The sequence below is a fragment of the Tetrao urogallus genome (assembly GCF_951394365.1).
Source record: "Tetrao urogallus genome assembly, chromosome: 3".
Lineage (NCBI taxonomy): Eukaryota > Metazoa > Chordata > Aves > Galliformes > Phasianidae > Tetrao > Tetrao urogallus.
Window position 1 is genome coordinate 63,273,059 of NC_136815.1, and position 144,179 is coordinate 63,417,237.

Here is a 144,179-nt window from a genome sequence, read left to right on the forward strand (position 1 = left end):
TCTATAGCTTCTGTGGCTAGGTGTTCCTGTGAATCTCATGCTCAGTGTTTCTGAGTCTCTCTACTCCATCTTTCAAATGCAACATAACATTAATAGTTGAAAATACATAACATCAGCTGCAAACATTTAAGAGAGGTGATGAATGCAATGTTGTCATCATAATGTCTTTATCTTAATGTCTACATGGAAACCTAATTCAGTAACTTTCTGTTCACCTTTTCTGGATAACTATAAACCAGCTCAGCAGTTTCAAAAGACTGAAAAAAACACAAAATGCTGTTTTTTTGGATATATATTTTTTTCTCATTTATAATTTCACTTTTGAGCAAAGCCTAAGAAAGCTTTAGAATGCCTGACAAAAAGCAAGCAGTCCATTTTGTCTTCAGTCAAGAAACACTAGTGGCACACTGAAATCCCTTGTTCACTCGGGTCAAATAAACTACGCTGGCCCCAGTTCTTTATGAAACTGGATCCTAGCCTGAACATACTGAAGGCTGGGCTGCACAGGGTTCTAGGCTGTTGCTCCTAATTGGTAGCTTGATGGTCCTGGGCTTAGTTTTGCACAGTGAGTGCCCGGAGAGTAGCATGGTCCCATACACCTGTGCGGGACAGGTCTAATGGAGTTGAGATGCCCCTTTTCTCTCTACCTTTCCTAAAAGACCCCCTCATGTCCTCAGATGGCAGAAGGGAGCAGGCAGCGATGACTCTTCAGCTCCTTTTCCAATGAGGGAGCTGGAAATCTTTCCTGCCTATCACCAAATCTCTGCATTGCTCCATACAGAGCAACCCTCATGGAGAAAAGTGTACAGCCCAGTGGATTTTCCAATTTCATTTTGTTCATCTGTGGTGGCAAGAATACTTAAATGCCTAAACAGAGAATACTTACGGTTGCCTGCCTGTTAACACAATTTTTTACGCCTGTCTCCAAAGACGTAAACATGGGAATCAAACATCTGCTGTGCTTTCGGCAGGAGAAGGGATTACAAGGAGGTACAACATTTTTTTTTTTCTGTCTTAATTTTTTTTCCTTAATTGCTAAGAGGTTTAGCACTGTAATGCAGTATAAAAGAACTTACATTTAAATAGGCTTACAATTATTTTCAATATATATTAATAACTTGGATGACACGTTTTACTCTTTCAGAGTTGCCAGGGTAAAAAATCCTGTCTAGCCCAGCAAGCTTCACCCTGCATGGCTTCACACCAGGGAACAAGAAAGGAATTCTTCTCTTTGAGACTCCAAAGGCTTCACCTAAAGCCACTTAATGACCTTGCCTAGTCTGCCATTTGTCCCACCCATCAGAGTTTAAGACAGATGTTTTCTGCACTGCAGCTGTAAGGAGAGTTCATATGTTCAAGTTTGCAAAGGAGTAAGGCCACTGTGTCTGAAGTACATCTGTTCCCAGTCAACTGTGTTCAGCTGTGGCTGAGGGCATGCAGAGCACTTCAGAGACAGTGCCTATTAGGGCTAATGGTCTAATAATAAAAAACAAAGGCATGTAAGTGGATTTCTTCATTTCAGGCAGAATTCTCCTTAGTAGTCACATTTGTTTTTAAAGTGACTTAATTTTAAGACAGATTTCTTGCATGCTCTAATTTGGACTGTATTTAAGGGAAATTAAGTAAACAAACTAGCTGCTTCTGTCTCCTCAGCAATGTTTTACAATATTGTCAAAGCTATCATGCTTTCTCACAAAAATACCACTAAAACATTTTAGTACAATTAAGTGCTGGGATTCATATAAATGATACATATGAGATTAATCATCCCTTTTTTTTTTTTTTTTTTCAACTTGTCCTGATGAAGACATGATATCCAGCACTTCACCTTTAGATCATTATGCAACAGTGCCCTCTGAGCAGAACCAGTCTTTAATCAAATGCCTTTCAATGTTTTTTAGAGAAAATATGTCTTTCTATATCACTGACTTTTGAAAGATGAGAAAAATATATTAATTTCTCCATGTGCTTGGGACTCATTGCCTTTGTCTGATATTCACAGAATACAAATTTCCTTCCAGTGATGTAAAGAAGGGTTTTGTGATCTTCCTTCTCAGTGCTCCAGCCAGTCTATATTGCTGTAATTTTGAGTTTTGGAAAGGGCTTCTGCAAACCTGACAGAAGTTTTGCCCTGTGACTCCAGCCACAAAAGAACATGAGAGCATTCTGACGCCTTCATGGCAACAAGGCATGGGACGATGCATGCAGCAATGTGGGGCAGTAAGAACAGGAAGATGTTGGGCACTTAGCAATGTATTTTTGCATATGTACAAATTAACTTGTGATGGGGGAGGAGAAGAGAAGAATTTAGGAAAGATTCCCCCCAGCTAGAGCTGTACTTTTAACTAAATCTCTCTATATATCATGCTAGGAAAAGAGCATGTCAGAAAGCCAAATTGATCAAGTAGCTGTTAAACCACTGAACATATTGAAAATATTTTTCCCCTCCAAATCATAGAATCATAGAATGGCTTGGCTTGGAAGGGACCTCAAGGATCATCAAATTCCAGCCTCCCCATCACAGCCAGGGTTGCCAACTGCTAGATCAAGTACTAGATCAGATTACCTAGGGCCCCATCCAACCTGGCCTTAAGTACTTCCAGGGACGGGGCATCCACAACCTCTCTGGGCATATACTAAAAAGAGATACTGCTCTCCAATCCTACTATGGATTGTTTCACTGTAAAGAAACTTGGCTTTGTGTCTGACAATCACTCTTGGGAGCAAAAGTTGACAGACATAAAGGAGAGGGCTGTGTGTTTCCCCATCGATATGCCATAGAACAGAAATCAGAAGCCATGGGGTGATTAACTGATTTGGTCCTTCTTATATTTTTCTTTTTTAAACAGTGTGCAAGTTCTTACTCTTGTATTGCAGATTCTTATTCAGTGGGAAGTAGATGGTGTTATTTATTCTGTTTGGTCCTCAGGTAGATTATTGTTGTTACACAGATATAGAATACATTTTAATATTTTCTTTATATTCTAAAATGATTTGTTTGCTGCCTTGGAAAATGCACTTACTGAAAAATAAGAGTGACAGAACATTTCTATTTTGTCAAGCAATATTTTACTAATCTAACTGTTTGGTTCCACATCTCAGCAAAGCCTGTGGTAAGTAATGCAAATTTGCATTGCAAAAACTGGAAATGGAATTTATTTTTGAATTTAAATGACTGACTCTGATAGTCCAGTCCTTCAGCCTCAAATTTTTGTTCCTGTTTTCTTGGTATTGGTACACATGGGACAAAGGAATTGATATGGCAGCCATGTGAGCAATTGCATCTTTTCTTTCCCTTTCTTCCTTACAAATACTTGCCTCAGTTTTTTCCTTTTTTTTTTTTTTTTGACTGATTTGCCTCTGTTGGGTTCTTCCTCTTCCAAGGTTCTTTGTCTTGCCCTGTCCTCTTTCTGGTCCTTCATCTCTGCCTCTCTGAAACAGTTCATGAGATGAAGAGTCTGAATCTCCACATGAGGAGATTATATCCTTTCTGCTACCAGCTAAATGGAGCCAAAGAGAAAAAAAACTCCAGCTTCTGACTTAAATGCCCTCCAATTATCTAAACCTAATGGGATGTACATTTATTACAACTTTTCCCTTTGTTTCATTTCTCAGATGATGTTCAGTGCATGTTGAAGGTTTCCAGCAACTGATTCATTACCCCATCATACCTAAACTGAGTAGCATTCTGCATTGCTGTGTCAGTCCAGGGACCCTCGTTGTAAAATTTAGGTCTTACCAATTCCTTCAAAGCACCAGAAGCCACAGATATCTGTCTTCTACTGGTGACACAAAGACACATAACCATGGTTAGAAAATATTTCAAGGATGCATTAGTGTTTCAGCATGTGATATTTGTGTATAGGTAATATTCTAAGTGGCATCTTCATGGCTCCCCTACAAATAAAATAGTCAGTGGAAAGATGCCTCCTCTTTTTTTGTTCGGCAGCACATTTGATAACTCAGCCATTTAACACAGCATTGAAAACATTTTCTTTCATGCTTTAAACCTAGATTTGAATATATCTATTTTCTATGAACAGAGTTCAGTACAAACATGATAAAATTCTCACTAAAGGAAAGAAGCACCTGGTGTATAATGAACTTGCTTAGTAGGTGGATGGGAAGCACTGCAGAAAGTTGACTCAGCAAGAAATCTTTCTGTAGATTTTCAAGGAAAGCTTTTTTGCTCTTGCATCTTTACAAACATCTCTGGATATACTACAACAGCCCTATATGTAGACACACTTATCCTGGAATTGGTTGCTTTTTTATTCACTGAGGCAGGAGAAATGATATTTTTCCCCAGAACACAGGAATGACATGAACAGCAATACCTGCTAAAATTCATGCCTACTCTAATGCTATATATTGTATGCACACTGTAACATTTTTTTCAAATGGAGAAATATTAGATTTATTTCCACATGCGACTCTCTTGTATCACTTGGTGTTGATGTATTATCAAGGAAAGCCCTGACTACCTATGACTGTGTTGCACATTCTGCAGGAATACATCTACTAGCCCCGATAATGTGGCCATGTGATTTGCATAATAACTTTCTGCCTATCTAAATTCACATTTCTGTTACAGTTGTGCGTGAGATTCCTAGTGTTTTTTCTCTGCTGTTAAACAGATGCTACATTTCAGACTTGGTAAAATAGTTCTCTCTTTATATATTCTTTTCCTTTACAGAACTGCTTTGGGATCTCTTTAACTGAAAGATAGCATTTAAATGCAAATCACCCTTGGCCACAAAGCTCAGAATTACTTTTACATTTTATTCTTGATCTGCTTCTGTATATAGAGCATTCCTGAAAGACAGTGAAATTAGATTTACTCATATGGGCTGACCTGCTCTGGGGAAAACAAACACATGTTAGCCTTGTGCTACATGAATGTCATGATCTAATGAATGATCCTGCTGAAAAGTATCTCCTTTAATTAATTACTGATGAGACAATTTCATTTCATTTATAGCTTTAGAAAACAAACAAAACAAAACATCCAAAAGCCTATATATATGTATGTCACACCTTCTCAAGTTTCTTTTTTCCCTAGAGTTATTAACATAGATATATACATTTGCACCAATAATTGCTCTTTGTTTGAATCCTTTTAAGCAAGTCTCCTTTAGTAATGACTATCACAAAACATATTCTGGCAGAATATGCAAAATTCTGCAAAAGATAAGTCTGTTTATGTTACTCAGTAAAGACATAACATTTACTCAAGAACAGAAACTCTACCCGCATGCAAATTAAATTTAGAACACTCCTTTGCAGATAGTTAAAATCTTATCAAGCCAGGAGCAATCCGTGAATGTGACTGCAGGGATGGAAAGTGGGTAAGGTCTGTGATTTGCAGACAGTGCACATGTACCCAATGCAGGAAAATTCCCTCTATGGGGTTGTCAATGGTTTGTTCACCATCCACAAGAATTGGCTGCCTCGGTTATGAAATTTTGGAAAAGCAGACAGAAAAAAATATGAATAAAAATGAAACTCCAGTTAAAAGAGCTAGAGCCAAGTGCTTACTGCATCACATCTTTCATTCACTTTCATTGAGTCATGGCTAGCAAGTGTCACCTATGGTTTCAGATCCCACATATTCCTGGCACTGCCCACGTGCCAGCAAGGGGTTTAGATGAATACTCTCCCATTTGCAGGCTGATCAGCACAGGGGCAAAGCATGGATAGTGCTGGTTTATCTGACAGCTGTGCTGCCATACAGATTGGTACAGATGGCTCACCAAAGTTCAGGAAAATGGTAGGGATATGGGTAGTGGGCATGGTGGTGATGGGTCAGTGGCTGGACTAGATGACCTTAGCTGTATTTTCCAACCTTAACTGTTCTATGATTCTGTGACTTCCACGGGAGACTGGAGAACTCACTGGGAGGCAGATGTTGCAGTGAAGAGCTATTTCGGTGAAGATTTAAAAGCAGTGCATGTAACTATGGCATAGCCAAGGACTGCAGAAGGAACTGTAATTTATTCATGTGCCCCTGAAGGGGAAGAAAGCAAGCAGTAGTTGTGAGGAGGAAGCACCACAGGACAGATGTACCAGCAAACCAGATCACTTCAAGGCAAGCTGAAAATGAAGAGATAATGTAGAGAGGTAAAGTGCAAACTAGCATGTAAAAATTCATTTCATCACCTCTCATCTTGTGATAAATGTGTCGTGGCTTCCTCCATACCCACAGTGGCTCAGGGCTTTTGTTTCATAGCTAAAGATAACTCTCCTGGTAGCATGATACAAAACAATGGTGGATTGTTTGACTCCAGACTAGATATAAGGAAAACAGTTATTTACAATAAGGGTAGTGAAGCACTGGCATATGTTGCCCAGAGAGGTGGTGAATGTCCATTCCTGGAGACATGCAAGATCAGGCTGGATGGGGCTCTGAGCACCCTGATCTGCTGAAGGTGTTTATTGCAGAGGGTTTGCACTAGATGGCCCTTGAGGGTCCCTTCCAAATCAAATGATTTTATGATTCTATGAAAAAGATCTCCAAAACTTCAGAAGCAGCCAATATTTTCTATCCACACTTCCTAGATCGTGTAGCTGGCCATGGGTGAAACTGTTCCAGCAGACACTTACGTGATGCCACTGTGTCATGCATGGCGCCTCGGCAGATGCTCTCCTCCCAGAGCCAATGTATGTAAATACTGATCTTATTGACTCTGATACCAATGGACGCGACGTGATGCTGGAATAAAGCCACACCTGTGCCTCGCAGAAACCAGAGGGAACAAAACACCAGCAAGCTCTGGAGGCAATGCTTTCTCCACGGAACCTCGTCCAGCTGGTTGTCTCCTTAACAACGCCAACCTCAAAGGGAATGCGGGAGCCTCTCCCCACCCCACCTGAGGATGTTTGCACGCAAACTCCTGACGGCAGTGGCCGGGCTGCCTCGCTCCAGCCTCCAGGCACCAGGACTGCCCTCTCGGCGCCGCATTCGCTAGGCAGGTGGCGGGGCGGGAGACGCACCGGCAGCTCCTTGGGACCGCCCCGCAGCCCCTCAGGTGAAGCCAGGGGCGCTCTCGCCCGCGTCTCTCCCTTCCCTCCCCTCCCGGCGAGGGGCAGCCACCGCGCAGGCGCCGCCCCGACGGCCGGAGCGAGCGTCCGAGCGGCCGCGGCAGCCGGCGGCAGAGCGGTGCGGTGCTACGCGACGCTTCGTTCCTCCGTGTTGCGCTTCGAAGCCGCGACCGGCGGCGTGAGGAGTCGAGGCTGAGGCGGCGGCGGGCCGAGGGCGAGCGGTCCCGGCCGCGAGGCCACCGCCACAGGTGGTGCCCTCCGGTCGCCTGCCTCAGCGGCTCCCCCTGCCCGCGGTCCGCAGCAGAAGGGGCGGCGGCGCGTCCCGCCTCCCGTGCCGCTGGCGGGCGGCGCTGCGGAGGGCGGAGCGGGCGGCGGGGGCGGGCCAGCCGGCGCCCGGCGCGGGCTGGCTCCCGGCGGGCGGCGCTGCTGCGTTGCTCCGGGAGGCGCCCGGGGCCGGGCGCGGAGCTGCGGGCTCGGGGGTGTGAGCGGCCGGGCCGGGCGCCCCCAGGATGCTGCGGTTCCTGCGCAGGACCTTTGGCCGGCGGTCGATGCAGCGCTACGGGCGAGGAGCGGGGCGCGGGGCCGGGCGAGGCGGGCTCGGCGGTGAGGGCGACGAGCGGGACGGTGGGCTACGAGGAGCCGCCGCCGCCGTCTCCGGGGGTTTCCCCTCCTCGCCGCACCCCGGCGGGGTCGTGCACGGCGCCGGAGCCCCCGTCCACATCCCCGCCGCCGGCGGCAGTAAGCCGGTGCTGCAGTGCCGCGTGCTCCTCCTGGACGGGACCGAAGTCAGTGTGGAGCTGCCGGTGAGTAACGCGGTTCGCGCCGACCCCTCCGCCCGCTGGCGTCGCTTCCTTGCTCCCCTCTCGCCGCCCGCATACACCTGCTGCCAGGTGCACCGCGCCTCCCGCCATGGCCGCGGCCCCTTCCTTCTTCCCCGGAGCGAGCGCGGAGAGCGGCACCTGCGCCTCCGCCCCCCGCCGCAGCCGGAGCCGCTCGGGGGAAGCTTGCTGCCAGGAGAGCCGCGCTGCCTCCCTCACGTCCCCGGCTGCGGTCGCGCATCGGCGGTCTCGCCGCTCCCAACCTGTGGAGCTGGCGCGGGGGTGCCGTTGGGCCGTCGGTGTGGGGCCGCCTCCGAACTTTCCGCTCTCCCGTCTCTGCCGCGTTCCGGAGCGCGGTGGGTCGCGGCCGTGTGCCGCTTCTGGGGGCGTTTCGGCGTCGCCGGAACCCGGTGGGTGCCTTCCCGGCTCACCGCGGCGGAGCTGCGCGGTGAACGCCGTTCGGTTGCGGAGTTTGGGTTCTGCCAGGTGGCCGTTCTCGCGGCCGCTGAGTGCCTGGTTTCCGTCCCTTTTTGCTGCCCCTTCCCCTGCCCCGTGGAACCGAGCTTTCCTGCGAGGCAGTACTGCGGTTTATCATATTGGGAAAACATTTAGACTTGTTTCGAAACTGAAGAATCGGCAGCCGTTAAGCCTGACCTACAAAAGCAGGTGGGAGAACTTGGTCGCAGCGTAACAACCTAATCGAGCTCACGCTTCTTTTAGAATCATAGAATGTCCCGAGTTGGAAGGGACCCATAAGGATTGAGTCTAACTCTTTTTACTCTCAACTGGTGTGAAAGACATTTGTTTTTTGTTTCAGAACATTTGAATTTTGTTGGGTGCCATTCATGCTAATAATTACCCGTGTATGTTGGCCAGATTTAACTAAAATAGGGAAACTGGGATTCAACTGGTTTCTGATTAGAAGCCAAAGTGATGGAGTCCTGCTCCAATAGGGGAATGTGGAATGGGGCCACCTAGAGATGCTGCTTCATGCTCAGCCAGCTCCTTCCCTCACAGAGCAGATCACACACCTCTAGGCACTGGCAATGCTAACACCTTTCTTCTCTTCACATCTCTCCTTCACAACTTACTGCAGTCCTACTAGCATCTCAGCATGACGCTAGTCTAAAAAGAACTTGTGTATTATGTGCATGCTGAGGATATGCTTATAGCCGTCTATGTAGATAAGCTCAGTAAATATTTCATGTATTATATTCCCTCCAACTTATCGGAGTCGAGCTATTGCTATAGAATCTGTTTAAGATAGTCTGTAGGTTTGAAAAAGCAGTTAATGGTAAACCTTCAGTAGTCCTTGAGTATTGGGAGCATGTGGAAGTGTACCAGCTTGGTCCATTAAAGAAGCTGTAGAGCATACCTGCTTGTGTTGTGGTGTCCAAGCCTGGGCTGTCAGTGGTGACACGAGATGCACACTTGGCGGTTGTAGTTCCTTTATCCAGTGAGAGGATAAGAAGTCAGAGTGTTCTTTGGTGACATTTCTAGGCTGCTGGAGGATGCTGGGGTGTGAAACAGCTATCAGTGCCTTGGGGATTAGAAAGGGTGCTGTTGAATTGCATCTCTGCTCCTCATGCTGCTTTCCTTTCTTTCACAGAAAGTAACACCCACACAGAGAGTCAGAAAAACTGAAAGAGGCGTTGCACCATTTATAGAATTTTATTAGGAATGTTTCTCTGAGCTTTGGAACGCCGGTTTTTATGGGATTAGGGCCTGAGACAGAATGCACTTTGATACTCAGAAGCAGTTGTACTGTACTTGTTAAGCTGAATGAGCTGGGCACTATCTTGATAAAATTAGAAATGAAGAAATCAGTGTATGGTTGTTTCTCAACATTTCAGCTTATTTATTTTTTTTGGCGAGGGAACGAGTGTGGTCCCTGCTCTAGCAGTGAGACAGCTTACACTAGAAGCCTAGTATGTCAGTAATTGCTAAGGACTTTGTGCTGCTGATCACGCTCACAAGCACTTATTTCAGGAGATACTGGCATCTGGAAAATGTGCTCTTTCTACTGCCTGCGAACATTAAAACCCAGCTGGCTTTCCAGGGGTAAAAGGAACACGTTGACATTAGGGCACAATAATTTCATAACTAACGCTTCTTAGACTGCTACCTGAAACTTAATTGGAATTGATTTCAAGGCTTGTTAGATATTAATTAAAAAGACTGCAGGGTCTATGTGTTTGTGTGGAGGAATGACAGGCTGCTTGAAACCTTCAGCTGCATGTGCAGAAAAAAAAAAGTTCAGTTGTTTTGCTTGGTTGGTTTGTTTAATATACATTAAAGCTAAAACCCTGACTCTTTTGTCTAGGTGAAGTGCATCAGGCTCTTCCTTGGTGTCTTCTCTTATGTGGGGGCTGGTGGTGTTGCTGTAAAAACAAATTACACATCAGTAGGCTGCTGCCATCTTTGAGGCTATCAGCATTTATGCCATACTTTAGAAATGGTAGAGTTGGTAAGTTTTTGTCATGCTCCCACCTGAGTCCTTCCTTAGCTTGTTATTCTGGAGGCTGCATGAAAGTATTGTGACCAGAGTCACCTTTCTTGTTTATCTGCATTTCCCCTCCCACTTTCTTGTGGGTTATTTGGACTTTATTTTTTCTTACTGCATATGCACAGGGCCTCTTCTGCCCTCTAAGTTCCCCATTTGCCTTTCATTTGTAGGTGCTTTCTGGCTTTCCTGAACTTTTCTCCCCATGTATTGTCAACATAAAATTATTCTGAGCTGTAGACAACCTTGAATAATGATTTCTGTACTCAGCTTCTTGCACAGAATTTCAGGGATTTCTTAACAATGGTGGCTTTTTGGTTGCTCTTAAAGCAAGACTTAAAGTACTCTGAAAGTATTCTTTCTGAACAGAATAATACGCTGGATGGATTTTTAAGCTGAGAAGCTCCTGAGGGCCCTGTGCTAAATCTGAGGCACAATTGAGGTTGCCTCTGGGAGTGGCTGTATGGGAGTGGCAGTTTGCCCATTGCTTTGGGGTGACTTACCATGGCAGGGGGACTATAAAGATGATGTCATCACTTTCAGCTGACCCAACGCCACACCTGTGCACATCTGAAATCTGGTTATAAGGATTGATTAATTAAAAAAAAAAAAAAAGAATATACTTAGAAGTAAACGTACAGTGAAAAATGCAGTAGGAAGCTGTTATGTGTTTGGATCTTGCATCTCAGCTGTGGGTAGATGGAAGGCCACTTGCTCACTGCTGTCAACACAATCCTTCTGTTTTCTGGAGAACTCAGGAGTTTAATGAAAGAAACTGGTTATAGGTGATGCTGTGTTCTTACATAAAGAATATGGGCAAGGAGCACTGACATTTACGCAGCAGTGATGATGCCTGCTAGTTAATACGTAAATGGGAAGGTTTGTAGATGGCTTTAAGGTGAGGCCAAAAAAATCCCAAATTTTTGTTGACGTGGATGTTGGCATTTCTAAAACTTGAGTATCTGATTTTTAATTCAGTGCATCTTATAAAAGCTTAAAGAAAGACTCAGAAAGATGACTTCTCTGTGAGATGGTGCGGAGTAGCAGGGATTGACTTTTTTTTTAGTGCCACTGAAAATGGTGTTTTGTGATAAGGCTTGGGGACAATGGGGGCTGTACAAAACGAACATTTTTGTTTGTTTGTTTATTTGTTTAACCTAAGTGGGATGAGAGAGAGGAAACAAATAGTAAGCTTACTCTGCTGTGGAAATCCCCATCTTGCAAAGCAGACATAGGAAACCATATGTTTTCATTGCCATGGAGCCACAGCAGTTGAAGCACTGTCTGTCATGATACTCATTGCTGTGGTAAATTTCTCTGCTGCCATGGACATCGTTACGAAGACTTATGTGATGTATTAGGTTGTAGGTGACACTTAACTTGTTCATTAACTTCATCATTATATATTACTCTTGATATCTATGGATTGCTTTCCGGTGGAGAGCTTTCATATTGTTTCTTTGCCTTCTTTTTGGTGTATCTGTTTTGATAATTGTTTCGGCTGCTATGGAAACACTTCAGGATAGGGATAGTAAATGTTCTTCCATAGCCTTTTTTAATCTGCCTAATCTTCTGTCTTTTGTATCCTCCTCTTGTGAGACTTGCATGAGCATAACAAAACCTATTCGCTGGCTTCTGTGCTTAAATAGAATGTAAATGTTAAATTAACTCTTGAGTAGTTATCTCAATCCTAAAGTTGGAAGTATGTTTGACTAGAAAAAAGTGATAAATATTTGTAGAGGGGTACCACTCAACCTTTTGGTTACATAACATGTGATTTCCTAATGACATTTCAGGAATAAAAACTGCAGACACTGAATTTTAGGTATTCTCAGGTGTCTCCTAACTGAAGGCTTGCTCTCCACTCAAATATATGTTTTCCACATCAGGTGTGGAACAGGCATTTTAGAATTAATTCTTTAAAGCTTTTCTCACATGAGTAATTGATAGTATAGTTCTTTATTTAGAAGGTACTTTCAACAATGTAAAATCAGAGTGCTTCAAATGCTGAAAGCGTGTTTTCAGGCCTGCAAGGGCTGCCTTGTGTGCATGAACTACTGTGGCAACCACCTGCTGTAATCCCCTTCACGAAGTGATCAAGTTCTCCTTGTAGAAGTGCTTGGGTATTTTTTCTGTCACTTTTGTTGAAATGCTTTTTCATTACCGTAAAGCTCTGATGAAGTAACTGTAACCAGAGTTTGATGTGTTATCTTCTGGCAGTAGCCTTTAATTTCCTTGCGTGTGTATCACAACGCTTCAATGCGTTGCTGTGTCTGCTGAAAGTGTGTGTAAAAATATTCATAGTAGGCATTTATACTAACAGCCAAGGACCTCTGCTGCCCCAGAGGAACAGGAATGAGAGGAGGGTGTGCATGTGGGACTGCAGCTGTGCCTCAGACTTGCATGATGAGTAGGTTCTTGATAGAGAAGTGGGAATTTCAGGCTCTTGGCATGTTCACCAAACAACCTTAATAAATCTACAGCAGATAAAACACACTTGAACAGTACGTAGTGAAACGGGTGTGGTGAGCAGTGTTTTATTTTGGCACACATTAGATAAATTTAGCTTGTGAGTACCATTAGTTATTTATGGAAGCTGATACCATTTTTCAATGCAGTAGGAGCACTGTTATAATGGGAAAGAGTTGTCAACTGGTGAGGGAGGATCAATGATGAGAACAGTGTACTGCAAAAACATGGCGCAGTGGCACTGGTTCTTTAGTGGAGAACTTCTGTTTTTGAAGAGATGGAGAGAAGATGAGATTGTTTTATGCACTATTTTGGGAGTGTTTTTACAACAGAATACAGCTATGCTTGAGTGAAAGACGTTATGTCTGTGTGTCCTGACCCCTTGTTGGTTAACGTATAAATGCTTTGTAGCAGCAGTGTGAGAACTGGGCTTCACTGTTGGAAAACTGAAGGCCACTGTGGATTTGAATAAAGAAGGACAGTAAAGAAGGAAACTTTCTGAGCAGTTAGAAAATACATGTTTATTTGCAAATAGAGTACAACTAACATGTTTTTTCCTTGGGGTTGTGTTCTCTTACTGGGTAGCAAATCTGTAGCTTCATGCTCCTAGGAGAGGTACTGAAGGGGAAATACAGTATCTGATTGGGCATGTTAGAAAAAAGAAGTTCCCGTGAAGGAGGAAAATGGAGTAAAGTGACTTTGGATGTTCAGACAGTGCAGGAGAGCAGAATAGTTCTGTTGGGATCACAGAATGTAATACAGGAAGAAACAGCCTTCGAGTGGAAGAAGAACAGATACAGAGCTTGAGAGAGAAGTATGAAATTGACAATAAGATATAAAATCATAATCATAAATCAGAATAAAAATGAGAATACGAGGTCGCTCCAGGTATGCCCGAGAACCAACTGCTCTTCAGCTATCAGAAAGAAGATAACCTGCAGTAGAAACTGTAGTGCTTTCTCTTGTGGGCTCATCAGGATGAGAGTAATTTTATGTTCTGGGATGCAGAAAGATAAAGGAGTGCAGACACGGAGGCAGCATTATGGAGCTAGGACAGTGAAAGAGGAAAGTTTCTGAGTGTGGAAATCAAAAGACAAGGGACAGAAATGAGTTCCCTCTCTACTGTTGTTTTTCCTTGTGCTTCTACTTGAAGCCTCTCTGTAAATAGCCCTTTTCCTGTAACTTTGAGAAGCTAATTCCATTTAGCGTCTCTCTTCTAAGCATGGGTCCTTTAGGTCCATTTTCTTTTTCCTGTTCAGAGCTTCTCTTGTTATCCAACTGGTTTCCACTCATCCTTCTCTTTCTCCATCTCCTCCCTGAGCAATTCTCTATACTTCCCCATGGATATCATCTGTGTTACTAGTGTGATACTCACTGAATTTCCTTCACAATAAGAACCCTTTTTATTTTTTTCTTTTTTTTTTTTCTCCTCACTATTTTCCCAGTTTGTAAGAGCAGCTACAAAGCTGTGACAGTTTGCTGTGGAGGATCTCTTCTGGGAGGCACTTGAAAGCACTCTAGAGGTTTGCTTTCCTTCTGTTTGGGTCCTTGAGCATTGCTCTCTGTCCCGTCCCCTCCTTCCCATTTAGATTATTTCTGTGATTTTCTACAGTTATCAGAACTGTGGAACTCCCTTCTGTTCAGTTCTTCCCCACCAAAAGACATTTTCACAGCTATTGATAGTTACGCCAGAATGATGAAGTCAACAGCTGTTAACTGTACATACAGTGTTGCTGGGTTAGTATTTTATGTTACTTGAGAAACAGATTTTTTTTAAATATGTTTTTCAATGCAGACTACATTCTTTTTTCTTTCCACATTGCATTATAAATAAAAGGGTTGGAGGGTAATGAAGTGCTTAGAATGACCATCTGCTCTTTATTTGACTTGCTATTTCCATTTATTTCTATGTATCAGATTGAATATGTCCTGAACCATTAGCTATATTATGATGGATTATTTTGAAATATTTGTTGAAATGCTAGGTTCAGACTCCAGTTATGAAGCGTGAAGAATATTAAGAGTTAATTCATCTTGTCTGTTTATATTTTTGTTCTATTCAGATTGAGACCAGTTTATTCCCTTGTTGTTAAGGAACCACAGATAGTTAATTAAAAAATACCTAGTGTCCCTTGAGTAGTATTCTGAGAAATGTGTTGACTTGATCTGACTGTATTCTGTGATACTAATACATGTGGTGCAACTTATATGACAAATAGATGCTGGAAATCCTAATGGAGGATCCTATCTTTTGCTTGTGAAATATTTAGGTAATTGTAGGTATTGCATAAACACAAGTCTAAGCCTTTATTTTGAGGAATCTGGACTCGTATATTTGATGCTGCTATGTTCATACAATTAGAAGAGTGTTGTGGTATGACTTGACGATTATGGCCTGTAGTTAAATTAGCATTATTTTAAAGGTTAACTCATCCAAGGATAAATCCTGTTGTGGCTGTTTGAAAACAATGCTTTTTATTTTCATTTTATTTTTAAGTAGTCTTAATTATTGTGTATTTTATTTCCTTCACTATTTTATGTATGTTATTTATATGTATTACAGGATGTGCACTTGAGAGATTTCTCTAGCTTAGCAGGCTTAGCTTCCCATTTTTTCAGCTGAAAGTTTCTTATTTGGCTCATTTCAGTACCTGGAGTGTTGTATGTTGGGTATTAGATTGTAAGCAGTTTATTTATTGCATTAAGCTTCAAAATTATCCTATGCTACAGACGAATTTATAATCTGCTAATATTGACGGACAAAATAAGCCTGCTAACTGCATCACACCTTTTTGGTTGGTGTTAAGTCTGAACAAAATTGCTTAGTGTACAAGTGTTACCTGCTTTCTGTTTGCAAGTGAATATTTTCCACATTCTTGAAGAAAATGAACAGTTCTGTTTGTTTTTCTTCATTTTTTTTTTTTCCCTTGTTACCCATCCAGTATCAGTCAAGGTTGTTTTCTGTCATTTAAATTTCTTATGTACCTTGTTAGTCATTCCTGAAACTGTGATATATGATTCAAAATTGAGGGCCTGCATTTATGTAAAAAGACCAAAACCAAGAGCTTCTATTTTTACAAGCAGTACTGAGAACGGCAGTACTGTGTACAATCATCGTGTTGCAACAAAGATCGCTATTCAGTGGAGATGCAAATCCACTGTATGTAGGTTTTGTATTCAGGCTACTTACTGAGTAGCAGTTCCTGAATAATGAACCTTCCATGAGTGCTTTGCACTGAGAGATGATGATGAATGATGAGTGTGTTATCTCTTTGAATTAAGCAGAAAAATTAAAGAGCAGTATTCTTTAAAATGGTCCTAGCAATATCGTATTGCTAGGATAGGCAGCACCCTGGAGGCATGCTATCCAGTGGACGGTATCCACTTGCCTTCTGTCACACTGCGATCTGTGGGTTCTTGCCTATATCTATGTGAGTTGAGGCCTCCCTGTTGTAACAATGGGGTGGGAAGAGCTGGTTTAATAGAGCAGTAATAGAACTTGTTTGCTGTGCAGCAGACTTCTTTTCTTCTTCCTGCTGTTTCATGTATTGGGCACGGTTTATTTGTTTTCCTTTCCCTGCTGTTCACCTTGCAACCCTCTCTTTGTTGCTGTTTTGTTATGTTATGGACATCCCCTTTCTCCAGGGTGGAGACTTCCCAGCCTTGTTGCCTGGCTGCTGCTGCGTATGGAGATATTACCCGTGCTTGGCAGGGCTTGGAACACCTGGCTGCAGGCTGCCCTGTGCAACTGGGTATGTGTGCCTTGGAGTTTTGCTCTTGACTTCCAGTTAATTAAAGGTGTTAATGTTCTTGAGGTTCCCTTTTAATAAGGGGACCTGCTTACTAAGAGGCTGGCTTCTAAAAGGAATCAGCAGTGAAGTCATTCAATGTTGACCATAGTTGACACTGCTACTGCTTCTGCTTCGTGCTGGGTTCAGACTGATGGCTTAATTGTTGCAAAGAGCAGCCACTTAAAGGAGGCTTCTCTTCTTGAGTTAAGGATTGTTGGTAGTTCACAAGTGGTCTTATATTTTAGGAGTGAAGTATATAAGGAAATAATCTGTACAATAAATATTTTTAATGGTTTTCTTACATTCACAATTAAAAACAAGCTGAGACTATTCACTGTATTATTTTTCTTCTCGAATTTGCTGAGCCAACCCCTCTTTGGTAGCTTAAAATGTCTTCTTTCCCTGTGTAGCATCTAGATGCAAGATTTCCATCATAAATTTATCCCGTAGTAAGGCCTTTCTGATGAGACTTCATTTGTGGCTTTAAAAAGTGAAGATGATTAGAAAATACAGGGAGAAATGAGTGAAGTTTGAGCAGTTGTCTGTATATTAGCAAAAATAGGTTGAGGCTGATTACTGCATTTCTCAGTTGGGAGTGGGAATAGAAAAATTCAATGCTCTGAAATGAGAACAAGCGTTTTTTGTTTGCTTCTATTGAAATTTGCCAACAGATGTTCTCTTTTTACAGTTTGTGCTGGGATTCTGATGTATTTTCGCATTAAGCACCCACTGTATTTTGGTTTATAACCTCATCATAAAGTGTATTTTAAAAAGTAGTTAAGCTAATTTAGTAAAGATATTGCTTCTTTAAGAATACAGTTATGGCCAGGAAGGGGGGACCTTGATTTACTTCCTTGCATTTTATAGTATTAGACGCTGATGAATTTAAGCTTATTTTTGCATTGATAACAGATCATATGGTATTTCCATCGTAATCAGTCTGAAGTATTGGTACATGAAATGGAAAGATGTGGGGTTTTTGGTAAATATAAAACGTTGGGTGGTATCTTTGAAGGGACAGCCATCCAGATGAACTTTCTTTTGCTTTCAGGCAACAAGGCACACAGATGGCTAGCTTGGGAGGAAGGTATGTTGATACTGAGCTGAAGAATACCAATTCCTATTCCTTGTGTATGCGTTAACCTCATTAGCAGGCTGCTGCAGCCAGAGCTGGAGTAGCTCTGCCTCCTGGGAGCTACCAGCTGCAGGCAATGGGATGCCTCCCGGTGCAGGCAGCTCGTCCCTGCAGAGCAGCTCCCAGCACTGCTGCCCACACTCCTCCAGCGGCTCCTTCAGCTCTGAAGATCCAGTACCCACAGGAAAACTTTTCACCCACTTCACCTTACTGCAGTTCAGTTCTTGCTGCTACAACTTGCTTCTGTCATTGTATTTCTTTCACCAGCCTTTCTTATTAAAAAAAAAAAAAATTGTTTCCCTCTTGCATGCTTCAGCTTTAAGCGGTGTAGTGGCAGGCTTTTATTAAGTGTTAAAGGATGGAATTTTGAGCACTTCAGCTGGTGACTGCAGTTTTTATGAGCCTTAGAGAACTGCGGATTTCTTGTACTAGTCTGTAAAGTATGACAATAGTCTGCATTGTGGAGCTGATGCTAGTGAGATGGAGAGCAAAGCCTGTTTGCCTCTGTGGTTTTGTACCTAAAGTGAAAGCACTGCTTGAAGACAAATGGCCAGATAGACTTCCCACTGCAATCCATTGTCATGCTACAAAGCATCCCTGAGGGCGAAATGAGAAATCAGTGCAGTTGCAAAGTGACCAGGTGAGACCGTTTTGTCTGTTTCCAAGAGGATCAGCCTGCTTTGCTTTAGAAATCTGTAAACATCCCAACTAAGATAACATAAACAGGAGCAGAGATGCTGGTGGATGTTCTTAGATGAATCAGGGGATGGAAGGCTGGGAACAGAGCTGATGAGGAAATGTGTGCTGTGGAGTATACTTCTATTTCTGTCCTATGCACAGACATAACCTGCAGTGCTAATAAACTTGGAGTGGTTGTGTAGCTGAAGGGTAAGTTATAAATGTGGAAACGGGCACCACAGTTACTGCTGGGAGGCAAGCATGCAGTTTTGGTTTCAGATCTAAATGAATTTATGATGTTATTCAAAATGACATTCGTATCTTAAAAAGCCTTTTTGAGACTTGTTGGTTCCTGGTTGGCATAACAAAGCAGACTTGACGTCTAAGGTAGCTAGGATTTATAGCACCTATTATTTTAGTACTCTTTCTGCTTGAGCAAGTAGGTAGGGAGATAGTTCCGTTATGGCTTGACTAAGTGAATGCATACTTACATATAGTAACAGGATCACATTGCTCTTGCTTCTGTTTCTGCAAGCAGTTTTTTAAACGGAACTAAGCTAGAAAACAAGTTTTGCAAAAAATCACTGGTAGGATTACCCTCACTTATTTGTCTTTTTTTCTTCCTCTTTCTTCTTTGAAGGCCTGTCAATTTTATTGCTGTTTTCGATAGTGCCACTTCATTTGCTAAATGAAGAAATATTACTTCTGCTAAGTGGCTAGCAGACGTTTCAGCTGTCTTTGTTCTCGTTTGTTCCTACTTGTAAGATCTTCTGTTGAAGTTGTTACAATTATTTTAAATGGAATTTAACTGACTGTTCTTACTTGGTGTCACTTAGAATATTGCTCTTTAAATTGCATGGGATAGTTACTCATATGAATGACTGTAAAAGAATGCATCCTGAACTGCAGATTTATTTCAGGTCAGAGTGGGCAAATTATGAACGTTTAATCTTTTCTCTTTCCCTGAGCAGGCTCTATAGCTCCTTTCAGAAAATGTTTCAATTCTGTCACTTTTTAGTGACGTCTGTCTTTGAGTTTAAGTAGTTTATCTACTTTTAAGAGTCTGTAATGAGAAGCAGTTACCACTTCAGGTTGTGTGTGAATTCTTTAAAAATAGTAACGAGCTTTTTAATAGATCTGATACCTTTATGATCCTTGTTATCCCCTCTCTTAGTTTGGGAGGCTTGTGATGAAGAGACCTGTGATTATAGGAAAAATGTTCTCTATACGAAGGCTTGCAAAATTCCCATGCAACTCACCTCTTAATCCTACCTTTATTTTAAATAGATAAAAAAAAATTTGATTTCCAGTGGCCTTTCAAGCTCAGAATTACTCTTGGTATCTTATTTCTGACTGTGCTGAAATGCTCGGACACTTGAGCTGAGTGCAGTAACATTGTTATAATGGTTGGTGAATGTTACATGAAATGGCATTATTCCATTCCTAATGTTGCCTTCTTATGCATTCAGGGCTCATGTTTACTTCCTTGGCTGTGTTATACTGAGAGGCTCACGTTCATTTGCTTTTCTGTTACACCAGAGTTCTTACAGCACTGCTTAAATCCAGGGCACTATCTTCAAGCTAATGAGCGTGACCAAAAATCTTGTTTGCATGCATGACCTGTGGCTTCACTGATTTATGTTGATGCAATCCTGCATCCCCTAAAGATGCGAATCAGTCCATGCAACCAGTGAGACCCATTGACTCTTGCTACTGTGCTGGTTTGGTGAAGTTGAGCAGCAGTGATTTTGTTAATTCTTTCACAGTAGTGATGATAGTGAGCAGAACAGAACACTTCAGGATTGTGCTGTGCATAGTGCTGCTGGCTGGCCGCTTTCCTCTTTGCCCTTCCTCATTGTGTAAGTTGCCTTTTTTTTTTTTTTTTTGTCTACACACATCTATTTCAGGAATGCTTACCCTTATTTTTGCCCAGGTCTCTCCTGGGCAATATGAGCAGCACTTGGCTTCTCTTCCCATCCTTATGCAGAAGTCAAGCCCCTGTCCTTTCAGCTGTGTGGCAGTGCTGAAAGCCAGCTCAGGGATCAGATCCAGGTATGTTTCACTCTGAAGATGCTTTTGCAGCATTGAATGTCAGAAATAATTTCTGTTTAAGGTATGGTACAAGAAAGGGACCAAGCAAGCAGAAAAATCTGGCAGAGGGCATGGGAGCTCCTCAAGGCAGAAGTGTTGTGCAAGCCTGTGTTGTTGAACTGGGGCTTATGGGTATAAGTAATCACTTTAGGAATGGCTGAGCCATGTACTCAGTGCTCTCATACCTTGACTGTGGGGATGTTCCTTACCTGCACCGGTAAAGTAGTCAGCTTAGTATGAAGTGAACAAGGGATATTTAGCTGCTGCGTTGTGAGATTCAGTGATGGAAATAGTAGCAAGTAGCTCAAGCTAGATCTCAAAGAGCTGATCAGTGCCCAAGTCAGCTGTCTTGTGGAAACCTATTGTTCTGAGGTTCTTTATTGTTGTTATTTAATAAATGTGCAGTCATATGGAGGAAGAAATTACTCATTTTACGAGATTTAATTTTCTTCAAACCATTGAGAGGTTTAAATCCTGTCATCTAATTTATTCCTGATTGGACCCGACTGTCTAGTTTCTTCTTATTTTTCAGAACCTAATGGAGAGCCAGAACTGATGAGAATAATAAAGCTGATGCTGAAGTTAGAAAGATTTTAAGAATTTTAGAAAGAGTCATTTTTTTCTGAGTTCCACTGGTGGAGTTTCAAATAGAACCAGAGCTGAAAGCACTTCTGGATGGTCATTTCTTAAGGTGGATATCGTGTGATGGAATACCTTTTCTATACTCCTTATCCCTTTGACACTGGTTGCAAGTGAAGTGAAAGACAGCTGTGCTGCTGAGGGAACACATTGCTGCTTTAAGCAATGATTGGATGCCTAACCTATCAGCGATCCATGAAATTAAAGCTGTCTGAGTTTATTGCAGTTTTTTGTATGTAGATATTCCAGAAATTAATCTTGTTGCTAGTACAAACAGTCATTCTTGATCGTGAGGGGAGTGGAAATGTAGCAAATATCTAATTCCTCAATTACTTTTTTAGCCTCTCATTTGAAAGTTAGACTGTGCATGAATTTGACTTCATGATTAATTTTCCCAGTTAAAAAAAATGTCCTTTTTAAGGAAAAAAAAAAAATACTAGGTTTAAGAACGTGACATGAAACAGCACTTCTTAAGTAGCAGATGGAAGATTGTCTTGAAGGCACTAAAGGACAGTTCTGAATCATGTTAAAAAGAGTTCCAGTGGAAAACAGGCTTTTTTACCTTCAAATCCACAAGTTACATTAGAATGACAACTATTCTAAACATTTGAATAAGCGTGCTCTTTGTTTTGTTTTGCATTTTTCTGAGAGAAAAAAACAGGGGTACAATTTTGCTTCAGTATTTCCTTTTTTATTCCCAACTAGTTGCGTTCTTCTTGAGCTTCGGGAATGAGTTTTGGAAGTGTTTGAGAAAACAGAGTTCCAGGCCATCTGGCACTTCAAATTGTGTATCTGCGTGCATCTGAAGTCAGGGGCTTTGTGCTGGAATCCTGAGTGTGATGCCATGCAACTGCAAGGTGAGGGAGTGAATTGCAGCTCAGGGTCTGGGAAGCTAAAGGTGAATGTGTTTTGACCAATGAACTAGAAGCTGCTATTGTAAGCCATCCTGGGTAAAGGTTTCCAATTTAAGATTCAATTTATTTTTCAATTTAATTTATTTTTAGCTGTAGGCATTTGTTGCTTCTCTTGTTGCGCTGCCAAAGCCTCCTTGGAGATGTTCTACTGTCTGTGTTGTAAGGTGACAGTGTTGGTAATCTTCTGGACAGAAGGATTTGAGACTTTGATAAACAGCTGTAAAAAGATTACCAGAGATTGCTAAAGATGTCATTGCCTTCAGCTATCTTGCTCTGTGACTCAACTGGCAGAAGGATGTGTGTGTCAGTATTTTAGCCTGTCAGCTAGAGAACCTGATTTGAGTTTAAACCACAAAACCCTTCACTGTCAGAGATGAAAGTATGTTTTGTGCAGTGGAGTGGAGGGTGGGCCTCAGCAGAGCCATGGAGTATGCACTGTGCACAGGGTACTGCTCTGCTCAACAGCTCCAGCAAGATTTGTTAACCTGAGTGTCCACCTTAATAGAAAGTCTACTTTTGTAGCATGCTTCAGCAGTGTGGAGGAACATCTTTTGCTCTTGTGTTCCCATGAGATCACTGTTTCAGTTGCCAGTTGACATGGGAGTTGAGCACTGTTCTGGCTCTCTGAGGAGCTGGGAACAGTGGTTGCTTGTCCTGCCAACTTCTTGGTATGATTTTGGGATGGATATTCCACATCCACAGTGTTATTCTCCAGGGATTTTTTTTTTTTTTTTTTTTTTTTTTTTTTTTGGTCTGGAAGATGTCTGTGAACTGCTACAAATGTATTTCAGAAGCAAACTTTCAGTTTTATACTGGCCAGAATGGCACCTCAACCTGTATGAGAAATGAGCTCTTCACTGGACTGATAAACTGCAAAAACACAAGACGTACTGTGTAGAAGTCACATAAAGCTCCTTGATCAGCATGAGATTGAGGAAGTTAGTTTACTGTGCTGCCTTTTTATCTGGACTTTGTTCTAGAAGCAGAATTTCACCTTGCACAAATAATGGAAGTTGACTAAAGGTACTGCAGTATTACAGTACAAAGTTCCTTTTGCTTTAACTTCTTTATTGTATGAGATTCAAGTGATTGTCTTGTGGGAAACCTTGTAGGGTGTTCCCACCTTTTCAGATGAACTTTCCTTGTGGAACACCCTATGTGAATCTCCCTGTAAGACGAGGTTAAAAGCTTATAGCTTTTCATGTGAAGCTGTCTACAAAGCATTTGGTGAAGAACGGTGCTAAAGTGCAGAGGAAGATAATTTAACAAGATATGGTTCTACCTGTGCTACAACCAATCTATATAGGTTATATGTATTTTAAGTATGCATTGGTGACTTGATATAGTTGTACACTTGAAGTCACAGAAAGCCAATTATTTGTGACAAACTTCTCAAGTTTGTGGATGAAATTTAGTTGGGCGTTCCCCTACCCAAATGCTTAGTACCTTGTAGGTTCTACTCTGTGCAGTACTTTATAAGGTGGAGAGGTGGGGAAAGGGAGGCTCTTCAAAATTAAGTCCTCTGTTTGCTTTGTGGCTTGTTAAATGCTTCTGCTGATCTGATGGTGGAAAAACAAAGTCCATCTGCTTTTGCCTAAATGCATGCATGAATTCATACACTTGACACACATCACTAGTGTGTGTCATTCAATCAGGGTAAAACAAATTAAAATAGGAAGTTTAAATGCAATATTCATATCTTGTGTATCACATTAAAAACTTTGTATGGTTTATTTAGTAATTTAGTAGTCTCAATGAAGTACAGTGTTAACATACACTTTGTAATAACCATGTGTTTGAAGGCAGGTAAGTGATTTATCTCAGTGTGCTTTTTGTTAGAACTGTACTGTCCCGAAGAGTTGCTTAAAACCCTGTGCCTAAGCTCCTTACTTTCCTCCAAAATAGAGAAGTTTTCTCTACTTATTGCTGATGCTGCTCATGTGTATTTGAATTTAAGTATGAAACCTTATTGTCCTGAGTTGGGTGTCTCTCTTCCAAGCAGCTAAACACTGATATCTGAGGTTAATCCTCTTCTACTGGCAAAATCCATGCTGGAAATGGTGTGTGCTAAACCCAAAGCTTTATAGCACTTCCTGCACGATGTGCAGAAGGTAACTGCAGAGTAGAAAGCACTAAAATTCATGTTGATTCCAGTGTTTCAATCAAATCATCCATAAATGCTTTTTCAAAGACAGTCTGATTCTGGAAAGACTGGAAGTTCTCCAGTACTGGATTATGTTAATTGAATATTGAAGTTTACAACAAATCAGAAGAGAGGAGTAACAAATTCCTTTTATATCTCTTTTCTTCCTTCTTCAAACAGATGATTTTTAAAATTCAATCCGAACATTCAAATTAAGCTTTCTTATTTTTTTGTATGAAGTTTACATTGTAAATGATGATTGTGATGTTATCAGTTTCATATTTGCTGTCAGCATTACCCTGTCAGCATGTGTACCCTGAATAGTTCAGTGTCTCTATACAAGGGTGACAGATTGAACAGAGCTTAAACCATGAGCTTGCTGTTTCAGTTGCCAGTTGACATGGGAGTTGAGCACTGTTCTGGATCTCTGAGGAGCTGGGAACAGTGGTTGCTTGTCCTGCCATCTTCTTGGTATGATTTGTGGATGGTTATTCTACATCCACAGTGTTATTCTCCAGGGATTTTTTTTTTTGGTCTGGAAGATGTCTGTGAACTGCTACAAATGTATTTCAGAAGCAAACTTTCAGTTTTATACTGGCCAGAATGGCACCTCAACCTGTATGAGAAATTCTGCTTCTGGAACAAAATCCAGATAAAAAGGCACTACAGTAAACTGATTTCCTCAACCTCATGCTGGTCAAGGAGCTTTATGTGACTTCTACACAGTATGTCTTATGTTTCTGCAGTTTATCAGTCCAGTGAAAGTATACTTTCACTTTTCATTCTTTCTGTGTATTCCTTAGCAGTCTTTAAAAGACATGGATGTTCCATCTTGTGATATGTAAAGTTCTAAGTATCTCCCATTTGTGCTCACCTGCACAACCTTCATCATGCTGATGGAAGAATCAACTATTTTATTCTGATAATTATTTTGAATCAGCTTCAACTGTACTGGCTGGTATATTCAAGACAGTGTTAATGTGACCAGTGCTGTAGTGGGTCTCCGTCCTAGGATGGCTCTAACAGAGCTCTCCCACTTTCACCAGTGATAGTCCTACTTGCAGCACAGTTCTATGCTTATTTCATCCTCTGAATTTGAACTGCACTATGTGGTCTGGTATACCATGCTCATAGCATTTTGTTTTCCAGCTTAATGGACATAATGTTGTGAACTTGCTTTGGTGGACACTTGGCAAATAAAGTATGGTTCAGTCAGTCAAGTAGCAGAGACCTTCATGATGCTTTGAAATTTGGTGCTTTGACATGCAGAGTTCATTTGATGCTGGAGAAGGATTTGGTTAAACTGTTCTTTGGCCTTCTGGTGAATAAGACAATCTGGAAGCTCAGTTTTTTCTTTTAAGGCAGTAAAACTAAGAAAAAGCCTCAGGTGAGTTAAACTGGTTTTTATAACCTTAGTGATATTTGGATTTAGTTAAATGGAATGTTAAGCATTAACACATGAAAAGATTAATGGCAAAATACTGAGGTTAGAAACAGAACAGCTTATACAGATCCATGTAAAGCACTATGACGATTTGCATTTTTCTAAACAAAGATGAACTTCTATTTTTATTGAATGTAGAGGTTGTATTAACTCTACTGGACACCTGTGCAACTTACTGTAATCTGTTTATAATAGTAAGAAATAACACTACAAACTGTGTATGCTCACTCCACATTCCTGAGAGAAAAAAGACATGCCTTCAATTTGCTGCATGATATCAGGGAAAAAAAAAGATTTAAAAATCCTAAGATCATCATATGTAGATTTTCCCCACTCCAAGGAGTTTGGAAATGTTTGATAACATGTACAGAAATAGATGTTAATGTAAGATGTTGGAAGTTTGCAAAGCCTTTTCTTTCTAATAGATAAACATTTGAATGAAATTACTGCTTTTCTGAGTGGTCTCAGGTCCAGTAACTTGATGTTTTTACTTCAAAAACGTCAAAGTGCACCTGTTACTCAAAAAAGCTTAATTATGTATGCTTTGTGACTGTCTAATGATCTGTTTTGAGTTGCCAGTGACTCATTTGGGGATAGGCTGTGATGACAAACTGAACTCATGACACTTACCAATGTTTGGCTTTTATCTTCTCTTCGTGTGTATTTTTAATGACTGCTTCCTGACTTCCTATCGTATGTTGGTGCTTTCTGTGCTCCCTTTGGGCAAAGGAAGTTCCAAGTACAGCTCTGGGACCTAACGATATATGGAGTGATTAAAAACTTATTTCTAAAACAGTAGATGAATAAACTGGCAGTGATACCTAGCAGAGTGCTGGGAAAACTGACCTAAAAGCAAACCTGAGCTTGGGAAGGTAAGAAATGATGAGTTTTTTAATTAATAGAAAGTGTTACCACTTGTTTTTCCAGTGTAGATAATGTACTTGTTTAGTCTGAAGACAGTTGTGGAAGAAGAAAGGACAAGTACGTCAAAGACATACATGCACTCCTGGAAGAAATATGGGTGGTCTTATTAGGATAATCTCCTATGGTCAAATAATAGCCATCTGATTTCTGTTTGTTAAGAGATTCTGTCATAGCCAGAGAGATATATTCTTTGAGTGGAGTTTAGCTTTCTCGCTTGCATTTGTAGCATGAAGTGGTTTGTTTGTTTATTTTAAATTTTATTCTGCCATTACGTTTTAAATCAAGGTTGATAGAAGGTTTCTGGAAACTAACGAATAGAACCTCTGCTTTGGAAGGTGTAGTGTAAAGGTTGGAAACCCTGCGTTAATTTAAAATGTCACATGAATGAAAGAGCAATAAAATAAAGGGAAGGACAAAGGCAATAAGAATGTGACTTTGGTAGTTAGCTGCAGCATGTACACACCTTTAATAGCTCCACGTCACAAGCTCACTGTTGACAGTGATCACCTCGCTGAACTTCTGCCAGTGTCACAGAATGAAGCGTGACTCGGGCTTCATAGCTAATCACACCGATTTTTGTGTTCTACTAATAACAAATCCAGCAAAGATCTGAATCTGTAATGTAGTTAAATCCTGTCATTTTTTTTTTCCTTATTTTTTCCCCTTGTGCTCTCTACTTCCTACAGTTATTGTAAGATCTGGTAGCAAAGGTTGTGTTTTTTGTTTTTTGTTTTACAACCACTGCGTGAAATTTAAAAGCTGAGCAAAGGTAAGTGTGCTGTTGTTTTGTGAACAAATTGAGATGACTATGCTGTTTGTCCTCTGAAATGAAAAATTCTGCCTGCCCAAAGTGAGCAAGAAGGAAAGTATTTAATAGAGTGCACTACATGAATAAGGTCATGACTTCACAAATACAGTTCTCCTACAGTGATTTGAAAAGCAGCAGTAGCTTATCCAGAAAACACCACATATTAAATGCTGTTATTTATATTGTTCATTTAGCATGAGAGCCAATTTTCAGATAAAGGAAGTTGATGGGAACAGATTGAGGTCAACAGAGTTTGTTTTATTCCTGATGTTTAAGGGATTATGTTCTTTTAGTTCACGTTGCAAGGCTTTTGCTGGGAAAATGCATTAAAGACTGAAAGAATCAACATGATCAGTTCTATTCAATAGCTAAAACATCCTTTTTGTCTGCAATATTTATGTATTGAATTTGAATGCTTGCTTACTTTGCACAGATTTTCCAAAGTAGTATGTATGCATAGTAATTAAAACACAGCCAACTTAAAAGGCATTATTAAATCTAAGAATGCCAGGTTTGAGGAAACCATGTGTATGCTGTTGTTGGAGAAATTTGTCATTTGAATTGAGAATGAAGCCTCCATTGAAAGCAAGTGAACTAGGAAAGAACTGATCCAGCTGTAGTATAAATGGGCCTTAGAAATAGCTGTAAGAGCAGTGTTCATTCATACTGCAAACTTCAGATAAATGCTTGTGACACTCTAAGTATATTTAACTGTTGTGTGGTAGTTTTAGTTTTTCTGAGAGTGTGGAGTGCGGATGTGGGAGGCAGGGGAGGAAAGGTACGTGAGGGAAAATTGTAATGTGTCCCCTTAGTTCAAGAAACCTAAGTTAATCTGCTGGCTTGCTTTTGGTTTTGATATTAATGAGTGGGTTTTGAAGTGGTTTTTAGAGGCTGTTGGTGAAAGTGTGTAATGCTGGTGAGCTGTAGCAGTTTCTCATAAGTGTTTTTTTACCTGCGTGGATCCATTTTTGTTGATGTACACTTTGGGCATACTGAGATTATGTTCTTTTTGCCCAGTAGCATCATGTATGTAACCTATATGCTGCTGCACTGCCTTTCTTGAAATCACATTTCAGACCCTATTCCATTCTCATTACTGATCCCCAAGAGGAATATGACTCCACAACACTGTGCTTAAAACTTAGGAAGACACATATAAAATTTCTAGACAAAACCAAAGTGAAGTTGATATTTCAGAGTTTATTGTGGTGCTAACAGGCTGGGACCTGCTTATTCCAGTGCTCACCCTTGTCAGGAGGCAAGCAGGCAGTGCAAACAATAGTATTGCAATAGGCCTTTCACCTGTGCAGAGCAAATAAAGGCCTGGTGGACTAGCTTGGCAGATGATATTCAACCGTGATGAATTTCTCTTTGTAGTTCAGATGGGCATAGATCTGTTTGTCCATACAGGAAATATGCTTTGTGCTTTAAAGCAAATATTAAGCTTCAGTCTTTGTTGTCTCAGTCTTCTTTCCACCTGCCTTTTTAACTAAGTTTATTAGGGGAAGAAGAGAAGGATTTAAAAAAGTAAGGAGTAAGCACCTGTGTAGCAGTCTACAGCCTGATCCTCAGATTTGCTATCTTCTGTTTTGGAAACAAGGTTATTAAGGGAATAGACCAAGACACCTGCACCATGCAACAGAAACCTTTTGCAGATCTGCATTACTGCAGGTGTCTGAGGTCATCCCTTATATTGTCACTATTTGAAAATTTCTAAGGGGGATGCTAGTCGGATGGTAGTCTTATGCTAGCTCCTATTCCCACACTGAGCAACGTATGTTTTATCATTGTTACGGTCTGCAAAGTAAGCCATTTTTGAGCTTTGCAAATGTGCTGCCATCAGTTGCTCACTGGAATACACTGTTTGAAGAGCTAGAAAAGCCACTGTCTGCTGTAGCCTCTGGGTTTAAAGTGCTGCTGTGATTCTTCTCTCTCTTTTCCTTCCCTCTCCAGTTACTTAGAATGTTGGTTTTCTTCCAGTTGCATGAGAAAGTCAGTTCTCATATTCTTCCCTGAGTCACTCGTAGGCCTAGGATATCTTTAGTTCTATTAGATTTGTTGGTAGGAAAAAACAAACAAGGAGGTTGCTAACGCAGGTGTAAAAGGAGGCCTGGCAGCCTCTGTCTGCGTTCAAAATGAGTAGGTGTGCAATGGAGGTCTGTAGGGCAACTGCTGCACGGTGAGCGTTTCTTTCCCCAGTGTAATTTAGCAGCTGCTCAAACTTGGGAGCTCAGTTCTTTTGTTCATATTTAGGTATCTGAAGGTAGCCGGGACTCAACAGACTCATATATTGCAAATGTTGAGATTTACTATTTGTTGCCACAAGTGGGATGTGAGTAGGCAGAATGTGAGGGAACAGCTCTTACACAACCTGTGGTTGTATGGACTGTGTGTGAGTTTTACTTGGCTTACATTCCTCTTCTGTCCCCCTTTTTTCAGCAAAGTTGATGAGGAGATATGAACATTAGCAAGGGAAGTAAGACTGTGGAGACTGAGCTAACTTCATTGATGATATACATACATCTGGGATGACTGAAGCTCCAGAATGCACACTCTGCACAAATGAGCAGCTCCATGGACACTGCTGGCTGGGTGTTGTCTAAAAAATGTCAGATGCTTGCCTGAAATAAGTGGAATCCAGGGGGAGGGAGATGGTTTCTCAACAGAAACCTAGTTATTGAAGACAGGTGATGGTGGGGTTCTTCTTTCTTGCATACGAAGTCACACCATATTCTGCTTTTTTCCAAAAGTGAGTGAGAGCATGTGGTGCAAGCAAGTATTGAGGGGGAATGCAGATTCAGAACTGCGGTGTTAAAGATCTATGCTACTGGCCACAATAGGGCCAGGGCCAAATCACTGGACATTCACACCCATGTGGTGAACAGCAAAATGGTGTTTATTACAAGTGAACTCTAGCTTATATACCCTCTGTGCTTCATCTACGCCCCCAAAGCCTACGTCATACATCCATCACAGAGCAGGGGAGATCCTAACGCATCCCGATATCGCCTCATTAACGCCTACTCCTGGCATGTCACATCCCTATCTCGACCCAGATGCCTAATACAATATCTGCAATGCAGAACAGAGGGATATTACTGAGCAGTGAAACCAGAATGAGGCTTTGGTTCCCTTCTTCACTGTGTGCCTGTGTTTCAATAAACATGAGAACTGCTAGCTAAACTTTGCAACTCTAACCCTGTACCCAAGCTCTTTGGTATATGCCTTTTCATATCATGTAATCATAGAATCGCAAGGTCATCTAGTCCAACTGTCCTCCCATCACCACTGCTACCACAAGCACTAAACCATATCTCACAGCTCCTCATCCAGATGCCTCTTGAGCACAGCCAGGGACGGTGACTCCACCACCTCCCTGGGCAGCCATTCCAGCACCTGACCACTCTCTTTGAGAGAAAAAAATTTTTCTCATGTCTAACCTAAACCTCCTCTGGTACAACTTGCGGCCATTTCGTTGTGTCCTGTTTATTGTCTGGGAGAAGAGGCCAAACTCCTCCTTGCCACAACCTCTCGTCAGGAATAATCTACTTTATGATAATTTTCTATCCAGAACACAACAGAAACACATCATGATTTTTACACTAATTTTATTTCATGACCAAATCCTGGTATATGCAGATTCTCATGGAGAGGTTTAGAAAAAATCACAGCGCTGTTCACACAAAATAGCTTTATCAGCATATAACCTTGAGTGTCTGTCACAAATGGTGCCTTTGACAAGAAATGAGCAGTGCCACCAGGCTTGTGATGTTGAGATGTGGTTTCCGATTCTATGTTCATACTTAAATGATAGATTTTAATGTGTTTCAAGATAAGCTGAATATTTCTAGTTTTGTACTCTGACAGATCTCCAGCAAGTTTGCTGTGTGCCCATGTTGTGATGCACAAGGGAGGAAGTAATACAAGCACTTCTATCTTTTCTTAAGTATCTGTCTTTATAAATAAAACATTGCTGAAACTTTTCCAAAAGGATGTTTTTTTGGGGTGGTTTTTTTTTTTTTTTTTTTTTTTTTTGAGTTAATTTCTTAATCCTGTTACATGCAATATTCAAAATAGATCTTGTTCAGTAAGTGAATGAAAAGGTAGAAGAATTAATGTTCTGTTAGGAAGATGATCAGTTTTCTTGGAAGAGTTATTTAAATGAGATTCTTTCCTCCTTTCCTGCTCCCAAAAAAGGCTAAATTAATGAGTGCTTTCATACCGATCTTTAGTTATGGAATCTTAATTTCAGCTTAAATGAGACTGGAATGTTGTTTGTTCTTGTGCACTCGCTTGTGTGCCTGTGTGCATGCGCATGTGTGAGATTTCAAGACAGACATTTATGCTACAGCTCTTACTACTGACATCTGCTTTGATTCCTGTATGTTCTCTTTTCTACTCCTAAATGACATCTGCTGGAGAGTTGCTTGTTTTTTAAATGCAATTTTGATGATAACTCATTTTAGTGAATTTCTTGGGTTCCTCCAAGGTATTAAGAACTGCACTACTGGAATAAATGACACTTAATATATATGTGGAAGATACAGTGTTTCAACACTTTGGTGTTTTGTTTTTTTTTTTCCAGGATACAATCTGTTTTTGTTTTTCCTGAAAGCAGATACTATTTGGTTAAAAAGCAGTTAATAACTTTGTTTTTGTTCTCATGTATGAAAGAATTATTGAGATAATTAGAGAGCCATTGGAATGATGACATACCTAGCAGAGTCAAATATCTTTTTTTTTCTACAATAAGTGAGAAAGATATGGAATGCTTTGCAACCAGCGAAGGTGCTAAAATCTCAAATGGTAGTAGTTGAGTTTCAGTAAACTAGAACATTCTGAGCCTGGAGAAACTGACCTGGTCACTTGTAATAAAGCAGAAGTGCTTCCAATGAAAGCTGAACCCACATTCCAGGATTATCTGATGTGAATTGTCCAGAAACATTTCTCATACATTGGAGGAAATACAAACTCAGTACTGTGAAATAATCTGTAACAAAGCAGGCTTCTACCAGTCAAAGCTTGCTTGTAACAGAGAGTAGTATGCAGGAGAAACTAATGTAGGAAGAATCATTACAAACACCTGCATTTCTTCATCTGAGTTTTGGATGTTGAAACAGCAGAGAGATAACTGAGATTTTGCTTCCGTACTTGGAACCAGATAGACATGCTCAGTGACCCAGAATAAAGCACACTCTTACTAGCGGTAATATTGAGAGTAAATACAGCTTTTTATAAACTGTGTTTCCACTGACATTGTCTGAACTCTCTGCAGACTTAATTGAAAGCAGCATAGACCTCTGCCTGTGCTGTGTGTTGTTTACATCTCAAAGTATTGCAGGCGACTGTTTAACAAATTGGGAAAATAAGGGACTGAAGCAATAGTGAAAGACAGCATTTAAAATTGGGAGTCTGCCTCCCAGTGTCATTACTTCTGTAAGCTGTTCCGTATTTATTCCTCTATTTGAACCTGAGGTATAGCTGAAGGTTAAGTTGCTTGATGACTGGTGGTGTGTGCCCAAATTTCACTTAATTTCAGTTAGGCATATGCTGCTTCATGCTGCTTTGTAAATACCAACCTCTGTGCGTGCGTTTCTTCTTAATCTTGAAAGCATTTGTCTTGTTACGTTTGATCTTGGCATGCATGTGTGTTAGCTCTCTGGTAGAGATGAGTCACTGAGACAGTGTACAAGTGCGGTGCTGTTTATCAAGTAGTAATTTCAGACTTCATTTAAATATATTTCATTTAGCTTGAAGGTGTGTGTGCCTTGAAGAACAGGCTTGACAAGATCTTGAAGTTGTAGCAAGACATTACAAACGTGATATGTAAGGAGTTGATTGCTCTTAAGAGTAGTATTGAGAGCTGTTGAAACGATGTGGTGAATAGAAGAAAGATTTGGTAGATAGTGAAAAATATGGAAGAGAATATTGAAAGGGGAAGGTATAAAATAAGATGGTGGGGAAACAGATTGCTCAAGTCAACCCTGTAAAGAAGTTCTATTTACGTTAAAGTTGAGCTGCTAAAAAGGATGACACAGAACAAAAATTGTGAAACTGAGATTAAGAAAAAGGCAACAAGAAGAGTGTTTCAGAGTTTCTTTTAAGCTGTGCCTAAATACTCTGACATTTTTCATTCTCACGTACGTGCAGATGAAATTTCAGTGGTTTGAACTGTGGTCTGTCAGGACCTTCTTTTAATTTTGTTACTCCAAACTCTTATGCAAAAGCACAGAAAGGGTACATATCTTCTCTTAAGTACTTCCCACATATCAGTATTGAGACAGAATCTAGAAAACGTTTCATCTATATCTTTTTGTTATGAGTCACAGATCAACTCATCCTTGATTATCATTTGGTAAGAAGTCTTACCTTCCTGTTCCTGTCACCTAAAGACAATTTGTAAGTGATGCACTTGGAAAGGAACAATCCCAGGCACCAGGATATACAGGAGGCAACCCAGCTGGGAAACAATTTGGCAGAATAGTGTCTGGGGAGTCCTGATGAGTACCGAGCTGAACATAAGTCAGCAGTGTGTACTGTTATGCTGGGCTGCATTAGGAAAAATATTGCCAGCATGTTGAAGGAGGCAATCCTTCCCCTCTACGAAGCATCGATGAGGCCATACATGGAGTGTGTTCTGGGCCCCTCCAGTGCAAAACACAGTGCTACAGGAGAGTCCGGTTGGAGGACCACAAAGCTGATGAAGGGACTGAAGCACCTCTCCTACAATGAAAGGCTGAGGCAGCTGGGACTGTTCAGCCTGGGGAAGAGGAGGATCAGAGCTGAAGGGTGTGTCTCATCAGCTTGTATAAGTACCTGTAGGGGCAGGCATGGAAAAAATTCTTATGAGGTTCTCTTCACTGGTGTCCAGTGAGAGGGCAGGAGGCAGTAGGCACAAACTGAAACATAATAGATTCTATCTGTAGTAAATGAAATAATTGGTGATGGATTTTGTTTGTTGGTGGTTTTTGTTGTTGTTTGTGTGTCTTTTCATGTCATTTCATTATTCTTTTTAATATAAGGTTTCAGAGCACTGAAACAAGGTGCCTAGAAAGTTAATGGGAGTTGCCATCCTTGAAGATGCTCAAAAGCTGTCTGGACATGGTCTTGGGCAAACTCCTCTAGGTGGCCATGCTTGAGTGGGAGGGTCGGACTAGATGACCTCCAGTGGTCCCTCCTACCTCAACCATTCAGATCCTGTTCCTAACATGAACATTTTGTAAGTAAGCAAATTCTTGAGAATATCGAGGACTTGAAACTGCAAAGATATTTTGTGCCGTAGAAATGCAAGTGATTGGTGTTTATTTGCCTATGATAGTAGGTCATAGTCCACTTTGGACCACTTCTCAATCATGCTCTGCCAAATTATTGAAGGCAAGAGATCCCATAAAATCCTTCGGTGTCCTGTCCCTTTGTCTTATTGTTCCTACTAGTAAAGCTTTATTCTATTCCAAGTCATCTCAGCTGCAAGATTAAACCTTGTTCTATTCAGAACATTTGCACTGATAGCTGTTCTCTTGATAGCGTGCTTTTGTGTATTGAAAGACTGTGTTGTGGTTACACTGTGAATTCTTAGGTGGTAAGCAAGATGATCTTTGGGATTTTTTCTCTTTGCATTTTTGTGACAAACATTGCAAACAGCTCTCATACTGCTCCGTATGAGCCTTATAATCCTTCTTTGCTAAAACCATTATCCTTGCTGTCTCCTGTCTCTTGGGTACTTTGTCTTTATTTGTTGGTAGTTTAAAACTTGGAGTTCCAAGCTGAATATTGGATTCCAACTGTGATGCGTTATTTGCGCCAAGGAACAGTAATTGCTTTCCAGACCTCACTGAATGTCTAGAATAACACTCTTCCTAGAAATGGATCTTGCTTCTGTTGGCAACAGTCTAGGTTTGGCTGTGCGCAGTTTTCAATGCACTGTTGGCTTCTCATTCTCCTCTACAGCAATGCTTCATTGATTTATCTCCCTTGTATAGTATTTTGTGGGTTTTTTTATTGTATAGTGTATTTGCTTAAAACTCTTTTGGCTGATACTTGCTTTGTATTAAAAAGTCATTGATACTAGTGCATTTTTTAATTATGGATTCAGAGTTTATTTTGGACAGTTTCACTGAAGTTATTTGAAATATGAGCTATCTTGTTGCCATCTATAAATATTTAAACTGTACCCATTCTGTCATGAAAACCACTAATTAAGCTGTTGGAAAGAATCAGGTCCAGGAAATAACTTAAAAATGCCCTTCTGATGGTTATTTAGCAGTTCACTGCAGAGTTGTTGGTGATTGCTATCTTTTGACTGCAGTTTTTCTGCCAGATGAGTCCACACATGGTTCTATTTTAGATCATAATTCTCCAACCTGTTTATAAGAGTACTTAAGGAAAATTATGCTGGGACCATACTAAGACTGAACCTGTGGCTTTCTTTTCAACCACTGGGTCAATCAATCTGTTGGAAAAGAAAGAACAAGCTTTGAGATAACATTCGTCTTGGTTCTGCTCTCAGCTGTACCTTCTACATTGTGATCATCTGGAGTCTAAATGGGAGACTTAGATCCCTGTGGGAATGTTGAAAGTAATCTCTTCAGTGGAAGTGCATGAAATGTTCTTGTCTAGGGAGAAAGCGCCAATTATGTACTCCCCTTCCTAGGAAGAGAAGCCAAATACTTAAGAGTGAACCTCAAACTACCAAGAGATTACAGGAATAACCTGAGTGTGAAAAGAGGGTGGGCCTCTCCTATAGCTCTATTCTGATAGATACCAGAAGTTGCAGAAAGCAGCACTGAAGAGTTTCATCATTTTAAGTACTAGGCTGGAAACAGTAGTTTTATCAGTAGAGTAATGTAAATGCCGTTGCCTTCATTCTGTTTCCTGGACAAATTGAACCCCCTGTGAGTTAAATTGAGAATTTAAAAAATAAACTAAAATCACTCTTCCAGGTCCTTTGATCATATAGAGTATGGTACCTGAGTTTTTGTTAGGGTGTTGTGTGTTTTGTGTGTGTGGTTTTGTTGGCTAGTAATTAATTAGGCATATGATCCAGTTGTGTGGAAGGGCTTATTCTTCTTTTGGAGTGCTTCATTTCATATTTTGAGAGCTTTTCCCCTTGTTATTAACCTCAATAATAGTGCCAGTATGTCATTAGTAAGAGAACTGACACTGTGGAATACTTTCTAGCTGAGTGTTAAATGTTATTCTCCTTTAAAAGGGGCATACTTTAAATTTTTCTTTTAATGGTATCGGATATATTCCAAAAATTATGTAGATATTTTTTGTAATGCAGTTTAAATCCCGGAGACTTTGTGAGATATCACGTGTGAGTGCATCATGGTCATAGATAGGTGTTGGAAGGATCAGAAGGAAAAAAGGAGAGTTTGTACTTTCATTTAGGCAGCTCCTTGTTTTCCGAGATCTTGAATATGGAAGCAAGAACACGCTTGTTGAGTGCAAGGCAGAATCAGAAAGAAGAGAACAAAAGCGAGTTTGTGTGGAGGATTTCACATAATGCTGAACAGGGAGGAAATCTTAGATAATGCTTTTTGCAAGCAGCTAGAGATCTTCTGCCTATCCTCTTTACAGAGGCTTTCAGCTATACAAATATCTTGCTGGAGTTGTCATAAGGCTTTGGGCAGATAGTGTTGGAGGCTTGTAGTTGAAAAATTCCTAACAGCCAAGGGTAATGCTCTATTTGGCACATCTCATGTGTTTGATCACAAAGGAGGAAGAAGCTGGTGGATTTTGAGCAGGCTGATTATTTACTCGAGATGATTGATTTTGGGATTTGGAGAAAGCTGGTAAGCAAAGCAGTAGAAGCAGGACTGTGGACTTCAGTTTACTTGAGCTGATAGATGAGAATCCCTAAGAAAGTAACTCTGGAGGAACTTTATGAGAAAATAAGGATGTTTAATTAAAAAAAAAAAAAAAGTATCGAAAGCTGAAGAGCAAACCATTGAACTTTCCTTGAAAATCAAGACTTTAAGCAGAAATGCTGCTTCGCAAGATTCTTTTTCTTATGAATGTAAACACAGAAAAGGAGCACTTGATAGGTAGACAGGCGGGCTAGCTACAGAAGTCTAAAAGAATTTGATGATGGAAACAGCCAGAGTTGAGTCTAATGATGGTTAACAGGGTTTCCACAAAGGGATCTGGACAGGTGGGATTGATGAGTCCAATAGCACAGCCTTCAACAAGGCTGAATGCTGGGTCCTGCACTTTGGTCATAACAACCCTGTGCAGAGAAATAGACTTGGGGAAGAGTGGGAAGTTGCCTGACTGAAAACTATCTGGCCGACAATCTGCTGAATGTGAACCAGCAGCAGTGTGTCCAGGTGCCAGGCAGGACAATGGCCTGCAACAGAAAGTGTGGCCAGGAGGGAAAGAACTGCCTCCCTGTATGTGGCTCTGTGATAATGCACCTCAAACGTTGTGTTCAGTGCTGGACCCCTTGCTACATATTAAGTTGCTTGAATGTGAGCAGAGAAGAATAATGCCAGTGAAGGGACTAGAAAGCAAAAGTTATGAGGAGTAGCTGAGGAAACTGAAGTTATTTATTTTGGAGGAGGCTGAGAAGTAACCTAATTGTTTTCTACAGCTACCTGATAAATAGTTTGCAAGAACTTTGCAATGAAGAGAATATCAGCCTCTTTTTCTTAGGTGACAAACGATAGGAGACAATGAAATGTACTCAGGTTGCACTAGGGAAGATTTATATTGGACATCAGGAAGGATTTCTTCACAGCAAGGGTAAGCAAGCAAATCTCATAATTTTCAACATCTTCAAGGTGAAAATCAACTTTTATCTATACTATATTTCAAATCATAACAGAGTTCAAGATGAAACTTAAGCTATAACAAGCTCAAGTTATGGCAAATAATTTTATGCATTTGGCTGAATACAGTTCTGTGAACGGTGAAGAATAAGTAGCCTTGCTTTCCGTGTTGATAAATGAATTTGAAAGTAAAGTTTGAGATTTTAAAAAAAAAAAAAAAAAAAAAAATCATGAATTTTTTTGGTATTTTGGTTTTTGCAACTTCATTTTCATTCTACATAAATACATCAGCTGTGAATTTTCAAGTAGAATGTACAGAGTTTCAGTCAGGTGTTAAACTTGAAGAAAAACTTTGATTGCATCTTTTTACCACAGAAAAATATCTCTTGCTTCACTCCTTATTCATGTCATTGCTTTTTGGCAGTGCATACATTTGTGAACAACTATTTTCATGGATGAAATACAGGAGAAGTAAAATATCTGAGTGCCTTGAGAACTCGCTAGAGATTGCAACGCTTCCATCAAACCAGATACTGATACATTCATTTTAAAGAATAAGGTCAAATATTCCACTGATTTCATGGCTTTGTTATCCTCTTTTTTAATTAAAAAAAAAAAAAAGTAGTTTTGTTACTGACATCCATTAACTATATTATGTATTTTACAATTGACCCAAGAAGACTCTTCTTCAGTCAATGCAGCCCAGGCAAGCCCATGTAATAGGTGGTATGGGGAAAGAATGGCATGCGCAGTGCCTTTTTTGCCTTGGTCCTTGGAAAGCAGTAGTTTATTCTCACCTTTGAGTATGTTCAGAAGGAGATAGACCATGTTTGGGAACAACATGTTAAGGACTACTAATTGCAACTTGATGCGTTAAGATTTGTTGTACTAGATGAATTTCACTTTGGAAAGGTGAAAGTATTGGCTGTTGTGATTGCAAGAATATCATGAATCCTGGGTTTTGGATCAAGTGACCTCCAGGAGTTTCTTCCAACCTTAACCATTTCTGTAAGGAAAAATCATGGAAAAATGCTGATACTATACCCATCTTTGACAAAAGTGGGGAAAACTACAGTAGTTACAAGTCTATCAGCCTCTTTTCAGTTCCTGGAAAGATCATGGCCCATCTCCAGTTGGAATCCATTTTCTAGTACATGGTCAAGAAATTAATTCTTAAAATTTATTTAATAAGGGCATGCTTACCCTTCTAAGGCAAAATGACTGGATATACAACTGACAAGTGCTGTAAATATACTGCTTGGCTTCATTAAGTCTTTGGACGCTGTCTGCCATTGCGTTCTCATTTAGGAGTTGAGGAAACATGGGATGAATGAATAATCAATTTATTCAGTTACAAATCAGCTGGGCCACTTGGCTCAAAGGGTAATCAGAGGTTCAGTATCCAATTGGCAGTATATTTAGGTTTGTTTTTCCTTTATTTTGTTTGTGAGTGTAAGTATAGATGTGTAGCCTCTATGAACTGCAGGTACTCCAATGCACGTGGGTAGAAGTTAGGAGAGAAAAACCATGATGTCCCTTTGAACAAGAATGCTTTTTTCAGCACTAATATCAGTCATCTTTCGGGTTTTACCCTAGGGGAGCACAGTAATCCTTCTGGACCCAGCACTGCAGTATGGTTTTTCTTCTTATAAACTGGAGGCTAAACACAGTTCTGTTACACTTGACTTGTTGGTTTCTTTCTTTTTTTCTTTGTTTTCTTTAAAATATTTCTCGTAATGATGAGGAATATCCTCCCAGTCATGGAATTCTAACAGTTCTTGTTGGGAATCCTTAGTAACCTTATACCATTGCTTCAGATCAACCTCTGGACTAAAATGGGTATGAGAAAACAGGATATTAACTGTGCTCGGGTATCTTCACATGTGCACCCATGTGCAGATTTCACTACTTTGAGAAACTCAGAAGCAGTCTTAATTGTAAAATCCTTGTATTCCAACAAATCAGTTTCAACGTAACAGGAACAGAGAAAACTTCGAAGCAGTAGAGAGCTTGTGAATTCTTAGGGTATGTTTAATAATCCCTGACTGGTTGCAAAAGCTAGTAAACCTAACTGTACTCACACCAAAAGACAGTTTTTTATGTTTTGAGGATTAAAATTGGCTTGCTTTGGCAGCAAACCTTTTCTCAATATGCTTAATACTGAACAATCTTATATATACTACTGATATACTTATGTATACTACTGATCATCTCTGTGACTTCATCTCAACTGCTGCTTAATTATTGTCTTTCAGAAGTGTTGTATTCCATATTTCTATACTTATTGGAAGTGATTGTAATTTTAGAATAATTTTTTTTCTGTTAGGCATGTGTTGTGAACCTGCAGCACAGAACACAAGTGAAATGATTTTGGGTTTGTGTTTAAAATCTGTAGCAGAGGTAGTGGGTGATGCTATGCTTCCTTTCTGTAAATTTGAGGCACTGGCACTTTGAAGCTTGTTGCACAATTTTCTGGGACTGTTTGTCTGGGCAATGTGTTGCTTGGGCAGTCCTTTGGATATGGGCTGTTGATTCAGGATCTTCTGCCAACTGATTGCTCAATGCAATCTGTTCTGCAGTGCAATTATTTATACATGCAAGAATTCGTTTGTTTTGGGAAATAAAAAAAAATCAGTCTTAATAAATTTGTCCATGAATAGTTTGTCTGCATTTTTTTTTTTAATGCCATCTACCTCTCCCACCCCCACCTCTTGGTCCTCCAGACTTAGCTTTTACATTTGTTTTTGTCATTAAAGAAGTTCTTAAGCAGCTTAAGCATGCAATAACTGTGTTTAGGCAAAACCTCTCTACTTTTGCCACTGTGTAATACCTGTATTGTGAACATCTAGATTATGTTAACAGTATCCAGCCTGGCACTATTTAGGGATGAGCATTGTAGAATCAAGCAGCAAGATGAGTTCATGACTCTAAACAGATCTTTGTAGGTCTCAGTAAAGTGTGTGTGATGCATCAAATGGAGAAGAGTGCGTCTGTATTAGTACTAGCAACCTCTGTTGGTCTCATACTAGTGGAAGACAACTGGCTGCCTTTATGTTGTTCTCCACAGACTCTTTCCCAGGCTTCATTCTCCTTGTATATACCTCATATACGTGAAAATGTATGCCACCTACCATGGTTGTTATTCCTGTGTTCTCAGTTTTTCTTCTGTCTTCTTTTGACTCTTAAATGTCTCATGTAGTTTGAAGCTTTCAGCTTTTTCAGGTTAAGTTTTTCACTTCACAGCAGTGATTTTTTTGACTGTTTAATTTCTGAATCAGTAGTTTGTGCTAGGTAGTTATCTGCTTAATGCAGAGGGAGTACTTTCATCTGCCTTAATATCATAACACTGCATGAACATAAAGTTATTTGGGTTTACTAGCCTCCAAGCTATCTGGAAGTATCAAATAAGATTTAGTCAGTTTACCAACATGCTGAAAAAAAGAATGAGAATAATGGCAGAGCTGCTATAAACTGCAGAGAATAAATATGCTATCTACAGCTGTTGAGGAAAATCAGATGTGATTTTAGTGTATGATAAAACATGTTCTCTCTTCTGTTATGCAGTGTTAAATGCATGTCAGGCAGTACTAGTTTCCTTAGCAAGTTTTTTAAATAGTGCGGTGTACCTGCTGGTGTTTTCTAGAGTGAGGAAGATGTTTACCAGTTGTGTTAATTCTGATCTCTTCCTTAGCATTAATATCATACTCAAAAATATCACTGTCTTTTCTTACATAGTAGACTCAGCTCTTTCTGGTTTTGAACTAGATTCAGGACTGTTGGTAGATGTGTTTTTAATTCTTTTTTGAGATCTTTATTTTGAGCAGGGTCACTGGTATGAACTTTTAACCCTTTTTAACACTTTTCGTCTATGTGTAATTAATTTCATTATGCAAGGGAAAACAATTAATTAAATCTAGTTCTTAAGGATTAATGGTATAGGAAATTTAGCTACAGCAGTTTCAGAAGACCTCCTGTTCTGAAACCTGAGAAATCTCTTTCCATTGTATGGAAGTTACTCCAGAATAACTTACTTGTAGCATTACCTCTCCGTGACAGAACTGGAATATCAATTATCATACAGAGGAATACTCTCCTAGGCTTTGATGGTAAGTATCCCAAGGTAAACAAGCTGTAGTTCGCTGTTTCATTTATACTTCCCTGCTAGAATCTTGTGGACAGCTGTTGTTTTTTTTGCAAGATGACGTACTTTCAAGTACTGACTGTGTTGGTTACAACCAAATGGATTAGATTTATACCTTTCTGAAAATTGTTGTGTGATCCTGTATGTCCTGGGAACTAGATGTATTACACCAATGTTTATTTTATGGATGCCTGCTTTGAGTGGTTAAGCTCTCAATTTTTAATGCATGTACACTGTTTTGGAGTAGGATATCAGAAAAGTTGTTGGGGTTTTAGCTTGATGTCTATCATTATTACCTCTATCCATGGGAAGATCATGGAACAGATCCTCTTGGAAGACATGTTAGGCACATGAGATCTGAGACAGCTAGCATGGCTTCACCAGGGAAAGGTTGTGCCTGACCAATCTGGTGGCTTTCTATGGTGGAGCAACAGCATCGGCGGGCAAAGGGTGATGTCCACCTGTTGTCATTTAGATGGACTTCTGAAAGGCCTTAGATATGATCCCCCACCACATCCTTATCTCTAAATTGGAGAGTTCCAATTTGTAGGGTGGAGTATTTGATGAATAAGGAGTTGGTTGGAAAGTCACTGCCAGGGCGTTGTGGTCAATGGCTACTATGGTAAAGGCGAGTAACAAGTCCTCAAAGGATCTGTTGGCACCAGTGTGCTTAAACATCTTTATCAGTGACATAGATGATGGGATTGTGTATGCCCTCAGCAAGTTTGCTGATTACATCCAGCTGAGCAGTGTGATTGATACAGCAGAAGGAAGGGATGTCATCCAGAGGGACCTTGATAAACTTGAAAGGTAGGCCCTTGTGAACATGAGGCTCAACAAAGCAAAGTGCAAGGTTTTGAAAGGTTTTGAACTTGGGCTGAGGTAATCCCAGATATGTATGCGACTAGGAGAAGAATTTCTTGAGAACAGCCCTGCTGAGAAAGATTTAGGGGTCCTGGTTGATGAAAACCTGAACATGAACCAGCAGCACACATTTGCAACTTAGATGGCCTATGGTATCTTGGGTTCCATCAGAAGAGGGATGGCCAACAGGGATGGGGGGTGGTTGTCCCCCTCTGCTCTGCCCTCATGAAGCCCCAGCTGGTCTACTGTGTCCAAGTCTGGGACGCCCAACACAGCAAAGATGTGGAGCTTTCGGAGAGAAAGTCCAGAGGACAGCCACAAAGATAATCCAAGTGCTCAAGCACTTCTCCTATGAAGACAGATTGGCTGAAGGAACTGGGCTTGTTCAGCCTGTGGAAGAGAAGGCTCCAGGAAGACCTCATTGGGGCCTTCCAGTATTTAAAGGGAACTTATAAACATGAGTTGAAATGAACTTTTTACCCAGTTAGATAGTGATAGGGCAAGGGGGAATGGTTTTAAACTAAAGAAGGGGAATTTTAAATTAGATGTCAAGGGGAAGCTCCTTGCTATGAGAGTAATGAGGTGCTGGCACAGGCTGCCCAGAGAGGTTGTGGATGCCCTGTCTCTGGAGGTGTTTAAGGCCAGGTTGGATGGGGCCCAGTGCAATCTGATCTAGTACTTGATCAAGTGGTTGGCAACACTGCCTAATGGCAGGGAGGCTGAAACTTGATGGTTTTTGAGGTCCCTTCTAATATAAGTCATTCTATTATGATTGTCTTCGTGTTTCACTGTATTTCTGCAATTTAATATTTACTATAGTTTAGACTATCCTTAAAATTCAAAACAATCAGATGCTTTAATGGTAATGAAGGTAGAAGATGACTGGAATGTAGTATAAGAAAAAGATTTGTTTGTAAATGTTGCATTGTAAAGAAAACTGCATTAATTCAGTATGAGTTGCACAAAAAGGTACGAAAGGCTTGTTGCAAATAAATTGTCAATATGATGTCTCTTTATTAGTGGGTAGTAAATCTGGGAGTGGGGAAAAGTGGGAGGGCTTTATGACTTGCAAGAATTGGGAAGTAATAAATCTAAACCTACATTTCCATTTAAAGTAGCAATGCTTTAAAAACACCTTTGAAGTTCTAAATATATGTGTAATATTGTCATTTGCATACTTTATGGCTCCATAGCTGGAGGGGTGGAGAGTTCACTGTGAATGAGAGGAAAACCCAGACTGAGGAAGGATGATTTCAAATGCATGAGGACATTTTGGAGTTCCTGAGTGTTGTGGGAATGAGGCTGGAAAGCATTTGGTCTTGTTTGTAGGCACGTGTACACTGTGAACTGACTCTGTGGCCCATTAAGTCTTATTACTTTTACATGGAATACCTAAGCAGGAGAGAGCTCTCACATTGGAATAATCAATATCCTGCTGCCTTGATTGTGTCTATGGCAGAAAACATATTATTAAAAAAATATATGTCCTATAGTTATTGATTAACAGAACAGTCATTTCTTCCTCTGAACGTTTGAGGTGGAGAGATTTTCTCTTTTGGCAGAAAAATACACCATTTGCTCAGGGAGTAAAAGAGGATTTTACCACTTATTGAAGACACAAGTTCAGTGCTCAGTATTGTGAGTAGAGTATTGCGTTTCAGTAATGAGTATGGCAGATCTCAGATAACCTTATTTTAGGCTAGGTCAGAAAGAATGGCTGAAGTGACTCTCTGTGCCGTCTTCCCTCCAAAATTGGCTATTTTGAATCTAATACTGAAGGTCTGGTCATCTGTACACACTGTATGAGAAGCTTAGGTACCTAAATCAAGACTGTGGAGTCTGAGGGAGGGTAGGCATCCAAGAGTTAGACATCAAAAAGATCAAATATTTTGCATCCAAACTGTTTGTGCGTCAAGGCCACACAGTCTGCTGCTTTTCTTTTTCTGCACTAGTTTCAGATGTAATCGTGATATATGAATTGTTCCCATTGTGAGGTGAGAGTTAAGCCAGGAGGCATTTGTGAAACAGTGCAACAGTGATGTTGTCTGGAATTAAAAGAAAGTCTACCTCCCCACTCTCCTTCAAATAAGAGAATGTGCAAATTCCCTGCTTTGTAGGGCTGTGCTGTAAGTAACGCTACAGGTGTATGACTTACAAGTCTGCTGAGTTGTTGATGTCATTTAAAATCTATTAGGCAGCAAAACCGTTACTATGGCCAGAGCTTGGGTTAGATAACTTTGCTCAAAAAAAAACGGAACCTGAGTCTCCCCTTGACTTGGTTGACCATATCTGCAAGTCTAGAAATTAGAAACTTTTGTTTCTATTAGTAAAATAATTTGCAATGGGACTTAATTAAAATCTGGTCCTGTTCTGACAGTCACCTTTTCCAATTATCAGAACACTTTGCATTAATGCTGGTTTAGATTTGATTGAATATGTAGTTCAAATATTGCTAGTGTATGGAAATATTATGCTCTTGTGTTTACTGTAATTATGAAATAGCTATTCTGAGACAGAACCTCTTACTGATGCTTTTTATCTGCTTTATATGCAGAGGTGTTTGTTATTACCTATATGGAGGCTGTCTTACAACTGCTCAGAACAGTCTTTGTTGGAGTCGCCATAGTGATTTCTCTTTCAACTAGATCATTATCCTTCCAACTAAAAGCCTGCTTTTAAGTGGCTTTTTATTACAGTGGCTTTTGGAAGTGAACTTGAACAACATGGTTGATATCTTCATATTGTGAGAAGGGAACTGGTGTACTTCTTGCCATATTTTCCTGGAACTAAAATAAAGCAATTAGTAGTTTCTTTTAAACAACTGAGGTGGCTGCGGTTCAGCAGTGTGTGACTCTGAACTGGGCAGAGTGTTTGATCTCATCTGTCTTTAGGTCTAGGCTCTGAGAAAAAGGTTTTCACAAAAGTTGTAAACATAGCAAAACTTCTGTTGAGATCAAATGCGTAGGTGGAAAGAGGCAGCCACAAGGAATGCCTCGTTAACTTACAACAGGAAACTCGGAGCATTGCCAGCTTCAGGCTCTACTGACTCTGTCCCTATACTGTTACAGTAGTAATGTTTTCCTGTGTTTGTGTGGTGCTCTGAATTAACTGTAAGTTCCTATTAAGGTTTTGATGACGCATCTAAGTCACGATACGTGTCAAGTAAGTTTGCTAAAAAGGTGACAATTATGGTGTTTGAGTTTAATTTCCACTATGGTGTTTTGGACTTTTTTTTCCTTGGCATATAAATATTCAGAATCCACTTAATGGCTTGGAGGCAGGCTGAGTAGCCAAAACTAAATGTGAAAAATAAACCTCTAAATACTGTAGTCTGATACGAATGGATTTTCAAATCAAACCGTTAGAGTGGTGGCTTTCTAACTGTTCCTGATTTATTTATACTTTGTGGAATGGAGGACAGACAAACAGCATGTGTTTTGATTAAAATATTTTCTTTTTCATCTGTATGTAAATAAATAAATAAATAAATGAAATCTGAAGGTAATCTTTAGAAGTATATCCGAAGGAAGTGCTGGCATATTGTATCTTGTTCATACAGGTAACAAAAATCATAGTTTTCAGGGAACGTGATAGGGGAGAAAAGCTGACACTTGTGCAGATTTGTAATTCGTCTTTTCTGTATTTCATTCTTTTTTAAAATCATCATTTTTCCAGAGTCTGGTTGATATTCTTTTTTCTGCATGCTAATAGTGGAATTAGAGATTTGTTAACAGTCACTGCTTTTTTGTGCTTAGCTTGTTACTTAACTGGGAGACCTGTTAGTTGAGATGAAATGTAAGAAACAATTTTAACTGTAACTCAAATCTTTCTATTTCTCCTGTGGACACTCTTAGGACTTCTTTTTATAAGTTAGAGCATTGTATATTATTGTAATTGTAGTATTAAAAAAAAAAAACAAAAACCACATGGCTGTTCCTATTGCAACTTCTGTCTGTGGTAGAAATAAGTTGCTGATCTTCCTAAATTGTATATTCTGGGCTAATTATGCTTGTGTTAAAGAAGAATCATGTCTTTTCAGCTACCTGCTAAATGAGCCACTTTTAATGGCAAGGCTTTCTGGTCTGTCTATGTTCTTTGAACTGCTGGTTATTGACCAGTTATCAGTAAGTCAGTCAGTTTTTTTCTATTGACTTCTCCCTGTCTCTAGATGCCTAATTTTCTTCAGAGGCAAACAGTCTGAGCTGATTCTTTGACAAGGTCCTGTGGCTTAAAGTATGAAAAAACAAGGAGTGAAGAGTGCTGTTTTAAATCTGTTGGCTGCCTGAATAAAAAGGTAGATTCTAAAAGTGTTTGTGTTTTAGATCCACTGAGCTTCTGAAGAAAGGCCACTTTACAGCTTTATCTTGAAGTTCTAAATTCCTTTTGTGGTCACTGCTTCCATGTTTCATGGCTCTGAACTTCATCAACTGTCTGTAGCTGTCAGTATGATCAATGATTACTGTGATTCAACTGGAAAGTTTAGCACTTTGTAAGATTTTGTGCTTGGTAAGTGAATAGATAATTAATGTTAGCATGTTGTGGAATTAAATCCTACTACAAAAAATGACACAAATAGTAAGTATTAGTTTAAGATTAAAAAAAAAACACAATAGAAATAATTGAATTAGCTTCATGATCATAAACAGTATACGTTATTATGCAGGAGGAGAGATGTGATGTGGAAAGTAAGGCAAAAGGCTTCTTCAATGCAGAGAATTTCTAGACTATTTCTCAAGTTGATTGCAGAAACTTGCTAAGGAAAGTAAATGTTGTGGTGTTTCTAAAACAATACAGGATGCAATGTTTATAAAAGAATAAATGAATACACGTCTTGCCTTTACAGGTCAGTAAATTTCTGAAAGTGGAGGAGTATAGTGTTCTGTACCTTAAAAACAATGAGCAGTAAAATCATTGTGTAAGATGTGTGTTCTCAGAGCAGCCCCTCTGGATACTGCCTTCCAGCTGCAATGCACCTTAAGCACCTTCATTTAGGGCATTAAGAATCACATTTTTACAGGGATCTCTTGCTTTCACAGAGAAGCAGGTGCCTAAATACTTGGCAGTGTCTGGCACTCAGCCCAGACTAAATAATCTGCAAATATTCAACCTTTTCTGGATCTTTCAGATTGCATTTCCAAAATTCCTTTTCCATGTTTGTTGCCGGTAGGCAACTCAGATGCTGTAATACAAAATAGTAGTCTTCAGAATTGTAACAGTTTGCCAAATCATCGGAAGGTAGATCCTGTCGGTCATATTTTAGATTTGCAAAACAGAAATGAAAACCCATGAGGTAGGCTCAGCAGTACATATAACTTAATATCCATTAATATCCATTTTCAATTTGTTTTGATGCTGCCTCTTCATTTTATTAGGGGGGACATCCAGGGAGACCTCATTGTGACCTTCCATTCTTAAAGGCGGGGATGAAAAGGAGAGTGATCAAACTTTTACATGGGCAGATAGTGATAGGAAATGGGGAGTTGTTTAAAACTAAAAGAGGAGAGATTTAGATTAGATGGGGTTAGTGGGAAGTCTTTTACTGAGAAGGCAGTGCAGCACTGCCACAGTTGCCCATAGAGGCTGTGGACGCCCCATCCCTGAGGGGGCTCAAGGCTAGGCTGGGTGGGGCCTTGGGCAGCCTGAGCTGGTGGGTGACTGCCCTGTGCATGTCATGATGTTGGAACTAGAAGATCTTAAAGATCCTTTCCAACCCCAGTCATTCTATGATTTGTGGCTGCTTCACTGCCCCATTACCCAGCTCTCAAGAAACAGCTCTTGACGTGACAGACCTTAATGCTAGGATGTACAGTGTAAACTGTGAGCGTTTGGAAGAATACTGAAAGCACTGTTAGTCTAAATCAGTAGTGATGTTGCACTCACGCAGCTTCCCCATGTAGTCACTTCCTTAGTAGAGATCAAGGTGCATGGCTCTCCTGACAGACCTCTTGGCTAAGAATTGGAACCTGGTCATCTCAGCTGTGTCTATGCCGGAGGAAGGTTATCTGTCATGTAGAGCCTTAAAAGTAAACTATTTTAAATGTCCTACATAGAAACAAAGCCTGAAAGAATTAAGCCAGGAAATGCATCCGTGTGGAAAATACTGTTTGTACAATTGCATCTTGTTAAAAACCACTTTTATTAATAGAACATTCAAATGCTGATGTAGAAGAAAAGAAAGATATCTTTTGAAACTTTGGTGCTGCTATTAGCATAAGAAAGCAGAGATTCATCTCTTCTGGTAGCCCTTGTCTCTTTGTCCTTGTTCTCTTCTAGGTCAACTTAGCTTACACTGGTGTTGTGTTACTTCTCAAATGCAGTTTAAAGTCATTATCTAGAATCTTAGCTAGCTCCATCAGAAATGCTCCTGTGTACCATCACGACTTGTGCAGGAGTGTGAAAAGCAATTCACACAAGAAAAATGTAACACTGTGTTTAACGCTATATTTCCTTAGAAGTGGCTGCCATTTGAACACCTGTTGCTTAACTTTAATCACACTCTATCTCTTCTTCCAGAGATCCAGAATAGAGAACTGTATCACAATTGGAGAAATGCATTTAAGAAACTTTCAGCATCAGTATCTGTTTTCTGCATTCTGGTTACTTGGTGTTTCTGCAGGTGTTTTCTTCAGCCCAATGTGTCTGTAGTATTTCAAGTGGGTCAGAAGAGGGAGCTGGCAGCCTAGGGGCGAAAATCTCTTTCCAAACAAGTAATCGTTCGTATCTCCCAGAATGTAGAAATGTGATGGGGAAATCTACTTGTATCTGAGATAGCAGTGATATAGGCTGGCCAGCAGGAGTCCATAGTCACTTCTAGAACATAAAGTCAGCTTTACCTTTTCATTGTATGGCCACTTGTGCATTTTAGCTACTGCCTGAGGATCCCATTTTAAGTGTTGACAGTGCTTTTCTCTTTGAAGAGGTATGTGTTGCTTGTAGTGCATATAGGTAGGTGATAGGGACAATGAACAGAAGTTCTCACCTTCACCCGAGTCCAATAAAAAAAAGTCTGTGCTGATATTGGGGTTGCCAGTAGTAATTGCACTTACGGTATCTGCTTGCTTGTCATATGATTTTTGGAGAGAGTTAAGGCTCTTCAGACTGCATGCCCTTCAGATGACCTCTTCAGATGACTGGACAGAACTATAAAACTGCCCTGCAACAGGATTTTCTATGTCTGGTGGGTTAAGCTTGGCCCACATGTGAGCACCTAGCCAGCCAGTCACCCCTTGGATGGGGATGGAAGCTTGGGGTCAGTACAAAAACCTCTGCCAATCCTTCCTCTACACACTTTTCCCCTTCTCCAGCGTGCATCCTCTCCACAGGCTGAAGTCCCTCAGAAATACCCATCTGTTCCAGCACAGGCCCTCCATGGGCCACAGGATATTTGCTCCAGTGAATGGATAGTATCCTGCTTTGACACTGGTTTTCCCTCTGCTGTTTCTCTTTCCTCTCACACTCCACACCTGGCATGTTCTGCTCTTTCTTAAATACATTTTCCCAGAGGAAGCATGCGTGTGGTTGATGGGCTTAGTTCTGGCTGCAGTGAGTCCACTTCAGAGACAGCTCAATCCAACTGTGTCTAGCACAGGACTGTCCCTGACCTCTCTCTACAGAGGCCATCCATGTGGTGTGCTGACTACTAAAACATTTGTCAACTACACCGAATACACAATTTTCCCTAAGGAAAACTGAGCAAATGGTGAAGTTATTCCTTCCAGATTAGGTCTCGAGACATGAGTTTGATGTTCCTTCTCACCAGCAACATGGACTTCTGAGGCTCTAGGTATGCTATAACTAGTTTTTGAATGGCTATGCTTTAAAACCCGGCTGATGAAAATGCGTATCCTGAAAACAAACACAGCTTTCACAGGAAAAAAAGGATAGCATCAGGCAGGCTATTTAATAAAGCTGACCAAATTGCTGTTGTATTTGCCCACTTAGGGGAGAGGTGGGATGTGTTTGAGAACTGGAAAATAAAATTACTGGAAAGCAGGGATATGTGATCTGGCAAAAGGAAGGGAAACCCTATCATTGGCTTTCAGACCTCTCCTGACCTTCTTGAATCTGTATTATGTTTCAAGTGTTGCTGTGTGACATCTTTCCAGCAGGTATCTTGGCATGGCTTGGACTCTCTCGTGATTGTTATGTGCATAAGGTAATTCCCTCTCTGCTTTTTTTCTGTGGATTCTCTCCAGTGCTGACATTCCAATCTCTGATTCATCTAATTGAGTTTGTATTTGAATAATTCAAAATCCTTTCCTCATTCCTATTGTGGAGTTGGAAAAAACTGTTTTTTCTCCCATCTTTGTTTTTTGAGTTTGCTGGGTTTGTTTTTCACTTTTTTAATTTTTTTTTTAAAATTTCAGGGTTGATTTTCAGTTGCACAGCAGGTTAAAAGCTTTCATCAAATCTCTCCTGTCTGCCTATGCCATTTTAACATGGTCAAAAATGTCTTGATGTGACCAGAAGTTCTGCTGCCACTTAGTTTTTTGTGATACCTTGCTACATATCAATCATGGTCAGGTTGCGATTGGACTTGATGATCTCGAAGGTCTTTTCCAACCAGGGCAATTCTATGATTCTATGGCAGTTTATTTAATTGTTGTTCAGTTTTTCCTTTATGGCACTTCCATAGCCTTCCTACCTGGAAGCCTTGCTGTTTAAAAAGAAGAGAGATGCAGTTTGTGTATTGTAGTTGTTAATCCATATTTCCATCATTTTTAGCAGGAATTGAACATCAGCTCTTCTCACCAGTAACTGGTGGAGAGATGTGCATTTGAGTGCTGCTGAGGAACACTGGAGCGCAACAGTAGTGAGATTTACTATGCTAACTGTTAGGGATTTTTTCTTAATATCTGAGAGTTCATATAGGCATCTCTGCCATAGAAACTCAGCCCACTTCCGCTGTTATGTGCTAATCTTCTAGCAGGATGAATGCTCTTAAATGGTAGTGTGCTGTCTCTTTAGTTGAAGTTCCTTCCTGATAACCTAAAGGAAATGGCTTGGGTGGTGTTATTTGTTCATAAGCAACTTTTTTTTCTTCTTTTTTTTTTTGCCCACAAAATCGCAATTTCAGATTGGGTCATTGACAAATACAATTAGGAGCAAAATGTTTGTGCGTTCAAGGTAATGATAAGTAAATGTCATCCAGGCAATTTATTTTTTTCTTATGATAAAGGGTTGGAGTTTTGGTAGTGCATGTATGTATTTGTCATTTGTTAGGAGCTGGAGGGAATTTCACTTCAGAACAGCTAGAAGCAATTTTGCTTTCCTACCTGTAAAACTTCACATGCATCATCAGTTGTGTTTTTTTTTTCTGGGCGCACTCAGGAATGCTGTTTGTTTCTGTAGCCTGTACCATATTTAAACATAATTAGCATGCAGTAGCAGGCTCTGAAGCAGTGCATCTGTTACTAGCATGACAGTGAGGGGCTTAATGGTCAGTTGAAGAGTGGCAAATTTTAAGGGGAGCTTGGAGCTAGAACTGAAAACTTGAGTCAGTGGCTGACTGGTAAGAAAATAACCTATCATCTTCAAGGAGCTCAAGCAAATTACTTTGCCTCATGGAAATGAGATCACACACTTTTCTTTTAGTCTTAACACTGAATTTATTGTGTATTGAAAGAAAGCAGTATTTGCATAATTTTAGACACAAGTGCAGCTCTTTCCATATTTTTATGAATCTGTTCAGGTAGGTCCCTTGGGAGAAGAGTAGGGCAGACACCAAGGTCATGGCTACTTTGCAGAGAGCAGCATGCCCTATGCAGGGTGTCATCTCTGATGGCAGTCAGAAACTGAAGCTGCCTTGGTGGCATAGTGTGCTGGTGTTTAGTGCAGCTTTTGTAAGTCCAGCCATGGCCTCAAATGCTCACTTGGCTGCAGCTCTAAGATACTACAGCAGTTTTACTGTAAGGTATGTGGCTCTTTTTAGTTGAGAGCTAGCTCTGACGTGCCTGCAGGAGTCACAGTCCAAACAGTATCTTGACTGTTGTCACATGCCCCCAGGTGACTAACCTAAAAGAGTGCAGAGGGTGGTACCTGGGAAAACTGAGGGCTTGACTATTGAGAAGAGAGCAAATTAATGGAGAGATAATGAACACTTAATCACAGAATTGTTTGGGTTGGAAGGGACCTTTAGGATCATCCAGTTCCTACCCCACTTCTATAGGTAAGGACATCTCCCTGCAGACCAGGTTGCTCAAAGCCCCATCCAGCCTGGCCTTCAATGCTTCCAGGGAAGGAGCGTCCAACAACCTCACTGGGCAACCTGTTCCAGCACCTCACCACCCTCACAGTAAATAATTTCTTCCTGATATCTAGTCTAAATCTACCCTCTGCCAATTTACAGCTTTTTTCTCTTGTTCTGTCGCTACCTGCCCTTATAGGAAGTCCTTCCTCAGCTTTCCTGTCAGCCCCTTCAGGTACTGGAAGGCTGCTATAAGGTCCCCCTGGAGACTTCTCTTCCCCAGGCTGAAGAGCCCCAACTCTCAGACTGTCCTCGTAGGGGATGTGCTCCAGCCCTCTGATTGTCTCTGTGGCCCTCCTCTGGACCCAATCCATTAGCTCCATGTCCTTCTTGTAGTGGGGTCTAACTTAAGGTTAATAAGAAACCTAAATGGCTTTATGCATGTTTTGCCTGTAATGTGTTAAAAATACTGGGAAACAGCATCACCAATGGCTTTTAGAAGACAAAGCAAATTCCTATTCCTAAGCATTATAATCAGCAGAGCTGGTAAAGCCTTAGGATTAGAATTGAAAAATGAGTTGTTAACAAATCACATGTGAGAGTAGTAAGCAGAACATAAAGAGCTGTTCTGGCTCCTTATACATCAAGGAGAGGTGTTGATTTCTACAGAGCCATATAACGCTTGCGGAGCAGGGAATTGTTAGTTACAAATACTCCTTTACTAACTTACCAGAAGCTAAAACTTGGTATTTGTGACCATGAGCTCATAGCAGACTACTCTTCAAAAATATTAGATGCATTGCAGAGTACATAATACTTTGCTTTCTGTAGCAAAATACTAAATCTGCCCTACATATTCCCTTCTGCTACTGCTTGCTGTTCAGTTTGGCAGAGATTACAGTTAACTGTCCTTGATATTTTTATTTGAAGCAGTTTATTTACTTTTCAGGTCTTTTTTTTTTTTCTCTTAGCACGCAAGCTATTTCTTGTACTTTTGCCATATTTGACAAGTTGTTTTCCCAAGCACCACTTCAGCTATTTCTGAAGTCTATTAATACTTAGATTGTAACCATATAATCTTGGAATGGTTTGTGTTCGAAGGGACTTTTAAGATCATGTAGTTCAACCCCCCTGCTATAGGCAAGGACATCTCCCTCTAGACCAGGTTGCTCAAAGCACCATCCAGCCTGGCCTTCAAAGCTTCCAAGGAGGTAGCATCCACAACCCCCTCTGGGCAACTGTTTGTGGGTTTTCTGCTGTGAACTCTTCCCTGGAACAAACTGAAATAGCATCATCCTTCAGTTTTGTCCTCCTCGCTTTTCATTTCAGGAGCCATTGCCATAACACCTCCCATAAGCGTTCACTTGTGCTACAACAGAGAATTATTTGGGTTTTTTAGTAATGCTGCAGTCTGAACTCTCCATTGTGACTCAACTCCAATGTGAATGAGTTTTCTCTCATTAACTCAGTCAGTATATGTGCAACGCCGAGCACTTGGTTGCTACATACTACTATTTGATCTTTTTTAGAGCACTTCAGCTTTCCAACTTTGCTGTCTGTGCTCTGTGAGACTGATCAATGACATTCTTGCAATGCATCTGCACTAGACTGGGGAATTTTTCTGGCTTCTGTATAGCCTTTTAATGCTTTCTGGCAGAAACTTTCAAATAGTTCTGGCATAGCTAAAATCAACACTGAACAGCCTGTTTCAACTAAACCAGTTGATGCAAAATGTCCCTGGCTGATGAATTTGCCCTTTCCTTCTTGCCCACCAAAAGCATATTAAAACTTTTTACCTATTCACAGGTCAAGTCTGGAAGAATTCTGGTTGGAGAAATTTCTTTGTTTTGTCAGGTTTTAGCCGACAAGAATTCCCTTACGTTCCCTGAGACTGGGAGACTTTGACAACTAAGAGTTTAGACTTACTTTAACTGTGGGCTGTGCAACTGTCCCTATGATCCTACAAAGGGTCTTATGCCAATGTGAGCCCTTGGAAGAGGACCCAGCACTAAGTCTTAAGAATTTTCTTTTGATCCTGTGATTCATAATCCTGAGGAAAATATGAGGGGAAGGTTATTTGAGGAGGGCTTCCAGGATACAGAATTGAAGCAACTTTCAGGTGTGGATGCTCACCTGGCTGGCTGATGCAAGAAACTATTTCTCCCCCCTCCCCTCCCCTTTTCTTTTTTTTTTTTTTTTTCCTCTCTCAGTAATGCTCTCCATTATGGAGCTTCCCAACTGGCAGCATAATTCAATCTCTGTGCTTCCTCAAGGGCAAAGAGGTAAAAAGGGATGCAAGTGACTGTCCTGAGGTAGTTCAGTTTCACCTTGTGCTGTGGTTGTAATTGGGTTTGTAAGTTTGACATTTTGAGGGCTCCAGTGTTCGTCTGTGTGGTTTGATGGTTCTCTCACAGGTTCTCTTGGGATCCTAGGAACTCTCCAGCAGAAACTGGCAGTGATTTAGCTGTAAAAATAAATAAATGTTTTTGCAATTTCATTAATAACATAATTTTTCCAAATTATAGTAGTTTTTATAACAACAAAGTAATAACTCTAAGTAGCTGTCTGTGTACATTGTCTTTTTGCCACTATTGAGATATAGGCTATGCAGATCTTCTGACAGTTCTGAACCATTTATCTAGCAAATGAAGGCTATAAAATATTTTTAGGCTAAGTACTTTTTTTAACATACATTTTCAAAAAAATTCACAAATTGAAGCTCTGTAGAGAAGGCGTGATTTGTTGAATTCCAGCTGATCGTATCTCCAGTGAAAAGTTTGTTTGACATTGATTTCATATTCTTGATACCATATTTTGATTGAGATAGCATTTGTTTGGTTTTTTTTTAGCTTCTGTTATCTAGAAAAAAGGGAGGAAAAAAAGACTCATTGCTGATATACATGTTGGCCTATGCAACTCCAGAGAAAATCCACTTCTATTTTGTCAGTACCATCCATTTGATTCATTTCACAGGTACCGATTTATCAATCTGCAGTCTAACTGGTGGTAAGTCAGTGTGGAAGGCAGAAGGAAGGAGAACAGGTTATCCTTTACTGTTAGTAGAGAAGAGTTACCTTTGTTGTTCCTGAATGTAATATTTCAAAGCCTTTATTTTTTTCTTGTCAGCAGTTTGGTGGCTGCAGTGGCCTTGTTATCTGCATGTTATGAATTACTGAGCTCATTTAGTGGCAAGTTAAATGTTATAACCTCCTGTAAACTATGTATGTAGATTGCTCCAAAAATAGTGCTTCCTATTTATTTTCATGGAAGCTAGAACAGATACAAAGAGCACCATAACACTGTTTGATAAATTCTCAGCTAAAAAACACTCTTTTCCAATAGTGAACACCAACAGGTATGTGTTTTTGACCTACTGCCACTGTCACCACTGCTGAGATGCACACCTAACACCTCACTGTATTCACATCCTCTGGTTGATCTCATTGAACGTTCAGCAAGCATCAGTGAATGTCACTGGAAACATCTTTGCTTCACATGCACTTCCATGTCAGACTGCCCCTCTGCTGCCTGTTTCATAGCAACAACAGGTGATGGGATATTGTTGGGAAAGTTTAACCTCTACTGCCGTATTATTAACATCTGCCTCTGATGTTGCAGGCCAACATAAGAAAATAGGAGACATTACTTTCGGAGCAGTTCTTGTATGTGGTACTTCATTTACAGTCTAGCTGTGCTGAGGAGGGCTCTTCTCCATGTGACATATGTTGAACATTAACTATGCTTCGGGTACAGAAGGTGAAGTGTGCGCTTTCTGGTTTCTATTGAGTGTGTGGCATTTGAAGATAAACATGTAGGTAGTTAAAGTCGTAAAGCAAGCAACTGGGAATAGAGTAATTGCAGGGCATCAAGTCAGTATTTCCTGGTTGTGTGAGCTCCTTGTTTCTTGCCTTTTTTATTGCTTCGGAGGGTTTTCTTGTCCCTCATTGGAGCAGAATCGTTTTTAATTCTTCTGTGCTTTCTCCTGGCTTTTTTTGACCGAATAGTGAATTTACCATGTGCGAGAAAACATGTTCTGGATACAATTTTAGCGAATTTTTGTTTTGGTTCACAGCTATTATTGGACATCTGAAATTCGTGATTTCTTTGTGATGTACTGCTTTAAGAATATTATCTTCTCATCTGCTTTTAGTAGTTTGTTGAAGTTTGATTGTCTGTTCTTGATTTCTTGCTCCCCCACTCTAAAACAACAAAGCAGTATCATCTGATGGTCCAACACTTGTCTAAATTTTTGTGCAGCTTATTTTAACGCCACTCCTAATGCTATTTCTGCAATTAGTTATAGATTTTTAGACAGTTTGGATGACTGGACAGGAGTTCACATCATGATTAATGCTGATACTGCACAGAAAGCCAAATTGAACGGCAAGTTATTTAGCTCTCCTTCAGCTGAAGTTGGTGAATTCTGCTAGTATTTTGGGTGAAGTGGGAATGCCTAATAAACTAGAGCATTAAAAGTCAAAATTAAAAAAAAAAATAAATTCCTCAGAGTTATAGGATAGCAGGCAGAGAACTGGTTTCTGCATACTGTACCTTTCCTGTATGAACTACAGCTGTAGCTTCTGTCTGCTTGAGATTTATAGTGGTGTCAGATGTCCTCAGTAACATGAAATGGTTTGCAGAAAAATTGGTTTGTTTCTCTCTTCTTCCTGCTCACCTGTAAGCTCCCTGCTGAAACACTGGGTGCTTAAATTCTCGATTTAACCTCTGCACAACTACATGGGCAAATTGCAGCCCAGCTTTAAGGTCAGCTAACTGGTGCTTAGCCTATGATTTGGGTTGGTTTAATTTCTATTCCTGTGTGTTCCAAGTGTCATGCCAAATGAGAATTAGGGCTACTTACTTGGCTCCACTTGAAGGTTGTAAGCGTGATTACAATTAGCAACTTCAGCGAAAGATTCTTATCAAATACTGCTAATTTTCCTCATGGTGCTCTTTAAGTATTCAAGCTGTCCGGAATGTATTTTGTGGCTTAAGTAGTGTTGTGTGACACTGTACAACTGCAGTTGATATGTGATAACAACAGGCAGATCTCCGGCAGTGTGTTAAGCAAGCATTTGCTGTGGAATTTGGCATCCTAGAGATTGAAAATGTTGGCTCTGTGACTTGGAACGCTCACAGGGACATAAGGGTTTCATTTCTCTCCTATGCTTTGAGTTACTGTGAACTTAGAAGGTTTTCTTTGAGAACCAAGTCTTACACTGTTGGAATAGAGGCAGATGGAGCGTGTCACTTGTATTTCTTGAAGAAAATCTTTAAGAAAATTGAAATAAATGTTAAAATGTTAATTCTTTAGAACACTTAGTGAAACGCTAATTCCTGATGTGCAACTTTACTCCCCCTATTTGGATCTGGAAAAGCAAAACAAAACAAAAAATGAAAAACCAAAGCCCATGTGCAATATCCCCCCATACATAGAGATATATAAGTGAAACAAAACAAAACAAAAAAAACACCTTTTTTTTTTTTTTTTTTTTTTTTTATTCTGTTCCAGAAACATGCAAAGGGACAGGAGTTATTTGACCAGATTGTGTATCATTTGGACCTTGTGGAAACTGATTACTTTGGCTTACAGTTCATGGACGCTTCCCAGGTTACAGTAAGTATAACTTCAGTTAAATTTTATGTTCTACAGAAGTTTGCACTGTATGTTATAAACGTGTTATCAGTGCTATTTCACAGACAGATGTGTAGGCGGTAAGGACTATACTACTGAAACAACTGGTATCATGTTTGGGTCCTGCAAATAAAGTTAAATTCTCAAAATAAGACATCATTTTGTGACATGTGCATGACTTCTTTGTGCTAAGTATGAATATGCAGCAATTGCAGGTAAAAGAAAATGTGCTGTGTTTAGTAGTCTCATGGTATTAAAAAATGGGTTGTATTTCCCACAAGCGAGGATTTTGCACTACTTGTATCCTTAGTGTTCCAGGCACAGGTTATGTTGCTCTGTAGATTTAGTTTCATTTGCAATAAGAGAGAAGAATTTTCCTTCTCTCCCCTATTTAGTGACCTCTAGCATTTACAGGTAAAAGAAGGAAAGGGAGAATGGGGGGAGTGGAAAGTATAGTATTTATCATGCAGAGAGATATGGTTAAAGAACTTAAACCTTGTGGCTAAACTGTATTGCTATAATTTTTTTCTGTTTGCTCTACTCACGTGTGGAGTTGTTGTGTATGACTACAACCTGATTTGTGAATAAAGAGTATACGCAGCTGGAAAATAAGTGTGTGCTTTTAAATCATCATTATAGACATTTTTTCCGTAATGCAAGAGAATAAAAACATATTCTGTGATGTTGGAACAATATAATTGAATAATGTAGCAGAAATAGTGATGTCTTGTGAGAAACTGTTGTCATCTCACAATTCTTAGCTTTATTCTCTAACTTGAGAGTCAGTGTGATCAGATCAGTGTTTTACCAACAGCTTTGTGATCTGTGTGTTAGCCAATGGCTTTAAGTAAAAAATAGCAAGTCTGTCCAAATATTGTTAATAATAATGATATTGAGAAAGGGGATCTGTGCTTTTTGGAAGAAAAAGCAAGTTAATATGTTGATAGTTTAATATGTGTTCATGACAAAACGTATATTACATGAAACATACACCATTTTATGATGATGATCATTAGGATGCAGCTAAAAGAGCAGTGCCTGCACATTATAAGCAAAAGAAATGATATTGTGGTTGATTGTCAAAGCTCTGAATTGGGAACTTCGTAGCTGAGAATAGTTACAAGTAGTTCAGTAATGTTTCAGAAGAAGGAAAGGAGAAAGGGAAAGCTGAATATCCTTTCCTAGCAAGAAAGAGGGCAGACCAGAACCAGAAGACTTGGTTTAGGAACTGGAGAATGCTTATGTTCATGAACATTAGCAAAAAGGAAGGATTTTTCATCATGAGTGGTAAGGAGAATGAAGCAGAAATGTGAGCAAATGTAGTTTTCATAAATAGCTGTATCGCTGGCGTTCAGAGCAAAATGTGTCTGTGTTCTTGTGTTTTAGACCTTAGACCTTAGCTTTGCATGCTGGTCCTTTCCTTAGTAGTATGGGTGGAGGCAAAAGTGTAAAAGTAAATCAGGATATATGCAGTTACAGAGAGACAGGGGTTATGAACAGCTTTTGGAGAGCATGAAAAGTGCTGTTTGGAGAGCTTTGGTAGTTATAGTAATATAGGGTTATAGTTTGCTGGATCAGGGTGGGTATTAAAAGCAGACTTCATCTCCACAGGTGCAAGGCTGGAAGTTCTCATTTGTTTTGGGGTTCTGCCTGGCTGAAGCTGAGCAGAAAGTAGAACTTAAAACTTTGTGCCGTGAATCCCTTTATCATCCCTAGCACTGTGTGCAAAGAGATTCTATGCCTTTCATGGTCTATTTTGAACTTGCGACCTGCTCATTTCATTTGCATAGCAATTAATGCAGAGCCTCCCTGTGCCTCTGCGTAGTGCCAGCCCTGCCACACAGTGGCAATTGCGGGACTGAGAGATTAAAGTCGCGTAAACTCCTTGAGGCTCTAAGCCTTTGCCTTTTATTACGTATTCTTGCAAGTCAAACATCTTTAAGCCGCTATTATAAATAAGAGAATACAGAATAGTCTTTGAGCAGTGGCAATTACTTCTGTGTTCCAAGGCTAACAGTTTTTCTGTGCGGTACGTTTCTTAGTAACTTTGCCAGAGTCAGACTAAGCAGTGTTGATAACTGGTTTGGAGAAGAAAATCATAATTAGAGCTTATCTGCTTATTGTTTGAACAGTTCATTCTTAATACAAAAATAAAAGTCTTTGATACAACCAAAATGCCATAATGTTGGAAAAAGCAAGATGTTAGCAGTAAGACAGGAAATACTTATTAAGACTATCCAGTGAAATTTGCATTAGCTCGTATCATGTATTGTTTAAAGATATCTATGAATAGAAGGATGTAGAGAATCACTTAATCAAAAGAGCTTTTAATGGGTTTATACTAAAGCAGAACTTTGCATATTGTTGCATTTCATTTATCTGGTACTTCATCCAGAAGCAGAAATACTAGGGGAAGACAGGTGTTGTTTTGATAGTGTGTGGAAGAACTTCACGTAATGGAAAATCCTTATTTTTAAGTGAGATCGTTGGTCACCACCCTCCACGACTGGCCAATCAGTCAGTTTTCAATCCCACCTCACTGTATGCTTTTCAGTTGCTCCTGTTTGTGGAAGGGCAAGAAGAGAAAGGAAAAGTGAAGAAAAGGAGACAGGAGTCAAAGGAACAATGATTATTACTAGGCTCTCCCTATCTTTCTTGTTAAACTAATTGTAACAACAACTTACACAGGGAAGCAGTGCTCGGGATGATTCTCAGTCAAATGTAGGAGGTCTCTGAAATGTTTTAGTGGTAATTGAAAGTTTGGGCTTTTGGTTACACGTGTGGGACGTGTGTGTTACAGCAAAACAGGAAGACTTGAAAGTGTTTGTCAAGGCTAGAGATTGCAATTGTCAAATCTTGTGAGACTACACTCCATGAGTTGAGTTGCCATGAGGAAGTAGTGTTTGTGCTTTTAGTTTGTTTGCTTTCTGGGGGGGTGGGAGTGGGTTGGGGGGGAGGAGCTGTTCTGTGTGAAGCATTCCATGGTTATTTGGGGTTCCTGACATTTATTTGAAATTGTTGGTAGCTAATGATTACTCATTTTTGTTCGTTCTTTATCTCTTACTCCAGATTATCATAAAAACCTGTGGTTTGCTGCTTTTTGTGAGCTGCAATATATTCTATCAGAATACAGATCTCTCCTTCTGTGGTGGCATTCTTTGTCCTAGTTGTCTGTCCTGTGATAGCAAAAGGAATGCCATCCCAGTCTCCTTTGTTTTACATGAATTCCAAACAAAAAGATTGCCATTGTTGAATAGGTTGAAATTTCTTTTTGTTTACTTCATGATTGTTCCTGTTCATGAGAATGTTTATAGAGTTGTTGAGAAGGAAAAAAATTGATGCATACTTGCTTTTTGTTTATTTCCAAATGAGCTGCTGCAATCTTTCAGGTGTGAAACATTATCTGGGAATGCATGGAAACGAAAGCATTAATACTTTTTTAATAAAAATAGAAAAGTCTCAGTGAACATCTAACTCCTTTATGTTATCTCTAATGTCACAAAGGCTCCTTATCCCTAGCTTAAAGAAGGGCCTTGTGAAATAGCCTTTCACAGCTGGATACATACCACAGAATCACAGAATGGCCATAGTTGGAAGGAATCTCAAGTATCATGAATCTCCAACCCCCTTGCCGCATGCAGGGCCACCAACTTCCACATTTAATACTAAACCAGGCTGCCCAGGGCCCCATCCAATATGGCCTTGAACACCTCCAGGGACGGGACATCCACAACCCTTTAGGTACTGAAAGGCTGCCATGAGGTCACCCCGCAGGCTTCTTTTCTCCGGGCTGAACAAGCCCAGCTCCCTCAGCCTGTCTTTGTAGGGGAGGTGCTCCAGTCCCCTGATCATCTTCATGTCCCTCCTCTGGACCCTCTCCAGCAGCTCCCTGTCTTTCATATGTTGCACTCTGCAGACAGCTGTGCCATGTTGGATGTATGTGCGCATGCAGTGAATGTATTGGGCACATTGGGAAGTGCTGGATTTTTGAAGTGGACAACATGACTTTTGTGCAAGGTCAGCCTAGCAGGTGCTGGTGGCTATGATAGGGGCCAGAGTTTCCTAAAGAGATGAGTGGCAGGACTCCTGTAGTGAGTTGTCCTGATAAGCTGCATTTTTGTCTGACTTCTTAATATTGACCAGTTCCTGAATAGGGTTTTGATTTATTTACAATGAAAACTGAGAAGATAGTGGTGGGAGAAAATGGAGAAGAGTGGTTTTTGTGAAAGCAGTATTCCAAGTAAGAAAATAGAAGGAATGTGAAACAGCAAGAACTACGTAGCCCTTAACATCCATCATTCACTACAACCATCAACAATATATTGGAATCTCACTGACAGGACATTGAAATCTTCATCTGTATGGAAGGTGCCCTTGTCCCGGTTTCTAAAAAGGTCAGGATCATATATGTTTTACTACATAGTTTTCCAACACTGCCGTGTAAAGTAATCAGGACAACAAAAAATAATATCCTAAAGCTTTTTTCCATACACTAAAAACTAGATTCATGGATGTTTCAGTATCTATTGGCTCAGAGCCCTGCTATATCAGAATTTTCTTTTAAGGGTTTATTGTCATTCAAATCAGGAGTTTTTATCCAGCTGCTTGCTTTTGATAGTACTACTATTATTTTTCTTAATTGTGTGAGGGATGTGGAAAAAAGAACGACTCAAACCTAGTCAATTAACCTCATATTGTGTTATCTGGGAGTCTTTTTCCCTATGCACTGACTAATACTGTAACTATGAGTGCTTGCTAAGCAGGAAAAGAAAATAGGGAAAAGCCTTACCATTTGATACATTGATATTGAGAGAAAGGGACTGGTAAATACTTTAGTAACGCAAAAGATTTCCTTTTCCGCTTCTGGCAGAAACATCTCATTTCCCCTTAAGTAAGTGCCCTTAAATAAACCATCAAATTAATCTGTGACTCTGCTTCCCCTCCCTGAATCTCTTATTTCTCTGGATTATAAGCTCTTTGGGATTGTGGTTGTTGCAAGCTGTGTGTGTATGGATTGTAGCCCAGAGCAACAAATACAGAGCACAGCTGGAGCGTATCAAGAGCTGTGCAGGTAACGATATCACGTATACTCAGTGCACTGACAACTAATAGTGATGGTGATATGAATGCCAGCTCAGTAACTGTTCAAAGGCAGCTTGGCTGACTTCACAGAAATGCTTAACATCTAAAGAATAACTACTACTAGCTGCAGCTGTCCAAGCCTGTACTGCACTCCGTGACCATTTTATGACAGACTCTGAAACATTAAGAATTCCAATGTTTAGTTTTCCAGCAGCCTTCACTATTTCAGAAGGGCTGGACACCATTTCCTAGTATAGACTTGAGAAGCAGCCATGCACTAGAGGCAGGTGGTTGTGACTGCCTATTAGTGATGCTTCTCTACCTCTCATTAGGTGTATAGAAGTCAAATGTTCCGTCGAGGACTGAATAGATTTTGCTGTTTGTATGACTGCAACAGAAGTTGAAGTGGTTTCCTTTGTTTTCTCTCACAGATTTAGTCAGGTTTGTTGTCTGTTTGTTACAAATTGTTTCAGTTTATTTTTGTAGGGTGCAAGAAGTGTTTGGGGACAGGCTTCAGAATTGAAGGCAATTTTGTTTTTATTGCTGAAATTGATTTTGAGTGGCATTAGCTTTCTTCATTTTTATAACTCTAATGAAAACCATGCTCCACTGGACAATGTATTTATATAACTTTGGGGTTCTTTTTTTATTCCTGGCCCAGAAAATTTCACCATCAAAAAGAAAAATCTTGCACATGCAGTTGTTTTGTGTGATAGCGATTATCAGTCTTGACATTCACTTATGTTCTGCTTCTGTTACTTCAAGTCTGCAAAGCCAAATCTTGCTTGGGCTAAAGCAGATTGATTATCATATACGTATGAATTAGGATAGGATAATGGTCTTGGAGGGTGCTCCTGTGACTCTCCATTATTCACGTGTTAGTTTACCTGGATTGCAGATAAACCATGTCTTATATCAAGATACTTCTGAGATGGCTCTGTACAGACTCAGACTAGGATACTCTTAAGTTTTTATGAATGCCACTGCTTGGTTATATTGAATTCCAACATTCCAAAAATAATATTGTGCTTGGGATTTTTCTTTTTCAGTTCTTTCAGCCTCACTATTCATTGTGATAATTAAAATATTACCGTGGCATGTTTTGAAATTCATGTGAGATTATTTTTGTTGAGTTTCAGTACATAAAATATGTCTCTTCAAGTAATCCATACACAGTGTGACCCTAAATGTGTTTTGAAATGGCATGTACAGGGTCTCTATGGCAGCCTTTTCTTATTAAAGGATTACAAGTTAGTCTGTAGCTGTTAATCTAACTGATTTGGCAGTTCATTTGAACTGAAAGTTACCAATATGTTCTGAAAAGAAGAAAAATGTTTTGCACAACCACAGTCACCTTCAACACTTAAACTTGTTCTCATCCTGTAGTTCAGTGACCAGGAAAATGCCTTCTTCTGACTTTAGAAAAGCCCTGAGAAAATATTTGCTCTGCATCTGAGTCTCAACATGCTGTGCTTAGAAAACAAGACTCCTGGAACAGGAAGTAATCGCATCACATTTTTTCTGCTCTAGCCAGGCATGAAATGTAGACATCTGTATTGCCTTTGAGATAAACATAATCATTAGATTTGTGAGTTTTTCTGACGGTGATATAGTAGAGCACTTTTTCAGACTGGTATTGCAGATTACTGAGGTACTACGGACTATTTCTAAGGACTTCGCAGAAGTGAACTAAGTGGAGAAAAAAGTAACATTACTGGCAGCAAGTTTGAATTAACTATACAAGTGTCATCCCCTCTGTGGTAACATTTTTAGGAGCTTGCATTGGGAGAGACAGAAAATTTTCTGGCCATCTGCAAGAATTTTTCTTAGAACACAGGAGTAAAAACCCTTTTCCTTCCAAACATAGCTTGTACTTAAATATTTTCTTAGCTTATCTTACCTCTGTAACATTATTACTAACAGCAGCTGTTGCACCGTTTTTGTTTTTTAATTCAGAGGAAAGTTGCCTCTGTGGTATTCATGGTCCAGAAACATGGCAGATTGTTTTCATCCGGTATCATAATCTACACTTATTAGACCATGACTAATTCCTTTAACTCAATTAATTCAAGATTTTTCCATAGAGAACATAATAGTACAGAAAAGTCTCGTGTGCCTTTACCATTTATGGAACCTTGCAAGTATATAAGTTTAAAACAAAAACAAAGAAAAACCTCTGTCAGAGAAATAATTCCCCTGCCAGTTCACAAGTTTACCAAACAAACTGGGAATGTTAGGAGGAGGGATAAGTAAGGGCAATTTCAGTACTCATTAAACAATAGCCTAGAAAAATCTTAAACTATTTTCCCATACCAATAGGAGATCTCATGGCAAAATAACTCTTATAGATTTTTTGTTTTTGTACTTCAGCTGTATTCAGTGAAATTGGGAATTGTAGTACAATGAGATATAAATAACTCTTCTTCCACTCCTAGATTTCTTTTGTAGGAACAAAGACCATATTTGTACTGAAACAGCACACATCAGGTGGCAAAGGATATTAGGAAGAGGAAACTAGGCCTATTAACTACAGAATAGTGCTCTCTCTCCGTTTCCAGCTCTGAGGTGTTCTCTCAAGTCTCCCACTGTCAAGCTTACTAGCAGTGTGTGGTATGAAGCATTGCCTGTAGGAGCAGAAGATGCAGTTATGGAGCACATAAGTCAACCAGGCATATGCAAGTGCAAGCAATGAAAAAGGGGTATATTGAAGGGTGCCAAGGGATTTGGTGGAATTCATCGTAAGGGCTGCTGTCTGTCATCTTGGAGCAGTCATGATGCTCAGTGAACAATCCTGAGCACTTGAAAAAGGCAAGCATTTGGAACATATCCAGCACAGGCAAATAAAGAGGATCCAAAAGCAAACCAGCTGATATAACACTCTCTTCGTTATATGGGAAATTGAGGAACAACATCTGCCAGAAGATCACATGAAGGAAAAGGTGGCAGTGGAAACATCTAGCCATGTTTCAGATACCTCTGAAGACAGAGATTCCACAGCCTCTCTGGACAACTCTTCTGTAAAATCACCCTTGTTACGGATAACCTTTTCCTTTAATTAGCTTTAATGTATTCATCTGCAAATGTGGGCATGGTGCTGCTTGTCCTTCTGCCAAGGAACATCCCCAAGAAGACTCAGGCTTCCCCTCTTCTACACCTTCCCAGTAGACAGCTGTAGCCTTCTTTCCTTAATGCAAACCCTCCTGTCCACCATTGGATGCTATGTACACTATCTTGAATACCCGGAGTGGGGTCAACACTACATAGATCAGGATCTTTCCTGTGCTGGGGAGACAAGGGGATGGAGGAGTCCAGATATAGTTACAAAAGTGCCAAATAAGAAAGGAAAGCTTTTATTGATCTGCATTTATTATTATTGCTATTCATTGTCCTGTCTTGGGAAGATCTCCTAATGAAGCATCTGAATGGACCTTAACGCTGATCTCCAGCACTTCCTGGCAGACCTGAAGTCTTCTGCATCTCCAAAGCAGCAGCACTCTTCTACTTCTTTGACTAATCTGCTGTTGTTCCTTGTGCACCATCATGGAGTGTCTATCTTCATCTGCCAGCACCTGCAATATATTCTTCTTCAGTCTGAGAGACCCTCACATCCAGAACCCAAGGCCTATGCTGGCCCACTGAGGGAGCCTCTTGTCACCACAGTGCAGCAGCCAAAAGGAAGCCAAGTATACCTTTGCCAGATTTCTTGGGAATAAATGCAGAAAAGAGAAGACATCTCCAGAGGGGGCAGAGATGGGAGAGGAGGCTCTCCTGCACACAAACATGCTTGATGTCAATGGATGGCCTCTCAGCTAATTTGCTGATTTGTGGAGGCTGTGTAGGTGGCATGGTGCTGGGCACCTGGACCTTTGATGTTGCTGTGACTGCACTACGGGGAGCCCTTGCAAGATGGTGTTCTGGATCAACTGGGCTAAAGGTGGATCCACTTCCACTGGTTCTTCATCATGAGATGGATCCACCTCCATGTGTTCCACAACAGTGGGCACTATGCAGGCCATTGTACAGGCACTCTTCTACTTTGCAGGCCCCTTCTGCCTCAGTGGTTCTGAGAACCAGTTCTCTTTTTGCATATACAGGTGTGCAGCAGTTGCTCCAGGTCTTCTTCGTTCCAACCATGGCTAGTGATTACAAGAGGTCTGGAAGCTCAGTGAGTGGTGGGCCAGACACAGGGGTGTTTTTTAGGGCCCAGAACAAAGGCTGGGTAACTACTCTGGCATAGGAAACCTCTGTGATGGCCACTGTGGTGATGAATGCAGTGTTGAATGGCTTGGAAGTTGCCCTTTGTGGAAGAGGAACGTGGTCAGAAAGGTTGAGGGCCCTTTACTTAGGATGGATCCTCTGTGCTGTTTGACTTGCTAAAGAAAAAGGCTGTCTACTGAGCACAAGGACTGCCCTCCACCTCTTTCTCTACCCTTTTTTTCCATCTCCCTCCTAATCCCATATCTGGGGTTCCTGTGCCTCAAGATAGTAGGAAAAATATTTGTAGAGGTTCAGAGCAATCCACCACTGCCCACCACCTCCCCTCTCTTCCCCCTCCACTGTCATGGCTCCTCGTCAAGTGGTGTAGCTCCCTGTACTCAACAGGAGCTGAGGGGGGACAAAGCTTCCACATGTCCCACAGGAGAGAAAGGAAGGCATGGCCGGCCTGCACAAAGTTTCCCAGTTGTCAGTAAAGGCACTGATTATGGTCAAGTGCTGTGTGAGCCCTTCCTTACTGTCCCCAACACCTACCCCTGCCCTAGGAGTATGCAAGTGCCATGTCTTGTATCCTGAGCCCCCAGGGAGAAAAGGAGAAGACCCAGCCTCCCCTAGGCTGTGTTGCTGGCTATACAGAGAGTCTGTTGGGAGGCAACTGGAGTCCTTGCAGCCTGGAAACGTGGGGTGTTAGAGAAAGATCAGTATGAGCTGCCCCTTGATCTCTTCTTTAAATTCAAGAATGAATCACACCACTTTTCCGGTATCTCAGCTCCTCATTTGCAGGAAAAGCTCTCCTGTCTGGTTGGAAGAATCATTAGCAGCTTCAGACTTCTCTTTCAGGGCCTTCTCTTCTCTATCATGCACCACCATTTGTTGCTTTTCCTCTTACAGCCACAGGGCTTTTTCTACAGAGCTGTTCCTCAGTCAATCCCAATGTTGCATGCACACCCACTGTGGGCACTTGCTGCTGTAATTATCTGTTTTGATCTCATAGAATCCTCATTAAAATAATTTCTTTAGCCGCTTGAGGTCCCTGACTGTAAAAGTGTACACTGCCTGCTTAGCAGCTCTGTGATTAGGATTCATCAATAGCCCTATTGAGGTGCATTCAGCCACATCACGTCAATTACTAGTAAATACATTAAGCTTTGTTGACCATACTGTTCATTAAATCTTGTATTCAAAAAGTTCAAAAAGTTGTACTTCAGCAATTTATTTGAAAACTGTTTTGCTCTGTCTACATTTTCAATTTCAACACAACTTTCTAGGATGGGTCAGAGAAGTTCATATGGATTTATAAAGAACAATCTTTTCATTGAAAAGAAAGAGCTTGAAACTCTTGGGAGCAGGCAATATTTCTAACTAACGTGCTTGAGTAGTCCTTGGTTCTCTGTGCAGCTTCGGTTCTGGTCCGTTTCTGTCACTACTACAATATTTAAAAGGTGACCTTGAGAAGAAAAAACAGTTAATTCTCTTCTGTTACTTTTTATGCTAATGATGTATAGACAAAGCCCAAAACTATGGTTAATTGGGTAGGGTTTTCATTGGACTTTTTTTTTCCACTTTTTTATTCCCCCTGTTTTTGTTGTTTTAGGGAGGCGGATGATTCCTTCCTTCTGTATGTTAGGATTTTATCTGCTCTGCTTTAGAAAGCTACATGGCTAATGGCAGACAAATAGATTTTAGGGGCCTCGGAAATCAGATGGCAGAAAGATGTGGGAAGGGTAATTAAATTCTGATTTAAAAGTTGCCAGTTTTTATATAGAATGCCTTCTTTTCTGAAGTTGAGCATTTAACACTGCTTTGGATTCTTCTCCACTGCTATTCCTTCAATAATTGCTTGAGAAAGCATTTAAGCAATACTTTTACACAGCAAATAAGACTTCCAATGAGAATGAGCTTTCTGCTTCTGAAAGTATATAAATAAGGAAAAGCAGTCTATTTAAGATGTTCTTCATGCATTTTAATCTAGCAAAGCAAGCTAGCCAAAAAAAAAAAAAGGGTCAAACCCAATTTTTTTCCTTTACAGGTCACCTTTGAGGGCTGTATAGATCAACACCAGGACTTTTCATTCTTTTATGAAGCAAGTGGGGAGCCAGTGGAATTTGGAAAGCACAGGTGTGTGATGGGTTTGTGTCAACTTGTGGTATCCCCCCTTCTAGTCACCGTTTAGCAGTCATTGTGGTCCTCATGCAGACTGCTTCAGTAACTACAGATTATCTGCTATATCTTGACACAAATACATCTTTGCCTTCCTTTATGACAACCAGATTTTGAGAAACAATATTGATTGCTACCACTGAAGAAGTGTGAAGGTATTTTTCATCTTCAGTTAGATGAAGTGTGTGATTAACAGGATAACATGCTAAGTCTGTGCTTCCACTTTTTTAATAGACAGTGTTTTGTTTGTTTGTTTTAAACAGGGTTTTTAAAATTTTTGTTTTGTTTTAATGTGAAACCGGATGGTATTTATCTTTCATTTCTGTGGTTGCCTGACACAAATTTCAAATGCTTTCTTAAAAATTCAACCTGTTAATCCCCACCAGTGACTGCTGTTTTACATTAATTAATGCAACAGGAAACATTATTCATTTGACAATAGGAAAAACAAACAAACAAAAAAGAATTATACTGAGATTAATTAGGAATAAAAGGAGGCTAATCCAGCAATTGAAGTTCTAGTTTACCCATCAAAATGAAGAGTCACAGAATCTTGTTTGCCTGCAGCCTGACAGGCTTTTGTTTTTGTGGCTGTTTTCCTTTACTGTGGGCAAAGTAGCTTAGAAGCTATCTTTCTGTTGTAAAATAGTCTTAAACCTACGAAACTTTTTCCTTTTCCTTGTTCTGCACTGATGCTTTTGAGTTTAGTCTGGATATGTATCATTGTACTGTTGAAATGTACACTGTGACATCCAAAGTTATGACTCTTTGGGTTTGCATCCTGAAATAATGTGCAGTTCTTTAGCCAGAGCAGTTGCTTAGGCAGAGGCATAGTCATTAGGTTCTGAGAGAATAGAAGTTCCCTCCATTTTCATTCACTTCCTACTTGACCCTTTTCACTTCCAGGTTCAGAAGTCAACAAGCAGCAGGTAATCAAGTTCAAACTTTTTTGGCTGTAGCTAGAATGCCACACGATCTTCAACTGAGTGTTTGGAGGTTTTCTTCTGGTTCATTAAGAAGTGTTTTTAAGAACGCTTGCTAAACCTTGGAAGGTATTCAAGACCAGAACTCTCAACTGTACTGTTTGTCGCCTCACAGGACAATACTTGGTTTTGTCAACACGCATACTGTGTTCTGCTTACAACTATCTGGGCATTTTATGTGGAAGGGAGTAATAGGATGACACCACTTGAGCTTACAGGACACTTGGAAAGCTGGCATGATTTCCAGTGTGAAGAAATTCTCTGTATCTGAAACGTTGGAATTTGGTCTGGTTTTGACAGAAGTAGCACAAAATATTTGACTTAAATTGGCATTAGTTCACAAATCTGCATGAATGCTGCTGGGTCTAGGAACTCTAGGCCACAAGTACTACCAGTCCATGTCCAACCACTATATTTTTACTTTGAGACCTGTGTGGTGGCCCTTTCACAATGCTGCGCCATTTGGGATGGGGATAAGTCTTTCTTTGGGAGATCAGCTTAATGTGTGTTGTGTTTTATCTCCTGGATAAGCTGTCTGGCTGCTTGGGTATGGAGAATAGCCTCCTAGCTAAGTTACATCTTGTTTAATGGTGTGAATGAGTAATTTCTGAAGTCTTGTTAGTTCTTTTTCAGCCTTTAAAGTATTTACATTTGTGATTCAGAAGTTGTTGTTATTTGAGTTTTAGTATACTTAGAGCACCACATTCCGAGATTGGGACTGTCATATTAACTGATATTTCATTGGAAATTATGAAGAGGTATCAGAGGATTTTTGTTTGTAGGATAGATGTTTTTTTGTATTTGTTTTATTAATGTTGAAGATAAGGCTTTTTTCTAATGGAATCGGGATATACTAGCTTTGTGACTAATTCATCTGTAGCCAAAAAGAATAGTGTGGTGGGACAATTTTGTAGTTAGGTATTTGAAACATAAGAATTTACTCTACCCTGGAGGTGTGAAAGACTTCTACAATTTTACTTTTTTTTTTTTTAACATTAATCATTTTTCCTTATCAGAAATCTGAAATTTCATGAAACTTATGTGAACTGCTGTAGTTTCTGGTGTAATTCTTCATAAGAGAGTAAAGTAGAGACAAAATAAATTCCTTGCAACCCTACAGAATATCTAGTCATTTCTCAGACTGCAAGGACTTTCAATTTTCTTTGGCAGCTTCACTTACGGAGGTTTAGCAGGTCTCATGTAAATAAAAGCATCTTTAGAATAATTGTTCCATTTCTATTTCTCTCTCTCTCTCTTTTTTTTTTTTATTTTTCTTAACATTTATTTAACTTAGAGGTCATAAACTGGCAAACTTTTGAGCTATACTCATCCACTTTGCTAAATGAATTTTTGCCTTGGCTTTAGGACATAATAAATACATACCAACACTGTCATCACAGAATCATAAAATCCTTAGAGATGGAAGGGACCTTTAAAGGTCATCTGATCCTGCAATGAACGGGGACATCACAGCTAGATGAGGTAGCCCAGGACCTGATCCAGCCTCACATTGAAAGTCTCCAGGGATGGGGCATCAACCACATCTCTGGGTAAACTGTGCCAGTGCCTCAGCACCCTCACTGTGAAAGACTTTTCCTTACATCCAACCTAAATGTACCCTCTGAGCTTGAAGCTGTCTCTGCTTGTTCTGTCACCACAGACCCTGCTAAAGAGTCCGTCCTTTTGTTCCCTCTAGCTCTCCTTATTTATTATTTAGATTATCCAATAAATAGGTAGGTATTTAGCTGTAGGAGAGTGATACAATGAGACAGTAAGTAGTTGCTCAGATTCTCCTTTCCCTGAAAGTGCAAGTGCTTTTATAGGGAGAAAGGAAGGTGGTTTTGTTCTTGCTTTTTTTTTTTTTTTTTTTTTCTGCCAAAATTTTCTTCATTGGTGTCTACTTTATTATTTTGAAGTAAATACATGCATATAGAAAAAGAGTACTTCACATCAGTCTGGATACTCTTTTATTACCTTATGGTAGGAGAATGTAGGTGGTATTGCTTCAGCTCAAACTGTAGCTTTAGGACTTTGTGCAGCCACAGATAAAGATTTAAACTAAATTTGTACTTTATGGCTACTTGTTGCAAGTGCAGCTCATGCTGATAAGAGTGCATGAACTTTTCTGCAAAGCATACTTTTTTGTCATCTTAGTTGTATCTGTTCAAGAGCATTTGAATGATACGTACATCATTTTTTCTGAAGTGCTTTAGTGAGTTTAAGTTGGGAGTTCATCCTTGTCTTGAAAAACTTGACCATGGAGCCGTGGAAGGCCAAACAGTACAGGATCTGGAGGGTTTCCATGAGATAAAGGAGTTGAAAGAAGAATGAAAGCCAGGATTTTGGCCTGGGGACACTCCATGTGATATTTGAACCTGAAGATGAAAGTGTGTTTTCTTTGCATACTGCTGTCTTGAGATTTGGGATTTTAAATTTTCTCCTTTGAAAGAGTGAAACTTCCCTGGCAGTACTGATGCCTATAGCAGGCTTTCTTTCTTGGAAAAAGATGCTTGATGACTGGTAAATGTGCAGATAAACTGTGGCAAATGGGAAAAGCTGAGCAAATAAGCACAGCAATTTTACATTTTAAGAGATTTTGCTTTAATGAGTTTTAATGTGATAACAAAATCTTGACATGGAGCTGCTTTTAAATCTGGATTTTTTTTTTCTTTTTCTAGCATTGGTTGGACCATTCTAAATTCATTAAGAAACAGATAAAAAGTAAGTACCATGTCTCTGCCTATTTCCTTAAGAGTTTGGAGTATTTTAACACGGTTGTGTAAATATGACCTTTAACAGATTGAATATTTCTTAGAAAATAGATTTAATTTAATGGTTAATTGGCTGGCACAGATGTCAAAATGCAAGTTCACGTATAAGGAATAGATCAGTCTTCTGTACCCTTGTTAAATATGTCCTGTTTCTTTGAGGCAGAGTAGGTTGCCAGGTAATTTCAGTCTGCTCTGTGAAAGCAGGTTGCCTGGACACAGATCTCAGTATCTGTCACTGCTTGTGATCCAAAACAGGCTTTGTGATTTATTTATTTATTTTCCCTTCCAAGGAGTAAATGGAAAATATTTTATTCTATAGATTTCACCATCTTTTTGTACATTTTATTAAAACTAGCAGAAATACATGGCCTTTTTTCAAAGGGAGTTTTGAGTGGAAGGGTTGAGTTTAGATTTCCTCATTGAGTTTTCTGTGGCTAAGGTGGGCAAGTTGTTCCTGCAGCTCTAGCAATTCAGTTGCAGGCTTGGGCAGTACAGGGCAGTACTAACCTGTTTTGTTAATAACTCTTGTAGACGACAGCCATAGGCCAACTGATAATATTGCTTCCATGAAATTAAAATATGGTGTTTTTCAAGGAGGTTGTGGGTTTTGTAAACAGGTAAACAGTCTTGATTCTTCAGTGATGCTTCACCTTTCTCTCTAACAAGCATCAAAATAAGCAGAACATTTCTGAAACTCATGAAGCTTTTCTTCAAAGGCCTTTAAAAGACAGTTTGCTTTCACTCCACACTGGGGCGTCAGTCTGCTAGAATATATTGTAAAGATACTTGCTATGTGTAATTTTTTGTTGGTTGGCCTTCTCTTGCTGTTCATAGCATTGTGAACAGCTTTACCTTAAGTGGCAAAGTGATTTCCAGGTGCACTTCCTGTAATTTCTTTGTACTTTTCCTGATCTTTCTTTAAATGTAGAGAATCTACAATTCTGTAACACCTCCAAGCAGTTAAGGTGCAGTTTTGTCTGTGCATAATCTTGAAAGTCCCTGTATTTAAAGCAGATTGTCTAAACCCTGGTCTGAGGAACCCCTGAAGAGTAAAGCAACTTGAGGAGTGTTGTAAAGATGTGTCTCGCAACAGAATACATTTCATTACCTTTCGTTCAGTGGGTGCTTTGGGAAGAGTTCCACTTTCGGGACAGATGTTACTTAGTGCTCTTTTTTGCCCCCTGACAGTGGGCAGGTAAGAGTCATTATCCTGCTGATGCTAATCTACCAGTGGTGCCCAAATGTCAGCCTGGCGTACTGTAAACTGTGTCGTCTTGGAACTATCCTTGGAGACAAAATCAAAGATTTAATAATCAGAGTTTTTGCATCAAGTCTTTTACAAAAGTAAATCATTAGTCGGCACATATATGCCATGTTGATATAGTGCTACTACAAAACTAGGTGAAAAATAGTCATTTTTCTAGCACTTAAGATAATTGTAGACTGTGGTCCTACCAGATGAGGCTTAGGCAGATAAGAATGCATTGGGTAGTCTCATATTAGTAGGGTAACATTTTATTATTTACATCTACACAGAAAATCAGACCTAGTGTCTGCCTTCTGGCATAGGAAATGATGATGCTTGCATCTTCACTTCATGTAATTTCCTAGCTTTCTGTGTTTCTTAAGGCTGTGTGTGTTTCAGAATCATTTTCAGCACTTTTCACCTCATTTCTCTTACTTTTTCTCATTCAATTGTATCCATTTAATGAAAGCTGATCTATTGGATTTTTTTTTAATTGTTTGTACCTTGTAGCAAGAAGCATGGCTCTCTCCCTCTCATTCCCTCCAATTTCCCCCACCCCTCAGAAGTGTATATGAAATTTAACACTGAACAAAAATGTTTCCCAAATGTATTGTGTTTTTTTTTTTTTTTATTAAGTAATGATTAAGGTATCGTAAGGTGTGGTAGGCATCTACATTTCTGTAATTAGCATTGCATGTCTTTTAAAATTTTATCACATTAAATACTTGGTTCTCTTTCTGAAGAATTTAAAAGCATACTTCATTTTGGGTTTCTTTGGTTGTGGGGTGGTGGTGGTTGTTCAGCTTTAGCAAAACTTCAGTAGCGTAAACTTTTGGTTTTTTTTTCTCCTTTTAAAATCTCTGCATATACAGTTGGACCTCCGTACACGTTGCATTTTCGAATTAAATACTATTCATCAGAACCGAACAACCTTCATGAGGAGTTTACAAGGTAGGTTCTATGCATGGTTCGATGAGTGACTGGCAGAAGGGTAAATTAGGTATCTAAAATACATGGGAGTCCATTAAGGCAGCAATTTGAGCTTTCTTACCAAGAGTGGTCATTTTGTCTGACTTCCTGGCTGTTCTCCTGCTATTAGAGAGATGTCTTCTTTTTTTTTTATTTGCTGCCAAAATACATCTGAGGACCCCTCCAAGTATCTTAGCCTGTAAAAGATGTGGTAGCAAGTCTGAGGTTAGTAAAGAAAAGTGAAATAGATGACTTGAGTTGGCTGGTTGGCTGGTTGAATCACTTTCCCACAAATTCCTTGTGGGGCAGAAGGTATATGAAGTCTACATTGTGTAAAGATTTTTTAAAATAGGTAGCGATCTTTTGTTTTGATCTCATGGGCTGTTTTCTTGGCCATGAGAGTTATCCCTTGCTTGGTTCATAGCATTGGGATGATCTAGAGGATACTCTGAAAATTGGGAAAGGCACAACTGGAGAGAGGGTAGCTGATTTTGTAGCTGATTTCTTTGTCTTCTTTCTATGGTAATCATCTTTCTTAATGTTCCTTTATAATCTTTAATTCTTTTTCTCACACTGGGGGCACTTTCAATAGCTTCTACTTTTCTTGGCAAAAATTACCATCGTTCCAATCAGACTAAGATGTGTAAAGATTGTTGATTGTTTAGTTCATGTGCCTGCGATGTTTATATGAAACTCAGGTCTACAGGCCTACATCTGTTGTCTCCTTTCCTGTCTGCTCTATCGACCATGTTCTTTTTCCGCAGTCTCAGACAAGAAGATCAAAGAGCTAATCATCACCACCTTATTATGAGACTGCAATGTAGGCCCTAGTATGCATTATCAATTTAGTGCAGCAGTATTAATCCAATAGAAGGGCGTATTCATATACGTTACATAATTAACTCATAGTACTCCCTGCCAGTTACATAATTGAGTATAAGATCTTTGTTCAAAAACCAAGATGACTTTTGGGCCTCTCTAATGAGAAAATGCAGTTAAGTTAGTAGGAATAATATGTATTTTCTCAAAATTGATATGTCTTCATATATCAGGGTACATCTGACAAGTATTACATTTCCCCTGCAGTCAAATTATCCCATTACTGTCTACCACAAGATTTCTTTCATAATCCTCTGGAGCATATGATCCTAGTCACTGTGAGATGTGGGTTTCGGGGCTATATGATCACTGCTGTGATCAAGTAAGACATTTCCTCTGCAAGTATTAAGCTCTGCTGCTCTGTGATCTAATTATTACTGAAAGTTGTAGCATTTCTGAAGACTGTTTTAATTAGACCAGCACTTCAATTAGCTAAATTTTCAGTGCTATGATTATTTTTTTTAATTATAAATTTGACAGAAAACTTTGATAGTGAAAAATTTGATAGTGAAACTGTGGAAGAAAAATGAAAATGAGTTGAAGATTGATTTTACTGTTCATTCATATTGGGGGAAGAAGTAATTTTGGGTGCTGGTTTTCTTAATTATTATTTTTTTTAAGAATCCTTATGTTGGTTGGCTCATATTTTCTATGTACCACGTGGAGTAAAAAGTAAAGATTAACAACTGTATACTCAGAATTATTCCAAGCCGGAGTAAGAGGAGGAGGAAAAATGTTCATTACCAATAATCATAAATGGCCTGGTTGGGGAGGGAGAGGAGTTGTTGAAGATTCCTTGTGCAGACTGGTTTTTCAATAGGCACCAGTTCCTAGTGAAGCTGTAAACATCACATTTTCATAATTAGCACGGTAATGGAGAAGCGTTGAAACCCTTCACCCACTCTGTCCTTTTCTGATTTGAAAACGCAACTGAAGCCCAGTGCATTTTGGAAGACATCTGTTGTCACTTTTGTGGGACCTTGATTAAGTAAACGTTGAAAAACAACAGAGGAACGTGTCTGTACATGTGTTTTATGGAGAATTTTAAGGTATTCTGCTGATTTAGAATATCAATAATTGAAATGCAAATGCTTGTCTGTTGGCATGCAGAAGCAAAAGTAAGCCATCCCCAGCAGTGCAGAGCTGCAGCGCTCTATAGGCAAGTTGACACTGAGAGAACTACTGCTCAGATTTTTATTGCAAAATTAGATGAATTCATAGGATTGCGAATCATCAGGGAAAAAAAATAAGAGCAGGAAACATACTTGTCTGTCTTTAATCTGTGTGTGCACATATCCAGATTTGATTGGCAAGTCAGATATTGGCCAAGTATGTGAATTAGATGTGACATGGAACTAATGTGGATAAATCTCACTTTACATCAAGAAGTATTTTTAATCTTACTTTTCAGTTTTATCCTCCTTCCTGATTCCAGCTGCACGTTCTTCATCACCTTAACAGCACGTCTCCCGTGATGCAAAGCATGTTGTCTTTCTAGCATCTTTTATGAAGATAGGTTTGCATCTGCTTGGTTGACTGTCACCAGTGCTTCATGCTCTCTTCTCTTGATTCACTCATGGCAAGCTCCACCCCTCAGTTTCCAGTGCAGTGCAGAGCCTGCTTTTACCATCCTGTCCTGTACAGAGTTCTTGCATGGCCTGAAGCACTTCTGCATGCCTCATACCTAAGCTCTGAGTGGCTGTGAAACATGAAGCACGCCTAGAGCTGAAGATTAACAGGAGCTTAAAAAACTGCTGTTCGCAGGCTGTAAATACCTACTTATAACATAAATAAATGTGTGGGCTCTGTGGAATTCACATTTCTCTTATTCAGAACTTTTCTAGTATTTAAAGTGAAAGTGCAGTCTGAACTTTTCCTTTTGCTCTGCTTGAACTTCTTCCATGTTCTGTATCTCTTACTGAGGAGGTAGCACTGAAAGTCTGGCTGTTGTTTGTGTCCCGTAGTTCTGAGTTTGCCTGAATTGGGCAACACCTAGTTCAGAAAAATGTCAGTGTGTCGGTAAGTTTTAGATAGCCCTGTTGTGTGCTCAGAGTGGGGCAGTGTTTCACTGCTACCTAAACAGAGTTGCCTTGAACAGTGTCCTGGGTGCAAGCAGTAGGTGAAGAATGGTCACTACTTTCTGATTATGGTGAAAGTTAGGGGAACTTTGAAGGTGGTAGGGTACGTCCAAGTGACCCCAAAGACCCTTTTCATTGAAGAGAAAATAAAGTGTCTATTTAAGTGACTATTATCTATAAGTGACTATTTAGTGAGTTGGGATATTTTTCCTGATTCTGGTGCTGGAAAGACTGCACTGGGATTTTACTTTTGACTTTGTGTTTTTATTTGTCAGGTACCTGTTTGTATTACAGCTCCGACAAGACATTCTTTCAGGGAAGTAAGTACCTCTCTGCTGTTGCAGCTGTAATTTGAAATATTTATCTCTTAGTGATCCTTTAGCTAATCTCTTGGTGATTTGAATTTTTTCTTTAACTGTTTGATCTTTCTTGTTCTTCGTGGTGTTCTTGCACAGGTTGTAAACAAGGTGTGGAGATCCATATGCATTTCCTCCTTTAGAATACAGAAGCATATAACATGTGCATTATGACTATATTACTGAAAAATAAAATGGGTAAAAACCTTTTAGGGATTGACTAGCTGACAGAAATATATGAAGAGGACAAAGCCTGTCCTGACTTCCGTGTCTTTAGCTTGCCATATTTTTCAGTCTGACAGGTAACAAGAGGAAGAAAAGATGAAGTCCAACACTCCTTGTGCAACAGAAGTCTTCAAAATAAATTTTTGTATGCTTACAGTCGCACCCTGGCCAATAAATTCATATCTGATCTATATTGTTTTTAATTAAAAAATAATAAAAACAACATGGTTGCCTTTTATTAGTTCAAGCTTGCTTTATGATTGATCATATGTGTTTCATCCTATTGAGAATGTACTAAATGAGAGAATAATCACATGCAAGTAAAATTAATCTTAGATTATCTATATCACTAGTGGTTTGTGGTTTCAGTGTTCTAGTGAAAGTTAATGTGTTCAATTCATCTCTGAGTACCTTTAAGTAGCAAGAAGTCATGGAAAATTAAAATACATTATTTTTATAGCTTGTTTTTTTTTTTTGTTTCTTTTGTTTTTAAGACTGAAATGCCCTTATGAAACGGCTGTTGAACTAGCAGCTCTGTGTCTTCAAGGTATGCAGTCTTTTCTAAGTGATTTGTCTTAACATATTTAAAACGCTCACTTGCTGATTTTCTTTTCAGTCTTTGTTACTAATGAGTTTTCATTGACAACATTTTGATGGCGTTCCTTTACTTGAGGAGAAGAATTTTGGGGGCATCTCTTTAGTGCATTCTTTCAGTTCATAACTTCTGAGCTCTATTAGCCCAGGTTAGCACGTCCTGGGGAAGTAGCCTCAAAGGCATGAGCAAAGATTTCATGGAAACTTGGTGAGTTTGAGCAGGGAGTTAGAAACTCAAACAGTTTCCTAGCGGTGGAGAAGGTGTGGTGTGTGCACAGTGTTGTTACCTGTTCAGCCTGAAGAGAAGCTGGCCTGTCAGCATACACTTTATGGTATGCTGGTCCTTGCAGGTCTGGTCTTGAACATGTGCTTCCTATTGCCTGACCAGTACTTAAAAGAAGTCCTCTGCAGTATGTGGAACAGGAGATGGTTATAGCACAAGGGAGGGAATGGCGCATACTGGAGAGAGTATTATGGAGTGGTGAGAACTAAAATTACTTCTGTGGCAGAAGCAAGGACTACAAGATTTTTTTCCTACAATAGTGAAACACATTTTTATAAATACTCTGTTTCTGGTTATTTGTTATGCAGATAGAGAGGAAACTTGCATAATGAAACTCAGAATTCATTTTTTTCTAAAATAAAGTGTTGTGATCTGGATCGTTCTAGGCTTATAAGCAGCAAAATGAATTGAAGTGAAAAATACTGTTCTTGTACTGCTGGTGGCTGGCAATGACATATGGAGTTCTGAGGCAGAGCCTCTTAGTTTCATACAGCAATGAAGGTAACTCACTGGTTCTAGACAGACTCAACAGTTAAAACTGGGAATTCATTTCCAGATAGCAACAGGTGTAAATCTTACTCCAGTGGCTTATGTCTTGGTTTCCATTTGAACCTGTCTGGGACAGCTCTGATTGTTAGATGTGCAAAGAAGTACTGCAGGCAAACTGTGTGTGTGTTTTTAAGATGGAGAAAATCTGGCAGCTCATGTTTGATTTACTGCTTCCATTTTCACGGATAAAAACAATGGTAAACTCACCCCTGGTCTAAGCAAGGAGAACCAAGCAAAGAATAAATAGCTTGATGCCTCAACATTTTGGATAGTAATTAACACCTGTGATTACTATGTAAATGTAATAAAGAGCCATTAATCATCCATTTGTGGAATATAGGTATTTATAATTTCTCTAATTAGGCATCAAAACTAATACTTCTTGGCGCTGTTTGTGGGAACGTACCTAAATTTTGTTGATGTTTTTATACTTTTCTGCTGTTTGTTTTCTCTATTTCAACATCACTGCAATACATTTCTCCGATAATATTTTAGCTATTGCAACAAATTTATTTTCTCTGCTGGCATATGCTATAATTAACATTTCTGTTTAACATGTATTACATTTTTATCGATATTGGAAGCTTTTAATTAAGCAGAATAGTTTAAAGAAATGTCAAGTGGTTATTCTGTCCTCCTAGGTTACCCTTACCATAAAAAAATCTGATCTTCTCCTAGTGTGGCTTTCCTTAAATTGAGGAAAAAGCTAAAAAGCTATTTAGAAATTGGAGCCCTAAACTCTCTGAAAGAAAGGCTTTTTCTCTTTACGGGACAGCTTTGAACTTCATTATGTTTTCTTCATAAAGGAGATCGTTCTGTTACTTTAGTTCTTTCTTTGTCTCAAACAACAGCTTCATAGGTTGCTGTATGAACCATTTTTCAAACATAAATTGTTTTGTTGCCTATCCTGTGAAGGAGTTCTCTACAAGACGATGTCAGTTTGCAGTATGGCATAATTTGTGAAGCAGATTCATACTCGCACGCTTCACTTAATCACAGAATCACCAAAGTTGGAAAAGACCTTCAAGATCATCCAGTCCAACCATCACCATGGTACTCATGAGTACCATGGTGCTCACTAAACCATGTCCCTCAACACAAAATCCTAACGTTCCTTGAACGTCTCCACAGTTGGTGATTCCACCACCTCCCTGGGCAGCCCATTCCAGGGCTATATATGGTTATCCACATAGCAATTATAGTCAAAGAAACTTGAATCATCATTGGTAGAATAAGTTTCTAACTACCTCATTAGTCATGAATGGTTTTTGTATTTAAGCACATCTACTTCAGAAAGTACTAAATAAACTCCAAGGAGAACATTTTCTCGCACCTCCAATTTTCAATTTAAAATTGAAAGGCCCCCAGTTCCCCCAGCCTTTGCTGGGGCAGGCTTTCCAATTCTTTGATCATCTTATTCACTGTTCTTTGGATCTTCTCCAGCCTGTCCGTATCTTTTTTTGTATAGTGGGGACAAAAATAGAGCACAGTGTTCTAGGTGTGGCCTGATAAATGTTGAGTAGAGCTTGGTAATCACTCCCTTATCTCTGCTGGTGATGCCTTCTGCTGATGCAACCCAAAATCTTGTTGACTTTATTTACTCTATCAGCGTTCTGTTCACTCACTGAATTTATCATCCACCAGGACCTCCAGAGCCAGACAGGCTTTTGCTAGCTAGTTTTTGTTATTTTGTTTGTTTGGTTGGTTTTCCCCCTAAAGTCCTCCTTACCAATGTGTTTATTGTAGTTCCCCTCTTACATTCTGGAGACTGGACTGCCAGTATTTCTTAGCAACAACTGTTAAATAGGCTCCCAAATTAGATGAAACAGCAGCAGAACAAAGGTATCTCTGTTGAAGATGTACAGCTAAGAATATTGTAGCTTACCATTGCAGAATACTGTTGAAGAAAAAAAAAAGAAAAAAAGAAAAATTCTGCAAGACAGTAGTTAACAGATTGCATTTTGAAAGTAACTTATTATGTTTTAATATAACCTGCTTGGCATCTTTGAAGACTGGGAGTGAATTAATGATTTATGAATCTTGATTATGAATTTTTGCAGCAGTTATGTGTAAAACTGCCCTGAAGCAACATAAATGTTTCCTTCAAAAGCTTTCATTTTCTTCTATCTTTTTCCTTGTAGTAGTAACAGTAAAGAGACACTGACTTCCAAAGCACTGGTTTGGAATCACAACACATGCAGGTGACACAGTAATTACAAGCTGAGGGAGCTGGGCTTGTTCAGCCTGTAAAAGAGAAGGCTGTGGGGTGACCTCATTGCAGCCTTACAGTACTTAAAGGGAGACTATAAAAAGGTGGGGAGTCAACTTTTTCAAAGGGTAGATAATGGCAGGACAAGGGAAGATGGTTTTAAGTTGAAAGAGAGAAGATTTAGGTTGAAATTCTTTACTATGGGAATGGTGAGGTGCTGGAACAGGCTGCCTAGAGAGGTTGTGGATGCCCCATCCCTGGCGGTGTTCAAGGCCAGATTGGATGGGGCCCTGGGCAGCCTGGTCTAGTATTAAATGTGGAGGTTGGTGGCCCTGCATGTAGAGAGGTTGGAGCTTCATAGTCCTTAAGGTCCGTTCCAACCCGGGCCATTTTGTGATTCTGTGATTCCATGCTGAAAAATACATTTACTGTTGATGTTTGTGTCTCAGACCTGAAGCAGTGACATTACAGCCTCTTTATGTACCTTACAGGTTCTAGGAGCAAAACTTACCTCAACACTTGCATTTCTTGCTGAGCTCAGTAGAGTTTGCAAGTGTGCAGCTGCTAGAAAAAATTGTAGCAGTTCCTAAATAAATGAACAGGAAGTGATACTTCAGTTATGTTGATGCTTCACCATTTCTTTCCTTAAAAAATAGCTTAATTTGACTATTACACCGTTATGATGATATAAAGCAAACAGACAAAAACTTTGTCACTGATTTCTTGAGACTAGATATTATCTTACCGTTTGGACTCCAACAGTAATGTAAGAAAGCAAGCTATAGAATGTATTGGAATGAAAAGTATGACCTCATTATAGTGAGAAAAGACTTCAAAGTAACCTCCTCTGAAATAGTAGTGTATTGATATTTTGATTTTAAGAGAAACTTAATTACCTTTAAGTACTTCAAAATCCAGAGAAATGGCTGCAGCTCTTAAATGTTAGAAAGTGTTTTGATTTTGAGATGGTTTTTTGTTTGTTTTTAATTTACAGCATCAGCAGAAGCATATTCTTGTACAACGTATGGTGATCTTTGTTTTTAACTTTCCAAACGATTAATTTCAGCTGAACTGGGAGAGTGTGAACACCCAGAGCACACACCAGAACTTGTGTCTGAATTCCGATTTGCACCAAACCAGACTGAAGCAATGGAATTTGACATCTTCCAGAAATGGAAGGAGTGCAGGTAGGGTACTTGTGTGGGAATGGCATCTAGCAATAGGTTGTTTTCCTTTCTTCCGAAGTCAACTATGTCAGTAAGTGCCCCCTTAGCAAACATAAAGAAGCAATTGTGCTTGAGAATTGAAACTGTATACTAGACAGAAACCTCTTCCCCATCCTCAGAAATAGATTCAGTTTATAGAAGGTTGGTGGAGTTAGGGTTTTTTTTTGTCTTTTCATTGTTCTGTAACAGTGTATGCTGTCTGATTCTGTTGGTTTTTTTTTTCTTTTTTTTTTTTTTTTTTTTTTCTTAATTTGATACTGTCAGAAACAATTCTCTTTTATGCATGCACTCTCAAAGTTTTGTGTTCAGGGTAGTTCTAAAAACTTTTATTTTCTTTTAGTAAATACAGTACATCTTGGTAAACGTTAGCTGAATTCTCCTGCATATTGGCAATTGTAAACCTTTCTAAGTTTTTATCACTCTGATTAATTTTCATTTAAAGGGAATAGGGTAAAAGCATAAGCCAAGTTTGAAATTCCTTTAATGTCAGTAAGACTGAGTGTTCAAAGACAAGGGGGTAGGGAAAAGAAATTTATTTCTAAAACAGGAAAAAATTTTGTACTGTAATCTAAAATACTCTTTATGTTCTTAGGGGAAAGAGTCCAGCACAGGCTGAACTGTGCTACTTGAACAAAGCCAAATGGCTAGAAATGTACGGTGTAGATATGCATGTAGTTAAGGTAAGGTACATGTTGTACTTTGTTTTATTAAGATGGGGTCAGAAGATTAAAGGGAGGTGCTGTCTCAGACAAAACATAGTAAACTCTGGGAATGTAACTTAATTTAATATACTGTCAATTAACGCAAACTTTTAATTACCAGTTTGGTTACTGAGGAGAAAAAAAAGAAGACAATAAAACAAGCATTGATAGAAACACCATCACCTTCCCTCCCTATTCCTTAGGCTTAGCATATCCTTCAGTCTAGCATATCTTCTCCCCTCTTCCTAGTGTCAACTCCCCTTGTTTTCCCTGCAGGTTATAGTCAGTCCCTTCCAGTTCAGGTCGCAAGGTTGGGATCATCTGTATAACAGTTTCTTTGTACTGCTTCCTGCTTCTTCCTCATTCTCCACTGCTGATGTATGCTTGCTGCTGTGAGGGTTGCCCACAGGCTTTCATTACCTCAGGGCCATCCCTTGGAGGGGATTGGTCTACATGATCTCCAGGAATCTCTTCCAACCCCTAATTCTGTGACTGTGTGTGACTCTAACCTGGGATGCGTTCTCTGTGAGCTGCAGTCCATTAGGGCTGTCCCTCGTCCTGTGTGGGGTATCCATAGGCCATGGTGCCTCAAAGTTGTCCTTGTCCTTGTGTGGCCACAGTCCCTCATAGTTGTCCCTGTCTTGCTAAGAGATGTCCAGAGGCTATGATCTGTCAGAAGTTCCCCCTTCTGTGTGGTCAGGCTCTTCCAAAGAGTGCATCTTGAGCCTAGTCTCTTTCCACATGACTTATCCAGTGTTCATGATTTTTTTTTTCTTTTGTATCTACTTCTCCTGGCAGCTATTGCTTGCTCTTAAATAAGTGCATTTAAAAGCTCCTTAGGTGTCATGTTTGAGCTCCTCAGGTATCAAAGCTGCCTGAGACAGCATATGGCCTCCTCCCACAAAGGGTGCTCTGCAGCCCTCAGGTGCCAGAACCCTTTAATTTACACCCACTACAGATGCATATTCTTATTCTCTGTAATGATAACAGATGCAAACGTTGTTGTATAGATTAAAACCAATGGATTTTGATACAGTGTGTATAAGATTTATGCTACTAATTGCGTATTAATTATTGGTTCTTTGCTTGCTTGTAGGGAAGAGATGGTTGTGAATATGCTCTTGGACTGACACCAACGGGCATATTGATCTTTGAAGGAGCAAATAAAATAGGCTTATTCTTTTGGTAATCTGCTTTTCTTTTATATAAATATACATATATTTCTTTTGTTAAAATGCTGAAATCTATCTGCTTTCCTGTGTTTTGTAATGCAGATTGAATCTACCAGTTTAAAATAGGTCCAAAGGTAAAATGGTTTGGTTGTAAGTACTGGTGGCAAATGTGGTTTTAAAAATAAATAAATAAATAACTAATTGAAATATTGCTACATTTCCAGGGAATCATATTAAAATCATAACCAAAAGTGTAATTTCTGAAGTGTTTTGGGATTGCAAATCCCTGATATGATATGTTCTGGGGAATTGTCCTAGCGTACAAAATGCAGTTTTTCCATTAATTTTCTGTTTGCTTCCTATACGTTCAGGCCTAAAATCACAAAAATGGACTTTAAAAAGAGCAAACTAACACTAGTGGTCGTGGAAGATGACGAACAGGTAACTTTCTGCCCTTTCTTTGGCCTGGTCCAACAACGTGCAGTGTGTGTTTTGACTGAAAAGAGCACAAGAGGCTCAGCACAGTGTTGGATTGGGCTGTATTTTTTTGCCATGGACAATAACTAATATTGTGCGTGCCAACTTCTAAAGCTTTTGTTTCTGCATTTAGGGCAGAGAGCAAGAGCACACATTTGTTTTCCGGTTAGACAGTGCCAAAACGTGCAAACATTTGTGGAAATGTGCAGTGGAACATCATGCTTTCTTCAGACTGCGAGCCCCAGCAAACAGTAAATCTAGTAGATCTGACTTCATAAGGCTGGGATCACGCTTCAGATTCAGGTATTTAGTGAAGTAACAGCAAGATACTAGTTTTACAGAGGAGGAGATACAGCATTCAGCAAAAGACAGCAGTTAACTTTATTTTTGTATTTCAAGTGGACGGACAGAGTATCAAGCAACACATGGGACAAGATTACGCAGAACTAGTACGTTTGAAAGACGGCCCAGCAAGCGATATCCTTCTCGAAGGCATTCGACGTTTAAAGGCAAGTGTGTGTGTGGTCACTGAACTGTTCATGCAGTAGTTGCTGTCTGGAACAGAATGAGCTGATATTCCGTTAGGATGTCTTTGGATTCCTATGTATTCCTGGAACATGAACCTCAGGTCCATTAAAAGTCTTTGTGGTATTACAGGCGCACTTTTATTTCTACCTTCTCGTGTACCAAGGGGGGAAAAGGACAGCAAGTAGGCATGATCTCTAGAAGCTGTAAGCCCCCACCTCCCTTCTTCATCTCTCATTTACAGACATGCACTGTATTTATGAGATATTTACTCTCATATATCAAATAATACTTATGTGATAAGTATGGATGGTTTCTTAAGTGGAAGGTAAGATTATTTTAAACGTTTTGTAACAGTGGGATCTGTCAGGCCTTGCGTTGCAGTGTTTGCATACAATGGCTTATGTCTGTGAGGTGGGATGAAGAGAGAGTGTGGCTTATGATCGTTCCAGTTCTCTGTGCGCAGCAGCTGGGCAGAACTTCTGCCTTACCCAGATGATCTCCATCCTGAGATGCTGACAGAATGTTTAAGTTCGTACAAAAACTCATTTTAGGTTATTCTGTCACACATCTCTTTTCCTAGTCGTAGCCCACAAGCATTGGATTCTGTCCTAGCTCAGTCACTCTGCTTGTACTTGTACAGTGTCTGATTAAGCCTGTAATCCACTTTCTGTATTCAGCACAGTCATAGATTTTCAGTTATTTCAATTAGCGGTTTTTCATTGTTCTTTCTGAAAATACGGTATGTCAGGAAAAAGAAATAATACATCCCAGCTATTCTATTGGCTTCTTCACCATTTGTGTAGCCTGTCCAAAGCACAGTCCAAGATTTTGTTCCTGAAGATTGATTGATGTTTCCCCGTATTCCTGGCTGGTAGCTTATTTTTCATTGTAGTAACACACAGTTTGTTACCAACTTCAAGAATACTTTGAACTCTGAGATGCAAAATCATTATGGAAAGTAGCTTTTGATTTCCAAAGGACTCAATGTTACTGACGTAGTAGCTATAGTAAATGGAGAGAACTGGTGATCTGGTTGTGCCGAACTTGCTCTGCCTGAAGTCCTTCCTTCTGGCTGCTGGGGAAGAATAGTCTTCTGCAGTTATCTTTGATGGATCTTGACTCTCGCAGAAAAAAAGGGAAATTTGTGTCTGCCTCATACAGGACTGTGCTTGGATTCTGACACGTTTGTACAGATGTCTGTACAAGGATTCACTTTAGCAGTGGTATAACACCCCAGTGATGATAACTGTAAAATGACTGATGTTTCACAGGTCTAATGGTGGGTTTTTTTGTTTGTTTGTTTTTAAGCAAACAATCCTGTGAAAGCAGCACAACTGTGGTAAGTGATTCTTCAAGTTCTCTCTACCTATCAGTAACTGTTGTAAGTCAAGGGATCCTGAAGAGCAGTTCTGCACCAGAATTTGTTGACTCTCATTCTCTGGTGTAGGAAAAATTGCTTGGGAATCTGTCATTATGCCACACCAGATTCTCCCTGGGGACAGACTGTGAGACTTTGTGCTTTCATTTTTAAGATGTTTCTGTTTGAGATCAGATTAAAATAAAGCATATTTCCTTTCTGCTCATTGCTGTTATTCTAATTCATCTAGCATTATTTGTTCTTGTTGCTGTGGTTTATATCCTGAATAAACTACTGATGTCCTAATTTTACTTCACTGTAGTACTTCCTTGAAGAGTAGAGCCCAGAGGTATAGGAAATTGCTACGTGGATATTTTTATAAAAAGTACTAACTTGTTTGTGCAAGTAAACTGTTTTGGCTGTGCAACTGAATGAATTGCAAATAAGAATAATGGTTCCTCAGTTGCTCAGAATCCTTATTCTTGTAACTGACTGCACTTAAGTAGACTTTGTTGGATTCTAACAGGAACAGGTCTTCCATTGGACACTTATAGAATGAGGCCTATAGTGTTTTAAGAAAATGAATTTTTCTGTGTACCTTTGGGTTTTGTCAGTATTTATTACATAAAAGCTTTTTTTTTTTATTTTATTCTCCTCTCCTTCAGTGCTAAAAATACTCCTGAAGTCCACAACTACCAGGTAAGCATAAATATTGTTGAGGGAAGTATTTACTTTTAAAGTGCTCTTACTTAGTGGCAAATAATTTCTCTGGTCTATAATTATGACAATTGCTCTTTTCCCTTTCCTTTCACTGGAGTGGGTTCATAAATTTGCAGCATTAGATTGGGAGTTCCAGATAAAGTGAAGGGACTTTTCTATCTTGCTTCCCTTGTCTTTTTGGATACTCTGCATGCTGAATACACTCAGTTTGTCATCCTCTTTTGCTTTCCTTCCTGTGAGATCACGGGTTAAGGACTATAGGACTGTGTATGATGCACTCTTGCAGACTGCTTTGTGAGCAGCACTTTTGTGTAGAACAGTATCTGACACTAGAGGAGCTCTCACAAGTTCAGAGTTGTGATTATCTCCTCCATAACAACACTTGATGAGTTCATTGCTGGTCAGATGTTTGTGCTGGTGTTTTTCTGTGTGTGTGTTTTATTGTTCTTTTTTTCTTTTTTGTGTTTTTATTGTTCTTTTTTTTTTCTGTGTGTGTGTTTTATTTGATTGTTCTTTTGTATTTTTTTAAACAACCTCCTTTATAAGCTTTGATGGAAAAACCTTACCCAGTCTTTATCTGCGATAATAATCCATACTACTGAGAAAGCAAGCCATGCTTTCATTCAAACTGAGTGCGTGCATGAGAATGGAATGCTTGTTTTTATTAAAAGCCTCACCAGTGATTTTATTTCATTGTTTCTCTTTAAGACTTCATGGGTATGAGAGAGAAATGCTGTCACCAATGATAGGTGACCTTCTGAAGGCATCCACTGTAATAACCTTTCTCACTCTCCACCTTTGATTAAAGCTGAGCATACTGATGTGTTTTCTATGAGAAGCACTGGTTGTGCCAGGTTGTCGCTCAAACAGAAAACCAATTTTCTTTGCATTTGTCCATGAGTATGTCCTAATAAGCAAGCTTATCATTAAGAGGTCTTGTACATGTGCTAAATGGCATGGAAGAAGGTCTGAAAGAGTGGATTTTTTAGGGCTCACAGCTAGCATATTCCTCATGATTCCAGAAAAAAATAGGAAGGTGAAATTATCAAGGAGTTTTTACGTGGCTTTACTAACCAGGTTTAATGTTTTCACTTGCAGCCACAGTATCATCCTAATATACATCCTGCTCAGCCACACTGGCACCCACATACACCTGTGAATGTAAGGTAAGCAACCTTCATGGAAAAGATTACTTCTTTCTTAATCTATCAGTATGAAGCTTTGGTGGACATATCAGGTGATTTTTTGCATGTGAAAAGCAAATAGGAATTAGAAATATAAATGAGTGAACAGCTTCTTGCATTACAGAACTTCTTTTTTTCATTTTTTGCTGAAATATACATGGAAAAATAATGTGTACGTGGAATAATATCAGACTCTCTACTGATACTAGTTCAGTTATTTTAGAACTTTGAATTTCTTAGAACTATATCACAAAAATATTCCTGTTGTGTTACCTTGTGGCAAACTACTAATGGGAGAAATGAAGTGAAAATAAATTTTGGAAGAAATTCAATTTAGGCTTGAACCATCTTGGTGGAATGCACAGGTGGAGACACAGCTGATATGTGTCTGTGCACATACATGTGATAAAATTTAGCTGCTATTTTGTCCTAATAAAGAATAACCTTTCTACGCTGCTCAGGATATTTTTGGCAAATAATTACCATCTTGACTGAAAGTACCAACAGCCTAATCTTTACTTCGTTGATTTTACCTTTTAATTTCTGTATGCTTACATCAGATAGCTAGACTTTGTTCTTGGTGTGGTGGGCTTTGGAAGCGATGAGCTTAAAATGGATAAAAAGGCAATTTAGCTTGAGTTTGAATCTGAGAACGTAGGAAAAAGGCAAGTACCTATTAGGCAGAGAAGCAGGCATGCTCATTGTCATCCCAGAATTCCTGGTATAAAACAGTAAAGCATACATGAAAATTACACCAGAAACAGAAGACTGTTTAAATTGAATAATTAATTCTGCCTGTACTTTGTGTTCAAGATCCTTCCTGGCTTTAGGGTTTTCATGTCCAGACTTTTGTTTGTGATTGTAAATATCCAATATCCAATTTTACGTTACCAAAGAGGAAGTATTGAGAGAAGTTAATAATTTTATAAGTCATTTGAGGTTTTGCTAATTTTATTTTACTTTTCTTTTTTTAATCCTAAAGATTTCGTCACTCATGATGCGTTTTAAAGCCAAATAGTTAACCTTGGAGCAGAGCAATATTGAAATAAGCACAATAATGTACTATAAAGCGTGCAGACAATCTCCCCCCCTCTCCAACCTCTGCTGCCAGGGTAAAGATTAAGGCCAGTGAAACATGAACAATGACATTTTCATATCTAGGCTTGCAATTCTAAAAGGATACTTAAATACTCTTCTGTAAATTCATTAGAAAAGGTGCTTACAATTTTTCTTCCAATTTAGTACAAATGTTTAAATGTGTTGTTAAAGTGGAAGCTACAAGTTATTTTAATGTAGTGTCAAAGTAGTGGAGCTGGACATTTAACATCTTGGTTAGCCTTATTTGAGAACGTTTAATTCATTTGACTGAATCTGAGAACAAAACACAGATATGCATGAGATTTTTTTCTGTTGGCCATGCAAGTCTATAATGGGCTATAGGTTGAAGTGAAACTGAACATGCAGTACTGCTTTTATGTATTACTTTATAGTTATTTATTATCCAAAATGTTTTACAAATATTTCTACAAAATATTTGTTAAATAATATGTGGAATTGTCTCTGTTTTCATAGTAAAGTCCTTTAAATGAAATTTGCATTTAACAAAATGTTCCATCCTGTGAGAAAATTCATTCCAATTAATAGTTGTGATTTTAGAATTTATAATGTCTTGTTTTGTTTTTCAAAATGATTCAGTAGAGACTGTAGAATTGGTTGAGGTTAGTGTCTCTAAGTACCAGTAGGTGATGAACAAACAAGGAAAAAAAGTTATTTTCAAACTTCTGCAAGTTTCAGCACACAGTCCTATGGAAATACCTGTACTACCTACAGGCTGTAGGTATTCATCTTAACAGAATGGACTGTATTGTACTGGCTGCTTTGGCAAACTAACTGCGCCAGTGGTGAGTGAGTGGCAATATTTATGGAAGAGCAATTTTCATTCTTAATAGGATTGTCTTTTGAAATTTTTTTAGTCCTTAGGGATATTTTTTTCAACTTTTTTGCATGATTTATTTTACTTGTTTGTTGTACTCATGTATGCTTTCCTATGGCCCCACCATCTCTCTGGGATTCAGGATCATTGGTGCACAACACTTGAGAACAGAGATTTTAAATGGCTTAGCTCTAATTAAAGGCCCTTTGAAGTGAATTAAAGATTCCCAATTGCATCAATAGATTCTTATGAGACCTGTCACCATTTTCTTCCCTTTGTGGTAGCTGTCCATCACAGTGTATGTATGCTTAGCATTTGCTGGATGAACTCATGTTGCTGTGTAGCACTCATAAGTTTACTTCCATCTCTCACTAACCAATGCCTGTGCAAATGGTACAGGCCATCCTATCATGATGACAGGCCATATTGGAAGCCCCCCACAAGTGGAGAGGACAGCAATTTACGATATATTCAAGAACAGAACCAGAAGAATTTAGGAGAAGTCCAAAGTATGGTGTACCAAGATAAACTCATGACGACTCTCTGAAAAAGTCATCTTCATTTCACCTGCCATCTTAGACGATCATTGCATTCCATGGTCCTTGTCTGTCTGCCGTATGTTCAAAGTGTATTGTGAATGAAGTGTGTGTCTTTTTACGTACATCTTTTTATGTACATCCATCCTTGTTTAGTGTTCATGGACATTCTTGGGAAAAGTATTTTCCATGTCTTTGTAAAAAGAAAAAAATCCTGAAAAAGCCTTTGTGAAAGCTGGTAAGAATTTTCAGTGTCCCAGGAACAGAAATATTTCTGGGGATTTACATTCTACTTTTTGAATCTGTGATCCTCTGTCTGCTGTTGAAGGTTAGCCATTACAGCTTGATGATTTTTATTATCTTGTTTCTTTTGACTCAAATTAATAGATGAAGTTGGAAAAATTTTGTCTTTTAGTTGATGTGCAAATAGGAGACTGGAGGGAGAAAAATAGAAATCAGATTTCATGCTGGCAGTTAAAATGACTTAAGGCACGCCACCAAAGGGAGCCTGCTGAGGTAGTCGTAGGTTTGGGTGTCTTTTGCTTTTAATTTTTGTATTCTACAGCAGAATTAGAGGTGCTTGCTGAACACTGGGAAAGAACACTGTAATAAAGTTTATAGAGTATGCTTTTCACTTTTTGACTAAGTGATTATATAAATGGCATCTCCCAAAACCGTACCTGCTGCTATATGTGCAAGAATGTTAAAAATGAATCCTTGCTATAAGGGTGCTGCTGTCTTGTTATTTTTAATGTGACTACAAAAATGAATGACACAATTGCATAAAGCTACCTACTGATAGCTCTTCAGTGCATGGATTCAAGACCACAGCTTATCATACTGAATCACAGAATTGTAGGGGTTGGAAGGGACCTCTGGAAGCCATCTAGTCAGCCCTCTGCTAAAGCCGATTCCCTACAGTAGGTTGCACGGGACAAGAGGAGGATGATCCAGTAAAATAGTTCTATTTTTTTTAAGGTAGACATTTGAAGAGTTGAATATATATTTTACAAACCTAGTTCTTTAAATAGACTGGCTGGCATTTTGATCACTTGCCGATTTATTTTTTTTAACTGGGAATCAGTGCCATCTTCACTCACATGTTTATCTTGGCTTTATGTCTGTGGTCTCTCTGAAGTTGTCGAAATGAATAAGTCTTTATATGGGATATTTGAAAGTGAAGTAATTTTTAAACTTGATTTTGATTAAATATACATTTATAAACAGCTATAACCATGCATTTTTTTTCAGAGCAAATTTGATAGTGTATATCTTTTTGTAAAGTATATTTGTTTACAAATGCTGTCTTTTAATATTTGTTTTGATCTTTCCTGTATGTGCTAAGTACAAATAAAATTATCAATCTTTTTCTTTTGGTTATGATGCATTATTTATTTTTGAAAGCTTTATGGGGAGGGTTAGATGTGATACACCACTGATTTGTACCTGTGTTGCCCTACTAATGCTGCACTGTAGTGTCTGTTGCTACAGATAATGTCTGTGCTATTAATGTCTATGGGGTTAGAGGGGGGAAACAATAAAGCAATTGTGCACTGAAATGCGACAGTGCCAGAGTAAGTCTCAGATCATAGAGACTGCCTTCAGTTTCCCAGTGCTGGTCTTCCTCTTTTTCATCAGTGTTTTATTTGAGAAAGGAAGAAATAGAAACTTCTTTCTGGAGCTGCTGGAACAAGAGCCTAGTTTAGCTGCACTCAGCGCCCTCTGGAGAAGGAAGTTTTTCTGTTTTTTGGGGGTGTTTTTGTTTTGTTTTGTTTTGAATACATGTTAGTTAGGTGGAACATCTGTTGCTTCACAATTCACATGCCTACCTTCATAACGCATTATTGGTTTCGTCACATAAATTCTGTGCGTTTTGTTGTCAGCATTCCTCCTCATCGTGTGTTTTTATTTGTAGCTTGGTTTATTGCTGAGGTGTACTGATCTTCCTGACGGATCTCAAGAAAAAACAGCACAGACCCTAACCAGTCTTTGAGTGTTAAAAGGCCTCATGCAGGAGATCTGAGATCTGTGTGTGGATGAAGAACATCCTGTGAGACTTCTGTGCTCTGTATGTGGTGCATGTCACCTTGAGGGAAGCTCTGATCTGAATTGCTTCTCTGAAGAAGGAGCTCAGGCACTCTGCAGTCTCCTTACACTTTTCCGTTCCACATCCTCCTTGCTGCCTGCAGAATTTTGTACCGAAATGTCACTGAGCATTCAGATAGGTGAGAACAGATGAATTGCTCTGTCCTTCCTTGCTGTGGTCAGAACTGGCTTCTTGTCACAAATCTGTGGGGATGTGGTTGGGAAAATGAGATATCTCTCTCTGTTTTTGCTGACCTTGATCTGACTCATGCACCACCTGAACAAGGATGGATGTGGGTGCCCCTGCAGTGAGCAGATGAAAGACTGGGGATGTTCTAATAATATAAATCAATGGTATGTCTTAGATTCATGCTACTACATGAAGCCAGTGGTAGTTTATAGATGCCCAAACCCAATACAGAAACTCAATTGCCCTAGTAGGTGAGTGTTTTCACCTTGTGCTGAATTATCATAACTAGTCTTTTCTTAGGAGGAAATGCCACACACATACATAAAAAGAGCATGTCGTATTCATTGCAGGTACAGATAAATCAACACATTTTGTATGCATTGTAAATGTACTGGGAAGTTGCTCTTAAAGGAAAAAAAAAAATAAAAAGCCTTGTGCATGGCCTGGAGGAAGTATCACTTCGTGAATCCAAATGAAGCATGTTCTCAGGAGCACCCTCTGAACTGTTTGCACAAACTTTCCCCACCCAGTTCTGAAATCTGTTCATTTGTGTAAGTCAGAAATCTTTTTACAAGTCCAGTATGCATTTAGAAACTCTTCTGTAATCTGATTACAGGTGATAAATGCTATCCTTGGGTAATCTAAGCAGGGGAAATTCTTTGGGTACAGTGCAAGGAACTGCAGAAATTGGACTGATCTGAAGTGCAGTGTGTAACAGGCTGCATTCTTCCACATGCTGGAGAATTGTTTGGCACATCGAAACTGAGTACCTGCTGGTCCATCTCTGTGTTTCTCCTGCATTTTCTACAGCTGTAAACCAGTCTTTTCCCAGTGAGCTTATTATTTTTTAGGACTAGTATTCTGTTTTACACTGAGGTTGCTTTTGGCTAGTTACAGCTTCATAACCTGCATGCTCTGCCTTAGGAGCTGTGGGAGGGGATCGAAAAGCTGGCAACTTCACATCTGTCACTTGGGCTGAAATACGTCACTCTTCAGCCCCAACCAGACCCTAGCGTGCAAATTAATGATCAATGTTGACTACTAAAATATGATACTGAAATACAATACTGAAAGCGTTGTCACTTTCAGTAAATTGTTTTAGCGTGGGCTTTTCCTTTACGCTTTCGTTTTCAGCTATTTTTCTTTAGCTGATGTGAGTCACAGGCAAACAGAACAAATGGATTGGGCTTTTGTAAGGTATTTCCAAAGCTGGCAATCTGAAGTTTGCACATTTAAGGGCAAGAATCAACACGTTCTTCCAGAACATTTTGCCAGTGAACCCATATGCAAATCATCTAGAAGAGGGTTTTCTTCCTCATGTTGTGGATAAAACCAAATGGTGTATTCTGGGTCTTTGTAAAATGTCATTTTTCCTTCATTCTGGATGAGCATGGCAGAAAAATCGCTCTTCTACCTAAGAGGAACCTAGAGCCTGCAAATAATTTTGAAAATGGAACTTCCACTGCTGACAAGGAGTTGGGGAACTTCTAGGACAGGCAAAAATTGAAGATCATTTGCTTCTCACTTGTCAAAGCTGGCAAGATGCAGATCTGAAGGAATGGAGAAGACAACTCAGCTTTTCCACCAGTCACTGGTTGGCGTATCCAGCAGGCAGGCAAGCTGGAAGGACTGAAGATATCCACCTATCCTGACACATCACATCTCTGGGAAGACTGCTGATCCTCTGCCTTACTCTGGCAAAAGAGAACTGAGAAAAACAGTCTTGTGAGGAGTGCTGTCCTTGCAGGTCTAGCTGGGCATTGCTAAGACTTCAAAACAGAGCTGCTGCAGACCAATTAGCATTAATGGATTAAAGAGGGATTGTATTTCTTGAAATTATTCTCAGACTCTGTGCTGCATTTTGAGAAGGGACAGATCCACCAGGATTCTGGCTTCTGTGTTAAGACCCAAGGATCTTCTCTGAGAGCCATCTTGAAACAGCATTCTACCAGTGAAGTCTGTGTCTCAGCTTCACTTGTGCTACAATACTGAGGATGGAGATTTTGAACCTTTAAGAAATGAATTTTTTTTCCTACTTTATGTTCAATTTGCAAAAGCCTGTAAAAGCACCGTGATATATTCGATACTCATGAGTGCTGAAGGCGCCTGCAGCACAATCAATCCTTTGTTCAACAGGCACTAAACAGGCAGGAATAGTCAGCCAAAACAATGCCAAAGTAGATAAGTGAAAGTATAACGTAAAAGGTAGTTGTAGACCACACCTATCTACCTGTCTGTCTCCTGTCGTCATAAAGCAGTGTGTGATAATGAGAAAGACCTTATTCAGCTTCTATTGTTCTCCTTGTTTTTCATATATTCTTGTACTTGGAAGGGGCTGGCCAACGAGGCCTCCTTTCTGACTGTGTTCCGTTTCTCTTATTGCCACTGCATTGCAAAAACGGATAAAAGCTGGATTCAGCTCAAGTTCCTCTCCTAAATGAGTCACTTGCAGTAATAAAGCTTCTGCAGGTAACGTTCTGCTCTCAACTACTTACCAATGACTGCTTCATGGCTGTCCTTTAGAGTGAGACAACTTATTTTTAAACAATTGATTTCATGAGTGTTAATCTGAATTTAGTTGTAAAGTTCTCAAACCAGGCCTCCCTGTGCACTGACTACTGTGCGTATTAGTAGGCTAATGTTTGTGTATGTTTTAATGTTTATGTGTGTAACACATAAGCATGTGTTCTGTGATCACTTTCATATGGCTTTTAATTTCAGCAGATTATAACCTTCAATTTTGAACTGGAGGAAAAGGTTTTTATTATTTTTAATGCAGCTTTTAAAATCCAACTTTACTAAAGGTTATGGTGTGTGTGTGTGTGAGAGAGAGAGAGACTTTTTTAATGTACAGTCCTGGTAGATTTGGCACAGAAAGAAGGTAGGAGATACAAAGTTCCACCAGCCTAATATCTTACCTCCCAATGTTACTTCTTGGCTTTGAGTTTCTTGGCTTTCTCTTGACTGCGGGACTGCTTTTGGTTTGGTAGCATCTTATCTTCTTTGACGTGTTGCATGTCCATCTAAATTGAAGAAATACAAAGAAAATGAAATCTGGTTTGTTTTGTCTCTGTGAGAAGAAGCATTCATCATGGCTGCCATAGTCATCAAACCTTCTGAAAACTGAGTAACCTTTCAATTTAAAAACAAGATAAAAGCTGAGGTATTGGAGAACCAGTGGAAGTGCCCCGAGAGTTCTGTTTTCTCTTGCCATCACAATTACGTTTCTAATTTTGATTTCCCATTGTACTTCCAGTCTTATAAGTTTGTAACATGCTTGTATTTTTCCTCCTCCTTCATTTTTTTTTTTTTTTTTTTTGGTTTTAGTAGTCTTACCTTCAGCTAAACAGCAAAACCTGTACCTCACAGTGTCAAAAACTGAATTAAAGCACAAATAAGCATTTCAAGTAGGAAAAAAAAAAAAAAAAAAAGGAAAACCTGTAATTCCTGGATTAATTAACAGTGTCACATGTTAAAGATTATATATATTAAAAAATATATATATATATTTTTAAATAAGACAAAACATCCTTCCTGCCTCCTGAAGAAAATGGAAGATACAGCCACAGCCAATTACTGTAGGAAGTACTGATCTACTGCAATTTAAACTCCAGGTAACAAGATACTTACTTATAAGTATTTTATTTTCCCCACTAAATCTGTTGCGCCGGGGGTGGTTCAGGTTGGGTATTAGGGGAAATTTCTTCTCAGAAGGAGCGGTGAGGCAGTGGCACAGGCTGCCCAGGGAGGTGGTGGAGTCACCATCACTGGAAGTGTGCATGTGGCACTGAGGAACACGGTTAGTGGGCATGGTGGAGATGGGTTGGTGTGATTGGACTGGATGATCCTCTTGGTCTTTTCCAGCTTGACTGATTCTATGATTTTTAGAATGTAGTAAAAATAGAAAAAGTTACTGCTTCTGAGCCTAGAAGGGCTCTGTTATCAGTCATTTTCAAATTCTACTGTTGTATTTAATATATCTCTGTCTTATTTTCAGTTTCTGATTTTAAAAAATAGTCTGGAAATTGCTTTCAAGATGAAATGAAAAGTTTCTTGCTGGAATTCTGATGAGTTGCTCCAGTGTTGCATGAAAGCTTAGATAGGACGAGCTCACAAGGCTGAGAGTAACCTTGCTGTATGTGCTGAGTGATTTTGTGTTACTTTTACCTCTTGATGGAAGTTTTTACTTGCTTTGTACTGTACCTGTTCAGTGGTTATATTGATACTACATTTAAAAGAACAGCAAAAATCTGTAATGTAAGTCCTTTTGTGTGGCAGTGGAGTCAGGTACATTCACGCTAGACTTTGAAGTTACGGCACATTCATGTTACCCTATGTTTCTTTGTAGGGCATTGGAAACATTTAGAATTAGATTACTTAGGAAGCATGACACTTCTACAGTTGGGTTCATTTATTTTAAAGGAGTTTTTTTTTTAAAGCATTTCAACTTTGCAGGAACAGAGACAGCAGATTTTTAAGGCCTGCTGCAGTGATTGGGGCCAAGCGCAGTGAGCAGCAGGTGGCTTTCAAGTTGTTGTCCCTTTCTTTCCCTTCCTTTCCATCTTCTCCTGCTACTGCTTCTCTGATACACACAAATTGCCCCATTTTCTTCCCTTTTCTACTCTCTGTTACTTTTATTTTCACTGTGTTGTATTTTTTTGTTTGTTTTGTTTTGTTTGTTTCAGTGTAGAGGTATCTGTATTCAAATTTTCCAAGGATTTTCAGGTATTTTGGATCTTATGTGGTGTTGCTGGTAGCATTTTGTAGACATTGCAAGATGCTTCTCACCGAAAGGTCCCTAATTCCTTCGAAGCTCTGTGAGCTTTGGCCATTTCTCATGTAACTCTCCTTGCAGAAGGCAAAATAAGAAAGGCAGGAGCTTGGAAGGGCTGAGATACTTATGGGTTAAATGGCAGGAAAGGCTGTCACCTGGGTTAGCAACCTGAGATCAGCTGCAGGCTGTCTTGGCAGACAGAGCTGTTCCTTTCCTCTGCTCCCAGAGCACCCTGGGTTACCAGCTGGTTTCCCAAGTGCAGGCTGAGAGGGGAGGGTAACACTGGCTTGGGGTGGGTTTTCATCTGTCTTAGAAAATGTTGTGTCTTCTTTTTGGAGTTCTTCTCATTTGCAAGGACATCTGTGACAGTGATTTTTTTATTTTTTTTTTTTGACAGGTGATTAAATATCATTAGCTATCATTATCATTAATTAAAACCATTTGTAAATGAAGAAAAGCAAGTTCAGTTTCCCAGTGGGGATATTTTGCATGACAGTTTTGCAAGGCAGTATTTTTTTAATGATCTTTATACAGATAAGGTGAAGTCTGGGAGGACAACGGCTGTGTTGAGCTGAGATTTGTTCCTTGGTGTCTTATTAGAACATGCTTTGCTGCAGGCACTGCAGATTAATTGGAAGCTGGATCTACTGCTTCAAAGCTTAGCTCAGCTTTTAACACAAGAAGCTGGCGTATCTCCTATAGAAGATACTCTCTCTGCTCTCAGTGTTGTTTCTGAACATCTGCTTCCCCATGGCCATTTCCTCCTCCCTTCCTTCCTGGCTGGCTGGTTTGGCTGGGAGAAAGCTGCTGGCTGCCCACTCTGCTTCCAGGGTGGGAGAAATATAAGGCTTCCTGAGGTGTCCCTACAAGTGGATGAGGACTGCTGCAATGCATCTCTCCAGTCCTCCCATCCTCTGCTGGTGTCAGGGCACAGCATAGAACAACAACAGTGCTGTCAGCTTAAAGTATGCTTTCTGCATTTTTGGAAACCAAGAGGCCGTGGTTACGTGGTGCAGGGGAAAAAATCATATAGGTGTGCTTGTAGAGATTATAGAACCATAGTGTGGCTTGGGCTGGAAGGATCTTAAAGACCATCCATTTCCAAGCCCCTGCCATGAACAGGGCTGCCACCTACTAGACCAGGCTGCCCAGGTCCCCATCCAACCTGGCCTTCCTTCTTTACTTGGGAACACTTGTTGCTGTTATATGTCTCAGTCTTACTGCACCCTTTTTCTTTTATAAGCAGTCCTCCCTCCATGGTCTGGCTTCCTTTCATGTGTAATACTGAGTCCTCTCTAAGCCTTTTGCTTCAGCACACTGGTTCTGGCTGTTAAATGATACTTGTCCAGGGCACTACATTCTGTTTCCCACATTTCATTTCTGCCCACAAAGAAATTTCTAGTGTGCTATGTTCTTTCTATACTGTCTGTGCCACTTTACATGCTACAGTGACACAAAGGGTGTATGAGATTCTGAATAAGTTGAAGGCAAGGTTTACTAAAAAGTAACTTGTTTTGTTTTGAACTTCTTTTGAAGCATGGGCAAGGAATAAACCCAAAGTTTCTTCCTTTTTTTCCCTCCAAATGCAGAGACTAACCTTAAACATGAGTGCTTGGCTTGACACAGCTGTGAAATCTCATTCCTGAACTGCCATGCTGAAGCTTAATGTGCAATCAATACTTTTGCTAGACTTCTGAAAGTCTCTGCTTCACACGTGGGTCCAGCATGGGTTGGTTGTGACGTTAGCACATGTAAAAATTTAAGATGCAGCTCAGGAGGAAAGAATGCTCTTAGTTCCAAGTAACCTGCTTCACATATCAGGAGGGAGGGATGCCTGGCTGCTTTAGGAAAGGGTGGTGTTCCTGAGGATAAGAATTTGAATGTGAGTCAAGAGCTGTATGCTATTTAGGAGAAAGCAAATGTCGTGTTCTAGTATATACACAGAAACTGGTCCCATAGGATATGGGAAGCATATAATGCCTTTTTAAGGCCTCAGCAGGAATGCATGACATCTCAGAGGCAGAGCAGGGGGTGGATGTGCAGAATGGGGTGCAAGAACGATCAGAGCAGTAGAAAACATGTTGAGTGAGGGGCCACTGAAAGTTCAGAGTGCTTCAAAATCTGGAGGAAGATGTGAAAATTGTTTCCACAAACATGGGCTTCTGTAGCAAGAAATAACTTGTTCATTGACAGATGGGAGGAGAAATAACAGGCTTAAACTGCAGTAAAGGTAACTTAGGTTAAATGGAAAAAGTAAGTACAGGCATGGCTTGACACTGAAATAGATTGTACAGGCAGGTCGTGAAGTCTGCTAGGGAGAATTTTTTAAGGTTCAGCTCAGGCAGTCAGCTGGGGTAATGTAGGCCTGCGGGGTCCTTTTGTGAAGGGAGAGGTGAAGAATTCAGTCTTTTGAATTCTTTTTAATACCTTTCTATTCCCCGTTTTTTTCCTGATCCCTAACATGTCTGTGTGAGTCATACAATAGAAGCATGGTTCAGTAATGCAGCAGATAGCTGGAGCACATGAAATTTAAAAATGCCATCTGAAACTATCTTCTAACGCAAAGAGTGAGAACTATAAAATTGGGATAGGGGGCTAGTAATGAAAATAAAATTCAAACAATGGAGAAACTAATGAGAAGATATATACCAATTGCTCTGTTTCTCTATAGGCTGTCTTTTTGGTCAGAGGAAAGTAAGTGTGGAAGTTTGAGGCTAACAGCATTACCAAGTGTCTGTGAATTTTGATTCTTTTTAAAGGTTTAGCCTGGGACTGTTAGAAGTGCTTTGCCTGTGTGCAGGATGGAGAGGGAAGAAATGTTTTCTTTCTTTAGAGAACTGTCTGCAGAGCACTGCCTTTTTCCTTGAAGGGCAAGAGTTTGTTATGTAGGGAGCGGCTGGTGCTTGATCAGAAAACTCGACAGGTAAATAAAGCAGGAAAGCTGCACAACAGCCTATTGCCTAACAAAAGGCAAAGCAGACGTGAAACATTGGTATGTACCAGGAGGACCAAAAGACAATTACAGGAGAAAAGGTGAAAACCTGTATCTGCCCACGTTTGCACTTAGTTTGAGAGTGTTACTTGAAGTCTGGGGAGCAAGAATGAAAACCTGGAGAGAGCAGGATATAGTCTGAAAGCTGACTCAGAGAAAATACTAATTTTCTTGTATCATTGGATGGAGAAAGATCTGTGAGCACATCACATATTCAGGTAAGTCAGATAGAAACAAGCAATAAAAAGGAATGTTAATGGCAGAAAGATGCACTGGGGGGAAAGTGTCAAGACTTTAGATATAAGATAGTGGGAGAACACTAAAATTAGTGAAAATAGATGTGACATCTCTGCTAAATGATGCCACGATGATACCAGCTAGATAACATCTTGTAGCAACTATGCTATGATGCCTAATATGCTTCTAAATTAAACAGTATAGAGTAAACAGGATAGGGATTAGGACTACTCTTTTTTGGGGTACTGCCAAGGTTCTCTAGCAGACTGGTTCTCTAGCACTGTTGTGGATGGCTCACCAACCTATAGTGTGTTTGTGCAGAACCCTTAGGTGGCAAGGAGGGCATGGATGTGAAGTTTTCCTTGCCCAACCCCACATCCATCAGAAGTGCAAGAGATAACTGAATGCCAAGATGAACTTGTGCCCATATCTGCCAGTTGCTGCTAGCCCCAGAAGAGAGTGGATGACTGCATCCTCTTAGCTGGGCCAGCATTTTCAATAGCGATTTGCCCATCAGAGTGCACTGTGTGGGCTTGGATTTCAGCGCACACCTGAACATCAGCTTTGTTGGGTTCTTTACTTCTTTGAAATAAAGGTCACCCTGCATTTTACGTGGTGAGAGCTCTCCTGTCTGGACAGTCATAAGATACATCTAGAGAACTTGGTGCAAATTCATAATCATGCCAGAGCTGTTTGGTTCACTCAGTTACCCAGATCATTCCCATTTCAGCATGGGAGCTACCTTGTGCCCATAGCAATACGAGGAGTCAGTGTAAAGATTCAGTGTGATCTTATTTGTTTTTAAAAGACTGGTGAATAACCTGCTAAACAAACCTGTCAGCCAGTGAAATGAAAGCAATTCCCAAATGCATGGGGCTTTGTGTACTGAAAAATGTTGAATCATAGACCAGAAAAAGCAAGAGATGCGCTGAGACTCCAGCCCCAGACTTTTAGTATTTTCATTCTGTGAACAAAACCAGCTCTTCTCCCTGTCAAAAAATGTCACTTTGATCCAAAGAGCTTGAAGGGGAGAGTGCAGGCGAGCTGCTACAATTAGTATGCAATCTCATTAGCCTGTACCATTTTTCCCCAGTAGGCACTTACTTAATTTGATTATAAGAGTGAAGATACAGTACAGTTTCAAAAGACCTTTCTGGATTATCTGAGCTCACCAAAGCTCTTCCCTGTGTATGTGACCCCTATTTGTGTTGTTTCCTTAAGGCAAATAGAGCATCAGAAGTGCCTTTATTGGCAGTCCTTGCACCATGCTGGGAACTTGCCAAGGTGAATACACAAAGCCTTCCCCTCCTGCCTCCTGCTTTCAAAAAAGTAACCAGCATGAAAGCGTTATTCAATTGCTACCCAGTCAGAAACCTCATGCTGTCAGTTGTTGCTAAGAAGGCAGTCATTACTAATGATGCACTGAGTTGCAAGCTTTGGCATAGCCTTGGAAATGATGCAGATGTGTGTGTGTCCAGATGACTTGTTAATTTTGCTTTGAATCAGTAAGTAGTCTGCAGAAAACATATGTAGTGAGTAGCTAGGTATAATTCATTCTTTGCTCCTTTAATTATTCTGTTTGTCTTTATTCCATGGTGTCAGGTTTTCAGCTACTGTTGGCAACAGAAGCAAACTGAACGCTTATGTGGGTTGAGAGATAATTTTGTTAGCATTTTTCAAATGGACAGGGGCTTCTGGGCTTTTTTTGGGGGGGTGAAGGGGGGGGGGGATGGGGAATGAATTGATTTACTGCAACTGTTGCCTAATGCAGTATTGCAGAATTAGTTAAAACATTATAAATGTTTTAAACACTTTATGAGGGGACTATTTCCAAGTCATTTGCAGTGTCTGTGTAAAATTATGTCAACCTTTTTTTTGAATGCTGGCATATTTCTAGGCATTCCTCATCATTTCAGACAATAAACTGAAACAGCATCCATTGAAACTACTGCAGAAAAGTAGTTGTGTCACGTGACACATCGGAGGTAGAGATGATCAGTTAAAATGTCAGTGCCTCCATTTCTCCATACATTGCAGATTGACAACTTAGTCTCCTGAGTAAACTTTCACAACAACAACAACAAAAGGTATTTACCAGAGATGCAATCCCTTTTGGACCAAGCGCTATCCTGTGTGCTGTTACCTGTGAAACCTTTTCTTTCCAATGGGATCTTTCTCCATTTTTTCCCAAGTCCTGCATTTTTCATGGAGCCTTTTCACCATTATTCTGTAGCCCTAAACAGTCACAGACTTTATAAAGTCATTTGAGGACTGTTCTTTGCTTTTCTCTTCTGACAGTTTCACATTAAAAGAATTATTGTTTGTTACCTGACTTTTTTCCTTTTGGAGGTGAAACTACAAATTCCTGCAGAACAAATTTTGATGTTTTTGAGAGTCGTACTCCATAGTTCAGTTAGAATTTGACTCGATGTAAGACTCTAGCAGAGCTTGTGCAGCGTGCAAAATCAAAAAGAATTCTGACATTAAAGTCATGTCAAATAAGCAGAGGAGTCCTTTTTCCTCACCCTGTGACACTTCTGTTAACAGAAAAGTATAAAAGTCATTAAAAATTTTATTTGCAAATAAAAACAACGTATTTTTTCCCCAAGGAAATTTGCACTCTCTTCTCTCCAAAAGTACAATTTATCCTTCTGTTTCCCACTCTAACTAGAACCGAATTTATTTTGTAGCTATCCCTTGAACAACAGTGATCTGCACCAGTTCAACATTGAGGAGAATGGCGGAGCACCATATGCTGCAAAAATGCCTGCGAGGCACCACCACCACCACCGCCATCACCACCACCACGCCAACTACGGCGCCCTTGCTCCCGACAGCAAAGACATTGTTTCTGGAGTTCCAAACCCAAATAGTAAGTCTACTGCTGTCAGTGTTGTGTCAGTAGCTGTGCTGGTTTCAGCTTTGTCTCTGGCAAGGAGGCAAAGGAAAGGAGAACATCACACGTTTCATTTTTCCTCTGTGAAGAATATACTTCCTGTTATTATTTTCTAGCTTAGTACTATGTGTAAATGAGACAAGATGTACAGTTTCTTGGCTTTGCTATGAGACTGTGGGATTTGGTGCTAGATTGGTGTTCTGCAGCTGAACAAATATCCAATTAGTCAGAGATACTGAGTCTCTAGCTACTTGGCACAGGCTATTTTTTCATTGTTACTATTTATTTCTATAACATGACAAACCTATCCTCATCTGCCCTTCGTTTGCTGATATGCCCAGCTGGCCTTCAGCCCTCGTTGTTTGGATCTGGCTCTTGCTTTCACGTCTGGGCACAAGCTGCAGAAATGTTGAAGCACTGGGCAAACACCATTGTGCTCTCTGTTTTGGTACTGGGATCCACAGCTGTGGAGGAGGAGTAGCTGAAAAAATATTGCACTGAGGCTGAGTCCAGTCCAGTGCAACAGGCTCTCTTGGCTCTTTAAGAAAACTTCTGCAAATGCCATAGTTTTTAGTCAGAGCGGCAAAGATGCATTCCCATTCACAGGCTTCCCAAATTCCAGGGAGAAAAAGCAAAAGCTCAGAAATACCTGAGAAGCTATGTAAAAAAGAACTGTTTCACATTGGAAAAAGGACATTGAGAGATGTCTATCAGAAGCACTCTTTTCATGCCTAGGGGTTTACCGTCTTCTGCAGCACTGGTGCTCTTCCTTCTTGAGACAAGTGATGCCTTTCTCTGCGGTGTGTAGGAAGGGCTCGCTTTGCTGTACTGGCTTTGGTCCCAGTGGTTGGCATCACCTTGGCTGGCAGTAGTGTGGATGATTCCAACTCTGCCCCAGCTGCCACCACTGGAGTATGCTCACTTGCTCTGTGGAGAAATTCTGGGCATGTAGAAAGCAAAGAGGAGAGAAACTCACTTGTTTCTGATATAGCCTTGGGGAGTTCAGACATACGTCTCGGCTGCTGTACGTGTACAGGCTTGTAAAAAGTGCATAGCTTGGCCAGGTGTCTGTAGGTTTACACAAAAACTTGAAGAAAAACATCCCTGCCATTGAGCAATCCTGTTTCTTGCGCTCCAAATTTATAGTCTTGGCACTCTGCAATGCGTGAGATGCTGGAACTGTATAAGAATTTCAGAAGATGGACAAAACAAGGTGTGACCTACTATTTTCCTTACTTCAGGAGCATGCTAAGTTTTTCCTTTGTCCATATTTTGGCTTTGTGCATCACTCTGAGAGGCATCTCTTAGGGAAACTTTCAGCCTGTAGCCAGGATCTCACTGTGGACAGTGCTGGGTGCTCTTGGCTCCTGGCATTCCTCTCTCAGCAGCTATGCATAGGCACCTGTCAGTGCAGAAGTTTTATTCAAACGTTGTGTCAGAAACCTGGAAACCTTTTCCTTAGTTTTCTTTCCCAAAGAGAGGGAGATGAAAATTTTAAGCACGAGAAACAAAAGCAAGGCATTGCAAGTGTTTGAAGAACGAGTTCCAAGCAGCAATATGAATTGCATGCTGGAACTTTAAAAGAATCTACTCCCTCAGCAGCAATCTGCAGAAGCTCTGTTATACTCCTCTGTGTGCATTGAATGCTCTACATTAGAGGATTTGCAGAAGGGGAAATGCTGCTGTGGCACTGCTGCGGTGGGGCTGCCAATGGGAAAGGGGTGCTGCCTGCTTTATGAAGTGGGGCCAAAGACTGCATGCAGCATGTCAGCTTGGTGCTGCAAGAGCCAGAAGCCTTCCCATGGCTCTGTGCCAGCCTCTATTTTTTATTTCCCTAATTAGAGGTGAACCATGCCAGTGGAAATGTAGCCAGTGCTAGTGGCAGTGCTGCTGAGGGCCTGGGCCCTGAGGACACTGTAATCCTGAATGTCCCATCCACAGGGCTCACCCACAGCTCAGGCCCCTACACTTCTCAAAGGCCATCACCCTCCACCCCAGCAGTGCTGCAGCAGCGCCACGCTCCAATTCCTGCAGCCCTGCTTTACTGGAAAGGTAATAATTTTACTAATGCTTCCTGCACCCAGGATGCTACTCTGGCACAGAGGCCAGGCTCTGCATGCTCTGCCCAACAGCTGCTGTACTCCCAGAGCAGCCCGAATTTCGATATCCCTGAGGAAACACAAAAGAACATGAGTGCCTCCTGCAGAGGGACTGTGGTGCCAGTTTGTAAGCCAGCCAGCCACCTCAAGGCAGACCACGTCACGGTTCCCCACAGCCCTGTACCCATGCACTCTGCCTGTCACACAGCTAATTTCCCCCAGAAGGTAGCCCTCCATGAGAACAGGCATGCTCAGGCTGCTGCTTTTGCTTTTGGAGTGATGATGGTGTAGATAGGACCACCACCCTAAAAACCCTGGATCAAAGCTATTCCTATGTGCATTGGGGTGGCATCTCCATTTGGAGGTGAACCTCCATCACCTTGGCTGTCAGCCACCTCTCTGGGACTGCACATACGGCACTGTGGGACCAGAAACACCCAAGCTGAGAGACGAGATGCTTTCAGGGGTCTGGATAAGGACTGTGGGGACATGGAAGCTTGTGTCTGGTTGAAGGCTGTATGAAAGATTCCCGACTGGGAAAGTGTTTCTAGGAAGTATGTGGGCACTAGCCTGAGAACACTCTTGGGAAGAGGGTGCTTGTGACCAAAATACCTCAAGTGGACATGCTTGGAGGGCCAGAAGATCCACGTGAAGAATATGCTAGCCAAATGAAAGCCTCCCTTTGAGGCTGACAGTGGTGAGGCTGTGCGTGTCAGCTTGACTACCTGATGGTTTTCCAGGAGACCTTGAGCATTTTGTTAGTTGTTCCAGATCCTACAGGACAGACCCGTCTCTGAGCTTAGAGGTGATTTTAATCGTATGCAAAGTAGAACTTGAAGTGACCCACCTGTCACTTAGCATGTGATAGCATGTGATAGAGAGAGGGGAAAAGATGCCTGGATTTTCTCCTCATAGATATGATGTGATAAATTACAAAATTTCAGTGCCAACACACAGGGCACAGGAAGGAGAGGTGCAAATGCTGGTGCGCCCAGACAAGGTTCCCTTTAAAATGCTGCTGCATGTTTCACAGCAAGTACACAGCCTGGGACTTTGTTACAGGAAACAAACACAGGCTAGATCTGCCTGATTTTTTACATTCCAAGTCGTTTGTCTACTTTGATTACTGGGAGAAGTGAAATTCGGTGAAATAAATCTGGCATGTGTTTACAAAGGCAATTCAGCAGAAGATGTTTTCCTGCATTCTGCCTAATTATGGTATTTGCAGTGCTGCCCTTCACCTTAAAGCTTGAATACACAGATTATATCTTCTCATGCAGCAGATCTTGCCCCAGCTATTCTCTCAGTCACTGTACCAGAGACCACTGTGCTCAGCAGCAGCCAGCCTCGCAATGCCAGCACTGCTCACTGAGCCTATCTGGGACGGCAACATTGTACATGGATTATCACGTGCACGTGAGCAAACCCAATGGCAGCAGCTGGGGCTGTCACAGAAAACAGCTGCCAACAAGCTCATCATGTTAGCCCACACGATTTTTATGGCAGAAAAGGACAAATTGGAAGAAGGGGCTCAGCTTGCCTGTCAGACTCTAGGCTGAGCTTGCAGGTTATCACCTAAAAAAACAAAACAAAACAAAAAAAAAAAAACCACATCCTTTATTCCTGACCTGCTTGATGAAAAAGTCCTTGTGTAACCATGACAAAAGGAGGGTGTAATACAAACTGAATTTCAGGCTAGAATGTTGCTTTGTAAAAAATACAGTCCTGCCAGATCATTGCTTGAAAGGAAAGCCTGGTTTGCCAAGACCTAATGCTGACTCAGTAAGTGTATGCCATTTTTTTTGCCTTTTATTGATATATATATCTTTTATCTGTTTGCAAGGTTGAGTCAAAAGGCTAAAATAGCTTGCTTGATTTCTGAAGCTATCCCTGTTTAAAAAAAAAAAAAAAAAGCAAAAAAAAAAAAAAATCTAAAAAGTCACAGCAAAAGTGAATACTTTAAGTAATGCACTTTTCCCTTCTATGTTCCTTCTTGACACGCAACAAAATGTCCATGTTTCTTTAAAAAGAATCATCATGTAGTCTTATCTGATGGCTGGGGTAACTCTTTCAGTGGTATGATCAGGCAGATTACAGTTTCATATCTGTGGAAGCAACTGTAATATCAGAAATGCTGAACTCTGCTTTCATCAGCTTTTGATGAGAGACCACCAATAGAAGGTCAATGCTGATGTCATAACCCCTTCTAAGCCACTGTTACCACTGACTATGTTTCACCAGTACCAAGACAGCTTTTTGCTTATATTCCTCTAAACTGGCATTAGCAGTTTGTCTCTAGTCAGCAAAGTCCTTAATGTATATTTAAACAGCTGTAGAATTAGATCTTGAGTGAGCAATATTTAATATTCTTAGGACAGCTTAAGAAAGTGATCCAAACGGAACTGCAGGCAGTGCAAAGTTTTTATTTATTTCACTGGGCTTTGAATCAGACTCCAGAGACTACTGAATTGTTCCCAACTATTATTGCCTAGAATCTGTAGCAAAAAGAAATACAGGAAGAGGTGAGGATTCATTAAATCATCGTGTAATGAAGCTCTCGTTTTTCTCGGAATACTTGCAAACACATATATGCCACACCATCCTGAGGATGTTGGTGGAGTCCTTTCAGGAGTGTCACAAAAGTATTTTACCTCGTCTTTCTTTGTCAGTGCTCAAAATCTTGTCTTTTGTCTTTCCTCTAAACCTCTGTTGACAAAGCACAGCAAATTCCTGACAGCAGTCTTAAAGAGACTGGCATACAAATAAAGATATCTGAGAGGAGCCAAAAGCTATACTCTGATCTCTGTATACATCACATGTTCTGAGAGAGGCTCCTTGGCCGCATAAATAAGTTCTCTGGTGTCAATGGGGTTGACATCAGTATCAACTCTGTTGAATATAGGGGAATGGCTGGAAGAAGAACCAAGCCCTTAAGCTGGCAAAAGCCCTGCCAAAGCGTAGGGGTGGGAGAGAAGGAGCTGGGGAGGTGGGGGGGAGGGATTGTTTGTTAAAGAGAAAAAGGAAAAATGACCCAACAGGCGTAATGACTCAACAGGCACTGAAGGAAGCCACCAGAGATGTTGTAGAGTCTTCTTCTCTGGAGATATTCAAGACCCACCTGGTCACTTTCCTCTGCAACCTGCTGTAGGTAAACTGCTTTACTAGGGGATTGGACAAGGTGATCTCCAGAGGTCCCTTCCAACCCCTATAATTTTGTGATTTTATGATTTTTATTAAAGGTTTTAGGTGGTCTTACAGGGAAGACCTCCATCTCTTCAAACAAAGTTCAGTGACTTGCTCTGCTGTTCTTCTGTAGCCTTCCTTCAGACTGTGTTTTCTTTCTTTCTCTCTCTTGGGCATCTCTTTAGAATTGAGCTCAGGACTTCCCCTTCTTTATGATGAAACCTCTCATCTGAAGAAAATAGAAACGGAGAGTGTGAAGGTAGTTGGACCATGGCCAGCCCTGCACGTCATGAACAAGGTATAGCGTGTACATACATATTTCTACATATATATGACAGAGAGCCCCTTGTCACTTCATATGCAGAAGCTGCTGCTTTTCACCTTCAGTTCCAGTCAATGTTAATCTGTAACTGCCTTGCTTTTAATCACCTCTCACCATCTTGTGGGACGGGGTTTTCGTTTTTTGATTTGGAATTTCCTTCCTCACCTTTTAAAATTTCAGAAGCTGCTGTAACGATGTCATGATGTAGTTTTAATTTGGTTGTGAAGTTAGGCATCAAGGCAGCCCTGAGCTGTAAAAAAATAACAACACTTCAAGTAATTAAAACAAAACAAAACAAAAACAACCAAGAAGTTGTTTCTCTACATGAAGTGTTTGTGTTAACTCCCCTGGCAATTGACCAATTGATATTAGTGGGTGTTTGATCAATGCAGGGGTGGCAAGACATCTGTGTCTCATTGCTTCTACCAGAGACTGCCAGGTCAGGGGCTCCTGGTATCCATGTGAGGCAAAATCCACTTGACCCCATTCTGTGGTATTCCTTGAGGTTATTCTGGATAGAGCTACAGAGGTCTGCACCTCTGGTTTGTAATAAGCCCTCTAGGATTAGTCCTGAACTGAGCCCAGTGGAGTCAGTGAGATATTGCCACTGGATTCCAATGAGGTGGTCTGGCCCTCGACTGATAATATACATGTTTAAAAAAAAAAATTTTTTTTGGAATGTTTTCTGTCAGTTCAAGTGAGAGCTCAAATTATTTTGCCTTGGTTTCACAGGTAGCCTTTTATTATTAATGTTATTCAACAGTCATTAAGGAAGTTAAAATCAGATATTGGATTATCTTTCCTACATTCTAGGTAATTGAAATCAATATGTTATGGAAGCTGTATTGATCCTATTCTGGTCTTTATACCAAGGGCACTTTTTAGGTTGTGTCTTCCCTGATGCCTAGGCTTTCCCTCATCAAGTGCTGTTTGAAGAGTCACGAGGCAATGACCTATGTCATAAGGCATTGTTCTGAAGTTGCTGAATTAACACCTCAAGGTGGAATGTCTTAGACTTTTGTCCAAAATTATTCATTATTAGCCGTGAGGAGCTGTCATTAGCTTGTTATGATGAGGGGTAAAAAGTCAAATTGTAAAGGAGACAAATAAAGGGGAAATGGAAAATCCTGCCACACAGCCTGGATGTGAAGTTCTTCTGGAAGTATTCTTAACTGAAAATAAGTACAGATTTTATAGGCAGAGCTAATTAAGCATTAATTAAGCATATTTTGCCAAAGGAAAATTCTTCATCTTGTGATTTCATCCAGTGAATACCCACCATCACATGACCAGAGCACTGTAGTTCAGTTGTATTTCTTGATACTCTGTCTTAACTCCAGCTCACAACACTTACCTATGTGCAACACCCAAAGCATGCTTTAAAAGATAGTCCTACGTTACTGATCTTATTGACAGCTCAGTTTGGCATCTTCAAAATGCTAAAGCAAAGCAGCTGGAGGAATCTCTCCATGCTGACCATAGTGCAGAAGTGGTTAAACTAGTTTGGCTTGTGTTGTACAAAAGAGCCAAGCAGCTGATCTGCCCTTGTGTACCCTTGTGATCTCAAAATGAGTAGATTTATGACCTTTTTTCTTTCATTAAAAGAGAATTAAAACACTTCAGTCCTATATTCCACCATACCATACAATTTGTCTCCTAAAATATCCTTGCAACTTCTGCATGGAAAAGCCTGACTTCTGATCCTCTCATTCTTTTTTTGTTTCTGAAAATCTGCGAGTGGAGAACTCAGCTCTTCTATAACTAATGATTTTCTTTGGCTTTTCCTGACAGCTCTAGAATCTTGTCTGCAGTCAGGCGGATTATTTATTTAAGTACTAATGAACAAAACTCAGTACCACAGCAAGTCAATGCTCCCAATAAATGCAGCTGCACAGCAAATGCAGCCAGTGTCTGCTGCGATGAGACTTCCATCAGTCAAAGCTTAGCTGATGAAAATGTCTTGCACTGAGCCCTAGGAACTGCTAATTGCTTCTGCTTCTGGCAGAAGCTCTGCAGAAGGCCAGGCAACAGGCACAGGCAGTCTAATGAAAACCCTCCACTGACAGTCTGAGAAGATTCAATTTTAGGAGCTGTGCAGCGATCCTATGAAAAACAGTTACCATGTAGGTGAGTGCGAAGGCTTGGCCCTCAAGGTTTGTGAAAGTTACTGTTCTGAGCCATCTGATTGTTGTATGTGCCCTTGAAATATGTCCCACAGGAAGGAAGCCCTGTTATTACAAGAAGTGGGTTGCAAATTTTGAATTCTTTTGGCCCCTCACTTGCGGTTCCTTCTTGAAGCACAATTTTCTGACTTAGAATCATAGAATCACAAGGTTGGAAATGACCTACAAGATCATCTAGTCCAACCGTCTCCTCCTCACCATTGCCACCACTAGCACTAAACCACAGATCCTCGTGAAATGTATACCCAGAGCTTGCAAAGCTAAAACAAACAAACCACCCATTTTTGAGCTTTGAGTAGAACATGGGACAGCCTCAGCAGATGGCTTCTGCAGTGAAAGGAGGGCTTGCTTTAAATATTGCACAAACCCCAGGCTGAAATGCTGCTGAGCACCACACAGCACAAAAGCAGCAGGGCAAGTTAGACAGGATTGAGTGGCATTGAACTCTGACAAGTTTTTTCCACTGAGAGTGTGGCCTTCTTAAACCTCCTCTGGTTTCAGTTGTTGACTACCTACTGAGTCCAGCAGCAAACAGGTTTTAATGAGTTCTCAGTATGTCTAGCTTCTGAGAAAAAAATGAAGCTGCAACATTTCTCCTGCACCACACCATTGCTTTCTATTCCATTAAGTGCTTTTTATTCCGTGTTTTTTTTGTCCTCTTAAAAGTATGCTTAAACAAAACCAGTGGAGTACTTGTGGAGCTGCTTCGCTCGCTCTATTTCTGAGAACAAACATGGTTTCCAAATCTATTGTGGAGTCCCAACTTTCATTTGCTCTCTGCCCATTGCTAATTATTATTTTTTCAAGCAAAGTGCTTTAGGGCTGGAATTTGTCAGACCTAATAATCAACCCAGAGGAGAATTAACGAGAATTTGGGTAAATTAGATTCAGCAGTTAATTAATTTGATTGTTGGCTACAGCAAACTCTGTCTCATGGGAATGATGAATGGATGTGTCCAATCTCTTTTCCAGGGCTGTTTGGTACAGTAGACGTGTCTGTCCACCTACTAAATGACAAAAGTCAATTTCAACATGTGTTTCATGCCCTTTTGTGCCGGTGGATTTCTTAATCTCCAGGAGTCTCAGGGCCAAATACTGCAGCTGAGAATGTATTTCTAATTTTCTTTTTTGCAGTACATTTTTTCCTATCTTCTCTGGTCTGCGCGTGTGCACATGTATACATGTGTATATGTGATATAAAACCAAGGATGTGTAGTTACAATTTGTGAAATCTGTAGAGTCTGACCATTATTAGTCTGGGTATAATTATTACAGAAGAAGAAAGAATAATGGTACAGTTTAAATTGTTTCTACCCCTTTTGCTGGTGTTACGCTCACCATCCTTTGTACTCCCGGGTCCTAAGGTTGGTGGCTTCACTGTGATGGGGAGGCAGAAGGGATGCTGCAGTGAGTACATCAGCAGCAGGGATGTGATTTTCGTGATGATAGCATCTTCCTCATTCTAGGATCTGTCTGGGGCCTTTTTTGCTAGCACACTTTTGTTGCTAATATGCTTTTACACCTTGGTCTTTCTTCATTGATCTGCATCTTCATCTCCTGTTCAAATTTACTATACTTGGTGACCTTTACACATGCTAGCTACTATGCTTTTGTTGCCTTCACTGCCCCTGAATACCAGTTTCATTCAGCTCCAGGTCTGCATTTGTTTATAATCATGGGGTCTCCAGCACCAGCCTGTGCCTCCACCGTTACCATCCCAGACCTGTGCTTCTCCTCACCACGTCCTCATGCCTTTTTCTCACAAGGCCTCTGTTGCCACCAGTCCTGTATTTCTTTATACATCATCATTCTGTTAGTCATATCTCTTTCTACAAAGAATTAACTGCTCGTGTTACTGTTATCTATTTAAAATGATTGCTGCTATAGCAAGACCTAGGAAAACAAAGCTGCAGGCAGACCAAGAGGAAGTACAAAGGAAGTCTGACAGGCCTTAATATGGAGGCTTTGCAAAGCTCGTGACTGCTGGGTCTGTGGTTTATTGCTCTGGCTAGAGGACATACTTTGGGAAACACAGCTAGCATAGCCCAGTAACGCTGTCATGAAGCTTGGTACTGATAGAAGCAGGAGAAATATTAAGCAATATTTTATAAAATACATTTGATGCCTGGAGCCTAAGAGGTTTGCTTCAAGGATATGGACGAGTTTTTTTAAGAGTTGTGTCTTTCATTAGACCAACTGATAGCTGACCTGGAGAAAGTCTTGTGTATCTGGCAGCTTAATAAGAATTTGTTTTGCTTGTTCCTTTTTCCAAATATGTTGTCCTAATAAAAGATGCGGCTTCTGCTTGCATTCTTTTTCTCCAATAAGAATATCACATAATCATAAAGGTGTTACCATTATGATGCCTGTTCATAACTATTAGTTATCATATAGAAAATTTTATATATGTTTTCTAATGAGAAGGAGGTGTAAGAGACTAGATTTTCATACATGTTAGCAGGTATATGTGAGTCCCAGGAAACCAAGGGTTATGATTGTACATAGCTAATGTGAACTCAGAATCTGCATATCAATGCTGTTGTCATTAAAATCTTGCCTCCAACCTGCTGTGATTACTAGCAGTGGAGAACATGCCTTAACCAAAACGTTCATTTGATTCCTCAGAAGTCTTCAGCCAAAGATGTGCATTAAACTTACTGTTTGGCTGAAGGAGTACTTATAAATTATCAGAGGCAAAAGATAATTAATCTTTCTATCAGTAAGAAGTTTGATATGGAACAGAAAATGAACCTTTCAGAACAGAGGGAATGGAAATGTTAAGTATAGAAATGGTTTTGCCGTGATTCATTATTGTATTCTGTACATGTACTTAATATTCAGTTAGCTTTGCAAACCAAAGCTTGTGTCATCATTATCTAACACTGTACAAATCTGCCTTCAGTTCCAGTGTCAGTGAATGTAATTGAATTTAAAGTAAATATTTGAGAAAAGTAAATCTAAGTCTTCATTTACAAAGAGAAAAATATATCTAGTTTGTATGTATATACATGTATATATGAGCTTATTCACCCCACTTCTATCAAAATCCATTTAAAAGCAATTCTCCCTCTCTGGAAAAATAAAGTTCTGCATCAGTGGTGAAAGGGATATGAACGCATTGCTATCTTATAGCACCAGAAGAAGTAGATATGGAAAACTGGAGTGCCATCAGGTACCTTAAGTTAACGTCAACTTTTTTTTTTTTTCTCATTTACAGACCATTTAAGATGAATTTAGATTGCACTTTTAAGCAAGGAGATTATTTATTTTAAATTCAATCTTAACTCTCAGACAGTCACTTAAAACTAGCATCTCAGACTTTTTGGAAGTACACAATAAGAAAAGATAAGATTGGCAGTTTCATTAACATTGTGCCATATTTAGACTTCTAACAACTTCCACACTGAATGCTTTTAGTTTATAAGTGAAAATAAAATTTTAATAACTGCTAACCTGGTGCAGCATCTAAATACCCAGCTGCAGTCTGCATGCATTCACTCATCATTGCAAGCAATAAGGGTTCTGGAAACATAAGATTTCTTTATTCCATGATGAAATAAAGTATATTACAGCTCTCCTTGCAGCAATAGTATATAAAGACTCCATAATGCTGTCAGGTTTGTGTTTGAACTAAGAAAATGAACTTCAGAAGTTACTGTATGGTTTTGTGTAGTCATTATTTTTTTCCTTCTTGGTGACAATTGTACTTTAGGAGATTAATTAGGAGATTAACAGGGTTATATGTAAAGATTGGTGACATTAAAGAACAATGGGAACTTACATAGCTGCTTTGAAGTGCTAATAGTCTAAAATAATGAGTTGCTACTTTGTTCTGTGATTGGAGTTCACATTTCATCTGGATCTTGGATGCCACTGCAAATGTATGTCTAATAGGCTCAGATAATCAGCTGTTTGAGGGCTGAGTTCAGGGCTGACTCAGGGTGTGCTGCACTGTGGCACAGGGTCTGTTGTTGCCAAGGCAGGCTGGCAGAGATGTGTTTGCCTTTTCAGGTATGTTCAGTAACTAGAGGACTCTGGGTCAGGTTGAGCAGCCCCAGGCCCCATTGGTGTTTGTGTGCAGTTGACATTTCCTCTGGCAGTAAGCAGAGGCAGTGGCCTTGGGCCGCTGGCTCAGCACCTGGGGAGCAAGACAAGCCCAAGCAGCAGCAGTGTCTGCTCATAACCTATGAGCAGTCTGCAGAGATGCTGCTGCTCATGGATGCAAGCAAAGTGAGTTTTGCTTGCTTACAGTCTGACCCAAAGAAAGACTGGTGCAGAACTCGGTGCCCATTTTCAGCCAAGGCAGCAGCATTTGGACCCTTCTCGTAATGAGGATCATAGTTTGTGACTGGCATGTCAAGGACCACACTGGGGACGTATCCTGATATAATTCTATGCAGCAGGTGGCTTAGACCTGTTGGAGATTCCCAGTTGCAGGGCTTTTGGTCAGTGTGGGGAAACTGGGCAGGAGAAGAATGTAAGGACTGGACAATATCCCTATATGGACAGAAGAGGCTAAGAAGCAAGCTTATGTCCTCATAAGCATCAGTTGTCTTGATTTAGCTAGTGAAATGCAATTACTTAATCTTGCTTCGCTGAAACGTTATTTAATTAGAATCCAGTGTTAAAACAAAGGTGGGGTGTTGCACGGCCTTTAGAAATGTCATTGCTTAGTGTGTTATTCTTTTTGCTGTTAGAAATCAATACTATTAAAAGTTGACAACTGTGGCAGCTTTTTTGTACAGCAGTGCACTCAGGCTAACAAGGCTGTTGCTCAAGGAAAAGTTGTACTTTCTCCATGTTTTTTTCTTTCTTTTGATTATCTCCACTTCTTAATCTTCATGAGTACCCCAGGAAAAAAAACACTTATGGCAAATGAATATTTCTTTTTCAGATGCTTGCCAGAACTAAAGTTACAGTCAAAACTAAATAGATAGCTACAGTTCTGTAAGTTGTTCCAGCCCGAAGCTGTCACTTTTCACTTTTAATATTTTCTTTTCCCCTTAAGAGGAAAGTGAGGAGAGTGAAATGTCAAAAAATATCTTCCATTAAAAATAGTAAATGTGGCTTGGCAAATAAGCCTGTAAGAATTATTTGAGATTTGACAGATAAAGAAAAATCTCAGGATAGGCAGTCCTTTAGCAGTAAGTTGTTTGAGATCATACCTGGCAGCTTTGACATTTTGGGTGCAGGAGCCTGCTGGACCAGCTTTGAGAACGCATGATAAATATCTTGCAGTCTCAATAGAACTCTGCACAGATCTGGTTCTTCCTCCAACAACATTTACAAAATGGTCTCCTCTCAGTCGACAAAACTATATTTGTGATTTGCTGCACTTGCAGAAAGTGCCCCTGGAACTTGAAGTTCCTTTCTGTCTGTGACTGATCTTGGACCTGAGAGAAGGGTCACTGAGGTTTTAATTACCATCAGCCAGTAGGTAGCCATGGGGGGGTTCCAGCTGGACCGGAGGTCACAGGGAGCGCAGTGAGGTCTGAACGACAGCATTCTGCTTCCTTCTGTCCAGGTGTATGCAGCCACTCACACTTTGCAGAAACATGAGAGGAAAATGAAAGCATAATGTGGGCTATTGTTCATCTGTTGTTCAGATCTCATTTTCCAGAAAGAACAGGAAAGTTAGCAGTGGCATAACAGCCAGTTCTTCCTTAAAAATATGAGAAATTGCAGTGTGGTTGGTTGTGTTTGCGTTTACAAACCTGGTCTCTTCCATACCCAGTTTGTTTATACATCAGTATTACATTGTCCTTTTATTTTCTCTTTTCTGCATGGTAAGTTTATTTATGCTGGCATTTCTGCTGGATGTTGTTTGTTCAAGGCGCAAAACCTTTAGGTCATGTTTGAACAGGTCACTAAGCTAGCTGTCCCAAGGCTTTAGATTTGTGATCCAGAACACTGAGTAGGTAAGGTGTTGACAGTAGGTAAGCAGAAGCAGCAGCAATTTTTCCACTCTCTGATAAAAGAGATTTCACTTGGCTTGCAATTATGTGGAGACCCCTTCAAATCCCTCTGGTTAAATTTCCAGAGCTCCTTTACATTCTTAGAGTGGTATAAGAAACCAGAGTTCACTACAGTTGAATGCTGTGCAACTTTCCCACTTCTGCTTGCCTGTGATGTTCTAGAGGTAATGTGCTTACTCAGGGTGATCACAGGTTTGGCAGTGACTCCAGAGCCTGGCTGGGCTTTTTCCATCTTTCTTAGCTCTGCGAGATAGTTTTTTCTTTTATTAATCAGGCTTTCCTGATGGCTTTTTTTGTTGTGATAATAGTATCAAGTCATTTAATGTTTTGAAATATTTTATTGTAAGACATATTTATTTGGTTATTAGCATGTAAGTTTTATCCTGCATTGGTGAATTGAGTTGTTGTACCTGGAAGTCTTACCTCTGACCATCTTGTTGATATATCTTTCTAATGTAAGTCACTGTGCTTGTCTTTTCTATTAAAAATAGGTTGAAGAGAAAAAGGTACCTGAAAAGACTCTTCATCCTCCTGTGTCGCCTTCCTCTGTCCCTGATCATATGAAGTGCAACATTCTTAAAGCTCAAGTAGAAGCTGCTTTCAGAGTAGGCACTCAGGTAATCTGTGCTTGAATGTATTTTGGAATTACTTCCTTTATTTTGGTATTATTTCCTAATTTAGGTATAGCCTACAGAAATTTTTCAAAACCATGTCACTCCTGAGGAAGCACCTTATTTTATCAAGCGTGTCCATACTGACCTAGCTTTCTCTAGCTGCTCTGCAGTTTATTCAGTTATGTCACTGTGATTGATATGATGGAAATGGGAAATTTGTCCTTACTGACACAAATAATACAGCCAAGAGTGTCTCAGGAAATCTCTGTGTTTTGATTCTGTCATGCCAGCTGTTGCTTACTTTGCAGCCGAGAAGCATTAATCTCTGGAGTTTTCTGAGGCTGCCCAACACTCATGGAAACTATGGCTAAAGGTGTTGTAAAGTAACATTATGCAACCAAATGTAGTCTTTTTTAGGGGATTCTAATAATTCTAGTGTGAAATGTTAGCTAGTCTATGGTTTTCTTACTTGTTAGCATGCCTTGTACTAAGTTTCCTGCTGCTATTTGCACTTCAGTGTTGACATCAGATACACCACATTTCAAAGACACCACAAGTTTTGCAGCAATGCCATACAAATGAAAGTTACTGTTAGATGGCAGGACTGTAACAACATAGTTTCCCAGTGAGAAGTAAATCTAAGTGAAACCTAAAATATATGATTCCTTGCAAGTGTAATTAGTGGACAAAAGCTAAAGCTATTTGTGACAAAAATAAAGCCAAATTGAATGCTTTAGGAACAAAAGTAGAGGCAGAATGACTCTTATAACTTATCCAAGTTCCTGTGTTATCCTTGTGCATACTATTCTTTTTGAATACAAATTATATTGGTGTTTCCATCACTTTGTGTCTTTTCAATAACACAGCAGGTCAGCTTGCCCTGGAAAGATTTTGTTAACAATCATCTTTGTGTGTTTGTTGTTCCCTGGCAGATCTTTCATCTAAGAACTAGACAACTCTGGTCTAGATAGACCTAAGAAATTATCTTTTTTTTTCTTTTTTTTTTTTTTTTAATTCTGACTGCCCTAGATTTCACAAACAGAAACAATAAATCTGACAGCATGCAGGGGAAGGAGGATTGTTTTTTTTTCTTTTCTTTGTTTTGCTTAAAGCAGTTCTCACCTCTTTCTGAAATCTGTGCTATATCAACTGTGCTTTATGCAGCCTTTTTCTTGTCTGGTTGCCCTTGATTTTGCCCTCTGTTTTTCCTCTGTGACTCTTTTCTACAGGATGTCGTGGTGTATTTCTCAAGTTTGTATTTTCCCCAGAATATACTTAATGATCATGTTTGACTGGATGGTTAAGGACTGAAAGCAGTGTGTGCTCTGCATTCAGAGTGCAGCATTACTAAGGCAAGATAGAAAATGTGCTAAACATATGCATCTCTCAGTTCACCTGCCCTGATTTAATTTTTCACCCTGAGGTTTTCTGAGGGAGAACATCCTGGGTTGCTTTTTCATCATGCTACAACTCTGTTCTTTAGCTGTTGCTGTCTGGCAAATAAGGTTCAGAACAACCTGAGCATCTCCTTTTTTCCTTCATACCCGTGATGTTCTGCACAAGGCTTAGCAGTCAGGTTGGATTAAATACATGTCATAGGCTTGGCCCCTTATGATTTCAGGTTGAAGGAATGGAAGGAAGGCTGCGGCAGGATATCACATGCTGTGGAAATATAATGGCATGCAGTTCAGTCTGAAATTCCTGTAGGTTTCAGTGCTAAAGGAGTATGGCTTAAGAGGGGTAGCCAGCAAGCTAGGATGTCACCTCTACTTGGAAATCCTCCTTCAGCTCCCTTCTTAGCCACAGGAATGCCTGTGATAGTGAGATGAATTCTTCCTGCACATGTGAGTTATTACCCTTCCCAAACACATTCCAAAAAGAGGTAGATAGAGATGAGGCAGTGGTCAGTCATTGCAGTAAGAAGCTGGGGCTAGACAAGCGCTGGGAAAGGGTAGACTAAAGGAGGAGAAGGCAGTAGGAAATGCATTGTCTGTAACCTAGAAAATGGGAGGATGGAGGGGGCTACTTGGAATCCCAGTAAACCACCTTACCAACTTGCCATAAAAACGCCCGGTAATCTCTTGTACTCCCTGCTCCATGAAAATCTGGCTGAATACAAGTAGGTAAACCATTTCCCGGTGGCAATTCAGTCACCTTCAGGGAAAAGGGAGCCGGGATGGCATTACACTGCCCAGAGACATTTAGAGCATCCTTTGCAGGGGGCAGATAAGAAATAGTATCTTCATGTCAGACAACCACTGAATTCCATGTATTCCTTCAGGGCTGTGATCGTGCCCCTCTTTGACCGTATCTGACATCTCCTGCTGCCCAGTATATCTGGGGGACTAACCCTGCTGTTCTCTGCCTGGCACTGTCTTGACTTCAGTAAATCCTTTGAAGCCTTCCAGCCTCATTCTTTTAAAAGAAATACCCTCAAATTTCTCATCTCTTGTCTTCTGTACTGACATATTTCAATTTACAAGGCAGCCTGAGCAAAAAGTACAACTATGTTTTGTAAAGAAAAGTCTGTTTCAGTTGCCGTAAAGAAATACGGGCTGATTTTCCTCATGTACTCCATAGATCTTTCTTTATTATATGGTTTTACTAGAAGCTGAGGATTTGCTCCCCTCAACCTTGTAAAAGGAAGGAGAAAAAAACAGATCATGTGTTACGCACATGCTATTTGAAGTAAAATGTTTTCTTATAAGCTGGATAGAGTATCTACTAATCTATTTTTTAAACATTCCCAGAAGTCTATGGTCTAAACCATCCTTCATGAAATTTCACAGGACGTTATCATTATATAGTTAGGTGTAAAAGTGTGAAAAAATATTGGTGCACTGTGGGATCAGATCCAAAATTAACAAACTATTGCTTGAAATATTTGCACCAGCTCACTCTTCCAAGCAGTGAGGATGTTTTCAATACCATATGCTACTAACAACAGGATGTGACAAGCTTATAAAGGCATCTCCTGTGTGTGGTAGAAGAAGCTCTTTGTCATTAATGCTGGCAATTGAGTAAATGTTTGTGAGTGAAAAATGAAATCTAGGGCAGGATATTTTTTATAATTTTCTTTCTTTTTGGCAACTAGACACCAACTTGAGAGAGTCTTAGAAATGAATGATTCTAATACTTATGATTTCAAATATAAAAACAGGGTAAATGATGTGGTATATTTGAAAATATATCCTCCAAGATGGTCTCTGCACTACCTCATTTCTGAATCATGCTGAAGAGCTGTTTATTGCTTTCCTAGGGGGCAATATACCATCTCCTGTGACTACAGTCCTGACTTAGACACTGAACATTTCTAAGTTTACGGTGCCATTTGCTGAGCCCTGCATGTGGTGTAGAGCTAGAGAGCAGCAGGAGACTAACAAGAGTGACTTTGTTTGTGTGGTGAAGATGGAAATATTTATGTGCCTTTCTGCAAGTTGGAGAATCGAAGTACAGAGGGTGTGAGGATACTTGAAACCAAATCCAGGAGCGCACTGGCGCAGACACCACGGATGAGAAATGTGAGGAACTCACATGTTATCGTGAGAATCTGCAGTTTGCCCTACCGTGGGTATCTGTAGGTCTAGAACAAAACCGCAGTATTTCACAACACAGCCTTCTAACTGTGCTACAGGGATCTGCCACCTTCCTGCTGACAGACTGCGTATCTCAGTTCCCACATAATTAAGCTCCAGGGGAGCACTAAACACTGCAAAGTGACTGACATTTTTCTTTTCTTCTTCTTCTTTTTCTTCTTCTTTTTTTTTTTTTTTTTTTTTTTTTTCATTTATTCCAGGCTCTTCATCTGAGAGAGAGAGGTATAAGGCAGCAAGGAGGAGCTGCCAGAATACAAAAGACCAGCTCTGCCTGGCATTTAGAACCCCTTTGCAGCTTGCATGAGTCAGTGCTGATATGCTGTGATTGATTGGACAACTTGTTAGTATCACAAAGAGTCCATTTTGCAAAGCAGTCCATGGCCCAATTCATGGGCACAAGAGGTTTTGGTTGCTGTTTGTATCTACTTGGGTGTGGACAAATCCTAATTATTCTTGGCATTAAGTGCAGGCTCCTGAGCAAATGTACAACCATCTCAGCAGGGCTCCTTCTTTTGGCATAGAACTTGTGTTTTGTTCCAGAAATCTTCTGCAAGTGGTGTTTGTATTCCTAACCTGTTGCAACTGTGGGTTGCTTGTTAAGACAAAAGTGATGAGAAAAGGCATTCTCCTCCCCTCTGGTTCTTTCCTTGAGGTTTTCTCCTCCACTTCCCAGACACAACCCTGCCAGATAGTGCTCCATTCACTGCTTCTGCTTTATCAGCCCCAGGGGAAACCCTTGGTAAGGGTCTCCTTGGACAGGTCTGTGTTCCTCAGCAATTGATTCTCCCGCCTTGATTCTTAGTAAACAAAGGCACATTCACTCCTCTGGCCCCTTTCTCACACTGTCATTCCTCCCAAGCCTATACACTTGTAAATTTTTATACCAGCATCAGTAGCCATGTCTCTCTTTCCTCTCTGTCCAAGAAGCAGGTACAGGTGATGATGATGCAGTTTTGCTTCAAGTTTTTCAAACACGTGAAGAAGTGCATGTTGTTTGTGCTGTCTCGAGCTGCATCCAGCAGAGGATTCAGCTGTGCTGCAGAAAATGTCTCAGGTCAACATGGGTACCGGTATCAACCTGCAGCCTGTACTCTCTATATAGATACAAGCAGTCGCTACAAATCCAAATGAGACTGGGACGTATGCAGTGTTTATAGTAGAAAGGGTGTATTAATTGAAATGACTCAGAGACCTAGTCTTTCTTGGCTACATTTTTGGTGATTCCTTACCTTTTTTGTGATGCTGTGCCCTTTATGGAAAGATTCAAGTGTAAGGACTTGTCGACCTGAACATCCAGGTGTATTTGCCATTGCTCCTAGAAATAATTCACTGTCTTTATATAAACTGAGTCTTTGGAGCTTTATCCGCATAAGGATAAAGCTCCAAACGCTGGATTCAAACCCTAATCAGGTCATGAATGAAAATAGATTAGGTGAGGGGAAGATACTCGAGGATTTAGATCTAACCAGTCTCTCTTATAACAGGACTTAAAGAAATCCTTCTGGATTCCCTGAGGAGCTCTCAGCTTTCACTAGATGTTGACTTAAGTACCTTGAAACCATCAGCTTTTCTGACTTTTTAACCTCTTTCCATCACAAAAGAGATCCTGTTTGCTTTCTTCTCCCTCCCTGTACCCATCCTTACTGACAGCAAAAAGCAACCCCACAGTTTGACTGTCTTTGTGCAGAGATCAGGGCTGGAATTATGCATGTACAGCAGGTTGTGGCTGAGATGTACAGGCTGTGGGGGAAGCCTGCACAACTCCTAAAGCACACGATGCTTTGGTGCAGCCCTTGCTATTAGTCACCTGCTGGGATGAGCAATAAACTCTCCAGAAGTTTTCAGGCTAAGGAAAGAGAAGCGATTGGGCTGGGACTCTCAGATCCAACAACAGGTGGGTGCAGTGTCATGTTGCTTGTAATTGTTCATAACAGTGGAATTCAAAATTAGCTCTGCTTCACATTCTCTGCCTTCTATCTCTGAATGGAAACAGGGTTGCTCAACTTTAAAAGTGGGACTACAGAAAATGAAGAGAGTTAGGTAAAAAAATACAAGATTCTGGTTGTGTATGGGCCAGGATGATCAATATATGATATATGTAACTCATTAGAAGCGTATCAGCAATGACACCTCGAAGATAGGGAAGGAGCTGAGGAAATGATGTGGTAACTTTGCTGAGGTGCAGGAGAGGAGGGAGGATTTAGATATACAGAATGTGGGAAAAAGAGAAATCTATAAGTTATTCACTGAGATACTGGAGGCAAATATGACAGTGGTATCACAAGATTGTGACAACATGTTGTCAATGCGTCAGTTATGTCTTCTGGCTGTAAGTGCCAGTATGTGATGAGGTGAATGGTGTTAACTGCAGTGAGGTGTTGGGAGCCAACCATGGCCCAGGAGATGTATGGTTCTCAGCCCTGCTCTGGGGGAAGGAACAGCAGTCCATTCCTGTGAGACCTAATCATCATGTTTTTCTGCCTGAAATGGTAAGTTTGGCATATTAAATCACCAAGTTAGGTTCACCTTGGCAGGATGTTTTTCCCAATGATGTGTTGCTTATCCTGTATTATCTAATGAGATCAGCCAAAATCAGTGTGGTTGACAAATAACAAAAATGTTGATGAAGAGCTGAAAAACCTGTTATGCATCAGGCCTCCCAGGCATCCTTAGGCAGGAAGAAAGGGCAATCTATGTCAAGTATTTCCAGACCATTGTACTGAGAGCCATTGCTTCTTCACCTTTGAAGATCTCCAAACATATGAAAGCTGTGTTGTTACTTCCTCTATGTGAGAACTTTGTGAAATTGTGGTGTGTATGGTAAGAGCTTTTCAGACCCTTTTCTTACTTAAACAAGAACCTGACTCTGACTCTTGTCTGCAGTGATCAGATTCTTTACGAAGTCTTTTTGCTGATTCAGGTGACTCCTGTTACAGATTGGATGGGATGAGAGAGCCACAGCAATTCACCTTGTGATGAAGGAGAGATACCCAAGATGCTCTTGCTGTTACTCAAATGATTTTCTCCTCTTTTCATACTAAATTTTCTTAGCGGTTACCTATGAAAAGAGTCTGTACAATGCCATTTTTCTTCGTGCGTGTCTCTTATCTTTAGAATGAGAAAATAATGCTTTACTTTTGTTTCTAGCGCTATTGAGAAAGTTAATGGCATATGAAAGTGGAACATTAAGATTTCCTATTTCTTTATTTTTGCTGTAGCCCAGTGCAGATAAGAAAGGAGAAAAAGAGAGTGATACTGTGTGAATTGATTGGTATTGGTCAACCTTTAATTTTGTTTGCTTTGTAGTCTAGTAGCTAGAAAAGCCAGCTTACTTCTCTTTGGCTAATTATGAAGTGAATCTGATTCTATATAAATGATTATTTTTGAGTATAAGTACGTGGTGTGTGCAGTTGTAATGCTCACATCTTTACAGCAAGGCTGAGGATGTCTTTGCACAGTTACTGAGTGTTATTTGCCTAATTAGAAGGAAAAACAAAGGAAGCTATCAGCTGATGACTTACCCACTTCCTTCTGAAAACAAACCAAGAAGAAAAGACCAACCAAGCAAGTAAAGGAAACATAGGTGCTGATGGCTGTAACATTCTCCTGTGTCCATTCATGCATAGGCAAGAAGAAGAAGTGTAGAGCTGGGGAGAATTATCCCATCCTTACTGAGGTGCACTTGCCAGTGCACTCCTGCACCACCTGAGGCTCAGCAGGAGCCTCCATTTCTTCATGTACTCCCTTTCCCCCCCCAGTTTAGTGGGATTACTTACCTGCTAATCTACAGTATTTATTTGTAGGTACCCAAGTCTCTTTTGTTTTCTGGGGTACAAGTACTAATAAAGAAAATTAATACAAAGGATGTTTCTCAGAGCGTTGATCATGCTGCTTACGACTATACTGCTTCTTGAGAAATAGGCTTAACCTACTTTTGCAGAGAAGTCAAAAGAAGATGGTAATGTAGCCACAGAACACATAAGAAACCAAGGGCAGTTGTTAGGGAATAATACAATGAAGCCCTCTCAACTGGCTAATGAGATCTTATGGTGTTTATGTAGGCAGAATTTTAATCATTTTGATCTTGGTCGCAGCCCCTGCCTTGCATCCTTCACCCCCATGTTTTCTTTTTATTGTTGTGTTCAAGAGCATCTCAAAATGCAGTTCAATTAATTTGGTGAAAATTGGAATAAAGTAAAAATTACAGTTTTAAAAGGTAGCCAATTTGACACATCATAAACAGCTAGTTTGTCAGGCTTAACAATAGAATGTTGCTAAGACATCAGTGTGAAAGAAGACGCTGTGTATTAAGTTTCTGATGTGTGGATTCATGCTTACAGCTTTCAGAAACCCGACAGCTTTATAAAAAGCATTATAATTTCTGCAGAACAAAGAAAAAAATACTTCAATGCTCTTCTGTGTCAACAAAGAGTGATTTTCAATGCTTTCTCTCAATTCCTAAAAAAAATAAAAAAAAAAAAATTCCTTTCAAGAAAGCACTGGATTGTGACTAAATACTAGGCTAGACAGAGCTACTAGGAAATCAGCAGAAAAAAAAATGGGGTTTCTAGAACTGAGTTGAATTTATTATGATTACAAATTTCTCTAAATTAAAAAATAACACTTCTGGTTCTGAAATTATTCATGGCATGATGCTAATTCACTGAAAACTTCAGCTGTAAAACATCTGGTGGCTGTGCTACAGTGGCGGTGAAGGTGTGATCATGTCCCCCCTTTATCTGGCTCCTTATGATTTAGAGCATTTGCAGGGCACTTAAGAAACTTCTAGCCATGTTGAACCTGTGCCTGCTGCTGGTCCTGTTATCCTTTGTGTAAACAATCCATAGAGTAGTTTCATCTGTGCAAACCAGACCCTCAGGAGAGGGACAGACCTGCTAACTGTGTCAGTGATGGTTTCAGTATTAAGACACAAGGTGCAACAACCCTAAAGGGAAGGGCTGAGGAGAGCCTTAGGTCAAAATACTGCCTAGCTCATCACCTCTGGTATTTGCCTGCACTGGGGCAGTCCCAGGAATGAATTCACTTTCTACCAGGCTTCCAGGTTTAATGGACCTTATAGGTAATTGCGTGTAGAAGCGTGCACCACGTGTGCCCACCATGGCTGATGCTCTGATAAATAGTGAACTGCCAAGTGGCAACAGGGGCTTGTTCACTCTGGCACAAGGGGGAAACTAACCTAAAACTATCACGACTTGGGTGATTTCCCCAAGCACTGAGCATCACTTCTGATGTTTTTTAGTTTACTACTGAGGTATAGAAGAAACTCAGGCCTTAATTTCCTTTTTTCTTTTTTTTCTTATGAGCACCCTCAAATTGAATGTATCGATCTGCATTGAATGGAACGTCTTGTCAAATTTACAATTTTTTATATGCCTGTGAAATCCTTTGATCTGATTTGAAGGAACCTGTCTCATCCTTATTGAGCTCTGCTTAAGAATGAGACCGACACATTTAATGCAATTTGATCTCCACCGGTGCCCTCAAATTATTATGGTTCAGATGTTGAGCACTGAAGAATCACTCTGCTGTAGACCTGCATCAGCTCCATCTATCCATTTAGCAGAATGGAAATGTCAGAGCCTGCCAAGTCCATTACTGATTTTGAGATACTCCTGTGTCTTCAGCCAGTATTTTCTATACAAGGGTGCAGTGTTGCCCTGAAATGGGCATTTACACATGGATTGTGGAACCCTGCGTCTCGGTTGAAGAGTATAATCTACTAACACCTGCCTGAACTGGGTGTTTCCTGGGTAATCAAGCAATTTCCATGTAAGTCATTTTGCAGCGTTAGTATTTTCTACTCTATAGACAAATGATATGAGGGACAGAGGATGCTGTAATTTAGCAGAGAGCGGTAATGGGTGAGATTTTCTGTGAACTGCATGTGCAGAGTGATTATTTGTAGGGGATCTCATTTTTTCAGTATATTTTTCTAAAGACTGAATGAAAAGCTGTTGAGTTGACGTGGTTTTGATTAGACTATGTAAATATTTATTTTACTCCAATTGAAAGAACAACTCAAATATCAGCATGTTTGCTTGGATTGCTTTTTATTATTTCTGCTTTCTGGGGGAAACATAAATATCTGTGTTCCTTTGCTTCCCCCTCCTTTATCCCTACCCAATATCTTCCTATCACTGTTGCTCTCTATATTGTGCATTGTAGCTCATCACAGCGAATCTCAGTGTTTGATGATGATTAAAAAATATCTATGCTTTTTATTCTGGGCAGAGGAGACATTTGGTCGTTGCAGTTTTATGAGGTACCTACAGGAATATTTTAAAGAAAACATATAATCCTAAATTTATGGACGTTGTACTAAACTTTAACTCCTTCTTTTAACAGGCTGTGAAAGAAGAGACCTCTTTTGTAAATCCCAGTAAGACCTCCAGCCTGCAGGACCCTAATGTAAGGTCTGTTGCTTCTTGTCCGTAGGGAAATCAAATAAATACATGATTTAGTAAGCCATTTTCCAATCTTTATTGGACTCAAGAAGTCCATTTACTCATACCCAAGTTGCTGTGTAAAGTTCCTAAGTTCATCAAGCAATGACCCAAGGAGAAGATGTCTAACAGAAAGGGCCTTATCTTTTTCATAAGAACCAGATGTAGCTGAAGAATCAATAAAATCTCAATTCTAAAAGTCAAGATGAGTATCAATATTCAAACAATTGATAAGAGCAAGGTTAATAAAAAATCAAGTCTAGTGATTTTTTTAAGTATGGAAAAGCTTATGCAACAATGTCAGTGCTTATAGGCTTTGGATTAGAGAAGTATTAAGCATCCAAGATGGAATATCTTTGTGTTTGTTTTTCTTTCTGACTTCTGCAGGTATTCTAGTTGAAAAGAATAAATAATAAAAATTAAAAAAATGAGTCAAAATAGTGACTCATTTGCTTATGTCAGGCAGGAGTGACTACTTTGGATATTATGTTTTTTTCTATTAGTAGGGGATATCCATCTTTCTTCTTTGGATGGAGGGGGCTTATTTATTTTATTTAAATATTATTTGAATAGCACAGTATGCTGTCTTTCAGTGGTTGATTAGAGTGGAGGTTACAGCAAAGATATTTGGAAATTGCCCCCATCTAAATGTATGGTAGTGCCATCACTTTGGACACCGTTAATGTCAGGTATGGATTTCTATCATTGCAATCATCACTGTTAATCAGCTGATTATGCTGATGCACATGCTGTATATATATGCTTATGTATGTGTACTATATATCTCAAAGTACTAGTTATCTCATTTTTTAAAACTGTAAATTTCTTGTGTTGACTTTTCCAACTAAAAGGCATTTTAGCGTCCTATAGGAAAGGCTGAGTGAGCTAATGAATTATGTTTGACAAAATAAGTTATTTTGAACTCAGAACAAAACAGCTATAATGGTGAAAATGTGCCAACCTTTTTTTTTCAAGTGTGTACCCTTCTTAGAAGGTGATAAATTAGCAAGTCTTCCAAAAACATTTCATTCAAAAATTGCTTTCTGATCAGTTTGTACTGGCAGAGATGCTACATTTGCGTAGTAAAAACAGCTACAGAGAGAAGGATGGTGAGGATAGTTGGTGGTGCTGAGGCAGGAGGGTGCACGAGAAGAACCTGGCAAGCAGTGATTTTCCTAATTGTTTGTCCACAGGTCTGCAAAGTCTAGTTGGTATTTCAAAACTCTCGTTCTTCTCTACCACTGCCATTTTTAGGCCACTACAATGTTTTCTTAGGTTCCCATGAGAAAATTATTTGTGTATGTTACGCAGTGACTTGTTCCTTTGTTTAATAGAAATGAGTTTCACTCATTGTCTTTGCCATGAACACCTTTTGCTGAATTGCTGTCAGTTCCAGAAGGAGTTTGGGAGGACCTGGTTCGGATGACAACTAAAGATTTGTTTTCCTAACTGACCTTTGTTGACCTTCTGCATAACATAGAAGAGGAAGACCTTTCTATTTCCCATTTTGTGATAGATTCTCTTCTTCATCATACTGAGTTGTAAATGAGTTGTGTGCTGTGTGAGGTGATATACTATTCGGTGTAAGGAAGGTTGGCAACCTGGCTGCAAAGCTCATCTTGCTTTTTTCTTTTGCGTATATCCAAGTTTATGAACTCATAACAACAACTCTGAAGGTCTCAGTATGCAGCAGTCTGGTGTAGACGTGTCTAATATTTGTATCTAGTTTATGTCAAGCGTTATTTCCTCCACAGTCAGTTGTGACAAATGAAATTGTATTGTTTTATTGCTTTGCGCCTGTGTTCTGGAGGTGCAAATATACAAGTAATCAATGCTCAGAAACAGACTCATTTTAACAGCCTGCATTCATAATCTGAAGAATAATGCAAACAAAATACATTGCCTAACCAATTCTCTTTCTCATTCAATTGGCTCCCTGTTCTGCAAGGACATGCACATGCCTGCATACAGCCAGTGTGTGTGACCTATTTGCCACCAATGTCCTATGTAATCTCTGTTTTGAAGACTTGGATAGACAAAAAAGAGACTGCTTTGCTAAGAATTGCATGCGAGTACGGGCAAGGGTCAGTTAGTACTAGCTAGACAAATCACCTAGGAAGTTTTCTGTGCATTATTTGAGAAATATAAATATCTTTTGTAAAACAGCCCTCTTCAGGAAACATGATTTCTATGCAGGTACCCTTGAGGACATTCTTGTGTGTGTCTGTGCCTATAGACAACATCTGTGAAAATGTTGAATTCTTCATATAGAGAGGGAATGGAACGTGAGGAAGAAGGGCAATTTTGTTTGATTAAAAAATGATGCTCTTTTTGCTACTACCTTGTTCTCTCATCCATTGCCAGTCTGAAGATTTCACTTGTAATGATTTAACTGCTTAGATATGGCCTGCAATCCCCCTGAGCAATTATTTTAGCATCTGCCATGGCAAACTCAATTTGACTAACAATTGCTATAGTTCTTCATGGAATTAGTTCTGGTTCATCTAGCAATTACTCATGTATATGGGTGCAATAACCATTTTTGCTACAAGCAGGTCTCCAGTCGTTTTGTTGGGCACTGTGTCAGAAGGGTGTAAAATGTTGTGCTTATGCTAAGCCATCGTGTATCTGTTGGCTTATTCACCCTTGTTCTGTGTCTGTTGGAAAGCTGCATATCCTTCCATACCAAGGTCATCACATATGGGCAGAAAAAGAAACATGCCTGATGTTGAAATTGCAGTAGTTTTACCAGTTTCAGGAGGACAAGGCTTATGAAATTCATTCTGTCAGTAGATGCACAGGCTGGAAATAGAACATGTATCTCCTAATTTTCCTTGTAATACCTAACATGTAGACATCACATTAAGGCTCAGGAAGATGTGGGTCCACAGAATGGTACAGTCCTCTCTCCTTCCTACTTCTGGAAGCTACTTGTTTTTATGGCTCTCTCCTTCGGAATTTTTTTTTTTCCCCAAACTCTTCTAGTTGCTGGTTCCCATTCAGTGAGGGAAAAGCTGGTGGCTCAGTCAACCCAATACATGCTACAGTGTCCCAGCTTATGCCCTCTTCATTCTGCAATTAAGGCCAAAATAGCACACTATGAATTGAAACATAGTCATGCATCTCCTTTGCTGACTCCACTGCTTTTTGCTTTGCTGATGAAAAGCAGGGCAGCAGATCTGCCACAGCAGTGGCAGTGCTTTAGCTGGATCCATCCATGCTGCACATGACAGAACCCTCAGTTGAAAAAAGTCAAATGAGAGCAATGAATACGAGAGGAATTTCAAAAGGAGACTAAATAAGGGAGCTCTGAGTTATCTTGATAAAGCACAGAAATCCTGCTAAGAAAAGTTAGAATTGTCCTTGTTACAGGTCTGTTGCAACAGACTTGAAAGCACATGGTTTCATCAACACCCAAATAATACATAAAGTGAAATACAGCTCCGCTACAGCTGGAACATAAGAAATTTGAGCAAGGCAGAGCATTATGCCATGTTACATAAAAGAAGAAATACCTGGAAAAACAGGTTATTTATTTATGCCCTTGCATATTTTATTTTATATCCTGCCTATATCAATTCAGGAAGAAATTCAGCTAGCTTGCAATTACCACCTTGCATAGTGAGGAAGGCTTTCTTATGGCAGGTTGCAAAAATATGCTTGTGTGAACACTGGTCTAGTATGGAATTAGCTGTGCCAGTCACTTTGCAGTTGTTTTTTTTTTTTTTTTTTTTTTAATAGTTCTTTTGAGATGTCTTGTATATGAGAGTTAAGTACAATCTCATTTTAATCCTTCAAGTCTGGAGCAAATTTGATGAGAAGTTGCAAGTTAATGCTTCCTGCTCATGTTCTCTGGCTTCATTTACTCCATAGAACTGGGAAGGCTAAGAAGAAGCTGTGGTAGTTCACAGCCTCAGTAGTGATTAATTTTGCATGCTCTTAGAAATTCAGCAATTTGGAAAAGTTGTTTAGAGAACAACACCCTACGGGAAGGGCCCAATGTGCAGCTCCCCAGGTGAAGGGAAGCAAGGATCTTGTCAGTCCCTTTTATGTACCAACAAGAGGAATTTGTCTTCCATGAGAGCTAAAAAAGTCTTTCTGGCAGAACATTTTCTTCTTTAGTTTCATGAGAGAAGGATCTGTCATTATATTGATTAGACCAGAAGGGATTTTGAGGAAGTATCAAAGGTATTGCCTTTCTGTTGGAAAATTCCCTGCACTCAGCCACCTACCTCAGTGTCCAGATTGAAGGACAAGAGCTCAGGGAGAACTTTCTGATATCTAACGTAATCCAGGTCAGAGACTACTGCAGGTTCTTACGTATAGTTTATCACCTTATCACCTTCCTCCATTTGGATTTTATTATTTGATTCTTTTAGCCTTGAATGATCAGGGTTCAGGCTGTCTGCCAGAAAGTTTGTATAACGTATGTAAATATTGCAGAAAATATAAAAATTGTTGTCATGCACTTGATTGCTATCTCTGGTCACTGTTTCCTCTTGATCAGAGCCTGTCCCATCTTGTGAGATTTCTCAACTGCAACATTATCAAGGCAATGTGAATCACATAGTCACCTCTTCACCTTTTTATAAACCTCACCTACTTCATAGTGAAAGGATGGGCTGCTAGACAGATAACATCCTGAACTTCCTTTTGATAAAATTTCCGCTTAATTGCCAGCCTACTTGATCTGTTAAATGCAATAAACATATGACTACTCACAGAACCTCATCAGGAGAATTCCTTTTGTGATTCCTCTCCTTGTTCAGTGTTTTGCCAGACAGAAGAACAATCCATACAACTTCCCCAATGTCTGTGCGTGAACCTCTCCCGAAAACTCTTTTAAGTATCTATTTTTCTGTCTGGCTATGACCACCTGGATACACCTATAGTGTGTATGTGTGAGTGTATATGCACACATTCATATACACTGAGATTGGCTATATTTAACTTAAAGGTCTACGTACCTCTTGTTTTGTTCTCTTCTTCAAATAGCTAAATATAATTCCTGGTATCACTCTGGTACACTCATTTCAGGAATTTCAGCGTGTGGAGAATTAAGCTGATTTAGTACGGATATTAGGAACTGCTGATACTTTGGAACAGATCAGAATACCAGCTCTCATCGTGTGTAGCCTGTTTACCAAGCCTAACTTTCATCTTGGGTCATGCCAGTGAAAATGTTAGCAAGGATACCTGAAGTTGAGTAAAGTTTGATAAGCAGTTGAAGTCAAATGTGTAAGATGTGAATCCCGGTGACAAATTTGCTGATAATGTGCTTTTCTTTCATGGTTACATGTAGTTCAGGAAAGTTTAGACACGTTACGTTTCTGGTGATATGGTTGAAGGTCTTCAAGAGCTGCTCAAAACAGCTTGAAACAGGTCCATCACTAACACAAGATCAGGTCAGCTGTGATTTTGTATTGCTGAATTTTGAAATCCTATAAAGTTGAAGATTATGCAGCAAATTACTCATGCAAATTGCTGATCACACATTTAAATGCAAGTTCCTGTATTTCTGAGGTAGATGCCCAAGTTGTCAGCAAAGAGCCGCCTTCATCTGAAGTCCTCTCATTTTCTGATCAATTACGACAGTTGTTGTCACTGTTGTGATTTGCTACTGTGCTCCATGTGGTACATTTATGGACTGCAGTGTTTGTTTTCCCTTATAACATGCTTTTGGATTGTTACCAGCTCTGGCATGCTTTACATCCCACATGGTTCAGGATTTGTCTGTGGATTTCTTTCTGTTTAGGCCAACTGCTGCACCACTCTTTGTTGATCCTTGTTATCCAAATTATCTCATCTTTCATACGATTGCATAGGATTGTGGGAGTAGGTATAAGCACCAGCTGGTGCTTTGTGCATTCATTTATTCCAATTTTCTTTGTAAATCTTTCAATCCAAAACCAAATTACACTGTTACATTAAGACTAATTACATTAGAAGCTGCTCAACATGTAATATAAAATTAAATGTTATCTCACAGCTTGATGATGCTGCGCACCGGAAAAGAAGGGTGGAAAATATTAAATTAAATCAAGTTGTACAAGCTACAGATGAATGAAGAGGAGTAGTCTTAAGCACTCTTCAGAGCAGGGGAAGCTTTGCTCATGCAAATTGTCAGAATGAGATTTCTCTGCAATGGCTTATGCTTCTGATGCGTACTAGGCTATGAGATTAGCTGCTTTTCAGCGTGACATGTCTATGTCCTACACCATTTTTTACTGAAAAGATGATAGTTCTTACATAAACTGTATGTATAAATGTATCATCAAAGGCAATATGTCACACCAACTATTTGGGGCCTTCTTGTGCTTTTCCCTTCCTGCTTTTCCTTTTCTATTCAAGACTTCAAGACCCAAAACCCAAATTTCATTTAGGAATTTCATAGACAAGCTGTGATCCACAGAGCTCTGTTGGTCACTGTATCTAAGAACAAATCTTACAAAACTGTCAAATGACTTCAGATCTGTAAGTCCAGGGCTTTGACCATGGATAGTTTCTAAGTGGGTAGTTTCTAAGCATCACAGAGCTGAAGTTCTAGGTCATCCAGTGAGAGCTGTGGAAGATGATGTCCATGTTGGCATTTGGAAGCTAAGAATATGCAAATCACCTGGACCATTATGGGCAACTTCTATCAAGTCAAAGAATTCATTTCCCTGAACTAATAGGTGTGTACAAAAGAACACTTCAGCCAACATTGAAGATGATAAAAAAAATTATGTGCTTGGTCTTCCCTGACATGGACTTCAGTGAATACAAGTGGGTTTTGTTTTCATAGAATCACAACAGACTTAATTCAATGAGGCAGAGTTGAATTTATTTTTTTTAATTTATAAATAAATATCTCCTTCTAAATGTATTATGAAATGCTTTTGGAAAACTAAACATGTTATATATATGTTGACTTTTTCTTAAAGAAATCGAAAGCCTCCATCTTAAAAAAAAAAAAGAAAAAAAGTCATTTTCTAACTGATAACTTTCAACCAGCTTTACCAAACCCAAACGAAATAGCTAAATGCATATCACCTTAGTCTCACTCTAGTGGACAATCTTAATGGATCATCTACTCTGATGTTTTTCAAGACAGAACAAGGATGCTTAACCAGTGATTTCTGCATCAATTTCATAATTCAAATTGAATTCTTGCATACCATTTCCCTGCCAGTCTGCATTAATGACTGCAGATAGGACACCTACGTATGTATTTTGACTTCACTGCTGATGTTAAAGACCTCTGTCTTGTTGTCTGAAGTCAGAAGATGATGAATTACATTCTTTATCTCAGAACTACAGATAAAGGAGTAGTACTCAGACCTTCCAGCTGAGGCAAAATTGGTGAAATACCCCAGTTAAGCTATAAGAAAAAAAAAAAACAAACCCACAACTTTATTCTGAAAATGTGATTCTGGCAATAGCTTTCAAATGTCCAGATAATCTTCTTGGGGGCTAAACATTTCTTCTGGAAAAAGCTGGCCTGTCAGAGTGAAGGGACGCATATTCTTAGCTTCAGATTGGCATAGCTTTTGGAAAAGAAACAACTATGAAACCCTTAGAGTGCAGACTGAGGAAAAGATTTGTTTATGTGTTTGCTTCACCTTTTAAGCTACATCACTGATACATAAGAGAAGGCATCTATCAAATACTTCTCCTCTTGTTTCATTTTTCCTTCTTTTTTCTCCTCAAGATTTCACAATGATGTTACTACTCAAAGGAATCTGTGAAGGCAAAAATCAACCAGTATTTTATTTTTCCCATAAATTGGCATGCAAATACAAGTCAACTTTTATGCAGGTGGTTGTATCCTTGTAAACCATGGAACTGTTGACCTCTGCCTCTTGTCTTAGAATTTTGATCTCTGTGGCTCTGTTGAAGTCTGCTTTTTTGAATTTCTCAGCAGCTCTGTTCTGGGGGTCTTTCTTTAGGACTTAGTTGGCTCAGCAAGACATGCTGTGCTGGGGCTTTCGGTGCAGAGGTAGCTAGTGCTGCATGCTGACATCAGTCCTGATAATGTCATTCTCACCAGGAGGTGATATGTTTCTATTTGAGGTGCCAAGTCCTAAGTAACTCCATCTTAGTTCAGTGCCTTCATTTTTGTGCTGGGGTGGCTAGTTACTGTTACAAGAGAAAAGGATACTTATGAATTAATGACACTGAAATTGAACTTTATAAAGGAATTATAATATACTGCACTTTTTTTTTTTTCTTCTTTGAAGTCTATGTTATCTTGAACTCCAACATTTCAGGTTTTGTTCGGACTTGCAGAATTTACTGCACATGGGGCCATACACTACAAATAGTCGTATTGCACATAATGTCTCTCTTTAAAGAGGTAAAATTACAGCAAGGTTTCTCTTCAAGAAGCCTACCTTTTTATTTAAGGTAATAGATTCTGGCTGTAGAATTCAAAAGATAACAATAGAAGCCATTCTTCTTTCAAGTTGCTTCTTTTTCAGGAATACCAGTGAGATAGATAAGGCTCCAAGCTTATCAAGCTCAGCACTTCTTGCATCTGGTGTATGAAGACAGGGTAGCAATGGTTTAGAATTGAGGAAGTGCACTTGGGGAGAGCATACAGTGGAGATGAAAAAGGAGTTGTTAGGGATATTTTAGGCTGGTGTTGGAAGGACTACACCAGCAAGGTTTTAATGAGGGTGAGAATCAATCTCTGCAGCAGGTAGAAGCAGTCTAACATTCCATCTTGTGCTCATGGTAGAATAGGTTCAGCCAGCCTTCTCGGATGGAGGCATTGCCACTGCTGCTTTTCTTTCCAAGGTCACATTACACCAGCTAACCTGCAGCTGCTGGAAACGTGCCATTAAGTGGTGCTCAGGTCTCTATCAGAGACCTGATAAATACCATCAGCAGATAGTCGCTGCACCCAGCTTCAAACAAAAAATGTTTACAATAAGAGAGTTTTTTTCTCTTAAAATTGTATGGTTTTTGCAGGATAAATGAGTGGAATGCTTCACCGGTGTGATACAAAAGACAAGTAAAGTTTATCTGAGTAGTTGCAATCACTTGTAAAGAAGGTGTGTCCTGTGGTGCTGCATCTTGGCTTTTTCTTTAATTGTTCACTCAAACATGTACAACATTCAAAGGGAGATAAAAAGATTTTGGATTAGAGAATAGGTCACTTGGTTCTTGATCACCTTTAATCACAGCTGAGTGAAATGTTTCATGGGAGCCTTTTTGTAAGGGAAAGTCAGACTTAAAATGTCCAAACTTTTCACATATTTAAATCAGTTTCCTTTCTGTTTTTCATAGTGATTATAAACCGCTTGAGCTACAAAATGTTTTTTTAAAGAAAAAAACAGAATTTGAGGGCTAAGATAACTGTTTCAAAAGTCCCACCTCCTCCCCCTTTTTAAAGATTGTAATCCCAGGGAATCGAAGGAGGTATACAGACTTTGTAAAATGAACTTTTCTGAAGGAACTGAAATGGTCATTTCAGTTTTTAATTTCTATTAAAATATCTGATTTACTTTCATCACAGATCATAATGCTATCTTCAGAAATTTGGAGCGGCAATGAACTAGAATTAGATTTGTTACTGTGCTGTTTCCCGAGTCCCTTCATAGTATGAGTGCGTTGCTCATTATAATTTTTAAGCACCTTTTTCAGTGTAGTTGATATCACTCTTTCTGCTCCTGCTTCCTTCAGTTGGTGAGAGAGGTGTAGCTTTTGAAACTATCAGCATGGGAAGTTATTTAGGAACTGCTCACTCAGGGCAACAATGTTATCTGATACGTTTCTGAATCTGTGAGCTGAAAATAATGGAATTATACACATTGACACCCCTTGAGGATTTGACCATCAGATCCAGTCATTAAAAAGGTCTTCACATATTTATCCTACTTATGTCAAAACTTGAAATGAAAATCACTTTGGATAACACTAGCTTACATTTTTTTCAGTTGTCAGAAGCTACTTTTGATTTAGCACAAACTGTCTAAAGAGCAGTCTAACTGGAGCAATCATCCATTCCAAAAGCCTGACTTGAAAATGTTGTTTGGAGCTTCCATCATGATGTTGATTCACAGATTTGCAGATCAGATGTACTGACTTAGAGATTTTTAAGAAAAGGTGGTTTGGGCTCTTTTTTATTCTTAACTACCAGCCTTGGAAACTCAGTAAGGAGTCTGAAAATTAGGCTGGATTGTTATTCATTAATCTGACCCTGAAACTGGGAGGGAATGAGCTCAAAGAGGGTAGATTTAGGTTAGATGGAAGAAAAAAATCTTTTACAGTGAGGGTGGTGAGGCACTGGTACGGGTTGCCCAGAGATGCCCAGGGCAACCTCATCTAGATGTGGTGTCCCTGTTCATTGCAGGGGGGTTAGACTGGACACCTTCAGAGGCCCCTTCCAACTCTTAGGATTCTGTGATTCTAATGAGATCTGAATTGTGTTGCAATCTGTACTGGCTTCTTGAAATTAATGGGATCAAAAAGCAGGAAAACACTTGACCTAAGTTTTTGCAGGAGAAGTGGAACTAGTTGCATCTTGTTTATGATTTGCATGTCCTTAGTACTCTTGCAGAATTCTTTCATCTTACATCAATATGTATGCAGTGACAAAGAAACATACAGGAAACCTGAAAATATAGTCTGAAGGCTATGCCTTCCTGATGTGCTCAGTTGTTGCTGGAGAACAGGTTCAGAAGTTATCAGATAATTAATACATTTATAAGTCCACATCAGCATCAGAGGGATCTGCAATCTTGAAGATTATGTTTATCTTATTATGACTTTAGAAGACTGATTTGCAAGTGAACTTAAAAAATTCAACGCAAATGCATAATTTTAGAGACAAGGTTGAATCACATCACACCCCAGTTGTGGTATGTCCTTCAGTGCATGAGTAGTCCCACTGGCCAGCAATAAGGCTACTTACATACTTAATATAGTATCTGACTTCAGATTAGATTGCAGAAAACAGCCCATAGGTTATTTGTAAATCAAGACTTTGAGTTTACTCCTTCCATATTTGGCATATTTATTATGTTTATAGCATTTCTAATACACATGCAGTATATTTAATCATAATGTGCTGCTTCAAATAAAAGTAGTATTTAAGATAGTTCATTTCTCTTCATGTCACTTAAGTTCATGACAGAAAATATTTCTTCCCAAGATCATGAAAATCTTGTATCCGAGTCTTAGTCAACTCTAAGAATAAATGGTTGAGGAGCAGATCCTTTTACATGGGTCGCCTCATTCCCATTTCTGATCTTTGCTGGAGCTCTGCAGTTGTGTTTCACATTCGTGAGCATCTGAAACATATTTCAGTTTTGCATTTATTTCTAATAAGTATATATTTTTGGATCAAATCCATTAGTTAATTTCCCTTGAACTGTTCTTTCCGATACAGTTTTTACCCAAAGTTAAACATTATCCTTCAATTTTGAGCAGAACAGGTTTTGCAGTCCATAAAATTAATTTTTGCTAAAAGCTTTTTGCGTAAAAATATTTCTGACATGACTGAATAGGTGGGCCATTATTAAAATGTTGTCTTTTGGAAACAGCAACGCTTTCACATGGGCTTTCACATAGGTTCTGTATTTTTAATCAGCTACTGCTTTTATAAAAGGCATGCAGTGCACAGGAGAGTGAATTCACATGTCCTTTTCTGTTCATGCACACTGGCCTGTGGACTATAAATGGAACAAAAGGATGAACTTCAGTGAGCACTTGTGAATTTGCAAGATAAACATGTGTTGATGAGTTAGAACTTTGTTAACATGCCTGAAGTAGTTTAAATGTCACATATATTTTTCTTGTTATTTTTAGAAGTCCAGCTCCAGTGCGACCTGAAACTACGCCATCATCTGGCCCTACAGAAAAGCAGGAAATTAAAGTTTCTCGTGTGAGGAAGTTAACAAGACAGTACAGCTTGTGAGTAACATATAATGCTATCTTCATGTTTTTGCCTGGTACAGCTGTAAAAGAAGGAGATGCTAATTATTGCTCTAGCTATGCTTTCTGAAAGGCATGAGTGCAATTACATGATAATGATCTTAGGCTGATACCATTCTTTTCATCTCTGAGAATCTTAAAGCTTTTAATACTTGGTGAATTTGCCATCTCTCTGCAGTTACTAACTTCTGATGTGCAGCCCCTTTGCTTTTTTTTTGGAGCTTATTGATTAGAAATTAAAAATCTCTTTTCCACATGAAATGTCAAAGACCTGGTGTGAGTTGGAGAAGGCTGCTCTATCTGCTTCATTACAATCCCATTTGCAAAATGAGGGAAACAGTCCTTAGCTGCTGGGTGTTCAAGCTGTGTTCAGCCATTCCCTCTGGAAAGAGTGAGTGTTCTGTCTCTGTCTCTCTGTAATTTTGTCACATGTGGAAATTACTGAGCGTGCTACAGCTATGGCAGCTAAGTTAGGTCTCTTATTCCTGGCAGGAGTAATCTGTGCCTACAGAGATTTGGCATCCCATTTACACCCAATTCATCTAATGTTAGAGTCTAGGGATAAACGTGGAAATTAGTGTGTTGATTTGTCCTTCACATGAACCATCAAAACCATCAGATGGTTCAGGTCATTGGAAACTAGAGGATTGAACAGAGTGGAAAACCAAAAAAAAAAAAAAAAAAAAAAAAAAGAGTATTAGCATAAATTTACTAGTAGAAGAATGGAGAAAAAAAGTTATATATGCTTTCTCTGTGGAACTGTTAGTACGTATAGTAATTGAACATTCTAGTGCCACTAAATATATAGCACAATCAGCAAGATTTCCTCCCATCCCAAAGGTTTCTAGTAAATGTCAATATGTAATTATTTTCTGTCTCATTGTCAATAATGCTGCCTTTTGATATGGAACAAAAATAACGACCTACGTCACTAAAACTGAAAAAAATTATTTAGGAGAAGAAACAGAAGAATGAATCAAATTGAGGGTAGAAGGTAAAGAAGCATCTAGCCAAATCTTTACTTGTTCAAGAAACCAAGGCTAACATATGAGAGTGCAGCCACAGCTTGGTAAGCAGACCATGACAAAGCTCATTTACTATGCATCAGCCAGTATGGTTTGGAAATGAGACCAGAAATGGGAATTGACCACTCAGGATGGGAAGAGAACTCAGATTCCCATCCTATCTGCTAATTCTGAAGGTAATGCATGACAGGTAACTTGA

General features: G+C 39.8%; 1 protein-coding gene across 1 annotated transcript; it reads left to right on the plus strand.

The window, feature by feature from the left end:
- Positions 1–7,550: 7,550 nt before the first annotated feature.
- EPB41L4B (erythrocyte membrane protein band 4.1 like 4B) lies at positions 7,551–93,437 on the plus strand (the record flags this gene model as incomplete). Its single annotated transcript, XM_079533559.1, has 16 exons — positions 7,551–7,844; positions 58,871–58,975; positions 74,112–74,154; positions 76,323–76,401; positions 79,652–79,696; positions 80,452–80,504; positions 84,659–84,779; positions 85,411–85,498; positions 86,616–86,704; positions 87,063–87,132; positions 87,302–87,471; positions 87,568–87,683; positions 89,005–89,035; positions 89,719–89,752; positions 90,872–90,939; positions 93,290–93,437. The coding sequence occupies 16 exons, from the start codon at positions 7,551–7,553 to the stop codon at positions 93,435–93,437; spliced, it is 1,554 nt and encodes a 517-aa protein (XP_079389685.1).
- Positions 93,438–144,179: the final 50,742 nt, after the last annotated feature.